Source organism: Eleutherodactylus coqui, chromosome 10 (genome assembly GCF_035609145.1).
Source record: "Eleutherodactylus coqui strain aEleCoq1 chromosome 10, aEleCoq1.hap1, whole genome shotgun sequence".
Classification (NCBI taxonomy): domain Eukaryota; kingdom Metazoa; phylum Chordata; class Amphibia; order Anura; family Eleutherodactylidae; genus Eleutherodactylus; species Eleutherodactylus coqui.
The window spans coordinates 74072910-74217088 of record NC_089846.1 but is presented as its reverse complement, the minus strand read 5'-3'; the positions used below and the strand labels follow the sequence as shown (position 1 = coordinate 74217088).

General features: G+C 46.0%; 1 protein-coding gene across 2 annotated transcripts; it reads left to right on the top strand.

Annotated features, from left to right (window-relative positions):
- The first annotated feature begins 42198 nt into the window (after positions 1-42198).
- On the top strand, positions 42199-119473 carry LOC136580602 (class II histocompatibility antigen, M alpha chain-like). Of its 2 annotated transcripts, XM_066581278.1 has the most exons (6): positions 42199-42267; positions 56187-56298; positions 107078-107338; positions 111261-111542; positions 114118-114246; positions 118159-119473. In XM_066581278.1, exons 3-6 carry the CDS (start codon positions 107164-107166, stop codon positions 118161-118163), a joined length of 591 nt encoding a protein of 196 aa, XP_066437375.1. In that variant the 5' UTR covers positions 42199-42267; positions 56187-56298; positions 107078-107163; the 3' UTR covers positions 118164-119473. The 2 variants fall into 2 exon arrangements, with proteins under 2 accessions (XP_066437375.1, XP_066437373.1); XM_066581276.1 differs by lacking the exons at positions 42199-42267; positions 56187-56298 and adding an exon at positions 96048-96236.
- Positions 119474-144179: the final 24706 nt, after the last annotated feature.

The window sequence follows — 144179 nt, the reverse complement described above, 5'->3', positions numbered from 1 at the left end:
ATGGGGCCGCTCGTGCAGGAGAGCGGCTCCGTGTAGCTCCGCCCCGTCACGTGCCGATTCCAGCCAATCAGGAGGCTGGAATCGGCAATGGACCGCACAGAAGCCCTGCGGTCCACCGAGGGAGAAGATCCCGGCGGCCATCTTCACCGGGTAAGTAAGAAGTCACCGGAGCGCGGGGATTCAGGTAAGCGCTGTGCGTTTTTTTTTAAAGTCCCTGCATCGGGTTTGTCTCGCGCCGAACGGGGGGGCTGTTGAAAAAAAAAAAAAAACCGTTTCGGCGCGGGACAACCCCTTTAAAAGTTCAGCCTTCTCTACATCATTCTTATCAAATTCACTATTTTCATCTTCTAAGTATCCAATAGCATCTTTGCCTTTTCTTTTGCTTTTGACATACCCTCAAAATCCTTTTTTATTGCTTTTGGCCTCAGTTGCAAGCCTCAATTCATTATTAGCTTTAACTTTTCTGACACTTGCCCTACAGTTTCTGCAGACCGCATTATAGTCTTCTTTAGATATTCACCCCTCTTTCCATTTGATAAACATATTTTTCTTTCTTTTTAACACGTGTGCAAGTTCTGTGTTCATCCATCCTGGTCTCTTTAAATGCTTCCCATTCTTCCTTCTTTTAGGGATTGGTAACGATTGTGCTTTGAGAATCTCATTTTGCAATATTTCCCAACCTTCTTGGGCATTTCTGTCCTTAAGAACATCCAGCTATTGGATTCTTCCTATCCTCTTAGTTCATTAAAATCTGCCTTTCTGAAATCCAACCTTGAGGTCTGAGTTTTCTCAAGTCTTCCTCCTCTTTTTGTTCAAAATTCAAAGATAGCATGATCACTGCCTCCTAAGGACCCAGCCACCCTTACGTTCTCAACCATTTCCTCTCTATTGGTAAGAATTAGGTCCAAGATAGCAGATCCCCTTGTTTTCTCTTCGACCTTTTGGAAGATAAAGTTGTCAGCAAGAGCAGATAAGAATTTGTTGGATCCATTACTTTTACCTGAGAGATTCCCAACAAATATCTGGTTAGGTAAAATCTCCCATGATCACTGTGTTGTGCTTTTTTGAGAGCTTGGCCATCTGATGTAGAAAGAGTTCATCCATATCTTCTGCTTGTCCTGGGGGCCTATAGTAAATGCCTACAATGTTGTCCTTTGTGTTGTTCTCTCCTTGTATTCTTACTCAAACAGTTTCTACAGAACTACCATGCTCTGAAGTTTGAATTTCTAGGGAGATGAATGTTTTCCTAACATACAACACAATACGTCCTCCCCTTTTAGGTCTTTTTTTATAAATAAGTTGTATCCTTCAAGCCTTGTATTCCAATCACGTGTATCATTCCACCAAGTTTCCGTGATGCCTATGACATATTTCTCTTCCTGTGTTAGGAGCTCCAATTCTCCTTGTTTGTCTCCCATGCTCTGGGCGTTTTATGTAAAAACATTTTATTTTGTGATCGGTGTCTCTTGCTCCTCTACTTGCCTTCCGAATTTTTTTGTCTTTTTTCTTTCCACTTCTAATAGCGAGGTTCTCAAATGTATTAATTAGCTGTATATTTTTACCTGGCCTTTCACTTCCCTTCGCATATTGTTCAAGTTTAAAGCTCTCCTAATGAGTGAAACAAGGCACCCACCAATTATATGCTTACCTGTTTTTGTAAGGTGCAACCCGTCCCTAGCAAGTAGTCCATCATATAGATAATTCACTCCATGGTCTAGGAATCCAAATATTTGCTGGCGGCACCATCGACTTAGCCAATTGTTTACCTCTAGAATCCTGTTCCATCTTATTCGATGGCCATCCACTGGGAGGATGGATGAGAAGACCAGCTGTGCTCCTAGTTCTTTCACCTTCTTTCCGAGGTCTTCAAAGTCTCTGCAGATAGTTGCAAGGTCCTTTTTTGTAGTGTCATTTGTCCCTACATGTATTAGTAGGAATGGATGGTGTTCTGTAGAACTGAAGAGTCTTGACAGCCTATCAGACACATCTTTGATTTGTGCACCTGGAAGACAGCACACCTCTCGTGAAGTGTCAGGTCTGCAGACAGCAGCCTCTGTTCCTCTCAATAGGGAATCCCCTACAACCACCACCATCCTTTTCTTCTCCACAACAGCACTTCTTTTTCTCCATTCAAGAGGACTCTGTATGCTTACTGTACAGTTCTTTATGGGTAGAGTCATTTCTTGTTGTCCCTTTTTCTCCTCTGCTCTGTTCTTTATGGATAGTCATTTCTTCTTGTACCTCTGCTGTGTGACTCGGTGTTGCCCCCTCAGTAAGCACTGCGGACCCCTAATCACTGTTTAACAACAACATAGTATGTTAGGCCGAATGAAGACAATGTCTATCTAGTTCAGCCTTTTTAATCCGCCCCGTAGGGTGTCTCCATACGCAGGGCATATGTTGAGGAGCTGAGAGGGTAGAGTGGTCACTTGTCATGGTGGCACTTACCAGGATCCCTCCCGGAGGGACATATGTAGCCTCGACCAGGGCAGGACTGGGCCTCTTCCAGACACCCCAAGGAGAGGGATGGCCAATAAACATAAGAACAGGAGATAAGGTTGTCACAGGTGATGCCACCGTTTTGTTGCCCACCGGAATGACCCTCGGCAGTAAATGCGACGCAGACTGTGTAACATACCTCAGGTCCCTGGGAACAGTCAGGGCCTGGAAAAACTACTTAGAAAACTTGATCAAAATACACTTGAGAATACCCTGGTGTAGGTAAACAGAAGATTAGAGGTCAGGGAGGAAACACAGGATGACACCGATCCTGCAGCCGCAGTTATCTGTGAGGAACCGCTCCTGGCAGGGGAACTTTCCAGAGGAGGATAGTAGTAGGGTCACTCCACAGACACTCTCACAGAACAGTACCTCTGCACAGTGGTTTTGGCCATCTCTTCTCGCTTACTCTCAATCTCTCTCTTTTGGGGTGCCTATCCACTAGCGATATTTTTTTCTTGCGATGCGAGAGCGATGATTATGAAACCAATGATTACCTGGATCAACATTTGAGATAAATCAACCCCGCTGGTCACCTAATGTCCATATCCTGTAATATCATAGCGCTCAAGAAAGACATCTAGTCCCTTCTTAAACTCCTCTATGGATTTTGTCATCACCACGTCCTCAGGCAGAGAGTTCCACAGTCTCACTGCTCTTACAGTAAAGAACCTTCTTCTGTGTCAGTGATGAAACCTGCTTTCTTCTAGACGTAGAGGATGCCATCTTTTTACCGTCGCAGTCCTGGGTATAAACAGATCATGTGAGAGATCCTTGTATTGTCCCCTCATGTATTTATGCATAATCATTTGGTTGCCCCTTAACAGTCTTTTTTCCAAGGTAAATAATCCCACTTTTGATGCCTCTCTGGGTATTCTAGTCCTCCCATTCCATGTATTAGTTTAGTTGCCCTTCTTTGTACCTCTCAAGCACTGCAACATCTTTCCTGAGGACCGGTGTCCAGAACTGTACACAGTATTCCATGTGGGGCCTGACAAGTGCCTTATATAGTGGGAGAATAATGTTCTCGTCCTTCGCCCCTATACTGCTGTTAATCCACCGTAAGACTTTGTCTGCTTTTGCAGCAGCTGACTGGCATTGATTGCTCCAGTTAACCCCTTAGTGACCAAGCCTGTTTGCACCTTACTTTACAGGCCTAATTTTGGAAATCTGAAATGTCACTTTAACATGTATTAACGCCATAAAGGTTTTGCATATCCAACTGATTCTGACATTGTTTTTCGCCACATATTTTACTTTATGTAGGCAGTAAAAATCGACTGGTAGAATTTGTGTATATTAAAAGCGTCAAAATTGGGAATATTTTTACAAAATTGTCATTTTTTTTCACATTTTCAACTGCAATATGTCAAATATGTGCAAACATAATATAGAAATTTTTGATAAGATATATATATTTTCATCTGTTTACTTTATTCTGGACACACATTAGAAAAAAATTTGTTTTAGGAGACGTACAAATATAACATTAACAACATTTTGAGGAACATTTTGTTTTCCTACACCAAGCCAAGATTGCAAAGGCTTATAGGTGTCAGAATGATAGATACCCCCACAAATGACCCCATTTGAAAAACTACACCCCTTAGTCTATTCACTGAGGGGTGTCAGGAGTATTTAGACCCCACAGCTTGTTTTCAGGAATTAATGTAATTTAGAGGAGAAAAAAATAACACTTCATATTTTTGCAAATATGTCATTTTATACACAGGGTTTTTTCTGTACTGCACATGAAAATGAGGATTTGCACCTCAAAATGGATCCCCCCCCCCCTCCCTGGTTGTTCTGTGTTCATAGACGTACCAATTGTGGCCCTGATCTTATGTCTGTATGCACAATGGGGCCCAAACCAAAAGGAGCAGCCGGTGGCTTTCAGAACAGACATTTTGCTTGAAGGTGGTTCTCTCACAGGAACCGCTCTTCCACCCGAGTTTGTTCACGCTTTGTTTAACATTGTGGTGGTTTAAGCCACGGTCTTAAAAGGCAGTTGAACTGGTCATTCAAACCATGATAAAGGCTAGAAAACCCTCCGCTCGAGTTTATCATCACATATGGAAAAATTGTATTCTGTGGTGCAAACCGCACAACTTCATACTATGTGTTTTTTACTTCGACAAGCGGGGGTGGGAGCATGCTTGGCAAAGGTGGGCATTGAGTCCACTTTCCGGCTACTCCCGATCTATTTGGATTGCTTCCACCTCCTGGGCTGTAGGCTTAACAACCAATTTTCTTGTGGATATGTGTTTACCGATGGTATGCTCAATCTCATGCTAATACTTTGAGCTTCTTTTTTGGAATGGATTCTGGTTCATGACATCACATCAGTTATTCACTATATGGACAACTTCTTGTTTGTAGGTCCGAAAGATTCCACTCGGTCTGAATTTTTGCTGTTGCCTTTTAGGTCCATAACCAAAAAAACTGGGGTACCCCTTTCGGAAGAAAAGACGTAGGGTCCAGTTTCGTGCTTAAAGTTTTTGGGCATAGAAATTGATTCAGAGCAAATGGTTTTCCAGTTGCCGACGGAGAAGGTTGTTCATAAAGTTACTATGGGAGTAAGAGAGCCGCACCATTTTGTGCGAATCATAAAAGTGATCAGAGCCGATTTACATGTGTGGAAGGTATTCCTGCAGATGTTCAACGGCCGGGTGATATGCCAAAAGAGGAGAGGGCTAGCCTAGAATTAAGTCTTTTTTCGTATTTTTGCGGAAGTTGTAGGTTTCAAAGTTATTTTTGGGAAGCATTGGAGACCCAGTTGGTAAAAAATATTGCATTGTTGGAGTTGTTCCCTAGTGTGGTGGCTGTGGAAATTTTTGGGTGACAGTATGCAGGACAAAGGTATCTGTTTTTGGTCAGATAATAAAATGGTGGTGCGAGCAATAAACAAGTAATCTGCTTTTTCACCTCCAGTCTTGGCCTTGCTCAGGCACTTGGTACTGCGATGTTTACAACACAACATACGTTTCAGAGCAAAATATGTCCCTGGCAGACAGAATAGCATGGCTAATTCCTTTTCTTGTCTGCAGATGGAGACAGGAAACTTCACCCGGCAGCGGATGTCGAAGGGGTATGTTGCCCTTCTTTCTTGTGGAGCATAGTAGAAGGGAGCTGCTAGCTTTGATGCGGGCTTCAGTGGCAACAGCCACGTGGAAAAGTTATAACTGAATTTGGGCTTAATGGCTGGATGGTGCCGGTGGGGTTTTTCCGGACTTGGAACGTGGCAGATCATTGACTTTTGATGCGCTGTTAAAGCTTTGCAAAAAGGAGTTTCCGCGGGGGTGGTAAAACATCACCTAGCAGGCATCGCGTTTTAACTGCGACTGCATGGCAAGACAGACGTCACGAAAGATTTTGATTTTCAGCAAATTTTAAAAGGTTGGAGGAAGGAGAAGAGGCGAGTGGACAAGCGTCGGCACATTACTTTTCCGCTTTTGTGCTTGATTTTAAAAGTTTTGGAAGAAATTTGCATTACCCCTTTTGAAAATCTTCTTTTTCGTTCGCGTTTTTCCCTTGCATTTTTTCGCTGCTCTTTGAGTGCGGGAATTGGTGCCGGCCAGCAAACCTAAAATGGGCCAAGGATTTGGTGCTGATGGACAATACAGTAAAGGTTTGTATACGAAGATCAAAGACAGATGTGTATGGACCGGGAGATTACGTATCTATTTCGGCGTTAGGATCTGAGTGGTGTCCGGTTTTTTTTTGCGGCTTTATATGGCGACGCATCCGGGGGAAGGTCAGTTGTTGCTTCAGGCCTCCACGTGACTGTGTATCAATTTTAAGCAGTTATGCGTGCATGCGTCAAGCGTTTAGGCCTGCATCCATGAGATTTTGGGACTCACTCTTTCCGGATTGGGGTGGCTACAATGGCCGACGAATGTGGAGTGTCCGCAGATGGATTGAAACGCTTGGGAAGATGAAAATCTGAGGCTTATAAGTCTTATGTCCGCCATGATTTGAGGGTGTTTTAAGCGGAGCATATCGGGCGGGTTGTTGTTTTTGCGTTTTCCAATTATTAGAATGTGTTCTTGTTGGGTTTTTTTCCTTTTTTTTTCAGCCAGCAAACCATGGAACGTCTGGATTGCTGGACATTCCTTTATATACTGGGCCGAGAAGAGAGCGAAGATAAGACCTATTGGATCGCACTTGGGACTTAAGAACGCAGTGGTGCGTTGGAGGGGTATTAGAGGACTACAGTGGTCTAGGCTGCTTCTGGAGATAAGAATCAGCAGCTGGACACTGGAAAAGGTCATATTGCTAATCCATGCAGGGGAGAATATTCTGGGAATGGTAAAGGTGGTGGAGCTGATAGCGATAATGAAGAACGACATTGAGAGATTCCGGAATTTCTTCAGGAGGCTAGTGATAATATGGTCTAACGTAGTGCCTAGGACGGTATAGAGAGGAGCAAGAAATCCAGAAGAGGTAGATAGGGCTCAGAAGGCAGTTAATATTAAAATTTCAAAATTTGTACAGTCCTTAGGAGGTATCACTATCTGTCATTGGGAGTTGGAGAACAGGGACTGGAGTGTTCTTAGGGTGGATGGTGTCCATTTAAATGACACCTCCCTTTTCTAGGCTGCAGGATGGGCTAGAGAAGGCGTTGGAGTTGGCATGTGGGGTTGGGCGGAGTGTGGGGTTGTTGTATGCTGAATTCTTCATGGCGTAAAGCTTCCCATGCCAGCCAGTTTTGAGAAAGGCGGTCCTTCTAGCCCGGTTTAGATCTGAACGGGCTTTCTGGAGCCTTCTGGGACTGTTAAAAAGTTAGTGTGCAATGCCCCCGTCCTGCAAAGGGAAATTGCAGGGAGGCCACTGCAACTTCTACTACACCTGTGAGGGAGACATTGCAGGGAATGACTCTCTACCCTAGCATACGGCTGGAGTTGGGAGGGTGTAGTGCGTGGACCTGTCACAGTGGCACTTACCAACTCCTGTTCCCAGATGTAGTTACAGCAGCAAAGGATCGTGTCAGTAGTCCTCAGGATGGGGGGGATAGTCATAGATATCACGTCATGATGCCACCGTTCCCACACACCTTTGAGGGGGAACAGCATGCACCCAGTATGTTTTTAGTGCTTTCACATATATTCCTCTTTGTTGGAAGTTCTCTTTAACCCCTTAATGACGCGGCCCTTTTTTTTTCCATTTTTGTGCCCCCCCCCCTTTATTTATCCATTGACGTCACTGTATGATGGCTTGTTTTTTGCGGGACAAGTTGTAGTTTTTAATGGTGCTATTTAAAGTACCATATAATGTACTGAAAAACGTTTAAAAAATTATAGGTGGAGTAAAATGGAAAAAGACATTCCGCCATCTTTCAGTGCGTATTGTTTCTACGGCGCACAAACTGCAACAAAAACGACATGATCACTTTATTCTATGGGTCAGTACGATTGCTACGATACCAAACTTGTATAGTTTTTTCTTTTTTTTTAACTATACTACACTTTTTTTTTCTTTTTCAAAGACTTTTAATTTTTTTCAATTATTTTCTGCGGTCATTTTATGCGCGCAATAACTTGTGTACTTTTCCATCAACCTAGTTGAGCAAAGGCTCATTTTTTGCGGGATGTCCTGTAGTTTCCGATAGTACCAATTTGGAATACATACGACTTTTTGACCGCTTTTTATAGCGTTTTTTTTCTGGGAGACAGGGTAACTGAAAAAGTGCATTTCTGGCGTTCTATATTTTTTTTTTATTTTGGCTGACGTTCACCGTGCGGGAAAAATAATGAGCTACTTTGATAGATCAGACTTTTACGGACGCGGTGATACCAAATATGTATTTTTATTTTATGATTTAGATTTTTTAATAATAGATATGGCAAAAGGAGGGTGATTTAAACTTTTGTAACTTTTTTTTTTTTTTTTTTTAAACTTTACTTTAAAGTCCCCCTGGGAGACTACAACTAGCGATGCTTTGATCACTCCTGCAGTATGACGTAATGAGTGGAGCTATTGGAATAAATTCCAATTCCCTTGTCTCCATAAAAAGAATGTACATTCTCAGTTTATGACGATAAGAAACACTATAATCTGGTTAATTTATATAGTTACTGGTTTTTCCTTGCTAATAGCCTATAATCTCCCCATAGGTAAAGTTCCGCCTTATGCTGGAGGATAGCGTTCCATTGCTATGGTAACGCAACCTCCATACAAAGGCTGTGACCTTTCTCTGGAGCGTATTGACGTCAGGACGGCGTGGGATCATGTGACCGGTGCAGTCACATGACCACCGCAATCACACGTCATTTCTTTAGGGATTGCTAACCCGGAAGTACCATGAAAGAACCGGAAGCTCTTCATGTAACCCTCCTGCCCGCCGGAAGTCAGGTACGGCGCCTCGGGCCAGTGTACGGGCAATATGCACGTCATTTTGTTATGGATTACTAACCCAGAAGCACTATGTAAGAACCGGAAGCGTTTTATGTAACCCTCCCGCCCGCCGGAAGTCAGGATACGGCGTCCCGGGTCAGTGTACAGGTAGTATGCAGTAATTAACATGTGGGTAAAGTGTTTTGTATGATAGTATATAAGGACAAGAAATGTTTGTATAGATGTCACTTGAAAAAGTCGCTGTTATGCGACGAAACGCGTCGGACGTATTTTTAAATAAAAGTTTTTCTTTTGTTTTGTAAACCAAGGAGCCTACTATTGATTTAGTTTAATAGGTTTCCTTTACCTTGGAGCGCTGGATCTTTTTTTGTTCTTTGGTTTTTCCACGTTTATCTAGTCGCACCCCTATTGGGGGAGGCGACAGATCCTTGCTTGCTCCTGTGCATCTATTTCCGTATTTTGGACTGGAGAGAGAAGATCGCATTATATATTCAACGCCTACCAGGACGGGGAGGTGTTAGGTGGAGGGTCCTTACCCAGGGACCCATCCACCTACACCGGGTAAGTCCTCAGTTATTCTTTCTTGCATTTTAAGAACTGTATCTCAGTGGGTGGAGCGCCGTCCCTTATTGTTTTTTTCTTATTATGTATGCCAGGCAAACAAACCCCATCCTGCAGCCGCTCAAAGTTCCATTCATACAGCAAATTTTGCGCTTTCGAACGATGATTTTTATGCTGGCTAAAAACTGTTGCTAAACGACAATTGAGAGAATATTGCGCGATTGCCTGCACTTACGTATAACAATTATTGCTCACTTTCGGCCGTTTGAACGAATTTGAAGTGATAATCGTTGCGTGTAAAAGGGCTTTAAGTAATAAAATCTTATTTCAACGGTATATAAGTGCTGCGGAATATGTTGGTGCTATAAAAATAAAGATTATTGTTATTTTCCGAAACCTGTTGTTTGCCTTTCTCTCTACAATGCTGCCATTCTTCCTAAACACTCTGTTGTATTCAGCTTTGTCCTTTCTTTTCCTCATCTGGTCAACAGCCAAATTGCGTCGTCACAACAGAATATCTCCAAAAGCGAACCTTAATCATGCACCAACCTCAATAACCATGTTAGTCTGCTTTCACATCTATGCTGGTTGTTCCATGTTTCTGCTCTGTACAGGAACAAGGACATGGGAAGCCACTGGCTGAACTAATCCATCTTATGACAGAACCGAAGAGCGCCGCACAGACCCCATTGACTTTAATGGGTCTGCTCAGTTGCCCGACATTTTAGCTGAAGGAAAAGGGCTGCAATAAATCTGTGACAGAACCTGCAGAACGGAAGTTCCAGCACAGATGTCAACTTGGCCTTAGACAGGGAAATTCACTAATAGAGAAAGTTGACTCTTTACAAACATAATGTAATAACTTTATTATGCTTTTACTAGTTAGTGTGCTAATGTTGGTGGAGTATATTTAAAAACACTCTGCGAACTAAGCACTAAAGTTTACAATATTCCAATTAGACTAGTCAGTCAAAGTAAAAACAGCTGTTTTTAAATGTAAACACTTAATTCCTAGTAATCTAATTAGGAATCGGGAGTATGTAATACAGAAAAAGTAATTGAAGCCTTTGGAATTACCTGGATTACTGCATCTGTAGTAGCCCAGTACATCATCCTGGTCTCCTCCATAAATGTCATACGGTTGTCTTGTGTTGATGCACTGTGCAAACCTGTCTTATTTCCAGTGTGTGTGTGTGTGTTGCACAGCTGTGCGTCTAAAGGGTTAAATGTTTAAAAAAATCCAAAGTCTGTCATGTCATGTGTTATGAGAGAGGATATAAATAGGAGTGATTAAGAGTGGGAAAACAGTGAGTTCCATCTTCTGGTGTTCAGAGAGTTCCATCTTGCCTGCCATCTAACACAGAGCCACATGAAAGCACCTTCAGCTTACTTGTGGTGAAGATGGAAAAGGAGGAGAGATTTCCCGTGATGACTGAATTCTGGATTTGAGTGGAGTGAGCCCCCAATAGTGAGAGTAATTTTTTAAGACAAGGCCAGTGCAGAGGTACTGCTTCTCTGTCTAAGTTTCCTACGTGGGTTTCCAGAGCCAGGATCACCGCGTAGAGGTACACCCTTTACTTGTCACACCCATACGTCTCCAAGGCTGGGTGGAAGTACTTCAAGCTAACAATTGCTGCCAGAGTGTTTGTTGAGTGACCCTACAAACTACAGGACCAATGTCATCCTGAGTTTCCTCCCTGACCTCTGATCTTTTGTCTTGTCTATACAAGACAGTTCACTTAAAGTCTCTACAGTGCAATCTGTTTGAAGTTTTCTGAAGTAAAGTTTATGCTGGGCTCTAATCATTCCTAGGGACCCATGGTACTAAGCAACTCCCTATCTCCCTATCCTAGGGGTGTCTTGGGTAGACTGCCGTGATACTCTGGCCTTGGCTGTGCGTTTTCACTTTAGGGAAGGAGCCTGGTAAGTACCGCCGTGGCAAGCCAGCACTTTACCCTCCCAGCTCCCCACGTATGTCAGGTGTCCGGGGTCTCGCTATAGGACGCTGCACATCCATTACTAATGAAATGTGGTTTGACTATTACTTAAGGCGCAGTTATATACAATAATGGAAGATTTCTAACTACTTACCATCCCGGAAGGAATGAAATAAGATGGTTGTTGCAGAAATATTGTCCCATGTTAAAGAATCTAACTTTAAGGAAATTATTCCCTTCATATTCTGCAATAGCACTTGGAGAGCAGATAATCTGAGAGACCAATTGGTTCAGAGTCATTGTGAACCTACTGCTCCCGGGAAGTTATTTGGTTTCAAGTGACCTAAATGAGGCTGTAGTCCATGTAGAAGGTGTATTGCTTGTTCCAAAATTGAGCAAGCCATTGATTTTTTAGGACTTGAATGGACAAAAACATACCAAATTACATCAAATTACATGGCATATAACATGCCTTACTAAGGGCATGCTGTATTATGCCACATGTCCTTGTCCCATGTGTAACCGCTGCTCCATTCATTTGGAGACATTCTAGACCCCTGTTCTTCTCGCAAATGGTGGGGCTGCCAGTAATTGGACCCTATTGATCAGCAAGTTATCATCTACCCTGTGGCTGGGAGATATATTGCTTTTATGGGACAACTGCTTTAATTTTAAGGTATATGACGTCAGTCACTGTTGCTTGATGTTCTCTGCACAGATATATCTTGTATACCTCACTCTTGGGACTCCTTCACACAGGCAACATAACATGGCCACGGGAAAATCGCAGCGACATCGCATGCGTGGTCCGTGCAATATTGCTGCATTTTCTGGCAGCAATACTGCAATTTTGTGGTGCTACAAAGTTGCGCAAATTTGTAGCACCACTTGCAAAGATTTTTTTGGGCGGGGGCAAGAGGGAAGGGTTTAAATTATAAGCCCTATCCTGAAAATAAGCCCTAGCTGCAGGAAATAATTTAAAAACAGAATACACCACCTTAGAAGCACTGTCCGACTGCACTGCATTTTCCCAGTTCCCAGCACTAGTTTTCATCATCTCTTCTGGTAGCGAATTGAAAAACCACCCTTCCTTGGAAGTGCTGCCACTGATTGGCTGAGCATTGTGATGCTTGGCCAATCACAGCCATTCATTAAGTGCTGGCTCTGATTGGCTAAGCATCACAGTGCTCAGCCAATCAGAGGCAGCACTTCTAGGAGGCGGGGATTTTTCAATCCCTGGCCAGAAGAGATGATGAAGAATAGTGCTGGGGACCAGGGAGAAGACATAGCGGAGCCCCAGACAGCACTTCTAAGTGATGTATACTTTTTTTTTCTGCAGCTAAGGCTTAGATTTGGCTTTGACAGAAGGATTTCCTACTGATCCACATTCGGGTGACGTACCTGGCCGGAAGCGGAAGTGACGTCAGACGCCAGGAGCAGAGGCACGAGACGGAGGCACGAGCGAGCGGGGAGCTGAAGGGGACAGCGGAGCAGCTCAGCAGCCGAAGCAGGTGCGGGAGCAGCGGCAGCCGAAGCAGGTGCGGGGGCAGGAGTCACCAGTGTGACCGGAGCGCAGCAGCCGGCGCCAAGAGGCCACCAGGAGTTCAGCGGAGCAGCTGAGACAGGAGGGCAGAGTGAGCGGCCGCCGGGACAGCGGGTGACGTCACCAGGAGGAGCGGAGGAGCTGAGTATCTACCTCTGTGTGTGTTTGTGAGCTGTGTGTCTTCTGTGTATCTGGTTAGTTGTGTCTTCTGTGTGTGTGTGTGTCAGGGGGTCTAAGTGTTTGTGAGGGGGGGAGAAAAAAAAAATATATATTTTTGACTGCTTGCGCATAAGTGTCAGCGGGTAAGAGGTTGCGCGAGAGAGGCAGCGGGTGAGGGGATGCAGCAGCGGGTGAGGGGTTGCGGCAGCGGGTGAGGGCTTGCGGCAGCGGCACAGCTGTTGCGGCAGCGGCACAGCGGTTGCGACAGCGGGTCAGCGGTTGCGGCAGCGGGTCAGCGGTTGCGGCAGCGTGTGAGCGGAGTGTGAGCAAGTCTATCTTCACTACTTCCACAAGTAAATTGTAGATCCCCATTAGGATGAGCTCAATGCCTGGCAATGTCATCCAGTGTGCTACTTGTGCAATGTATGCGGTCCTTGATCAGCCGATCGAGGGTGCATACTGTTGCGCAAGATGCATGCACGTTGCAAATTTAGAAGCCCAAATCCTGGATCTAAATGGGCAACTGGCAACACTGAGAGCCATTGACATCATGGAAAGGAGTTTGGTGCTCACTGAGCAGGCACTCGCTGGGGTAGAGGCGGGGGCGGATGGTAGTACGGAAGAGCAGGGGGAGCAGGCAGTCAGCTGGGTGACAGAAAGAAGGAGGGATAGAGGGAAGAGAACCAGGGAGGCTAGTCCTGAACTGGCACAACCCAACAAATTTGCAAGATTGGCAGATGAGGGGGATGCCATTACAGAGCCAGCACCGCTGCAGCACGACACGCCCTCTGAACGCCAGGGGGATGACTGCTCCAGTGAGACGGGGACGGGGAGTGCAGGGCAGGCTAGGCAGGTTCTAGTGGTGGGGGACTCAATTATTAGGGGGACAGAGAGGGCAATCTGCCATAAAGACCGGGATCGTCGAACGGTGTGTTGTCTTCCTGGCGCTCGAGTTCGACACATCGCGGATCGGATTGACAGATTACTGGGAGGGGCTGGTGAGGATCCAGCAGTCATGGTGCACGTTGGCACCAATGAACAAGTTAGAGGTCAATGGAGGGCCCTCAAAAATGATTTCAGAGACTTAGGGTCCAAGCTCAGGGCGCGGACCTCCAGGGTAGTTTTCTCGGAAATACTACCTGTACCTAAAGTCACACTAGAAAGGCAGCAGGACCTTAGGGAGGTAAACAAGTGGCTCCGGAGTTGGTGTAAGAAGGAGGGATTTGGGTTCCTGGAGAACTGGGCTGACTTTGCGGTCGGCTACAGGCTCTACCGTAGGGACGGGCTGCATCTAAATGGGGAGGGTGCAGCTGTGCTGGGGGAAAAGATGGCTAGAAGGCTGGAGGAGTGTTTAAACTAGGGACTGGGGGGGAGGGTAAAATGAGAAATAGTGGGGTAGCCAGTGTAATTAGCGATCTGGGTCCAAGCAAAGGGAATGGGGGACGAGCAGGGGGTGGGGTTAGTACAGTTAGAAGTGATAGATCAGCCATAAGTACGATTAGCAACAAAACAAATTTAAAAAACAAAAAAAATGAAATAAATTGTATGATCACGAATGCACGAAGTCTGATCGGTAAAGTGGGCGAGCTTGAAGCAAGAATGACTGATGAAAGTTATGGTATAGTCGGAATTACTGAAACATGGCTTGATGATAAGTGCGATTGGGCGGTGAATTTGCAGGGGTACAATCTCTTCAGAAGAGACCAAAGGAACCAGAAAGGGGGAGGGGTATGTCTGTACGTCAAATCGAACTTGAAGCTGAGGCTACGGGAGGATATAGGGGTAGGAGACGAACAGGTGGAATCTCTGTGGGTAGAAATACAGGGAGGAAAAAATAACAAAATCTTGATAGGGGTCTTCTATCGACCACCAAAAGCAACAGAAGAAACTGAAGACTTACTACTAAGGCAGATAGAAGAGGTGTCAAAATGAAAGGAAGTAATTATCATGGGGGACTTTAATTACCCAGATATAACATGGGAGAACGAAACCTGCAAATCTCACAGGGGTGATAAGTTCTTGAGAGTAATTAAAGACAATTACCTGAACCAACTTGTGCAGGAACCAACAAGAGGGAGAGCCATTCTGGACCTAGTGCTAACTAACAAACCGGAACGTATAAAGGGGGTGCAGGTTGAGGGGCACTTGGGGAACAGCGACCACAATATAATCAACTTCCAGCTGTCAATCAATAGGAAGCCTTATCAGGGAGTGACAAAGAAACTAAACTTTAGTAAAGCAAAATTTGATGAGCTTAGAACTACTATCGGTAACATTAATTGGGACAACATCCTCAAAAATATCAGTACGGAGGAAAAATGGGAAAAGTTCAAAAGGATCCTAATCACTTCATGTGAACAGTTCATTCCCTTTAAAAATAAAAGAAACTCAGCTAAAAGGAAACCAATGTGGCTCGACAAGACGGTACGAGGGGCAATAAACGAAAAGAAGAAAGCGTTCAAACTACTAAAGCAACAAGGCAGCGAAGAAGCGCTAAAATCATACAGGGAAAAAAACAAAATATGCAAAGATACGATTAAAACTGCCAAGGAGGAAGCAGAAAGACGGATCGCAAAACAGAGCAAAAACAACCCGAAGCTATTTTTCAACTACATAAACAGCAAAAGGATTTGCAGGGAGAGCGCTGGCCCTTTAAAAAACAATGCAGGAGAAATCATTGATGATGACGAAGGGAAAGCAAATCTACTAAACAGTTTCTTCTCAAGTGTGTTCACCAAAGAAAAGGAAATGCCACACGAGATGCAGGGGAATAAAACGAACCCCTCACAAAATATCTCATACCTAACGCAGGAGGAGGTGCGGAAGCGTCTAAAGAAAACTAAAATTGATAAATCACCGGGCCCAGATGGATTACACCCAAGGATACTAAAGGAACTAAGTGACGAGATAGCTAGGCCGCTATACCTAATATTTCTAGACACTATCAAGACCGGAGTAGTACCATTGGACTGGCGCATTGCCAACGTGGTTCCAATTTACAAAAAAGGGAGCAAAAGCGAGCCTGGTAACTACAGGCCAGTAAGTCTCACTTCAGTAACGGGAAAAATTTTCGAGGGGATTCTGAGAGACGCCATCGATGAGTACCTCAAGGAGATTAAGGGAATAACTCCTCACCAGCATGGATTCATGAAGGGTCGCTCATGTCAGACAAATCTGATCAGTTTCTACGATGAAGTAAGCTCTAAGCTGGACCAGGGAGAATCTATTGATCTTGTATATCTGGACTTCTCTAAAGCCTTTGACACCGTGCCACATAATAGGCTAATATACAAAATGAGGCAGCTCGGACTGGGCGAAAACGTGTGTAAGTGGGTAAAAAATTGGCTCAACGATAGAAAGCAGAGGGTGGTAATAAATGGTTCGTACTCTGATTGGACCACAGTCGCTAGCGGGGTGCCACAGGGTTCAGTATTAGGCCCCACTCTGTTCAACATATTTATTAATGACCTGATAGAGGGGCTGCACAGCAAAATATCAATATTTGCAGATGACACAAAATTATACAATATAATTAATGCAACGGAAGACAATGTGCGGCTACAAACGGACCTGGATAAGCTGGGGGCTTGGGCAGAAAAATGGCAAATGAAGTTCAATGTTGAAAAATGTAAGACTATGCACATGGGCAGGAGGAACGGATGTCACAAATACTCACTTAATGGGGTACCACTAGGGAAAAGTGATATGGAAAAGGATCTGGGGGTATTAGTGGATAATAGACTAAACTGGAGTAACCAATGCCAGTCAGCCGCTGCAAAGGCAAATAAAGTCTTGGGGTGCATCAAAAGAGGTATAGGGGCGAAGGACGAGAACATTATCCTTCCATTATATGAGGCACTTGTCAGACCTCACATGGAATACTGCGTACAATTCTGGACACCGGTGCTCAGGAAAGATGTCACAGTGCTTGAGGGGGTTCAAAGAAGAGCGACTAAACTAATACATGGAATGACGGGACTGGAATAACCAGAGAGGCTGTCCAAATTGGGACTATTTACTCTAGAAAAAAGAAGGTTAAGAGGCGACCAAATAACCATGTATAAGTACATGAGGGGACAACACATGGATCTCTCCCGCGATCTGTTTACACCCAGGACCACGACGGTAACAAGAGGACATCCGCTACGATTAGAGGAAAGTAGGTTTCATCACCAACACAGAAAGGGGTTCTTTACTGTAAGGGCAGTTAGACTGTGGAACTCTCTACCGGAGGAAGTGGTGATGGCAAAATCCATAGAGGAGTTTAAAAGGGGACTTGATGTCTTTCTGGAGAAGGATATTACAGGATATAAATATTAGGTTAAGTGTCAATCCTGGTATATAGGCAGGTAGGAACTATTAGGGGTTGATCCAGGGAACAGTCTGATTGCCATTAGGGAGTCGGGAAGGAATTTTTCCCCCAAAAGGGCTAATTGACTTCTGGCCTTGGGGTTTTTTGCCTTCCTCTGGATCAACACAGTAGGATAGACAGGCTGGACTAGATGGACAATGTCTTCATTCGGCCTTACATACTATGTTACTATGTTACTGTCAAAGTTGCATCGCACCGCACAAAAATTGTGTTTTCATGCAATGCGATACAACAGAGAGGAAGGCTTCATAGGGAAACATGGACTACAAAACCTGGCGGGCATATCACGAAACCTGCAAGGTTTTTGACTTGCATGCTACAAAACATCAGAAGTGTGAAGGAATCAATAGCAAAGCATGGGCTTCACATACATGCGATTTGTAGCATTGTCGCAGTGCAGGAAAATCGTGTGACTTTCTTGGCTGTCTGAAGGAGGCCTTAAAAAATGTATTTCCTACGTGTCATTCATGTCACACCCCACATATTAATCCTGACATTTAAAGCACTTTTTTATGTTTCACTACTTTGCTTTTTTTTTCTATTGGATATTTTTGCACATTTCCTCACTGGTTATATTAATTGCATCATATTTGCGTACTCCTATTTATTCTTTACATATCACAGCTCAATTTTTGACCTTTTGTCACTTTTCTGACTTTTCATATTGTCATTTTTTTTTTTTTTACTTGTACTTCCCATAATTATTTACTGTTTATTAACTAGACTGTGCCAGGCAGAGAGTAAGGTCTCATGTTCACGGCCGTATCGGTAAACCGCTGTGATTTCCCCCTGTAACGTATTACTGGTGTTTGTAAATACCGGCTCTGCCGGAAGATACTGCGTTTAGGCAGTGAGTGTACTGTTGATCTGGATTATGATTTCTCCAGCAGGCTTTGGGGTATTTTGTCGCTTTCCTAATTGTGTGGAAGCAGTATGCGCACACTGACCAAGTCAAACACAAGGTATGAATCTCATGTTAAAAATGGCTCTCCTGGCAGAGACGTCCAGACAGGCCTTTTTATTGAAAAAGGATAACACCTGCCCTTTATGGGCGTTTAACAGATTACATCACTAACATATATATATATTCTTATTCGCTAGATTATACAGAGTCTCCCGCCTCTCTACCCTCCCGTCCTCATGTCCGCCAAGGTATGGACTTTGTATTCTTTAGCATGCAGACAGCTCCGTGTAGTGATGAATCATTGTTTACCTAGCCTGGGTGAGAAGAGGAAGGGGCTAGGTAAACACTCAGTATTAAACACAGGATATACACGACACTATGGCCCTTTAACTTCTTAGAAACTGGTTGAGCAATTTCTATGTACTTAGAGCAAATACATCACCCATCCATTGGCTAGCAAATACCATGATTAGATTGTGTGTGTCCTTTAGACTCCTCAGAGCTGAAAGTCATTACAACAGCAAAATACATTTGGGTTATATACAAATATCGATAGACATTTTATACTAAATAATTACCATGTCTATCACAATCCCCCCTTAAAATGTCTATCCTCTAATTCTCTATCTAATTTTCACAGTTTTCTGCGCATGAGCCTATAACCGGAGCGCGTTGAAGGTTCGTTTTAGGGTCTTCAAGGGGGTGTAGGACTTGTCCACTCCTTCTGGGGATGCATCCAGCAAACTCATGGTGGGGGCGGCTTTTCCAGCATCAGTTTCACAGGTCTCTCTGACACAGGGAATAACACAGCAGACTAGAACAGAAAAGGTAACCATCAGTTCACATACAACAGCGACGCCTGTCTGTGCCAGGATCCTTTACCACCCGCTCATCCAAGGCGAGTGCTGGTCCCAAAAGTTAGCTCTTTTTAGTTAGTGCGGTCAGCTTCTTAATGACAAGTGCGTCTTTACCCGCGGGTCACGTGTCATCTAGGATGTAGGCACAGCAAGTCTCCCCTATCATCTTACAGACACTCCCCTTTTTAGCTAAAGTCATATCTAAGGTCATTCTATTTTGAAAAGTCATAGTCGAGGTAGGTCCTATTGGTCGACTAGTCCCTATAAGGCGTCTCTAGTATAATTTATAAACCACTGCTAATTATAATAAACATAATTAATCCAGTCAACGTTTATTTACCATAATGATCAGGAAAATGGACTCGAATCTAGTTTTAACTTGGTCTCTAATTTTTAAAACTCGTCAGGTACCCCCCTTGGCTATCCTATGATGTCAATGTATACGTGTAGATCAAAACTACCACCAGGGGTCTCTCTTCTCGCTCTAGTATAATGTTACAATACTAGTAGCGTGCACAGGTACGCACGGCGTGTGACTCCCTAATCTTCACCCACACCAGTGTCCCTCCTGGAGATAGTCCTAATGGTGAACACGTCCAAGTCGCCTCACCCTTGCGTCAGGGTTTTCCCACTGCCCGTAAGTCCCTACTCCTAGGAGGGGGGGGGGGGATCCCTACCTCACCTCAGAGGGAGGCCATGGATTCCCTGGGCTCATTTCCGGGCATCCATACCCTCTATCTGTACAAGTTAACACCCCACAGGGTGTGCCCTCGCCGGAACCTAAGGTCTTCTGCACTATCCCTTGGCAAATGGGAATTCCACTGACAATCCATCTTAGGAGATCGGGGCAGGCGCAGTACTAGTACATTTCTCCTTTTTCTTTGGTAGCGTATGTGTTTGGCATTATCGGAACTGGCTCTTCATCTTTTTCAAACAAGGGAAACGTTGGTGTCTGACAGGATGTGGAGGAGCATAAGGGCTTTACTAAGGCACACTCCCCTGTCCAATTACCCTCCAGGCGGGTCCTCTACCTCATGTCTCCACAAAGCCAGTAAACGTCTCCTAAGGACTGGACCTGATTCTGCATCTATTCCCCTCCTATCATACTGTAGGAGGAGCAATACCCGTTGGTGAGTTCCCCAAAAATCTCCCTCCACCCTGCCTAATTGCCTGGCAGGTGTAGTTTCCAGGGTAGTCAGTAATACTCTCTCTGGTGCAAAACACTTAAGTAGTTATAGAGTATTCCTTCTTCCATTTCTCACGGACAGTGTAATTAGCGGAAATGTTCGTGAAGAGACTAATAAACCACTCTTCAGCATCTACAGGGAGATTTAGGGGGACCATCCCCGAGTGTGGTCGGGCACTACCGCACACGCAACAGTTAGACTTGTTGCTCCTGTTAGCATTGTACCTCATCAACTCCAACCAGAGATTCTGGTCAGAGTAGCCAGTCGCTACTGTCAAGGTGTCCTCAAAGGTAGGGTCGGCTATGATCATCATGTTCGTCAAGGTCTTTATCTTACGGCGGAGGGGGTTAATTATGGGCACGGGACTAAGTGAAGGCTTCCATTCGGCTGCATCTACCATATCCCTTATTTTAAACTTCCCTAAGGGATCTGTCCTCCCGTACCGGTATGTCCCCAGACTATAAGTCTCCCCGTCCCCCGGGCTTGGATCTCCCATGGTTAATGTAACAACCACATTAAAACCAAGCAGCATACTAAGTTCAGCCTTCCAATACCTGCTGTCCTTATTACTCTCAAGGAGGGTTATACGACTAATTAGGGATTTCCTGCTCCTATCTTTCTTATTTAAGGCACTTCGCGGTTTATAGGACTAGTCTATTCCTGTGTTCCATCCCACTAATCCCCAATAACGGCAGTCTTCTCCCCAGACTTTATCAGTGGCGCAAACATATTGTATTCCCCGGGTATATAAGTCATATAACCAGCTGGACTGAGCTAAATCTGGCCTGCGGTGGGATCTTGCGCCTAGACACGGGACCACAGTACAATAGTCGAAGGAATATGCGGCTACTTGAGCATTGGACGAGTTATACTAGAAGGTAACCATACCCCCATATTCTTCCGACTAAGGATTCCAGTTGCTACCCTCCTCTCTCACTAGCCCTAACCAGAGTAATGTCTTTGGCATAACTAAGACTGGTCTCCCGGATCTGAAGCTTTCTTACAATATGAAGCGTGGATCCATGTAAGTCTTTCGGCTAGTTTCACAGCTGTGGCAGTAGTCAGAAGCACCTGGTAGGGGCCATCAAATCGGGGCTCAGGAGGGTGCTTCCTGGGGAACTTCTTGACACACACCCAATCCCCAGGCTGCAAGATATGTGTCCCAGTGTCTGCCTCGGAGTCTGGAAGAGAACACCTGTGCATAGGCTTTGGTTAGTTCTTTAACAACGGAAATCACATACTCAGTCAACACATCAGATTGTAATTGTAACCACTGAGGATAGTAACGACCTAGCCTTGGGGCTAGCCCAAACAATCTCATAGGGAGATAATGTATAATCCCCCCTGGGTTCATATCTAACACTGTATAAGGCTATTGGATGACAGTCTTTCCAAAGTGGCGTCATTTTTAAGTATCTTACTTTTAGCGTGCCACTACGTCTCTCCACCTTTCCACTACTCTAAAGATGGTAGAGTATGTAAAAGGCCTGGGATACACCCAGAGCAGACATGACATGTTACATTTACCTGCGAAGTTTATACCTCTGTCTGACTCTGAATCACCTCTGGTACCCCCATATTCACAGTTTACCTCGTTCATGAGCTTCTTTGCGGTTACCTACTTGTTTGCCTTGGTGACAGGGTCGGCCTCCAACCTGCAAAGACATCAACAACAACAAGCATGTATTCATACTTCCCAACAAGTGGGAGCTGAACGTAGTCAATTTGCAATCCCTGAAATGGGTCGAGTGGTCCCGGCAAGTGTGGTGTGGCAAATTTACTTCTGCCCTGACTTACCCATGGCATAGATCATGCTAAACCGGACAAATGATGCAGCAGCTACAGAGAACCCAGAAGTCGCCCAACCTCTTTCAAGCGTCGTCGTCAGTGCTGCTTTACTAGGTGGGTCTTTCCGTCCATCAGCTGGGCCATCATGGGATACAGGAACTGTGGTGGGCAAGTGCTGTTGACTGTTCACCACACGCTGTCCTGTTTCTGCTGCTCCCATATTAGTCCATTTATTCTTTCCTTCCTTGCTGGCTGGTAACTGTAAAAGTCTTTAGCATATCAAAGTCCAAATTTTTGTCAATGTCCAAAGTTTTTTACCACTGACTCATGCTGTCAGTATCTTTCTTCTTTCTTCCACGGCTTGAGGGCCGCTGCCTTTGCTATGCTGTCAGCGAGGGTGTCGTCTCTCGCCTCTCCAGTGTAGGAATCGGTGCGAACTCTCAACTTTGTCAGGTAGAAGTAGGGCCTCCATGCGACTCTGTACCGCTGCACCATTCTCAATTGGTTGTCCTGCTAAGGTAAAAAAACTGTCTGGCCTTCCATATTGGGCCGTAATCATGAGCTATGCCAAATGCATACCAGGAGTCAGTGTAAAGGATTGCCGGTCTTACCTCTCGCCACTCTACTCGCCTCAGTGAGGGCCTTCAATTCCGCTTATTGTACTGTGACATGCGGAGGCAGAGCTTCTGCTTCTAGGACATCTTGTTGTGTGACCACTGCATATCCGATGTGGAGTCATCAATCCTCACCCTGGTACCATCTGCAAAAAGCTCAACATATGCATTATCAACAGGGGTTCTGGTAACTGTTTGCATATCTGCAGTTTCTTACTGAATTAGTACTAAATAATCGTGCTGATGTTCTATTTCACATGGCTCAGAATCTTGTTATTATTCCATTTATTTATTTTTTTTTTTCAAACCCAATAGCTGATCTACAACACCTAGATCATCTATGGCCCAGATCACCTCTGCCTCCCCCCTTTTGAAGCGGAATACTCAATGGAAAAAAGAGTAATTGCGTTCAAACTAGTAAACCAAGAGGCACAAAAACAAGCACTTTGTAGGTCAAGGTGACATTGTATGCAGCGAAGTCTGAGCGAAAATCTCCTTACAAAAAATTTTTTTTTCCTTTCAGGTCGCAGTTAGCATTTTTTAACACAAGGGGGCGCCACACGATTCAAATTTTACGTCACCCAGTGTAATAGTATTTCAGGGTATGGCCAGCGTTTAGCTTTTACTCTCCTGTCGGAATATAATTATAGCTTCAGTGTAGACTGACACTAGAATATACAAAAGACTTAAAGAAAAACTAAAGAATACGGATGAATTAACATCCTACTCTGGGCAATTCAGTCCCTCTTTCTTCACATAAAAAGTAAAATTACTTCACCAAATTGCATGAAAAAGTTTGCTGGGTGACTATAGGGAAATTATTCCATCTGTAGGAGCCTTCCATAACATCATCTGTCTGAGTATCCATTGGAGAAGCGGGCAGTGGAAAACAGAGCCCCTGGGAACATGAGAGAGAGTCCCCTGTCATGTATTCCTGGTCTCTGCCCCCCATGCATCAACTCCAATCTTCCATGCACTATAAACCAGCTTAGTCATCTACTATGTCCCAAGCTGCATCTCCACAAAGGTTTGTTTCCCTGAACTTATCACACATCCAAAGTGGCCACATCTTGGAGCGTAACAAAGTCTGGTCAAACAAAACCTTACTTCAGATAATCATGATGTTAGCACTGGATACAGTGGCATTGGGGAATATAGGCCTCCCAAGTGCAGCAAAATGGCCGCCAGAGGCAGAAAGGGGCGGGGCTACAAATCTCCCAAGTGAGGCAAAATGGCTCGGGCGGGGCCAGGGGCAGCAGCACTCTCAGGTGAGGCAAAATGTCTGCTGAGTAGCAGCACGTCCAGGTGAGGCAAGATGGCCGCTGGAGGAGGAAGGGGCGGGGCCAGGTCCTGTCCCGGATGGGGAGGGACCGGAAGTAACATCACACACCCTGAAAGTGAGCACATGGGGGGGGGAGTAACTTCAGGGTGGGGGCAGGCCTCACTACATTTACTGCAGAGTCACACTATGTTGGATTGTAAACATTGCAAGCCAGCCGCCATTACAGGGAGGGGCTGTAATCAACACAAAGACATTACATTGTTCATTAGCAATACACATACCCCCCTACATGCTTTCCCCTCTTCAATCTCTTAACTACGTTATACCTCCTCCTAGCAATCTAAAAACACCTTTCTTTTTGCTAGGCTTCCTGCTCATCTTCTGAAAACTTTCTACAGCCTATCTTATCTGTCCATGACCTAACATTTCTTTCTGCAACTTTTCCTGGTCCTTTCCCATTGTTCAGTAACCAAATCACAAGCTCTATGACCTTTGTCCTTGCTCACTTTGCTCAACTCTATGCTACCTGCTTATTCTATTCTATCCAAAGTTTCTATTCATTCTATTCGAAGACACAGTAGTGTTTCTCTTGTAAAATCTGCTTTCTTCAAATCCTTCCCATATAACCCCTCTTTCCCACTCAGAAAAGACAAAGGAAACAGAAAGGGTTAATTGAAAAAGCTTTCAGTTCACTCTTATCAGCAGCCCTCCCCCCAACAATAAACACTGCACATTCTTTCTATAATACCAGACAGACGGGATTACTGGAGAATACCCACAACGGCTCAAGGTATATATATATCTCATCTACCTTTTTTAACAACCCACCGTCTAGTAATCCCCAAGAGCACTTCTTGTACACGATCTAGACAGGACATTTAGCTATACACAGAGACTGACGATTATTTTCAATGACCAAAACCTCAATAATATTCTGGAGAAATCAGCCGTCACAAAGCACGACTATACTTCACACGTATATACCTTTCCACATATGAGAACATAACACGCTCAATCATAAAGTTAAGTATACGTATCATAAATCTTCCTAACCTCACACTAGTTTTACCTAGGAGCACGTGTCACTGGCGTGTTCCCTCAGACTTAAACAGCCGAGTCCGCCCTCCCGACACATTAACCCTCACAGAAGTTATCTCTTGGTCTTATATACACAATTTTTAACCGTCTCAGACATAATATACACAGCATACAAAATACCCCTAGACAGGTAACGTGGTGGTTTTCCCGAGTGGACAGAACTAGAGTTATTACCTGTCTTTCAGTGAAGGTCCAGTCTGGATCAGGAACAGGCAGAAAAGCAGTCAGAACCCAGCTTTGACACAGGTAGATAAAGCAATCTTACCGTGTTCTGTAGATTTTCGGGCCCCTGAGTTCTGCGTGCCATCTGCCGATCTCTGTACGTTCCAGGCTGTGACCTCACAGATCCACTCACTCACACAGGGACTCCACTGATCTGGATTATGATTTCTCCAGCAGGCTTTGGGGTATTTTGTCGCTTTCCTAATTGTGTGGAAGCAGTATGCGCACACTGACCAAGTCAAACACAAGGTATGAATCTCATGTTAAAAATGGCTCTCCTGGCAGAGACGTCCAGACAGGCCTTTTTATTGAAAAAGGATAACACCTGCCCTTTATGGGCGTTTAACAGATTACATCACTAACATATATATATTCTTATTCGCTAGATTATACAGAGTCTCCCGCCTCTCTACCCTCCCGTCCTCACGTCCGCCAAGGTATGGACTTTGTATTCTTTAGCATGCAGACAGCTCCGTGTAGTGATGAATCATTGTTTACCTAGCCTGGGTGAGAAGAGGAAGGGGCTAGGTAAACACTCAGTATTAAACACAGGATATACACGACACTATGGCCCTTTAACTTCTTAGAAACTGGTTGAGCAATTTCTATGTACTTAGAGCAAATACATCACCCATCCATTGGCTAGCAAATACCATGATTAGATTGTGTGTGTCCTTTAGACTCCACAGAGCTGAAAGTCATTACAACAGCAAAATACATTTGGGTTATATACAAATATCGATAGACATTTTATACTAAATAATTACCATGTCTATCACACTGTGCATGCTCGCGTATCACGCACACAGATGTGCGTAGTGTGACTCTTATTTTTTTTTATTACCCGCTCTGTTTCATAGCGGGATTGCATATGAAATCGACGCCCATATGTAATGTATTCTGTATGGACAGCATTGCATATGCTGCTTATACAGAAGTATAGGGCTCACACTGCATGGTATGCCAAGAAATAGAGCATGCTGAGATCTATGTCCCCTGAGTATCTACGCGCACATGTGCGTAGATCAATGAAAGTCCATTGACTTCATCACCATGTATCATGCGGCCGTGCAACGGCCGTGGCTCTCTTCATGTGTCTTAATTCTTATAGCGCGATGGTGTTCCACCCACATGTCTGTGTCTTAGCCTAGTATCCCTGTAAGTGATGTATAGACAGCAGCAGTCATAGCCTATGTGTTGTCACATCCGCCACTGTTTAGTGTCAGGAGGAAGCACAGCTCCATCCACTCTGCAGTGGCCCAGAATGGTACTGAAGCTCTCATACTAAATAGAATAGATCTACAGTATCATTCCTGGCCCCTGCACAAAGGACAGAGTTCTACTTCTTCTGGGGCGCTGCAGCCCTTCCACATTGCTGATCGGTAGGGGTGCTGGGCGTAGGAATCCATGCTGATCTGACTTATCCCTAGCCATGACTTATCCTGAGGATATTATAGCTTATACAGCAATCCGTCAGTTTTGACGGTCGTGTGAATGGTCTCTTGTCTGCTGTGTTTCCCATTAAAAACGGCACCAGACAGGGATGCCCTCTGTCTCCACCTTTGTATGCCATCATCATGGAACATCTGGCAGTGATATTGCGAGATAACCCCGATATGCATTGTTAGCAGGTTGGCCTTTCATCATGGTTTGCAGGAGCCTCAGAGTGGCACAGAGTGTTAAGGCAGTCCTAAGCTCTCACTCACTACCTGAAGGTTGTGAGTTCAATCCCTACATAGGGATGGCTCAAGGTTGACTCAGCCTTCCATCCTTCCGAGGTAAAATGACTACCCAGCTTGCTGGGTGGTAATAAACAAAAATGACCTAAAACGCTGCGGAATAAGTTGGCGCTTTACAAATAAGTCCATTCCCCCTTTCCCATCATGTAAGGAGGTGCTATATGCGGGCAACCTCTTAATGCATGTATCCTAGTTTAGTAATCCTTTGTGAATTCATGAGATTTGGACAATTCAGCAATTTTTCAATTTTAAAACCTTAGTAAAACTGAAATAACCCTAAACGTAACCCTCCTCGCTGGAGGAGTTACTTATTTAACAAATCAGTTTGAGTTTAAATGTCGCTCGTCCTCTGTCCACTATTGGTGGGTACTCATGTCAGCAGATCTATCTCACCTATGTCAACTGAACTACATCCCTGTTAGAACGGATGGTATGGGAATTGAATAGCTATTCTAAGAAACATCCGTCTTGCTTTGGGAGGATAAGCGTCTTAAAAATGGATGTTGTTTAGCGTTTCCTACACCTATTTCGAAGACTTTCAATCAAACATCCATCCCAAGTGTTTAACCCTTTAATGACCAGCCCATTGCCTTTTTACGTCCTGGCCAAGTGGGCTTTATTCTCTGGGGACATAAAAACATGCGTCCTACAGAGAATAAAGCCCCGTGGGCTATGGACGTGACAGCTCCATGCTGTCGGTGCCCGCAGGTAGCTGACAGCATGGAGCTGTCACCCCCCCCCCCCCCCCCGCAGGGCAGCTAAAATTACTCACCCGCCTTCTCCGGGGTCTTCTGCTGTGACGGAGTCCTCCCGGACCCGCCGCCGCTCTTCTGCGCATGCGCGCCAGACGATGACGTCACGCTCATGCGCAGAAGCCCGGGAGCCCCCGGCAAATTTAAAATCTCCTGGCTCCTGAAGGTAGCCGGGAACCAGGAGATGTTACCGGGGACCGCGGTGAGCGGTCCCCGGATAGCGGCAATCGCGAAAAAGTTTCAAAAGTAAAAAAAAAAGTGCTAGTTTCACCTCCCCCCATGGATCGGATCCATGAGGGGAGGTGAAAATACTCACCTCAGGTCCCACGATGACCCCGGTGTCCCGGGACCCGAAGTCCCCCTCTGCGCATGCGCGCCCGATGATTGACATTGGGCGCGTGCACAGAGGGGCTCGAGCCCTGGGAAATTCAAAATCCCTTTGCTCCTGGCTGCCATATGTAGCCAGGAGCAGTGAGATTATACTGGGGATATGATCACTGTTATCCAATGGATAACAGTGATCATGTAAAGTTAAAAAAAAATGTGTAAAAAAGTTTTAAAAAGTTTTTAAAAAGTTTAAAAAGCGTATGTTTCATCTCCCCTCACGGATCATAATCGTGAGGGAGGATGAAAGTACGTACATAAGGCCCCCGGATTTATCCGCAGACCTTACCCAAGCTTCTGCGCACACGCCCGTCGTCAAAATGGCGGATGCATGCGCAAAAGCTGTGGATTGCCAGGATAATTGAAATTCTCCCTGCTCCTGGCTACAAAACTGAGCCAAGAGCCTGGAGATTTCACAGGTGGCCGCGGTGAGTGGTTCCTGGTCACGTGTTCGCTGTTATGCAATGGATAATGGCGATCACGTAAAAGTTTTTTTAAAAATTGAAGTTTCATCTCCCCTCACCGATGCGATCGGTGAGAGGAGATGAAACTTTCTACCGGAGGCCTCCGTATTTGAACCCCGACGAGATCCTCCTCTGTTAACTTACCCGGATTCTGCACATGCGACCGCTGGCAAAATGCCGGACACATGCGCAGGAGTCGGGGAGCCCAGGAAACTTAAAAACTCCTTGCTGTCAGGTGACCAACGGTTGCCGAGAGCCTGGAGCAGTGACGGGTGGCCTCGGTAAGCGGTCCCCGGTCACGTAATAAAAAAGTAGCGATCTAACATAGGTCGGTCTCACATGACAGGATAGGAATTACGGATTCCGCATGCGTCTGATAAGCGGTAATACACAGATCAATCGCATTGGAATACACAATTCCACTCACATTAGTGGGTTGGAATTGTGTAATCCACTCGCAGAAAAGAGAACGCAGCAGGTTCTATTTTACCGCGGCTATCCGCAACATAGAGACCATTGTGCTCCATGGTCGTGGATATACCCGCTGCCCATACGCAACTACCTTGTATACGGGCTGCGGGTACCATGTCATCACTAAGCGACGGTGCGGGAAATACAAACAAAAAAAATAAAAAATGTACTGCGCATGACCGCCTGTGTGAGTAGGCAGTTATGCGCAGTAACAATAATAATAATAATAATAATAAACTTTATTTGTATAGCGCCAACATATTCCGCAGCGCTTAGGCCTCCTTCCCACGAACGGATTTACGCCGCGTAAATTCGCGGCAAAAATCCGCTGCGTTGCCCCCTGCTATTAGGTTCTATTAAAAAACGCTTCCCCGCCTACCGCCGCGCGTCATATTATGCGGCCGGCACGTCATATGACGCGGCCGGCCGCGTCATGTGACGCGGTGGGCGTGTCACATGACGCGTCGGCGGTGGGTGGGGAAGCATCTTCACGCTATCTTCCGCTGGTAAGTATGGGGTCTCTGGGGGGCGCCGTGACGGGCTTCACTGCGGAATATTACGCGGCGGAGCCCGTCACGCTCGTGTGAAGCCGGCCTTACATAGACAGTACATTACGCGGCCGTACGCAGGGTCACAGCCGGGCTCACAGATGGGATCCGCTGCGGGCCTCTGCAAGCGGATTCCACCTACAGCCGTGTGTGACCAGGTATTATTCAGACCGCTACCTGTAATACGTATTTTACAAGAAGACCCGGGAACGTTTGCCTTCCTGCAGTTCCAGGAGCATCTTGTTGAACGTCTTCTGTGTGAGACTGCCGCACCTCCGCAAGCTTACGAAGACTCACGAAACGCTACTTTTTACACCCCATACCCGCCACTGAGGTCAAGAAATGACCCCCAAAAAGAGAGGAGGGGTGATACCGGTTTTATTGCCCCATGTGCCCATTCCAACCAGCCTCCGTAATTACCCCTGTCTTCGGAAATACCACACAGTTCACATTATTTCTTTTATCTAAGATTTGGGGAACGCCGAAAAGGGTGCGGAGGGGGGGGGGGTATTTTTAGGGAGTCAATTTTTATTCCGTAGAAATGAGCAATGGGGCCTGGAATTTATTCAGTTGTGCCCTGCAATCCAATGGGTGTTCCCTGCATTACAGGCCTTGCCATGTGTCCTTTAAGTAGATTAGGGCCACAAGGGGTATGTTTTTGAACACGGGACAAACAGGGGTATCCATTTTGGGGTGAATGTCTTCATTCCTATGTACACTGTACAAAAAAAACTGTTTTTAAATTGAAAAAAATTTCCAAAAAAATGGAAAATCGGATTTTTTTCCTTCTGCTTTGCTTAGATTCATTCAAATACTGTGGGGTTAAAATAGGCAATACACCCCTAGATGAATTCGTTAAGGGGTCTAGTTTTCAAAATGGGGTCATTTGTGGGGGTTCCTTATCGTTTTAACCGCTCAATGGCTCTATAAGTGGGTGATGGGACCTGGAATTTATTCAGTTGTACCCTGAAATCCAACGGGTGTTCCTTTCATTATAGGCCTAGCCATGTGTCCTGTAAGTAGGTTAGGGCCACAATGGGTATGTTTCTGAACACAGGACAAATGGGGGTATCCATTTGGCGGTAAAAGTCTTCATTTATATGTGTGCTGTACAAAAAAAAATGTTTTTAAATTGACGCAATTGCCCAAAAAAAGCCCATTGCTTTGCTTAGATCTATTCAAAAATTGTATGGTTAAAATACACAGTACACCCCTAGATGAACGCGTTAAGGGGTCTAGTTTTCAAAATGAGGTCATTTCTGGGGGTTCTCTATTGTTTTGGGCGCTCAAGAACTCTACAAGTGGGCTATGGGGCATAAAAGGCCTTCAAGCAAAATTTATGTTCTAAAAGCCACGGACTGCTCCTTTCATTTTGGGCCCTGTTGTGCATCCAGACATAAGATTAGGGCCACAATGGGTATATTTCTGAAAACAGCACAAACAGGGGTATCCATTTCGGGGTGCAAGTCTTCATTCACACGTGTGCTGTACAAAAAAAGCTGTTTTTAAAGTGACAGAATTGCCAAAAAAATGAAAATCACAATTTTTTTCCTTTTGCTTTGCTTGAATTCATTTAAAAACTATGGCATCAAAATACACAGTACACCCCTAGATAAATTCGTTGAGGGGTCTAGTTTTCAAAATGGGGTCATTTGTGGGGGTTCTCTATTGTTTTGGGCGCTCAAGAACTCTACAAGTGTGCTATGGGGCCTAAAAGGTCTTTAAGCAAAATCTATGTTCTGAAAACCAACGATTACTCCTTTCATTTTGGGACCCGTTGTGCATGCGGACATAAGATTAGGGCCACAATGGGTATATTTCTGAAAACAGCACAAACAGGGGTATCCATTTTGGGGTGCAAATCTTCATTTATATGTGTGCTGTTCAAAAAAAGCTGACAGAATTGCCAAAAAAATGAAAATCACAATTTTTTTCCTTTTTCTTTACTTGAATTTATTCAAAAACTGTGGGGTCAAAATGGGCAGTACACCCATAGATAAATTCGTCAAGGGGTCTAGTTTTCAAAATGGGGTTATTTGTGGGGGTTTTCTATGGTTTTGGGCGCTCAAGAACTCTACAAGTGGGCTATGGGGCCTAAAAGCAAAATTTCTGTTTTGAAAGACACTGACTGCTCCTTTCATTTTGGGCCCCGTTGTGGACTCAGATATAAGATTAGGGCCACATTGGGTATATTTTTGAACACAGGACAAACCGGGGTATCCATTTTGGGGTGTAAAGCCTCATTTTCATGTAAACTATAGAAAAAAAAATATGTCTTCAAAATGACATATTTGCAAAAATATGAAATTTTACTTTTTCTCCTCTAAAATGGATTAATTCCTGAAGAAAAACTGTGGAGTCAAAATACTCATGATACCCCTCAGTGAATACATTAAGAGTGTAGTTTTTAAAATGGGGTCATTTGTGGTGGTAGCTATCATCCTGATACCTATGAGCCTCTGCTATCTTGGCTTGGTGCAGGAAAATAAAGTGTTCCTCAAAATGCTGAAAAGTAATGTTAAAGGAGATGTCTCGAGGAAGTAGTGAATTTTTTTTTTTTGCCCAGTCCCCCTAATTAAGCATACATTACTAAGCCCCCCTGTAAATGACTTTTCTAGCTGGTTTCTACTTACAGTTCCAGCGTTTCAGCAACTTATAAAAATTTTCCCAAGATGGCCGCCGGCTCTTTTCCCTTCACTTGCTGCAGCCCGACGTGCGCGCTCCCAAGACGCTACCAGCTGTGTCTCCCTGACAACCAGACGCCCCGCAGCCGCCGACCGGACCCCTGGATTGAACACGGCCGACCAGTCACCCACCGCCAGGCAGCAGGTAACCGGCGCAGCCCCCCCCCCCGGCACAGCGACAGCCCCTCCCATCATAGCGACAGCCCCCCCCCCCCGGCACAGCGACAGCCCTCCCATCGCAGCGACAGCCCCCCCGGCACAGCGACAGCCCCCCCCATCGCAGCGGCAGCCCCCCTGGCCCATCACTTACCTGGGCGGCAGGACGGCGAGACAGCTGGGCGGCTTCTTGGGACAGCTCAGCGGCTCTGCACCTTCCTCTAACAGAGGATGGTACAGAATGGCCGCTCCAGCGCGCTCCCGAGCAGTGACAGCTCGTCTGCGCATGCGCAGAAGAGCTGTAGCGGGGAGCACACTGAAGCGGCTCGTGCTGAAAGGAGAACGGACTGCGCAAGCGCGTCTAAAAAAGCAAGCTGCCAGCGAATTTAGACGGAACCATGGAGACGAGGACGCTAGCAACGGAGCAGGTAAGTGAATAACTTCTGTATGGCTCATATTTAATGCACGATGTATATTACAAAGTGCATTAATATGGCCATACAGAAGTGTATACCCCCACTTGCTTTCGCGAGACAACCCCTTTAAATTTGTATGTCTCCTAAATGGTTAAAAAAACATAAAAGTTTTTCAAATGTGCATTTAGAATAAAGTAAATAGATGGAAATATATATCTTAGCAAAAGTTTGTACAGTATGTTTGCACATATTTGATATATTACAATTGAAAATGTGAAAAACCGATATTTTTTTCAAAATTTTCCCAATATTGGCACTTTTAATAAATATACTCAAATTATATCGGACTATTTTCACCACCTAAATGAAGTACAACATGTGGCGAAAAAACAATGTCAGAATCACTTGGATGTGTAAAGCCTTTACGGAGCTATTCTGTTAAAGTGACACGTGTCAGATTTCCAAAATTTGGCCTGGTCATTAAGGCACAAACAGGCTTGGTCACTAAGGGGTTAAACAGATTCAAGGGGCATTTCTACGCCTTGTCTGCCTTAATTCTGCTTTTGCTGTCTCTCCCAATAGAGAGGAGAGAGCCCACAGCGGAAAAGGCAATACAATTGACATGCTGCGGTTTTGAATTCCGTGCAGTATGTCTGTTTCAGAATGGACTGTCTGCAGCACGTGGACCAGATTTTTGCAAATCTCAGCCACTTTGCTGCTTAGGCTCGGGCTTTAGATTGCCCGCAGAATTTCCGTCTGGAAAGTCTGCACGTAAATTCCGCAGCAAATCAGCCCCATGTGAACCCAGCCTTAGGGAGAGTATTGTGAATGGTGTGTAATGAGTAGTACATATGAGGATCAGACTGAAGGAGGTGGAGTGACCCTAAAAGGATTTGGCGGAATTTGAGGCAATGTATGTAGGTTCTAGGGTGCTGCCGACCCAAATACATCTCCGTTTGTGCGAGACGTAACTCCAAGAACAATGGGTCAGAGACGGAACCCTTCCACGGAACAGATACAGCTTTGAGCCATTGTCTTATGAGTAGTAGTCACTGTGCAGGGAAGGGGGTCCTGAGCTGCTCCCATCATCTTCTGTAGGGACCCTTCTACATGGAATGATTGTCGTTAAAAAAAAAATGATTGGATTATGCAAATACGAATGACAACCATTCAGTGTAAACACGGACAGCGATTGGGCGATGAATAACAAGTCGTTCGCTTCTCGCTTTTTGTGCATTTTATGCAGGAATAAAAATATCATTCACTCGTTTCCACATTGTTGCGTGTAAACCGCGTATACAGTCACTGGTGTAGTGAGCGAAACCGTAGGGCGCAGGAGCGAGCGTCACTGGGATTAGTTGTAGGGTACCACAGCTCCCCCTGTAAATGGCCTTACCTAATCCATAGAGTAAACTATGTTAAGTGGATTGTGATTCCCAACAAGCTCCTCAGAAGTCCCTCAGTCTATTGTGTTGTTTACAATCAGATGACTGAAGACAAATATCCCCCTGGTTTACTACAAAGAACTAATTGGCTGCAGCTCATTAGCAGTTGTTTCTGTATGTAAATGTGTAGCTAACATACAATACAATGGATCCGGCTGAACCTTTTGTTGTTCGCAGGTCATGGAGTTTAGGGAAGACAATCGAACCTATTAGAAAAGCTTGTTGAGGAGCGGACCGCTAAGGTGATTACAGTATGACTTCAATATTAATGATTCTGAGCGCTGTTAAATCAGTGCTGATCTAAACAGCCATAATTAATATCCTTCCCCGAATGATGATTCACATAACCGGCAATGATTACATCCTATGTGCTTGTGAGCTATCTTACTCCATCATCAAAATGGAGATCTTGGAATTTTACTAATTGATTCCCTAATGCATCAACCTTCTTCCAGTCATTGCCCCGCCACCATCCGGATCTTGTCTAGAATTCATTTAAATAGAATCTGTCAGCTGCAGCACGCGGTCCGTCCTGCCGGCAACATCTTATAGAGGTGGAGGAGCCGAGCAGACTGATTGTATGGGAGAAGATTCTGTAGAACTTGTATTATATACAATTATATCTCTGCACATTCTGCATCCAGTGGACGGAGCTATCAGTGTTTGACAGCTACCCTGCATGTACAGTCATACACTCACAGCTGTCAATCACTGATAGCTCCGCCCACTGGACTGTTCAGCGCAGAATGTACAGAGATATAAATGAATATAATAGGTTCTATTGAAACTTCCTGACAGAACTATATATCAGTCCGCTTGGCTCCTCCGGCTGTATAACATGATGCTGACATGACAGACCATGTGTTCCAGCTGACAGATTCTAATTAAAAAGACCCGTAACACTCTCTGACCAGCTGGATAGCTGCATATAGTACCTTTATTACCTGTGTAGTGTCCCAAAACATCATTCTGGACCTCTCCATATTGTCATACATGTTTGTCCTATGTAAATGCACTGTGCAAAGCTGTCATGTCTCATTTTCTGTATGTGTTGCACAGCTGCAGTGTCTGAAGAGTTAACTAGATTAAAATCATTGCTGTAAGTTTGGTTGCATGTTAAAGGGGTTGTCTTGCACCGAAACGTTTTTTTTTCATAGGCCCCCCGTTCGGCGCAGGACAACCCCAAAGGATGTGTTAAAAAAAAAAAAAAATTTTATTACTTACCGGAATCCCCGCTCTGCGACGTCTTCCTTCTTCTTTCCTTCACCAAGATGGCCGCCGGGATCTTCACCCACGATGCACCGCGGGTCTTCTCCCATGGTGCACCGTGGGCTCTGTGCGGTCCATTGCCGATTCCAGCCTCCTGATTGGCTGGAATAGGCACACGTGACGGGGCGGAGCTACGAGGACCAGCTGTCCGGCACGAGCAGCCCCATTCACCAGGAAGAAGACCGCACAGCGCAAGCGCGTCTAAAAAAGCAAGAAGACATCAGAATTAGATGGATCCATGGCGACGGGGACGCCAGCAACGGAGCAGGTAAGTGAATAACTTCTGTATGGCTCATATTTAATGCACGATGTATATTACAAAGTGCATTAATATGGCCATACAGAAGTGTATAACCCCACTTGCTTTCGCGAGACAACCCCTTTAAGTGTACCTATCTTGCTATGTCATGTTACGTGGTGTGCATGAATCTATAAGTATGGGTGATTGGGTTCCAGTTGGGAGTCCGTCTTCAGGCTGCTAAGGAGCGCCCATCTACCATCTGAGGCTTTGCTACCACAGAGGGGCATGAGGGCACCATCAGCCCTTGTGTCGCTGAAGATAGAGGAAAAGGAGAGACCGGCAGACCGTATGTGAAGCGCATGGGAGTGAGTGAGCCTAAATGTCTTCCCCACAAAGTCCCACCACAAGAGAGAGCCATAGTGAGTAATTACCCTTACTAGTGACAAGAAGTGTATTCAGTTTTATAACAGTGCAGAAGTCTACTGAACCTTATGGAGATAATACTGAGATTTATTGATGATTCCTATGCGGCCGTCTGCAGTCTGGATCCCCGTATAGTGGTACACCAGTAACTGACACCCACACGTGCTGAATTCTATGAGAGCGGGGTGACCATTACTGCCATTCTGTGGCCATTGACTTTCATGTCAAGTATTGCTGAATATGTACTCAGTTTTCCTGCACTGTAAACTCTGCATACTGAAGTCTACTGTATTACATTGACAAGTCACTAGTAAAGTTTTACCGGGCCTCCACCGTTCCGGAGGAACAGAGGTACTATGCACTTGTCCAGTGTGATTAATGCGCCGAGTGTGAATGCCGGTGTATGGAACAGTGGCGTCATGAACTGACAACCACTACTCCCATCATTGTCTGCCACTACAGGTTACAAGGAGCATGTATATAGTTTATCCCTCAGCCCCGTGTACAACAATTTTGGCGTCTCTCACAGGATTCAATTTATCTGTAACCTGCCAGTTGCAGAACCTGGCCTCACGAAACAGGATATGTATCTTTTTTTTTAAATTACCTGTTTATTTTATGTAATGTATCCAACCTGCTCGTTACACCTGCTAATTCCCCTGGTGTTTATTTGGCTTTAGCGCAAGCCCCTTCATCCCCAGTTTGCCCTTCAATGGTCTCCAGTATTGGACTAGGGTGCCCACCACTAAAATTAATTCTGGGGGCCCACTATACAGCTGCATACTAATATTATTTAATGCCTGTTCACAAATCCTGGCTACCAAATTCTCCATAGACTTCAGTGGAAAGGTGTCTGCATGTGTGCCACCCCATCTCCAGGGAAGTATATGTCGGATGTAGCAGGTAGGACTTGGTAGACTCCTGTTTACAAGATAGGTGAGCATCAAAGAGGTGGCATGTATAGCAAGTCCGGCAAAGGGTGAGATCCTATAAGGTAGCGCACAGTGGTTGATGGCCACGCTGCATGCAGGTTTGTTGCCAAACAACTCAATGACCACATCGCTTTTTAACAGCTGGGAAATTTTGCGGCAGTTTTACCCATAAAACGTACGACCGTTACCAGTCCAGTAGAAAACCTTGCAGTAAAAATGCAGTGTAATTGTTGTGTCAAGTCACCCTTAAGAAGGTCGTTTGTGGAATGTAGTCTGTGGGAACACTACAAGTCCCAGCAAATCCTGAGCGTCTGCTGCTGGCAGGTCATACAGAAAATTAGGCTGCTTTAACACGGGCTACAAAATCACGTGATTTCATGGCGATGTAGCAGTGCGAGAAAACGCATGTTTATGAAATCCATGCTTTCCAATGGGTTCCTTCAAATTAGCGATCTTCTCACTGAAGCTATGTTGCAAGAAAACAACAAACTTGCGATTTTAGTGCAATATGATTTTAACATTAGAAACTCCTATTGACTTTTGCAATAAAAAATCGTGTGATTTTATCTGCCAATTATATTGCGGGCGGCAGCTATGCGATGCAAGATTATTTTCAAGAAAAAGCATTGCTGGCGCTACAAAATCACAGGAACAAAGCAGTTAGATCGCTGTCGCCGATGTGAAAGAGGCCTTATAGTTCCTTTATGGAGGAGAAAGCAATGACAAAAATGTAAAAATGAATTCATTTTTTTACATATTATTTTTAAATTTTAATGAGTGGGGAAGGGTTACAACAAAAATAGAAGTAACTAAAGGCCCATTTAGACCCAACGATTATCGCTCAAAAGCCGTCTTTTGAGCGATAATCGTTGTGTGTAAATGTTCGCCCATCGTGCAGACTTTGTTAAGCGGGACACCTCGCTTGTCTTCTGCGGCCTCCGCTCTGAGCGCTCGGTTGTATAACAGCCGGGCGCTCAGAGTGGAGAACAGCTGGATGCAGAAGACAAGCGGGGACACCCCACTTGTCTTCTGCATCCTCCGCTGGCAATGCAAGGTGATTGCTCATCTTGAGCGATCATCTTGCGCTGTAAATGACATAACGATCATCGCTCAAAAGTTGCTTGAGCAACATCTTTTGAGCGATTATCGCTGCGTCTAAATCGGCCTTTAGTGGTAAATCACATTACAAACCAATCAATCCTGTAGAAAACAAAAAACAATGACAGCTCTGTTAAAATACACTACAAACATCAGAAAGGAAAAAATATACAATGTAAAGAACATTTATATATTGCGATCATATAATAAAATACAAAAACAATCCAATGGTTAGGGGGTATCAATGGTTTATGGTGGTGGGCCAGGAACTCCATGGAGAAAAGTGAACCAGGGGTTCCAGAGATTTGTGAATTTCTCCAAGCCCCCTTATGTCTGGCTTTGACCTTCTCGAGGGAGTATATAATGTTCACCACATTATACCATTCTGGCATGGAGGGAATTGTGTGGTCCCTCCAATACCTGGGGATTAAAATTTTAGCTGCATTTGTAAGAAATGGAACAATAGATTTGTATTTAGTAGAAGAGGGGCACATGCTCAGTGCTGGCTGCTGCCTGGGCTTTGGCTCCATCTTAGTAGCCTGCAGCCTGGTGCTGAGCCTAGGATAGTGACGTTCTCAGCTCTGTGATCCGGCCGCACACAGCGCCAGGCTGCAGCAAATGGTTGCTAGATGACCAATGATGGTGAACCCTGCAGCATCCAGGAGAGGAAACTATGGGAGGGAGAGTGCCGACCGGCCCCGAAGTTCAGCCTGTGCATCAACAAGCCAGTTTATTATATGGCTGAAATCCGTATGTAGTGCAGCTGTTGTAGGAGGAGCTGGGGACTGACTCAGGGCCTACCGGGGGATTCACTGTTCACCTGATGGTCTCCATTATACAGTGTCAATGGCTGACATGACGTTTGATTGACCCAGGACAGTGCAGACCACCCATTTAACAGTGGATTAGTTTTGGCTTCAAAAGTAGTTTGGTAATTACAGTAACTGTGTCCGAATACAGGCCTACAGTTAAAATAAAGACATGGGAGGAACCAGTGGGGACACGGCTGTAAAGGCATGCAGTCCGTCTGGCTGGTCCGAGGACATAACGGGTCCTCTGTAGTCCGTTCCACAATGCTGCACCAACTTGTCTTACTTCTCTTTATGTACCAAGACAAGAAGAGTTCTGTATATATTCCAATGTAGTCCGTGTCCCCAATCACCAATACTCACCCCGGTGACTACACTGCAGTTACATTGTATTGTACAGTAGAGTCGGGGCCCTTTTACAAGGAACAATTGTTGGGCACATAAGCATCGGACAGTCGTCCCAGTAATAGTCGCATCTATGCTTTCACAAGATCATCGCTCAATGAATGGAGGCAGAGTAGAGTGGAGATCGTTCCAGCCGCCTCCCTTCACAGTGAATAGGCAGTCGTTCATAGATAAGTGACTGCCTGTTTACACGAGCTGGTCATCATTCAGTTTTCATATCAGCCTGGACTAAATGACAAACTATAAGCAAACAAATTATCATTGGTCACAGGTGAGGGATAATTGAGCTGGCTGTGTGGAGCTTTTTCTGCCAGCCAATCCCCAATGGTCTGCTGTATGTGTATATATATATATATATATATATATATATATATATATATATATATATATATATATATAATTGTAGCAGTGCAGAGGGAAACACATCAGACCAAATGCTGAGCGTCTTGTCTTTATTCAGACTTGATGAACAAAACAAAAAGTACTGGCATTCTCCAGATAACAGAAAGTTCAAGGAAATTCCTTTTAAATAAGCAGTCCAGCAACAGTAACACAAAAGTCTTTGTAAACTCCAATAGGGCAAAGTAAAGCAAACCTTCCCAGCAGCGTGGTGCAGTGTCTCCAGCTCAGCGCTCTCTGTGAGCCTCTGCTGCTCACACAGGACACACACCTCCTTCAGACTGCACCTGCACCCATTTATGCACCTCACCTGTCTGGGCCAGGTGGAGCTGAGTACTGGAGTGAGAGACGGACCGGGTTTACATCACAGATGTTAGTAGTCTCTGCGATATGTACCGTCCATCCCACACTTTACCTTTCACTCTACTACATACACCCCCCCCCCCCCCTCTGCCCCAAGCCAGGGGGCTGGGCACCAACCACCAAACAATGCGCCCTTGAGAGGGCATCCGCATTACCATTTGCTTTTCCTGGCCTGTGTTCCACTTCACAGTCAAACTCCTGTAAGGCCAGGAACCACCTTGTTACTCTGGCATTGTTCCCTTTTCTCTTGCTCATCCACTTTAGGGGGGCATGATGTGACACCAACTTAAATTTCCTACCCAGTAGGTAATATCTCAGCGTGTCTAGTGCCCATTTTATTGCCAAGGCCTCTTTCTCCACTATTGTGTAATTTTTCTCACAGGGGGTAAGCTTCCGGCTTAAAAACATGACAGGATGTTCTTCCCCATTAACCTCCTGTGACATAACGGCTCCCAGACCCACATCAGACGCATCTGTATGGACTATAAATGCTTTCTTGAAGCTAGGCGCCACCAACACGGGCTGCTGACACAATGCATATTTCAACTCTACAAATGCCTTTTCTGCTTCTGGCGACCATTGTGCCATTACCGACTTTCTTCCATTCGTGAGTTCTGTTAACGGGGCTGCGATAGAGGCAAAATCAGGGATGAAACAACGGTAATAGCCTACTATCCCCAGGAAGGCTCTCACTTGTTTTTTTGTCAGGGGTTGGGGCCAGTTCTGTATGGCCTCTACTTTATTGCATTGAGGTTTTACCAAACCCCTTCCGACTATGAAGCTGAGGTATTTAATAATAATAATAATAATAATAATAATAATAATAATAATCTTTACTTGTATAGCGCCATCATATTCCGCAGCGCTTACATAGACAGGGGGAATACAGAAAGACAAAAGTATAAAAAATTACAGAACCACGGTTACAATCATAATCAGTTGATGGAAACAATAGGGGTGAGGGTCCTGCTCCAACGAGCTTACATACTACAAGTAATGGGGTGATACAGAAGGTAAAATGGCTGGAGATGTGCACTGTATGGCGAGGTGGAGAATGAGGGATGCTATATACATAGACAATGGTCAGACATTTAGCTATGCGACGGCAGGATCAGTATGACTACAGGAGCAGTTTATGACGGCTAGCAGGGATTGCAGTCAGTAGGTCAGGGAGCATGTTATCAGGCGGAGTACAGAGGGGTTTGTTTAGGGAATGCAGTATGCCTCCCTGAAGAGGTGCGTTTTTAGAGCACGCCTGAAGTTCTGCGAGTGATGGATTGCTCGGGTAGCCTTTGGCAGTGCATTCCAAGGGACTGGTGCTGCTCTGGAGAAGTCTTGGAGGCAGGAGTGAGAAGTTCGAATTAGAGGGGTGTGCAGTCTAGTTTCATTTGCCGAGCGGAGAGCCCGGGCTGGGTGATGGATTGAGATGAGGGAGGCAATATAGGGGGCGCTGCGCTGTGGAGGGCTTTGTGGATTAAGGTAGTAAGTTTAAATTGAATTCTATATTTAACGGGCAGCCAGTGCAGTGACCGGCACAGGGCAGAGGCGTCCGAGTAGCGGCTGGACAGGAATATGAGCCTGGCTGCCGCATTCAGGATGGATTGGAGAGGGTAGAGTTTGGTGCAGGGGAGGCCAATCAGCAACGAGTTGTAATAATCGAGCCGTGAGTGGATGAGGGCAACAATAAGCTTTTTCAGTGTGTCTGTGCTGAGAAAAAAAGTGGATTCTTGCGATGTTCTTTAGGTGCAGCTGAGGTATTTAACTTCCTCCATGCCTAAGGCACATTTTTTGTGGTTTATCGAGAAACCTGCTCTTCTGAGAGAGTCCAGTACTGCCTGAACTTTACTGAGGTGGCTCTCCCAATCCCGGCTAAATATTACAATGTCATCCAGGTAAGCTGCTGCGTATCGTTTGTGGGGACCTAGCAATCTATCCATCGCCCTCTGAAACGTGGCAGGGGCATTTTTCAACCCAAAAGGCATTCTCCTATATTGGAAACAGCCGTCTGGAGTTGAAAAAGCTGTCTTCTCTTTAGCTTTCTTTGTGAGGGAAATTTGCCAATACCCTTTCGTTAAATCTAGGGTGGTAATGTACCTGGCTGGGCCTAATCTCTCAATTAATCCACCCTGGGCATGGGGTAGGCATTTGACTTTGATATCTCATTGAGCTTCCGGTAATCATTACAGAACCGCCATTCCCCTGAGGGTTTAGGTACCAGCCCTATTGTGCTTGACCATCCACTCTTAGGCTGGGTTCACACAGGGCGGATTTGCCGCGGCTTTGCCCGCGGCAAATCCGCCCGCGGCCGCTAATCTCGGGATTAGCCAGCCATGTGAACGAGATTTCTCAGAAATCTCGTCCACACGGGACGGCCAATCCGCTGCGGTAAGTCCGGCTGAAACCGCGGCTGCGGTTTCAGAATATGCAGCATGTCTATTTACCTTTCCTTTTTTGTTTATTTTCATCGCGGCCACGCTCTCCTCTATGGGAGCGCCGGCCGCAACGGAAAAGCTAGCGGCCGGGCCGCTTCAAAGCCGGCGGAAATCTCGCAGTTTTTGCTGCGGCCAAACCGCGAGATTTGCCCCATGTGAACCCAGCCTTAGACTCCTCGATTACCCCCAGTTCTAGCATTTTTTTTATTTCAGTGGACACTATCTCTCTACGAGCCTCCGGAATTCAATACGGTTTTTGACAAACTTTTACTTGGGGGTCTGTGAGAATCTCATGTTCAATGACCTTGGTGCGACCCGGCAGGTCAGTAAATAGGTCCTTATTGCGCTGCAGAAACTCTTTACATTGGTGTACCTGGGACTTTGACAATGCATCAGCTATTGTCACATCATGGATGTCACTCCCTGACTCCATAACCAAACATGGTCTGTCCAGAGAGTCCCGCTCCTTCCAGGCTTTCAACAGGTTCACATGATATATTTGTAGAGGTTTTCTTTTCCCCGGCTGATGAACTTTTTTTTTTTTAAATATGTTTTTGTTTATCAACTCGGGGCAATCAGTAGGTACAACAGAGATTGTTTGGGTTTTTCCATCACAGTTACATGAAAGTTCCCGATTTGTATTTTTCATAACTTCTTCTCAAAATTAAAGAAAATAAACAAACATCATATGTGGGGTTGGGGGTAACAAAAATGTGGGTGGGAAAGAGGGAGGTGTAGTAGACACGAGAGGGGGGGGGAGAGCGAGAGAAAAAAAAAAAAGAGAAGAAAAAAGAAAGGAAAAGATTTGTAATTTATAGGGTTATGGGGGGGGGGGGGGGCACAAAAACTTTAAACCTTACTCTTGACCTGTCTTGACAGCTGGTGTATTGGTTTTTTAACCATGGAATTGGAGATCTTTAAGTAGCTTCTTGCTTTTGGGAGGCCCCGCACGTCCACGGCACGTCTGGTGTATCACCCTAAACTGGCGCATCATCTACCGCTGTCTGTTCCTGGAACCAATATGTGTATTGGAAGCAGCTTCTCAGTTTTTCTTTTACTCTGTGTGGCAGCAGTTGAATGAAACTTCCCCAAGTTTCAAAAAAATGCTTGTACCTTTTTTTCTTTAAACAATGAGGTCTCTGCCCAGTCCATTTGGAATAGGAATGCTAATTTATCTAAGAATAGTCTGAATGGGGGGCTTGTTGGTTGCGTCCATGTTTGCAGGATGGCTTTTAGTCCCGCTGCCGCTATGAAATGTAATAACTTTCTGACTCCTCTTGAGCAGTGGTATGTCTTGGGATCTAAGTATCCTAATATTGCCCATATTGGTTCCTGTGGGCAGAAGTTTGTCAAGTTTATTTTTGTGTATTCGTGTATTCGTGTCCAGTAAGTTTGTATCGTAGGGCATGTCCACAGACTGTGATATAGGTTATCGTTTGGTGTCTGGCATTTAAAGCAATTCGATGTGGTGTAAATTCCCATGTTATATCCCTTAGCTGGGGTGAGATAAGATCTGTGGACAATCTGCAGTCTCATTTCTAAGAATCTAGCAAATGGCAAATATTTATGGGCCGATGATAGGGATTCCATAAGCACTGTAGGCGTAAAGTCTGGATTGTCCACCGACCATCTCCCAACCCCTGGGTCAATGTCGTCTTGCTCTCTCATATTTCTTATTGCCCTATATAATTTGGAAATCATTCCCCGTGGTCCCGAGGTTTTAGTCATCCAATTGTTGCCAGTCTGTTTCCAGTCTAGTTCTCGTATCTGCGGTATGAGTCCCTGAATGTAGTGTCTAGCCTGTAGGTATGAGAATAATGGGATCAGGAGTTCAGGGTATTTTTGTTTCATTTCTTTATATGTTAAGATCCGCTTTTCTCCTTTGTGTATGATTTTTTCTATTGAGTCTATTCCTTGGGCCCTCCATTCGAGAAAAATGTTGTGAGGGTTTCCATCCTGGAATTTGGGGTTATTTGTTAGTGTCAGATATGTGGATATGTTGGGTGAGGCCTGACTATCTCTTCTCAGTTTATTCCATGTCTTCCAAGCTGCTAATATCAGGGGGTTATGTTTAATCTTCTCTGGTAGTTCTTTATATGGGCAATGGAGAATGTTTTGCAGTTGTATTTTGCCAGCCATTGTCTGTTCGAGTGGTTCGTTTGTGAAATATGATTTGGAGTGGATCCAGTCATGTATAATTCGCGCCTGTGCTGCTAGGTTATAGTCTCGTATGTTGGGCAGGTTGGCTCCGCCGTTGTCTTTGTGTTTGTGTAGGGTTTTTAAAGCGATGCGCGGTCTCTTTCCTCCCCATATGAACTTTCTGTATAGGTAGTTTATTTTTTTTTATATCTTTTTGTTTTAAAAATATAGGTAATGTGTGTAGAATATATAACAGGCAAGGGAATTCTATCATTTTTAGAAGGCTGATTCTCCCCAAAAAGGAGACCACGAAGTTTTTCCAGGTGTTCAATGTTGTTTCTAATTTTTTGATATAAGGTTCTACATTGGTGTTGTATAGTGCCGAGGGGTTTCTTGTTATTTGGATCCCCAGGTACTGTATTGAGCGTTTTTCCCACTTGAATGGGTATTGGATTGCCCATTGGGGTTTGGCTGGTCCTCTGAGTAATAGGGCTTCTGTCTCATCAAGATTTAAGGTGTAACCCGTGAGTTTTCCGATTTTTTCAATTTCTTGCAATAAGGGTGTTAATGTGTCTCTGGGATTGTTGACTATTACTAAGATGTCATCTGCAAACGCCTCTACCTTTATTTTCGCCTCTCCATAGCAGGTCCCTGTGAAGTGAGTTGTGTGTGTTAGAAATCTGAGTAGTGGGTCTATTGACAGGTTGAACAGTAGCGGTGAGAGGGGGCATCCCTGTCGGGCCCCTCTGAATAAGTCGATCTTTGGTGTGTTGAGGCCGTTGACTGTGAGGGTTGTGGTAGCGTTTGTTGGCGTGGCATTGATGTAATTCCTGAAAATTTGTCCAAACCCTCATTTTCCCAGCAATATGTTCAGGAATGGCCAGGCCATTTTATCAAAAGCTTTTTCCGCATCCAGACTTAAAAGCATCATTGTTGGACTTTCAGGATTTTGTGCTGCGATTGTTGCTGCTATGGCGGCTCTAATATTTTTTAGGGCGCTACGCCCTTGTGTAAAGCCCTTTTGTGATGGGTCAAATATGGACGGTAAGATTTGCTGTAGCCTGTCTGCTAGGATTTTGGAAAGGAATTTATAATCACAATTTAAGAGTGCTATGGGTCTGTAGGATCGTGGGTCTGTCTGGTCTTTATGTGGTTTGGGGAGTAGGATTGTTCTGGAGGTTCCAAAATCCTCCACCAGCGTGTCGTTTGTGTAAATTGCGTTGTAAAGTTGTGTTAGTATTGGCACTATGTCTACTGATAGCATCTTGTAATATTCTGTCGAAAAGCCATCTGGTCCTGGTGTTTTGCCTCCTGCCGCCATCGTAATTACCCCCCGGACTTCCTCCTCCGTTATGTCAGCATCTAGTAGTGTCTTCTGTTCCTCTGAGAGTATTGGCATTAATGGTTTCTAGTAGGTTATTTATGTCTTGTATGTTGGTGGGTTCTGCTCTGTATAAATCTTCGAAGTATTCATACAGTATCTGGGTTATCTCTTCTTGTTTTGTTGTTAGTTCTTTCCCGTTGGCGTGTTTTAAAGTTAGTATTGGTTTATGTGGTTGTCTTTGTTTTGTCAGGTTGGCTAATAGCCTCCCTGTTTTGTTGCCCCATCTGTAGTATTTATTTTTTGTTAATTAGGTTTGCCAATGCGCATGTGTGTGTACAAATGTATTTAGTAGGTGTTTTGCTGTAAGGAGTATTTGATACGAGTTTTCGTCTTGGAGATCTGTATGCGCCTTTTGTGCTGTCAGAAGGGAGTCATGTAGGGTCTCGAACTCTGTTTGAAATTTTTTCTTTCTATGAGAAACGTAGCCTATGATGTGACCCCTCATCACTGCCTTTGAGGCTTGCCAGAATAGCGCTATGTTGTCTATATGTTCTCTGTTGTCGTCTGCATAGTTGTTCCAACGTAATTTTAGATATTCCCTGAAGTCTTCTGATTCTATTAAGAATGAGGGGAAGCCCCATAGCCTTGACATTTTTCGGGGGGCGACTATTAGTAGTTTTGTTACAATTGGTGCATGGTCGCTGAGAGATATTGGGTGAATTGTGGATTTGTGGTGGTGGTCAAATATGTTGTTTGAAATCAAGAAGAAATCTATTCGTGAGAAGGAGTGATGGGCATTGGAACAGCATGTGTATTCCCTGCTAGTGGGGTTGGAGATTTGCCATGGATCACACAAGCGGAGTTGATCTATCAATGTTAGTAATGCATGCGTAGTTGAGACTGATTGTGTAGTTGGCCCTGTTCTGTCCAGTGAGTCGTCCTGTACGCTATTAAAGTCTCCCCCTAGGATTATTCGGTCGTCCATGTATGGTTGTAGTTTCTCTATCAGCATAGTGTAGAAAGCTGTTTGTTCTGTGTTGGGGGCGTAAATGTTTACCAGACTGTATGTTTGTGAGTCTATGCTGATTCTTAGTATTAGATATCTTCCCTGCGGATCGGCTATGGTTTGTTTTATTATGTGTGGTATATTTTTTCTGATTAGGATAGCTACCCCTCGGGATGCCGATGTGTGTGATGCTGTGTAGCATGCCTCTATCCATGGAGCTCTCAGTTCGCCTTTCCCTTCCTTTTTCCAGTGTGTTTCCTGTAGGTACATAATGTCTGGTTTATGTCGTTTTAGATGTGTGATTACTTTTTTCCGTTTTATGGGCGTATTTAGTCCATCTACATTCCAGGATAATATTTGTAGTGTTTTGGGTGTTTGATATTCTGCTGTCTCTATGTCTGTAGGCATTGTGATGTAGTTTTTTTGGTCTTATTTACCGTTTTGTTTGCCTCTTTATCTTTTTGCGTCCTTCGGTCCCAGCGAGCCGCGGATGCAACTGGGTGGTGGTCGTGCCGTGTCGGCGGGGCCCTCCGATCTCCCTTTTGAATCTTTTTCTGGAAGTCAAGTAGGTCAGAGTTAAAAACATAAAATAAAACATTGTAACATTTAACATAATTTTCTTTTGTTTCTTTTGCATAGACGTCACCACATCCATGTCCTTTGGGGCAGGGTTATCGTGAAAGAAGGGGACGGGGTTCTTTCTTTTTATCAGTCTTGTCCCTGTTCTTCGTTCTCTTCCATTTGTAGATGCCGTCTTGCTTCTTCCGGTGTGTTGAATATTAAGGACCTGTTGCCATCTTGGACTCGGAGTTTTGCTGGGTACAGTAATTGGAAGCGGATATTCTGTTCGTGTAGAGTTTGGCATATTGGGGTGAATAACTTGCGCTTTTGCGATACTGCTACCGAAAGGTCCTGGAACATAAGGATCTTGGCTCCTTGGATTGTTAGGTTTCCTTGTTTTCTGTAGGCCTGCAATATTGCTTCTTTTGTTGCCCAATGCATATATTTGGCTATTACTGGGCGAGGTCGAGCTTTATTGTTGCGTCCGTCTCCTTGTGGGCCAATGCGATGGGCTCTTTCTATTGTTAGAGGGTCGTTAGATATGTCCAGTTGAAGGGCTCGTGGGAGGTCGGTTGTTAAATATGTTATCAGCTGGTTATTTGTTATTGATTCCGGAATTCCCACGAAGCGCAGGTTATTGCGTCGATGTCTGTTCTCCAGGTCATCGATTTTTTTTCTCGTAGCATTTCGGTTTCTGATCGATTTCTTTGTAGCGCTGCTTCTAAGGTTGCGATGGTTTGTTCTGTGTTCTGAGTCTTTGTCTCCAATTCTGTCAGTCGTTGTGTATTGTCTGTGATTTGTGACAGCGCTGAATTTTTGGATTTGTGTAGTGTCTCTAGTCTGCTGTGAAATAGTGGAATAAGTAGTTTGGAGACCTCTTGTGCCACCATTGTCGCTTGTGTCATTACCGTACTGTTGTCTGTTGTTGTTTCGGAGTTTTGTGGAGGGGAGAGGTCCATTGTTTCGATGGTGTTCTCTGGCATGTTTGGGGTTCGGGGTGGGGTATTCTTTAGGGGGGATGCAGGTTGTTGCAGGGTTTTACCCTCTTTTTCCTTGATATTTTTGATGGGTCTGTTTTTCAGTTTTCCTCCTGTATTAGTTTTGTCCGTGTCTGGTTGGCGTGTTGCTCTTGTTGAGATACTCGCGCTACGTTCATTTAAGTATTTGTCCATATTTTATGTTTTCCACGACTTCTCGGTTATGTCGGGTATATGTATGTTGGTAGTTATTTTTGTCTTTTCTTTCGTCTCTTCTCCCTTTCACCCCTCTCTCTCTTCTTCCCCCCCCCCCTATCCTTCCCTCTCCCCGCCCTCAGTAATTTAGTTGCTTTGCTGCAGATTTTTTCCTTTGTGGATGTGGTTTTTCATTTTGTGGTTTATCTTTTCATTGCTTTTTGCTTGGTTTCGCTGGCTTGTCTTGCAGCCAGTCTTTTTATTATTGTTTTTGTTGCGCTGTTTTTCTTGTTTAGGGACACCTGGGCTTCTTATGTGTCTTTGTTTCTTCCTTTTCTTCCTTCCTCCCTCTTCCTCCCCTCCACACCTCCCTTCTCCTCTTCTTTTCTCCCTGTCTCCTCTCTCCCTTCCTCCCTGTGTCTTGGGCTTGTTTTTCTGCGTCTGCGTTGGGGTGGGGTTTCCCCTCTCTATTGGTGTCTCTTAGCTCCCCCCCTTGCTGGTTGTGGTGGGCGGGGCTTATCGTGGGTGTCTTCGGCGAAAATTTAGGCCGCGGCTTCTACCTCCACTAGGCCACACTGCCTTGTTCGGCCCTCTGAGTCGCGGCTCTGGATTAGTCCCCCGGGCCGTCCGGGTGCCTCCCTGGGTCTCTCTCCCCGTGTGGCACTAATCGGGGGTTGTTGCGGCTGCGGTGTGGGGACTTACTACCTGCCGCTGCGCGATCCCGGCACTCCGGTGGTCTTCCCGTAAGTTCGCCGCTCTTGTAGCGTCCCCCGTGTCTTCCCTTGGGTCTCCGGGGTCTTTTTCCTTCCCGCGCTTCAGCCGGAGGATGGTCGCGATCTTCGCGGCCGCGGTGTTTCGGGGGTCTCCAGAACGTCTTGGGCGGGTGTTGGCAGGCTGGCAGGTCCTACCGGAGGTTTTCGGAGGAGGTAGGCTCTCGCTGGTTTGTGGCTCTTTGTCTTCCTCCTTCCCGTGTCTGTCTTTCGGCCCGCGGTCTCCGTGGATCTGGTCGGAGGGTTCACCGGAGGTTTTCCAGGTGCCTCTTCGGTACGTGGGTCTTCCGCTTGGCGAGTGGGGGAGATGTCCATCCCCCACAGCTGCTTTTCTTGGGTCTTCAGAGGGTCCCGGTGTCTCTGGGCTGCGTTGTTTGCAGGAGCTCTGCAGAGCACGTCCTGCTCCCTCTGTGTCCTCGCTGATGAACTTTATAGTTGACCTCACCCACTTTCTCTACGACCTCATAGGGCCCTTGCCACTTGGCCAGGAACTTGCTCTCTACTGTTGGGACAAGCACTAGTACCCGGTTCCCCGGACTGAATTGCCTGACCTTTGTCGTTCTATTATACACACGGGCTTGGCTTTCCTGAGCCCTGAGGAGGTGCTCTCTCACCAGGGGCATGACTTTAGACATTCTGTCTTGCATCTGGGCCACATGTTCCACCACACTTCTATGCGGAGTAACCTCGGCCTCCCACGTTTCTTTGGCAATATCAAGTAATCCACGGGGTTGCTGCGCATATAACAACTCCAACGGCGAGAAGCCCGTGGATGCTTGTGGGACCTCTCGGATGGAGAAGAGAAGGTAGGGAAGCAGACAGTCCCAGTCTCGTCCATCCTTCTCTACCACCCTTTTCAACATACTTTTTAGAGTTTTATTAAAGCTCTCTACCAACCCGTCGGTCTGGGTATGATAGACAGAGGTACGTAACTGCTTAATTTTCAGCAGTTTGCAGAGTTCCTGCATCACTTTGGACATAAATGGAGTCCCCTGGTCCGTTAGTATTTCTTTTGGTATACCCACTCTGGAAAATATATAAAACAATTATTTTCCAATACTTTTGGAGGAAGTATTCCTCAGTGGAACTGCTTCTGGGTACCTGGTTGCGTAGTCAACTACTACCAAAATATACTGGTGACCCCTAGCCGACTTTACCAAAGGCCCTACAAGGTCCATTGCAACCCGTTCAAATGGCACTTCAATTATTGGTAACGGGACCAACGGGCTCTTAAAATGTGGAGCAGGAGCGGTCACCTGGCAGGTGGGACAGGATTGGCAAAACTCTGCTATTTCCTTGTAGCAGCCTGGCCAGTAGAATCTCTGCAAGATGCGCTCCTGCGTTTTTTCAGCCCCCAAGTGGCCCCCTAATATGTGCGTGTGTGCCAAGTGTAAGACTGTGTGTCTATAGGAACCAGGTACTAGAAGCTGCCCCACTACCTCATCTCTAATTTTGGCCACTCTGTACAACAACTCGTTTTTAACGGCGAAGTGGGGGAAGCTCTCTGCCGCCCCTGTACTCTGCGGTGCACCATTTATAACAGACACATTCTCAAACGCATATTTCAAAGTCTGGTCATTAATCTGGGCAGATCCAAAATTACCCGGTGCCACCTCAAGATCAATCATCTGAGGTTCTGACAGCTCCTCGTCCTCAGTTACCCCTGCAAAAGGCAACTCGTCATTAGGGAGTCCACTGTCCTGGTTATCCTGCGGTAACAAATTAGTCCATAAGTTCCAGAAGAGGGGGGGGGGGGAGTCTCTCCCAAGGATAACCGGGTGGATCAAATTTTTCACCACCCCAACCTTGTGTGCACACACTCGAGAGTCAGTGTCTATGGATACCTGGGCAACTGGGTATGCAAATAACCCCCAGTTTTTCCCACTGGAGTAACACATGGGGAAGGGAGGCCCTGATCAGCGTGACCAAGCTCCCGGAGTCTAGCAAGGCCGACACCTTGACCCCGTTCACCTTTACCTGGCTCTTCTGGGGCTGTGGGTCCTTGACCGGTGTCGCACTGCATACCGGATGTGCAAACCACGAACATCGCCGACCATATGTACAGTCCATGGGCTCTGTTTTTGTTGGACAGTGGGCTGCAACATGCCCTGGCTCCTGGCACTCCCAGCACTGCAGCGGGGTGACTTGGCTCCTCCTGACGGGCATCGCTCCCTGCAGATTCTGTGGCTTCTCCTCCATGCTGACCCGGGATTCCTTCCTCCGGGCATCCAACCCAGGGTTGACACCATGAGATGTGGCTCTTGCCGGGGGAAGCGCCTCCTCCGCTGTGAGATATCTCTCTACAAGGCTCACCAATTCATCTGCATTCTTGGGATCTCCTTGGACAACCCAACGCTGCATGGGCCTAGACAGGGACTGCACAAACTGGTCCATCACCACCTTTTCGACAATCTGAGCAGGTAACAAGGTCTCTGGCTGTAGCCATTTTTGAGCCAGATGAAGCAGGTCAAACATTTGAGACCGGGGTGGCTTCTCCGGAGAATACTTCCAATTATGCACCCGCTGTGCTCTGACTGCCGTGCTGACTCCCAGGCGAGCAAGGATTTCGGCTATTAACTTGGCATATTCTCAAGCATCCTGCTGCGCCAAATCATAATACGCCTTCTGGGGTTCTCCAATTAAGTACGGGGCCAACACCTCCGTCCCCCGCTCTTGAGGCAATTGCGCCCTCTCTGCCACCCGTTCAAAAATGGCATCATCTTGTGGCGTCATTTTTTGCAATGTCCCTCTTACTGTTTTTAAAGCGTCCATCTGGGCATGTTACCTGGAGAGATCTACAGTCTCTTTAGTCTGACTGGCCTCAGTCAGCATAGCCATTTGCTTTACCATGAGTTGGTTTGTCTCCTGTTGCATTTGTTGCTGTTGCACACTCACTTGCACCAGCTGCTTTATCAACTCCTCCATGGTTGTATTGGCTGCCTGCATGCTCACCGCTGATTTTATCCGGGACATGTACCGTGGGTCTTTTACTGCCAGCGCATCCTCCACCAATTGTAGCAGTGCAGGGGGAAACACACCAGGCCACGACCAAATGCTGAGCGTCTTGTCTTTATTCAGACTTGATGAACAAAACAAAAAGTACTGGCATTCCCTTAATTGGGCTGTCTCAAAGTTCTCAGGTGCATCCTCCAGATCGGACATATCCTGAACCGAGGGGTAAACATCCTCTTCAGCCTCATCTCCAGCCAAGACCTGTAAAGGAAAGGTTATATTTTCTGGTTCAATGTCCACATTTACCCCACTATCCTGCGGAGGTGTAAGGTCAGCTGGGTTTCACTCAGTCTCTTTAGAAGGGATTATCATTTTTCCCCACAAGTCGCAGAATACCGGAAAATCACGCCCCAATATCACGCTGTGTATTAACACTTTGACAACACCTACATCGTAGGTCACGGTTCCGACATGAGTTTCAATTGTACACTGTACCATAGGATACACCCTTGTGTCACCACGTATACATACTACACCTATGTGCTTACCCGGTATGAAGCCTTCTGCTATCAGGCTGGCATGCACTAAGGTGACCAGGCTACCTGAGTCCAGCAGAGCCTCCACAGAATGATGGTTTACACTTATGCGACACAGTTGTGGCTCAGTCTCTAGTCTCTCTGAGGCATTGCAGATAGGACTTGCGAACAACGACTGATGCCAAGCACCGTCACACTCCATAGGCTCATTGGTCATAGGGCACTGAGCCAACACATGCCCGAGCCCCTGGCATCTTCAGCACCTCAAAGGCCCTGGTTTCCTTGGCTTAGAGAACTGGTTGAGGCTATCAGAGCCTTTTAACTCCAACGGTGCCCCTTCTGGTGGCCCGACCTCCTTCCCGCTATGCCACAGCTTTCCTCCGGCATCTAGTGGTCTCATACCCCGTGTAGGCCTGAAACTCCTAGTGGGGGCCTGGACAGAATGGATGTCCCGGAAGTAGTTCTCAGTCGCAGTGTAGCGGTCGACCAGATCTACCAGCTGGTTAGCATCTTTGGGTCCTCCATGGCCGACCCAGCGTTGCAGATCTGCCGGCAGGGCACGGGTATAATGATCCATCACGACCTTATCGACAATCTGGGTGGGTGTGCAAACGTCCGGTTCCAGCCATTTTCTTACCAGATGGTAGAGGTCAAACATTTGCGACCTGGCTGATTGGTCGGACCTGTAGCTCCAATTGTGCACTCTCAGAGCCCGGACCGCCGCCGTAACACCCAGGCAAGCTAGGATCTCTGCTTTTAACCTGGCGTAGTCGTTTACCTCATGACCACTGAGGTCATGGTATGCCTTCTGTGGTTCCGCAGTGAGGAACGGTGCTAGAACCTTGGCCCACTCAGCCTTGGGGAGTTTCTCTCGATTGGCGGTTCTCTCAAACACAGTCAGATAGGCCTCAATATCATCGTCAGGAGTCATCTTTTGCAGAAATTTCTGCACAGCCTCTCTGGGCCTAACAGTAGCTGGAGTTCCTTTCTTCCTTAAGGCAGGATGTTTTAAGAGGACATCCGTCAGCCGATCCATCCGCGCCAACAGCACCTCCATAGCTGGGGTTGATGCTTGCATTACAATCGCAGGCTTTACCCAAGACATTCACCAGATGTTGTGCCGTTGCCCTTACTGGTCAGGATTGTTTGCCGCATCCAAAACACCATATGTAACAAAAGTCCTCCATTGGGTGGGGCGGCAATGACACTCTGGACTAGAAAATGCATTACTTCAGTTTTATTCTTTAAAGTACACTCCAGGCAATAGCAACAGAAAAGTCCATTCAATCGTAACACATGCAACGATACACCACGCAGGGTGCTCAGAGGTTTCCTGAGGTCCATGCTGTAAGGTTGTATTCCCTCCTCAGCTTGTATTCCCTCCTCATGCCCCAGTAACGGGGTCAGTGCCTACAGCTGAGTTTTCTGAGAACCAAGCCGAAGTTATGAACTGGACCGCCACCCTGTCCAGACTAAGAGCCTGGGAGGGAGATATACTCCATCCACAACTTCACCCTTTAACTGCCTACAATATATATATATATATATATATATATATATATATATATATATATATACCAGCTGATATCCCTTCACTCTTGGGTTTGTTGGCCCTGTATGCCTATTATGTGTGTGAACAGGGGCTAGTCCAGTGTTTGTGCAGGTGGCCAGACATTAGGTCCGGACAGTCCTGTTCTATGTGTGTTCTGTCTTCCATGCTAGCTCTAGAGTGTTGGTGTGAACGGTGTCCTGTCCTGCTGGATCGTTTGTCATCTCTGGGCTAGTGTGTTCCTTAGGTTTCAGTGCGGGCTGCCCATATGGGGGCGATCGCCCTGCTTGCAGGCAGGGTTCTAGTGGATGTTGTCTAGTTAGAGTAGAGACCTGCGAGACAACGAAGAGCCTTGAAGTGGTTTGCGGGCTTAAGTGACTTGGCCAATTCATGAACCGATACCTCATACTTTTATAGCAATTCTATCTATTATGTGTGCAGTTATGCTAGGTGAGTGTTTTGATCATTTGTCAGTCCCTATGTTATGTCTGTCCTTGAGCTCATTTCCCAGTATGCAGTTCACTGTCCTAATGGTGTTTTAGCCAGCACGCTTGGTTTGAACGTGTTACCCTTCCTGCATTTAGCCACCCATATTTCTAGCTTCCAACATTTGTTCTGGCTGCCCCCCATACCAGGTTCCTGTTGGCAGTCCAAGCCAAACGTAACATAATCATCAACTCAATAAAATTGCACTAGACGCAGTATGGATTCTGTTCCGGCGTCCGACCTATTGTGAGGTGCGCCCAGCAAATGTAACAGGTCATTCAGTCGCTGGCAGCATTTACACTGAAGATTATCATTTAGGTTCCCGCGATCCAGCAATGATCTGATCGGTTATTGTTCCGTGTAAAAGGGCCCTTAGAAAATAGCCGTATTTTGAATATTTTGGCTGATCATTGGTTGACTACTGCTAGCAAACAAGTGTTCGCTGATTTGGATGTGTACAATATAATTGTTTGGAAAATTTATGGACAGGAACTTTCTGATGGGACAACGCCTTTACCAAGTACCGGGGGTAATCAAGTCATCCTATTTTTGGAAATTCATTTTTGAAGGAACATATCTTAGACATCGTAGTGTTATTAAAGTCCACCAATTGCAAGGCAGTGATGTATTAACAATTTTTTTTCATTAGGCCAATGGCGATTGTGTTCAGGCAAAATATAATATAATGAACCAAGGCCAGGACAGGCAGAGTTCAAAAGCTGGGTAATCAGGTAGAGGGTCAAAACTGAAATAAAGTAGGATCAGATTCACCTTCTCAGAACCACTAGGAACCTATTGTGGGGGCACGTGCCTTAAATAACTCTGGAATGACTGGGATAAGCTGTGGATAGAAAATCTAAACACGCACATTGGCCCTTTCATAGGTGGGTCAAGCAATACACAAGTGCATCCTTCCAGCAGCCAGAGGGGTAGTGCAGCATCTTCTGCACAGAAGACGGGGAACAGGAGGATGCTAACGGTCGCTGGTGGAAGAAGGTGAGAGAGAGTGCCTCAGAGCAGCGACCATAACAATATGTCTATATTTTTTTTGCTATGTTTCATGACCGACCCCTTTGTGTCCAAGCCTTTTAGTGCCTTAATGACCAGGCCAAATTTTGGAATCTGACATGAGTCACTTTAACATAGAATAACTCCGTAAAGGTTTTGCATATCCAAGTGATTCTGACATTGTTTGTTTTCGTCACATATTGTACTTCATTTAGGTGCTAAAAATAAAAGTGCCAAAATTGGGAAAAATGTGAAAAATTTCAACTGAAATATGTCAAATATTTCCATCTGTTTACTTTATTCTGGACACACATTTGAAAAACTCAGTTTTTTTTTAACCATTTAGGAGATGTACAAATTTAACATCAATTGTTAAAATTTTGAGGAACATTTTGTTTTCCTACACCAAGCCAAGATTGCAAAAGACTCATAGGTCTCAGAATTATAAACAATGCACTGTTAGAAAAAATGTCCCTGCGCTACACGGTACTGTGGTAAGAAAATGAATATGCCAACAAGTGAGAAATACTGACAAAAGAAAAACCCTTACTGAACAGGAGGGGGGTGTGATGTTCAGAATCTCCCTCCTTGAAGTGTTGACTCCAGCATCAAAGGAAGATACACTCAGGTCCACAGAGGTAAATGTAGAAGGCAACGCGTTTCAGTGCCTATACAATAGCACCTTTTTCAAGCCAACAATATAAAACACATCCACACATTTATATAGGGTAAGTAATACATTACATTATTTCTCTCCTGTGCAGCACCATCTTGGAGGCGGAGCTGGTGACGCCGACGTGCTGCGTCATCATGTGGGCAGAGTCAGTGACGCTGGTGTGCTGTGTCATCCCAGAGACAACACAGTGAGAGGCTGCCACGTCATCCGAGGAGTCACATGACGCTCGTCAGCCGCGTCATCATAGTTCCGTACCGTGTCACATGACTATCAGCAGCTGCGTCATCCAAAAGATCACGTGACGCGCGGCGGCTGTGTCACCATGCCGCGTCATCTTATGGGCGGAGCCGGTGACGCCGATGTACTGCGTCATCACAGAATCATCACACTGCTGTCAATGGGCTGTATTTAAAGTCACTTGATGAAGCGTTTCTTGCATTCTATTAACACAGAAATGATGCCCATATATAACCAGCCCCTGTATAGCCCTTAATACATAACCTCTGTTTGGTATATAAATATAAATAAATAATGTGGATAATCACATAAAAATATATAATACAAAATCATCAATAAAACACCTGCATTTAAATATCTATATCCTTTAACCCCTTGAGTGGCACGCCCGGAAATTTTCCGGGACGAGCTCCACTGCCCATAGCGATATAGCCCGGAAGATTTCCGGGCTATGTTTCACTATGGGAGCTGCAGAGCACAATGCCACAAGCTGTGACATTGTGCTCTGCCTGCACTGTCCCACAGAGAACAAAGCAAGGGCTTTGAAAAACCAGCAGAAGATATTGCCGATATGCCGGCAATCTCCTGCTTCTAAGTCTCCTGCTTTGTTTATAGGTTGCCATAGAGACCATCGGCTTGTCAGAAGCAAGCCAATGGTCTCTGTGGCAGGAAGAGCTAGTGCTTGGCTGTAAGAGGACAGCTAGGTACTAGCTCTTACAGCAGAGATCAGAGAAAACCTCCGATCTCTGCTGTGTTGACCCTTTACATGCTGCAGTCTATGTGACTGCAGCATGTAAAGGGCTGTCACCATCGGACCCCCGGAATGTGATCAAGGGTCCTGATGCGTCCCTGTGGAAGTCCCCTAAAGGGACAAAAAGAGAAAAAAGTTTAAAAAACACAAAAGTAAAAAAATGATTAAAAAAAATAATAAAAACACTTGTCTCCCTTTACTTCGTAAAAAATCAAAAAGAAAATCACACATGTGGTATCCGTGTGCGTCGTAATGACCCAGAGAAGGAAGTTAATGCATTATTTAACCCCTTAATGACATGGCCCCTTTTTTTCTTTTTTCCCCATTTTCTTTTTTCCTCCCCCCTGTTTAAAAAATCACAACTTGTCCCGCAAAAAACAAGCCCTTATATGGCCATGTCAATGGAAAATTGAAAAAGTTATGGCTCTTGAGACGCAACTGCAAAATTAGTTGAAATTCAATGATTAGACCATTTTAAAAAACCTGCCCTGGTGGGCACGACAGGGTGGTAGGAAACCCGCCACTCAAGGGGTTAAAAAACACACTTTTTTGGTGGTTAGAAATCTATCCCTTAAAAATTCTTCTCTAAAACTTCGTTTAGACCGTGGGGGATCAGTGTTTTCAGTTTAAAATCCAAAACATCTCTCTCTTTTTCAGGAGGGAAAAGCGGCCTGATGTAATTTTCTCTAATGGCGTGACTCTTAGGCCCGTGAAATCTTTGTCGTGAGTCTAGAGAAAATTATGGGAAACGCTGTGGTTTAAAAACCCTTTGGCTATGTTATTGCGATGTTTATTGATCCGAATTCTTAATGGGTTAATAGTCCGACCAAAGTAACCAAGCCCACATTGGCATTTTAGAAAATAGATCACGTACTTAGTATCACAATTCAACATGGTTTTGATGTGGTGTGGACTGTTTTCATAAAACAGTTTTATTTTGTACAGCACACATATGGATGAAGACTTGCACCCCAAAATGGATACCCCCATTTGTCCCATGTTCAGAGACATACACATTGTAGCCCTGATCTGCTTACTGGACACACGGCAAGGCCTGTAATGGAAGGAACACCCGTTGGATTTCAGGGCACAACTATAAATTCAGTAATTGCTCACTTGTAGAGCCATCAAGGTTCCAAAATGATAGAATGTCCCCCACAAGTGACCCCTTTTTGAAATCTAGACCCCCTCAGCCCATTTATATAGATGTGTACTGGGCATTCTGACCCCACAGATTTTTGCACAATTATAAAGCATGTGAAAAATAAATAAAATATTTGTTTTCATAAATAACATTTTCATGACAGTTTTCTTTGTTTCAAACAGAAAAAAACTGGGGAGACGCACCTTAACTTTTATAGCACTAGCTCTTCTGAGTTCAGCAATACCCACATTGTAGCTGACCTATAATGGAGGGAACACCCATTGGCTTTCAGGGTACAACTGAATAAATTACCGGCCCCATTGCTCACTTGTGCAGAAAAAAATTGACTCCCTAAAAATAATCTATCCCCCCTCCTCTCCATGCCCTTTTTGGCGTTCCCTAAATCTTAGAAGTTAAAAGTAATAATGTAAATTGTGTGGTATGTCTGAAGACAGGTGTAATTACAGAGGCTGATTGGGATGGCACATGGGGCAATAAAACGGGGCATCCCTCCTCCTCCCTTACTTCCTGCAAACCCAAAACTTTTGGGGGGGGGGGGTATTTCTTGACCTCAGTGGCGGGGATGGGGTGTATAAAGTGGCGCCCTGTGAGTCTCCGTAATCTTGCTGAGGTCCGGCGGTCTCACACAGAAGGCGCTCAACAAGCTGCTCCTGGAACTGCAGGAAGGCGAGCGTTCCCGGGGCTTCTTGTAAATTACGTATTACAGGTAGCGATCTGAATTACGCAGAGCTCACTTGGCTGGATGTGGAATCCGCTTGTGGAGGCATGCAATGGATCCCAGCTGTGAGCCCAGCCGTGGTCCTGCGTACGGCCGCGTAATGTACTGCGCATAAATGCGTATTTACACTAGTGGTCATACGCAGTACGCCTTTTTTTGTTTGTATTTCCTGCACCGTCGCTTAGCGATGACACGGATACCCGCAGCCCGTACACAATGTAGTTATGTATGGGTTACGGGTATATCCGCAACCATAGAACACAATGGGCGTTCTGTTTTCTGCGAGTGGATTTAGAATTTCTGACCCGCTAATGTGAGCAGAATTGTGTAATCCAGTGCATTTGATTGATCAGTGTATTACCGCGGATCAAACACATGAGGAATCAGCAATTCCCGTATGCTCGTGTGAGACCGGCCTAAGGTAGATCGCTACTTTTATATACCATTTGATAGAAATCCAGGGGACTTAGGTAAGTAATTTTATCTCCCCTTAGGGCGCCCACCCACTGGTGATTTTTTTTCCCTGCAAAATTCGCAGCATTTTTTTCTCTGCAGGGGTCTATGGGACTTGTAATGTTAAAATCGCGATCGCGCAAAATCGCAATTTACCGCAAAATTGCGATTTTGCGCGATCGCGATTTTAACATTACAAGTCCCATAGACCCCTGCAGAGAAAAAAATGCTGCGAATTTCGCAGGGAAAAAAAATCGCCAGTGGGTGGGCGCCCTTACAGATACAATTCATAGGATAACAGCGATCGTGTGACTGAGGACAGCACACCGCAGCCCCTGATGACAGCTCCCTGCTATCGGCTAGCACCGTCAGCCGATAGCAGGGAACTGTCACACTCTCAGACCCTGGGGCTTTACTCTACAGGGCCGGCATATTTTTATGACCTTGTAGATTAAAGCCCGAGACCCAGAGCATGAGAACACGTATGGGTGGTCACTAAGGGTTTTTTTTCTTTACTGACTTTTATTTGCTGTTTTATTATAACAGATGCCAGTTGGGACATGCCAGAGCAGGCGGGTATCCTCTCTACACGGCACTGGTGAATATGATACCAGGGCTGACGAAGAGGGAACAAGGTGGGCACCTCGCTTCCTGTTTTGCCTATATGTACCTGTGCCTGTGTATATTGAGTGGTGGCTTATTAGTCACAAGAAAACATATTATATCCTCATATTCTACAAATATTTCCCAATTCCCCTCTCTTGGGAGTTTTTTAACCCCTTAACGCTACAGGTCATACAGTTATGTCCTGCAGCTTCAGGGTATGTATGGAGGGGGATCGTGGGGTGATCTCGTTCCATACAATGCAGGCTGCCAGCTGGTTCTCCCAGCTGACACCTCCCTCACCCTGCAACAGCTCTGATAAGCCACGCCGCTCATTGGAGCTATTAACCCTTTAAATGCTGCCATCAACTATGCCAGAACCAATGTTCTGGTGCCTGTGGCATGGCTTGATAGAATGACTGTCAGATTGCAGGCAAACACAATTCTGGGATGTATTAAGAGAAGCATAGAGTCTAGATCACGTGAGGTCATTATCCCCCTCTGCTCTTCCTTAGGCCTCCTTCCCACGAGCGTGACGGGCTCCGCAGCGTAATATTACGCTGTGAAGCCCGTCACGGCGCCCCCCAGAGCCCCTATACTTACCTGCGGGAGATAGCGTGAAATCGCTTCCCCGCCCACCGCCGCGCGTCACCGCCCGTCACCGCCCACCGCCCTCGCGTCACCAGCCGTGTCACGTGCACGGCCGGCCGTGTCACGTGATGCGGCCGGACCGCGTCATTTGGCGTCATATGACGCTCGGCGGTGGGCGGGAAAGCGTTTTTTCACGCTATCTCCCGCTGGTTACAGCGGGAGATAGCGTGAATGGACGGCTTCCATTGACTGCAATGGAAGCCGTCAGTGCGTACAGCCCGTCCTCACCCGCAGAAAATAGAGCATGCTGCGGGTGAGGACGGGAGAAATCGCGGTGCGTAATTCCGCGGTGGAATTACGCATCGTGAGCATTGTGCTATTAGGTTCAATAGAACCTAATAGCTGCGGGCAACGCAGCGGATTTTCGCCGCGAATTACGCGGCGGAAATCCGTTCGTGGGAAGGAGGCCTTAGTCAGACCTCATCTGAAATACTGTGTCCAGTTCTGGGCACTCCACTTTGAAAAAGACAGACAAACTGGAGCAAGTTCAGAGAAGAGTTACCAAGATGGTGAGTGGTCTGCAAATCATCTCCTACGAGGATCGGGTAAAGGATCAGGGAATGTTTAGCTTGTAGAAGAGAAGGCTGAGATGAGACTTAATAGCGGTCTACAAATATCTGAAGGGCTGTCACAGTGCAGAGGGATCAGCCCTATTCTCATCTACACAAAGACTAGAAGCAATGGGATGAAACTGAAAGGGAGGAGGCACAGATTAGATATTAGACAGTGAGGGGGATCAATGAGTGGAACAGGTTGCCACGGGAGGTGGTGAGTTCTTCAATGGAAGAGTTCAAACAAAGGCTGGACAAATACTTGTCTGGGATGATTTAGTGAATCCTGAACTGAGCAGGGGGTTGGACCTGATAACCCTGGAGGCAGTAGAATAGCAAGGTCAGGTGGTACCCGGTGCAGAAAATTCTTTTGTCACCCCCCCCCCCCCCCACCACCACCACCACCACCCCTGCCCAAAATTACACAGGTCTGCAAAAAAAACTTTTAAAAAAATTGTTTTGATTTTGTTAAATCATCTTTATGTAGTTTTTTGCACAGATTTAAAAAATGACATTTTTTTTTTTCTATCACGTAAGGCTTGCCTACAAAATAAAGTTGAAGTATTTGGAAAAAATACAAAAAACGGAAAAATTTTTATTTGTTTTTATTATTTTAACCCCTTAGTGACAGCCCTATCGTAAAACTACGTCCTGCTGTTGCAGGACGTGTATGGAGGAAGGTAGCGGCGCTATCTCCCTCCATACAGTGCGGGCATCAGCTGTTTATTACAGCTGACACCTGCGGGCAATAGCTGCGCTCGGCCGTTCGGCCGATCGCAGCTATTATCCCTTTAAATGCCGCTGTCAATTCTGACAGCGGCATTTAAATCCCCCGAACGCTGCTCGGGGGTCCCGCACGGCCCCCCCCGCGGTGAGATCGGGGGATCCGTGCAGGTGTCATGGCAGCCGGGGGCCTAATGAATGGCCCCAGGGCTGCCTTAGCAGACTGCCTATCAAGCCATCCACACAGGGTGGCTTGAAAGACTGCCTGTAAAAAAGCAGTATGACGTAATGCTATAGCATTACGTCATACTACAGGAGCGATCAAAGCATCGCATGTTAAAGTCCCCCACGGGGACTTCAAAGTTATGTAAAAAAATAATCAAAGTTTAAGTTTTTTTAATTGTTAAAAAAAGTTTAAATCACCCCCTTTTTGCCATATCCATTATTAAAAAATCAAAATCATAAAATAAAAATATGTATTTGATATCGCCGCGTCCGTAAAAGTCCGATCTATCAAAGTAGTGCATTATTTTTCCTGCACAGTGAACGTCGTCTGAAAAAAAAAATAAAGAACACCAGAAATACACTTTTTTAGTTACCCTGTCTCCCAGAAAAAATGCAATAAAAAGCGATCAAAAAGTCGTATGTATTCCAAATTGATACTATCGGAAACTTCAGGACATCCCACAAAAAATGAGCCCTTGCTCAACTACGTCGATGAAAAAATAAAAAAGGTATTGCGCGCACAAAACGACCGCAGAAAATAATTGAAAAAAATTAAATATCCTAAAAAAAAAAAAAAGTACTACAGCAAAAAAAATACTATATAAGTTTGGTATCGTAGCAATCGTACTGACCCATAGAATAAAAATATCAGGTCGTTTTTGTTGCAATTTGTGTGCTGTAGAAACAGGACGCACCGAAAGATGGTGGAATGTCGTTTTTTTTCCATTTCTCTCCGCTAAGAATTTATTACAAATTTTTCAGTAAATTATATGGTACAATAAATAGTGCCTTTGAAAAATACAACTCGTCCCACAAAAAACAAGCCCACATACAGCGACGTCGATGGATAAATTAAGGAGCTACGATTTTTTAAAAGGGAGTAGGAAAAAACAAAAATGGAAAAAAGCAAAAAAGCTCCGTCACTAAGGGGTTAACATGAAGTAAAAGCAAAAAAAAACAAACCAATATCTAGCTAAAATAAGCATAATAGTGATACACATGTGTTGCAAAGTTATTATAAGTCTTTGTAAAAACGTTTTCTTTTTCCATCAAAGCTTCTTTTGGTACTTTTTCGGCTGTGTTCTTGTGAATTTTCCCTTTTTAACATCCAACAGTAGTCTGCCATCATGTTGACATTCCATCGACCTTGGTATCTGCGCTCCATTTCTTTTAGATCTTGATGGAAACGTTCTCCTTGTTCCTCACTTACAGCCCCAAGATTTTCTGGAAAGTAGTCCAGATGTGAGTGAAGGACATAGACTTTGCCACTCATGTTGCAGCCCAAGATTTTGTAGTTTTGTAACAATTCAGCAACCAAAGTTTTGTAGTTTGGGTCTTTTTTATTTCCAAGAAAGCCTGTTACAACAAGTTTAAATGAATTCCAGGCATTTTTTTCTTCCATTTCCATTTTAGTGACAAAGATTTCATCTTTTAAAAGTTTTCTCATGTCAGGCCCAACAAAGACTCCCTCTTTCAGCTTAGCATCTGATAGACCAGGAAACTGTTCACAAAGATACTTGAAACACTCTCCTTCTTTGTGTAATGCTTTCACAAACTGTTTCATTAGTCCCAATTTGATATGAAGTGGTGGAAGTAAGATCTTTTTAGGATCCACTAAACTTTGTCTTTCAACATTTTTAACTCCAGGAATAAGAGCCTTTCTGATTGGCCAGGTCTGCTTGACATAGTGTTGTTTCCTGTCACGGCTATCCCATTCACAGAGGAAACATGGAAACCTTGTGTAACCACTTTGTTGACCTAGTAACATGGAAATAACTTTCAAATCCCCACAAATGGTCCATTTATGGTCAGAGTAGCTGAGCTTATTAAGAACAAACCCAAGATTTTTGTAGCATTCTTTCAAATGGACTGAGTGTCCAACAGGCACAGAAGCATATTGGTTACCATTGTGAAGAAGTACGGCTTTCAAACTCCTTTTTGACGAATCTATGAAAAGTCTCCATTCCTCTGGGTCATACGTTATGTTAAACGTTTCCATGATTCCAGGTACATCGTTGCAGAAAACTAGTTCACCCTCTTATGTAAAGGGTGAAGGAATAGGCAAGTCAGGTCCATGAGGAACAGGGCAAATAGCCGAACGTATGTTGGTTGGGTATGAAATGTCCTTCCTGTTTTTTTAAATTGAAACCTTGCCCTGAACAAGAACAAAAATAACAGTCATCACTGTGATTTTTAGGCTCTCTCCAAACCATGGGTACTCCAAAACTAAATGATTTCTTCTTACCTTAAAACCATTGTCTCAGTTCTTCAACACACACAGAACACACTATATGGGGAGCCCAAGATTTATCTTGGTCCCCTAATTTCATACCAAAGTATGCAAAATACACCTTCTGAACAAAATTAGAAATGTTCCTTTGTTGCTTCTTGATGGTATAAGACCCACAAATATAACAGAAACAGTTAGGAGAGTTGACACATCTTCTAGTAGCCATTTCTTCTAAATACCGTATCACAAAACTGTTTGATGCGTACACCACAGTGGCTGGCTCCACACTGAGTCACTGACTGCAGTCAAGGTCACGCCTAGCATACAGTTTAGATTCGTTGTCGTACGCGTACCGAACCTGAAAAACCCTGAAAATAAGAAAATTTCAGGTGAAATTTGTGACTTATCTAGGGGTGATGGAATTTTTTCACTATTTTTACCGTAATCAGCACAAAAATACTGTTAAACCCACTAATTAAATATGCTACAATTTTTTCATCGCAGACCTGTGTTATTAAAAGAAAGAAAGACAAGATACTTAGACTTACAAGTGTAATTTTCTGGTTTATTTACTTAAAATTGTGGTCATAAACACTTAAATCCTTTGTCTCCTAACTTTGTTCTCGCATCATCAAAATCAATTCCTTTCATTACTTTGTTTTCAATTGACAAGATGGCTAAGCCAGAGAGCCGAGCCTGACTCATCGTGGACCTAAGAGCTCTTGATTAATTTTAGTTTTGAAAAACTTCTTTCACACAATGCTACTGAAACACATAACATTAACAAGAATTTTAAGGCTAAAGTGATAGTCACAGCTAACCTCTGCCCCCTCCCTGCACAGGTCATAGTGCATGCTGGAATAGTCTCCAGTAGAAATTATTAGGTCAGCTTCTGTACACTGTGTGAAAGGCCCATGAGTTCTGCAGTAAAGCATCTCTCTAAATGCTGTGAACTGCAGCAAAGACAAGATGGCCGCCCTGTAGTCATGTACAGACAATAGAATTTTAAAAAAATCTATAATGAGAAAAGAAAAAGAAAAAGAAAAGAGAAAAATGGAATATGTTTCACTATCTGGTTTTCCTTAGCAAAAAGAATACAGATGATACATTTCCTTTAAGGCTTCCCTGAACCATCAATTTTTGGGTGATTTTTTTTTTCTGCACCCTTGCAAAAATGGATTTAAAAAATGTCAACTTTTTGTTAACCGACACAAGAGATTTTCACAGATAGTTTTTGGGTAGTGACTATTTGCTTACTTATGTTTAGCATGCATTTTGTTTCTGCCATTATTCATGAAGAAGTCTAAGTAAAAACATTTAAAATTAAAAAGCCAAAAATAGACACTGACCCAAAAAACGCAGTTGAAAAATGCGCTATTTGTATCATTTTTACCGTTTCCTTGCTGATCTGCAGCTAAGCTCGCGATCCTCTGCATGAAAACATCCTTCACATGAAAACTCCTCACATCTATGGGGCTTTCACATGGTGGGGAGCGCAATATCAGGCTGTGATCCACATATCATGCTCGCCTATGTGAAGGAGCCCTAACCTGGGTATCTCCGGTATATTATGTATGTACAGCTGCTGTATATAGTGATATACCAGGTTACACCAGCATGCTCCATATCACGATATACAGGGCATGTCATGCTTATACCAGCTGCACATATATAATTATATACAGGAGATACCCAGGTTACACCAGCATGCTCCATATCACTATATATAGCAGATATACGTCCCCTGTATATAGTGATGCTGATGATATGTCTTGTGGTGTATGGGATATGTCCTGTACATAATTATATTCACAGATGGTATGACGTATGCCACCTAAACTTACATAGTACATGGTACAAACCTTGTTGCACCACATTAACTGCTCCTCTGCTCTTATCCTTGGATCTCGACACTGTCACTGCAGGGTCAACTGGACATCCATCCTGATCCCCTAGACATCACACACACAGCTCCGCTACATCCATCCTGATCCCCACACATCACACACACACACAGCTCTACTACATCCATCCTGATCCCCAAACATCACACACACAACTCTACTGCATCCATCCTGATCCCCAGCCATCACACACAGAGCTAAGCTACATCCATCCTGATCCCCAGACATCACACACACAGCTCCACTACATCCGTCCTCCTCTCCAGACATCACAAACACAGCTCTGCTACATCCATCCTGAACCCACACACACAGCTCTACTACACTCATCCTGACCCCCAGACATCACACACACAGCTCTACTACATTCATCATGATCCCTAGACATCACACACACAGCTCTACTACACTCATCCTAACCCCCAGACACCACACACAATTCTACTACGGTACATCCATCCTTACCCCCAGACATCACACACACAGCTCTACTACATTCATCATGATCCCCAGACATCACACACACAGCTCCACTTACTCCATCTATTCTGACCCCCACAGCTCCAACACACACACACAGAACACAGCAGAGTGCTAAATTTGCTGCTCTTCCCCGTGGTCATGTGATCCCTAACTCCTCCCACCCACGGTATCACATGAGGTGACATCACCACGGATCCTGGAAGCTGACGGCTCTGCAGGTCTGTTTGTCCCCTCATGTCAGGACTGCAGGGGGGATTAACCGGCGCTAGGGGGCAGTGCAGGCTCTGTGAGGGGCTTCTGGCAGCCCAGGCTCTACGGGGAAGCTCCTCCGTGGCCAGGCAGTCACACGTGGCAGCAGGTAGAGTGCAGACAGGGTGGCGGGCAGGCCCTAGTTCTCCTGCAGCAGCTCAAATAGTAGCTCCTCCACCCACTGCCAGGACCACAGCTGACTGGCTGAGCAGTGAGTCACCCCTCACTGATAGCACTCGGGGCATCCCGCACCTCCCACACCCAGCTTGCTACGCCACTGCCTGGAGGTCCCTTCCAACTCTACCATTCTATGAATCTATAAATCTGTTTGTGGAGGCCCGCAGCAGATCCCAGCTATGAGCTTGGCCGTGGCCATGCGTACGTCCGTGTAATGTACTGTGCATAACTGCGTACTCAGGCGGTCATGTGAAGTATACCTTTTTTGTTTGTATTTGATGCTATGGCATTACATTATACTGTAGGAGTGATCAAAGCATCACACATTCATGTCACCTCTGGGGGCTTAAACAAAAAGTTAAAATAAGCTTAAAAAGTTTTACTAATTATTAAAAAAAAGTAAAAAGTAATAAATGTTTAAAACCTTTTTGACATATTTCTAATAAAATAATCTAAATAATTAAAGCAAAAATACATATTTGGTATTGCTGCGTCCGCAAAAGTCCAATCTATCAAAGTAATGCATTATTTACCCCGCATGATGAACGTCGTCAGAAAAAAAAAATAACGCCAGAATTGTGCTTTTTTGGTCACCAAGAAAAAATGTAATTAAAAGCAATCAAAAAGTCGTATGTATTCCAAAATGAGCCCTCACACAACTATGTCGATGGAAAAATAAAAATATTATGGCTGTCAGAGGATGGTGCCAGAAAATAATTTAAAAAGTGAAATATCTTTGAAAAAGAATAATAGTACAGCAAAAAAAAAAAACAACATAAATTTGGTATCACAATAATCGTGGTGACCCATAAAATAAAGTTATCATGTCATTTTTGTTGCAGTTTGTGCACCATAGAAACAAGATGCATCGAAAGATGGTAGAATTATTTTTTTCCATTTCACTTGACTTTTTCAGTGCATTATACGGTGCATTAAATAGTACCATTGAAAATACAACCCATCCTGCAAGGAATCTTTCATACAAGACGGGATATTCCACCAGCACTGCAGAATAGGCTGTCCCAGAATTCAGCACAACAACTATAATAGCCCTGAAGAACTTACTTTGGCACGTATGGTTTTGTCAGTGACGCCAATACCCCGTCTGCACCCTTGGGATGGTATGCCAAAGAAATAAGTGTACAGATTTACTAACTTTGGTATTTGAAGTACTATTTGATTTACAATACTGCGGATAATCACTTGGAACAGATACATGAAGATGCAGTACTAGGCAGGCAATTGAACACAATGAGAAAATACAGAAATATTGATTTGATTAAGACCTGATTCAACTCTCTATCTCCTTTCCTTTCTTCCTGAACTGATTGAAATAGATAATTTCCTCACTAGCTGCTTTAGATGAAGGATTGATTTAGATTTTAGTGAAGTGTATATGAAGCAGAGGGAAAAGTGGCTGGATGGCTAATCCTGGCTTTGAATTCACTGGGTAGATATGACTTACTGTTTGAAGAAGATGTACCTCAGACAGGTTTTCCTTTCCTCCGCTGTGGGGTGCCAAGGGAGTGGGTTTAGACCTCGCTCGACCTTGGAAGGGAAAACGTGCTGAACTGCTGACTTGCTCTAGTACGGGTACTTCCTCCTCTCCAACAACACTGGACTGCAACCTCTCCTCTCTCACACATGGCTGAATCTGCCTAACTGCTCACTGTCACTCCCTTTTATCTCCTCTGTTCCTTTCCCACACTTTTGGACTCCTCCCACTCTTGCATAGGGATGTGTGTTGTGGCTTTCCTGCCTTTGGGCTCTGCACCAGTGACATTGAATCTGTCAGCCAATGGGAGACCAGCTGACATCAGTGTTAAGCTCTAGGCTTAGAAGAGAAGAGGAGACACTGGGTCTCTCCTACAGACGTCACCTCCTACAGTCGTCACCTCCTACATCCATGAACAGCATATCGACAGGTGTGACAGGACAAGTGTGCTGTGAATGTTCTGTAGGACCCACTGCGCCACTACACAACCTGCCCAGCTAACTGCAGATTGTTATGCAGGATTCGGCCATTTTCAATTCCACATTAAAATCCATACGTCAGCAGCGCAGATTGTGATGCAGAATATTCCGCAGGAGGGCGTCTGTTGCAGGATATTCCGTCCCGGGTGAAGGGTCCCTCACAGGATCCTAAGATCGGAGAAATATGTTTTGGAATATTCTATGATTTCATTCCCTACAATATGCCAGTCAGACCGGTTTGCCAGCTGAGGGCAGCACTGAGCGCCAAGAGGATGAAGTAGACAGATTTCCCCACAAGGAAGTAAGAAGAAGGGGAAGAGCCGGGAATGTTCCTTCTGATTTACTTGTTGTTTTATCCCTAGCTGCATAGTGAACCATCTTCTCACTTCTCTACATTCTGCATCTGCTTCGCTGCTTTTGCTCATCTCGTTTCTTTACTTGTGATTTTACTTTTTTTCTTTCCGCTGTTGTAAAGCTCTGGAACTATTATGTTTGTGCCGGAGTTTCTGCATCTTCATCTTCTTTAGCCAAGATACTAGCTTGTCCTTTCATTGAAATGGGATTTTCTCCGCATGAAATCTGTCCGTGCCCGCGGCCCGTGACCCCCTGCGTACCTGTGTCTTGCAGGACGGGCCGTGGATTGGACAGCTTCCATTGACATCATTGGAAGCCGCCTGTACGGGATCCGCACTGAAATGGAGCATGCTGCATTTTGTTTTCCGCTCTAAAAGGTCTGCAAAACACCAGTGTTTAGTGTCCAGTTACCATGGCAACCCATCTGTCCTCTGTATTTACATCGCAAGGGCCGATGATGTCACAGGATGAGTGCGCACCCTCTCTAAACCCTTTATATGCTGCTATGTACATTGATTGCGGCATGTAGGGAGTTAATAACAAGGATCACTAATCTCATTGATCCCTGTCAACACAGTGGGAGGCCGGCTATCGGTAAAAGCTGGTTCCCACCACGGGATGGCACGCTGGATCCCCGCAGCAGCTGTGAGGAGAAGATGTCCCACCAAGCTTCTCATGTGGGATTGGCTTTTAATATATTACTAAACCCATATAGGTGACCTTGGTGCTTGCTGTTTACCTCCCTGACACTGGCACTTATGGACTACTTACAGCACATACAAGTTGGTCTGGATGCACAATGTTTATTCTTGGAGAGAGTACCAACATGATGTAGAGGGTCTTAGAGGCCAGGCAATGTTCTCTGGGGAAAAGTGTATGCAAACAATCTCTCATCCAAGAGGAAGAAATAATAATAATAATCTTTATTTGTATAGCGCCAACATATTCCGCAGTGCTTACATAGACAGGGGGAATACAGAAAATAGAAAAATTACAGAACCACGGTTACATAGTATTCAGTTGATGGAAACAATAGAGGAAAGGGTCCTGCTCTAACGAGCTTAAATACTACAAGTAATGGGGTGATACAGAAGGTGAAGGGCTAGAGATGTGCACGGTATGGTGAGGTGGAGAGTGAGGGATTCTATACACATAAACAATGGTCAGACATTTGGCTGTGTGACGGCAGAATCAGTATGACTGCAGGAGCGGTTTATAATGGCTAGCAGGGATTGCAGTCAACAGGTCAGGGAGCATGTTATCAGGGGGAGTACAGAAAGAGAAAGAGTGCTCTGTAGCGCAACCTATTGGATAACAACCAAGTTCTAAGTAATGTTACTGAGTAGTACGTTAATGATCTAGCGGACAAAAATTAAGTAATTGCAGCAAATCAATATTGGGATGAAATAACACCTGACTCCAAGACCCGGATCACCAACCCCACTGGTAACCTAATATGTATATCCTGCAATATCATTGCCTTCTAGAAAGACATCTAGTCCCTCTTAAACTCCTCTATGGATTTTGCCTTTACCACGTCCTCAGGCAGAGAGTTCCACAGTCTCACTGCTCTTACAGTAAAGAACCCTCTTCTATGTTGGTGATGAAACCCGCTTTCTCCTAGATGTAGCGGATGCCCTCTTGTTACTGTCACAGTCCTGGGTATAAACAGATCATGGGAGAGATCCTTGTATTGTCCCCTCATGTATTTATACATAGTTATTTTATCCCCCCTCAATCGTCTTTTTTCCAGGGTGAATAGTCCAAGTTTTTATAGCCTCTCTGGGTATTCCAGTCCTTCTATTCCATATATTAGTTTAGTTGCTCTTCTTTGAACTCCCTCAAGCACTGCAACATCCTTCCTGAGCACCGGTAACCAGAACTGTACGCAGTATTCCATGTGAGGCCTGACAAGTGCCTTATATAGTGGAAGAATAATGTTCTCGTCCCTAGCCCCTATACCTCTTTTAATGCACCCCAAGACTTTGTTTTCTATTGCTTTATCAATATTGGACTTCATTTGCCATTTTTCTACCCAAGCTCCCAATTTATCTAGGTCCTTTTGTAGCCGCATATTGTCCTCCTTTGTATTAATTACCTTGTATAATTTCATATTGTCTGCAAATATCAATTTATCTATCAGGTCCTGGATAAATATATTGAACAGAATGGGTCCTAATACTGAACCCTGTGCCCCCCCCCCCCCCCACCTCCTTAGTTAGGCAGGTGTTATATTGTAGGGGGTTCGTTTTATTCCCCTGCATCTCATGTGACATTTCTTTTTTCTTCGTGAATACACTTGAGAAAATACTATTTAAGAGATTCACCTGTCTTTAGTGCTTCTTCGCTGCCTTCTTGTTTTAATAGTTTAAACACTTTCTTTTTTTCGTTTATGGCCCCCTTACAGTCTTGTCGAGTCACATTGGTTTCCTTCTGCTTGTGGTTCTTTTTGTTATAAAGGGTATGAACTGCTCACATGAGGTGATTTAGGATGTTTTAAAATTTTTCCCATTTGTCCTCTGTACTGTTATTTTTGAGGATGTTGTCCCAATTAATGTTCCGATAGTAGTTCTGAGCTGATCAAATTTTGCTTTACTAAAGTTTACTTTTTTGTCGCTCCCTGGTAAGATTTATTGAATGACAGCTGGAAATTAACTATATTGTGTTCACTATTTCCCAAGTGTCCCTCAACCTGCACCTCTGTGGTTCTGTCCGGTTTTTTAGTTAATAATAAGTCTAGGATGGGCCTCCTTCTGGTTTGCTCCCGCACAACTTGGGTAAGGTAGTTAACTTTAATTGTTCTCAAGAAGTTATCACCTTTGTGAGATTTGCAGGTTTCGTCTTCCCATGTTATATCCGCATAATTAAAGACTCCCGTAATAATTACTTCATTGCGGTTTGACACCTCTTCTATTTGTCTTCGTAATAAGTTTTCAGTTTCTTCTGTTATTTTTGGTGGCCTATAGAAAGGCCCTATCAAGATTTTGTTGGTTTTCCCTCCCTGTATTTCTACCCACATAGATTCCATGTTCTCGTCTTCTACATCTATATCTTCCCGTAGCCTCGGCATTAAGTAGGATTTAACGTACAGACACACCCCTCCTCCTTTCTGTTTCCCACCGTCTCTTCTGAAGAGATTGTAACCCTGCAATCGCACTTATCATTGAGCCATGTTTCAGTTATTCCTACTATGTCGTAATTTTCTTCAGACATTCTTGCTTCAAGCTCACCCACTTTACTGATCAGACTTCTTGCATTTGTTGCCATACAATTTATACAGTTGTTTGTATTCATTGTGCTAAAAATTGTACTATTGGCTGTTCTGTCAGTTCTAACTGCTCTAACCCCTCCCACCGCTCGACCACCCTCCCCATTGAGAAGCTAGCCCGTCCCTACAGTAGAGCCTGTAGCTGACAGCAAAGTCAACCCACTTCTCCAGGATCCTGAAGCCCTCCTTCTTACACCAACTCTGGAGCCACTTGTTTACCTTCTTAGGCCTTAGTCAGACGGGCATTTTTTCGCGCGATTTGCGGATCGCATGACGGATGCGCATCCGCAAATCGCGTGACCGGTGCCCGAAAATCGCCCGAAAATCTGCTCCTAGCCGCGTTTCATTAGAAATGGGCCGGAGCTGTCCAGCGCATTGCATTCAATGGAGCCGGCAATACAGCCCGCTCCATTGAAAGCAATGCGCTGCGGGCGAGTGTGGGATGAATTGTCGGGAAGGGCTTAAATATATAAGCCCTTCCCTGCAATTCATCCAGAAAAGTGTTAAAATAAAAAATATATATATACTTACCTGCTCCCGGCAGCCGGAGTTCCGCGCGGCCGGCCTGCAGTGGGTGTGAAGGGGGAGTGAGTCAGACCTGCCCCCTGATTGGCTCAGCGCTGTTACAGCTGTGGCAGAGAAGAAGGATTTGTCTTCTATATGTTCTCAATGGGGTCGGCGCTGCTGCCGCCGGCCCCATTGAGCGCATATAGAGAAGAGAACAGGAATCGCAGATCGCAGATAGGTACGATCTGCGATTTCTGTTCTATAATTTATCGGACGAGCGCATTAGAAAGCGCTCATGTGTGTGATACCATTGCAAAGCAATGGTTTTATAAAATCGCCGGACGCATGCGCATACGCAAATCGCGGCAAAAAACGCCTGTCTGACTAAGGCCTTAAGCTCCTGCTGCCTTTCTGGTGTGGTTCATGGTACAGGTAGTATTTCCAAGAAAATTACCTTTGAAGTCCTCACACTAAGCTTGGATTCTATGTCCCTGAAATCGTTTTTGAGGGTCCTCCACTGACCACTAACTTTGTCGTTGGTGCCAATGTGCAGCATGACTTCTGGATCCTCACCAGCTCCTCCCAGTAATCTGTCAACTCAATCCGCAATGCGTTGGTCTCGAGCACCAGAAAGAGAACACACCATTTGACGATCCCATTCTTATCTTTCTTCCTTGGAATCTGCGTTTGGGGGCGATCTTGATGGCCATCGTAGATTGTATTAACTTGTGGTCTGTCCAGCAATCATCAGCGCCTGTCATGGCTCTTGTGAGAAGTACATATAATCACATAGTCTAAGAGGTGCCAATGCTTTTACTGGGGGTGCTTCCATGATGTCTTAAATTTATTTTTCTGGCAGAAGAGTGTGTTGGTGATAGCAAGTTTATGTTGCACGCATTTGGTAAGAATGTTGTTTCCAACTCCAATTTTTTTAGGCCCTGGTCACAGGTTGAAGTCTTGTCCAGCTCTTGCATTAAAATCACCCAGCAGGATGATTTTGTCCTCCTTGGGTATCTCCAATAGGATGGTGTCCAGCTGACAGTAGGATTTTTTCTTGATGTCTTTGCCAGCATCTAAAGTTGGTGCATAGGCACTTATGATAGTTGCCTGTTGGTTTTTGGCAAGATTAATTCGGAGAGTCAAGAGTCATTCGTTGATGCCGATGGGTAGTTCAGACAGATTCTTCACCAGGTAATTTTTAATTGCAAAGCCAACTCAGTGAATTCTTTGTTCTTGTTCAGGCAGGCCCTTCCAAAAGAAAGTGTTGTCTCCTTTTTCTTCCTTCAGCTGTCCCTCTCCTGTTGTCCAGGTCTCTTGAAGCGCTGCTATATCGATGCTAAAGTGATTCTCTACTGCTGTGGGATCGGCTAGTAATATCTGCCACCCACATCCTCTACTGAAGTTGGAATGGCTAGTAATATCTCCCACTCAGATTCTCTACTGCTGGTGGAATGGCTAGTAATATCTCCCACCCGGATCCTCAACTGCTGGAGGTATGGCTAGTAATATCTCTCACCCCGATCCTCTACTGCTGGTGGAATGGCTAGTAATATCTCCCAACCGGATTCTCTACTGCTGTGGGAACGGCTAGTAATATCTCCCACCCGGATCTTCTACTGCTGTAGGATTGGCTAGTAATATCTCCCACCCAGATATTCTACTGCTGTAGGTTCGGCTAGTAATATCTGCCACCCGGATTCTCTACTGCTGGTGGAACGACTAGTAATATCTCCCACCCAGATCCTCTACTGCAGTTGGAATGTCTAGTAATATCGGCCACCGGGATCCTCTACTGCTGTGGGAATGGCTAGTAATATCTGCCACCCGGATTCTCTACTGCTGTGGGATTGGCTAGTAATATCTGCCACCTACATCCTCTACTGCTGTGGGAATGGCTAGTAATATCTCCCACCCGGATCCTCAACTGCTGGACGTATGGCTAGTAATATCTCTCACCCAGATCCTCTACTGCCGGTGGAATGGCTAGTAATATCTCTCACCCGGATCCTCTACTGCTGTGCGGACGGCTAGTAATATCTCCCACCCGGCTCCTCTACTGCTGTGGGAACGGCTAGTAATATTTCCCAACTGGATCCTCTACTGCTGTAGGAAAGGCTAGTAATATCTCCCACCTGAATCCTCTACTGCTGAAGGATTGGCTAGTAATATCTCCCACCCTGATCCTCCACTGCTGTGGGAATAGCTAGTAGTATCTCCCACCCGGATCCTCTACTACTGTGGGAATGGTTAGTAATATCTCCCACCCGGCTCCTCTACTGCTGTGGGAATGGCTAGTAATATTTCCAACCCGGCTCCTCCACTGCTGTGGGAATGGCAAGTAAAATCTCCCAACTGGATCCTCTACTGCTGTGGGAATGGCTAGTAATATCTCCCAACCGGATCCTCTACTGCTGTGGGATAGGCTAGTAATATCTCCCACCCAGATCCTCTACTGCTGGTGGAACGACTAGTAATATCTCCCACCCAGATCCTCTACTGCAGTTGGAATGTCTAGTAATATCTGCAACACGGATTCTCTACTGCTGTGGGATTGGCTAGTAATATCTGCCACCCACATCCTCTACTGAAGTTGGAATGGCTAGTAATATCTCCCACTCAGATTCTCTACTGCTGGTGGAATGGCTAGTAATATCTCCTACCCAGATCCTCTACTATTGAATTTCTTCTTACACATAATTTTTCTGTATTTGACAGCAAATATTATTTACAAATATCAGGAGCACCTATGGGTTCTCGTTTCTCACCAACTATTGCAAATTTAACAATGAGTTTTTGGGAGACCAAATTTATTTTTTGTTGTGACAACCCATTTAGGGACCACATGGTGTGGTATGCTCGTTATATTGATGATATTATCATCATTTGGACAAAAAAAGCACAGGAGGATATGAACATCACCTTGAAAGAATTTAGTGCTTATATTAATAAAAACAGGTACAATCTGAAATTTACTAGTGAATGGAAGGAAAATATTGTATCCTTCTTGGATCTAACTTTGATAGGATCTAATGTGGATGGGAAAATTAGTTTCAAACCCTTTAGAAAGGAAACTGCAGGTAATACAATATTGCATGCACGGGGTGCACATCCACAACATGTGATTAATGCTATACCAATGGGAGAAATGATTAGAGCTAAGAGATCTTGCTCTTCAAATCAAGATTACAAGAGAACAGAAGCTGAAATAACCAGCAGATTGAAAGAAAGAGGTTATAAAAAAGTCTCCTTGAAAAAGCATCCCGTAAAATGGAAAAAAAACATAGAAATCAATTGTTAGTAGATTTACATAATGAAAATAGAAGTGGAGACAATCCACTAGTGTTCTCCACAAGGTTCAGTGAACAGTTTTACAGCATTAAAAAAACTTTGTGAAATATTTGCCTATACTGTACCAAGATAAAATAACTAGAGACATCATAAGCAGGGGGGGTAAGGGTAGTAGCTAAAAGAAGTAGAAATCTATATGATACGCTATCCCCTAGTTCTTTCTCCTCTAAAATAACTAGTACTAATAAAAACTGGTTAACACATAATGGATTTGTAAAATGTGGAAGTGCAAAATGCAGTACATGTAAATACGCACATAAATGCAATAGCTTTTGTGATAGCTCTAGGGTAAAACATTTCCAAATTAAGGGATACATGAATTGCAATTCCCTTAATATAATCTATATGGTAATGTGCACAGAATGTAAACTTATGTATGTGGGTTGCACTATACGCAAACTACGAACGCGCATGACAGAACATATTAGGAATGTGGAAAAAGGTAACAAAAACCATTCAGGAGTAGCGAAACATTTTATAGAAGTCCATGGTGGGAGTATGAAAATTTAATATATTTTGGAATAGATAAGATAATTAAGTAAAGAAAACAAAAAGTGGATCGCTCAGCAGTACTTAAACGTGAAGGTTATTGGATACTCACCTTGAACACCAGGCAACCAGAGGGGTTAAATATAAAAACAGATCTATTATATTTGTATTAAGGCTGTTGATATAAAAAAAATTTTTGGATTATAAACTAATACAATGAACAAAGTACCACATACTGGAAGGATAACAATACATTAATAATTTAATGGATTTCCCCATATGCAGTCCACACGTAATCTATACACTATCCAAATACGGTTACAGTATGTTTAATACTGAGCCATTATTAAATAAATATCCATTTATGAATACAAATATGGAAATGACTCAGTTAAATGAGATTCTAGGACTGTTTTACGTCTAACAGATCTTTATGCGATTACAGTATGCTAACATTGCGGTTATAAGATGATAAACACACAAAAAATGATTATTAAAGCGGTTGTCCCGCGAAAGCAAGTGGGGGTATACACTTCTGTATGGCCATATTAATGCACTTTGTAATGTACATTGTGCATTAATTATGAGCCATACAGAAGTTATTCACTTACCTGTTCCGTTGCTAGCGTCCCCGTCTCCATGGTGCCGTCTAATTTCAGCGTCTAATCGCCCGATTAGACGCGCTTGCGCAGTCCGGTCTCTCCCCTTCTGAATGGGGCTGCTCGTGCTGGAGAGCTGCTCCTCGTAGCTCCGCCCCGTCACGTGTGCCGATTCCAGCCAATCAGGAGGCTGGAATCGGCAATGGAACGCACAGAGCCCACGGTGCACCATGGGAGAAGACCTGCGGTCCACCGTGGGTGAAGATCCCGGCGGCCATCTTCGCAAGGTAAGTAAGAAGTCACCGGAGCGCGGGGATTCGGGTAAGTACTATCCGTTTTTTTTTTTAAAGCCCTGCATTGGGTTTGTCTCGCGCCGAACGGGGGGGCTATTGAAAAAAACAAAAACCCGTTTCGGCGCGGGACAACCCCTTTAACTTATGCACTATGATGTAGAGATGGTCTCAGAATAAATTCCAAGAATTGCCGTTTTGATGCGGTTTATATGCGATTACGATGCGGTTGCATTATAGTTATAATACAACTAACACAAAACCAGTTTATGTTAATGTTGATTCAATACTTAATCACAAAGTCATTTTTTGAAAGCATTTTTTCCCTCTCTTGCGTTTCTCATGCGATCATGTTGCAGCTATATTGTGGTTGGGACATGATTAGCATGTAATTATCTATGAACAAATATATCTTTACGAACTAGATATTAGGTTAAATTCAGGGAAGGTTTTCAGTATTTTTTATTTATTTTTTACTTTTATGCGGTTTTTGTGCGTTTTTTGCGATTATAATGCAATGTATGTTAAAACAACTTGAATAATATGTCCATTTACTAACTAAAACATGGTGATAGATTTAGAGGATATTGGAAGTGTTCTCACTTTTGTGGGTTTCCTATGTAGTCATAATGCGACTATATTGTGACAGTAGGTTATTTAACACTCATACTAATATACTAAATATATCTCTTCATTGCAATAGTTTACTGTATAAGTTAGTCATTGATGGTTCCACTGTTTCTATACACAGTATAAATTTTGTGATGTGTTTTCAGTCATAACCAATGATGAATATATGCTATAGTATGTTATAAAAAGGAATTTGTGGTGCATAATATGACTGCATAAATGTAAGGTTTATAAGTGCCAAAAGGGTTTTGCATTTAATATACAATCATCTGTAAGGGTCAAATACCTAGTAAGGTTTAAGCAGCAGGTTCTGAGGGAAGAGAACCGGCAGTAAACCAGATGTATTGAAGGAGTTAACATATCAGGTAGTTTGAATCAGTATTAATTGTTTTTAACCTATAAATCAGTAATCCATGCAACAAACATTGAGGTGAACAAGGCATTACGCCGAAACGCGTTCTTGTTGTACCATGTATCTGATTGCACAAGCTTGAGAAGAAAATAAAGCAAAGAAAATTCATCTAACGTGTCCGGATTCCTTTGTATCCACTGTCATGTGGGAATGGTTAGTAATATCTCCCACCCGGCTCCTCTACTGCTGTGGGAATGGCTAGTAATATTTCCAACCCGGCTCCTCTACTGCTGTGGGAACGGCAAGTAAAATCTCCCAACCGGATCCTCTACTGCTGTGGGATCGGCTAGTAAAATCTCCCACCCGGATTCTCTACTGCCGGTGGAATGGCTAGTAATATCTCCCACCCAGATCCTCTACTGCAGTTGGAATGTCTAGTAATATCTGCAACCTGGATTCTCTACTGCTGTGGGATCGGCTAGTAATATCTGCCACCCACATCCTCTACTGAAGTTGGAATGGCTAGTAATATCTCCCACTCAGATTCTCTACTGCTGGTGGAATGGCTAGTAATATCTCCCACCCGGATCCTCAACTGCTGGAGGTATGGCTAGTAATATCTCTCACCCCGATCCTCTACTGCTGGTGGAATGGCTAGTAATATCTCCCAACCGGATTCTCTACTGCTGTGGGAACGGCTAGTAATATCTCCCACCCGGATTCTCTACTGCTGGTGGAACGACTAGTAATATCTCCCACCCAGATCCTCTACTGCAGTTGGAATGTCTAGTAATATCTGCCACCTGGATTCTCTACTGCTGTGGGATCGGCTAGTAATATCTGCCACCCACATCCTCTGCTGAAGTTGGAATGGCTAGTAATATCTCCCACTCAGATTCTCTACTGCTGGTGGAATGGCTAGTAATATCTCCCACCCGGATCCTCAACTGCTGGAGGTATGGCTAGTAATATCTCTCACCCCGATCCTCTACTGCTGGTGGAATGGCTAGTAATATCTCCCAACCGGATTCTCTACTGCTGTGGGAGCGGCTAGTAATAACTCCCACCCGGATCTTCTACTGCTGTAGGATTGGCTAGTAATATCTCCCACCCAGATATTCTACTGCTGTAGGTTCGGCTAATAATATCTCCCACCCGGATTCTCTACTGCTGGTGGAACGACTAGTAATATCTCCCACCCAGATCCTCTACTGCAGTTGGAATGTCTAGTAATATCGGCCACCGGGATCCTCTACTGCTGTGGGAATGGCTAGTAATATCTGCCACCCGGATTCTCTACTGCTGTGGGATTGGCTAGTAATATCTGCCACCCACATCCTCTACTGCTGTGGGAATGGCTAGTAATATCTCCCACCCGGATCCTCAACTGCTGGAGGTATGGCTAGTAATATCTCTCACTCAGATCCTCTACTGCCGGTGGAATAGCTAGTAATATCTCTCACCCGGATCCTTTACTGCTGTGGGAACGGCTACTAATATCTCCCACCCGGCTCCTCTACTGCTGTGGGAACGGCTAGTAATATTTCCCAACTGGATCCTCTACTGCTGTAGGAAAGGCTAGTAATATCTCCCACCTGAATCCTCTACTGCTGAAGGATCGGCTAGTAATATCTCCCACCCTGATCCTCCACTGCTGTGGGAACAGCTAGTAGTATCTCCCACCCGGATCCTCTACTACTGTGGGAATGGCTAGTAATATCTCCCACCCGGCTCCTCTACTGCTGTGGGAACGGCTAGTAATATTTCCCAACTGGATCCTCTACTGCTGTAGGAAAGGCTAGTAATATCTCCCACCTGAATCCTCTACTGCTGAAGGATCGGCTAGTAATATCACCCACCCTGATCCTCCACTGCTGTGGGAACAGCTAGTAGAATCTCCCACCCGTATCCTCTACTACTGTGGGAATGGCTAGTAATATCTCCCACCCGGCTCCTCTACTGCTGTGGGATAGGCTAGTAATATCTCCCACCCGCATCCTCTACTGCTGGTGGAACGACTAGTAATATCTCCCACCCAGATCCTCTACTGCAGTTGGAATGTCTAGTAATATCTGCCACCTGGATTCTCTACTGCTGTGGGATCGGCTAGTAATATCTGCCACCCACATCCTCTACTGAAGTTGGAATGGCTAGTAATATCTCCCACTCAGATTCTCTACTGCTGGTGGAATGGCTAGTAATATCTCCCACCCGGATCCTCAACTGCTGGTGGTATGGCTAGTAATATCTCTCACCCCGATCCTCTACTGCTGGTGGAATGGCTAGTAATATCTCCCAACTGGATTCTCTACTGCTGTGGGAACGGCTAGTAATATCTCCCACCCGGATCTTCTACTGCTGTAGGATTGGCTAGTAATATCTCCCACCCAGATATTCTACTGCTGTAGGTTCGGCTAGTAATATCTCCCACCCGGATTCTCTACTGCTGGTGGAACGACTAGTAATATCTCCCACCCAGATCCTCTACTGCAGTTGGAATGTCTAGTAATATCGGCCACCAGGATCCTCTACTGCTGTGGGAATGGCTTGTAATATCTGCCACCCGGATTCTCTACTGCTGTGGGATTGGCTAGTAATATCTGCCACCTACATCCTCTACTGCTGTGGGAATGGCTAATAATATCTCCCACCCGGATCCTCAACTGCTGGACGTATGGCTAGTAATATCTCTCACCCAGATCCTCTACTGCCGGTGGAATGGCTAGTAATATCTCTCACCCGAATCCTCTACTGCTGTGGGAACGGCTAGTAATATCTCCCACCCGGCTCCTCTACTGCTGTGGGAACGGCTAGTAATATTTCCCAACTGGATCCTCTACTGCTGTTGGACAGGCTAGTAATATCTCCCACCTGAATCCTCTACTGCTGAAGGATTGGCTAGTAATATCTCCCACCCTGATCCTCCACTGCTGTGGGAACAGCTAGTAGTATCTCCCACCCGGATCCTCTACTACTGTGGGAATGGTTAGTAATATCTCCCACCCGGCTCCTCTACTGCTGTGGGAATGGCTAGTAATATTTCCAACCCGGCTCCTCTACTGCTGTGGGAATGGCAAGTAAAATTTCCCAACCGGATCCTCTACTGCTGTGGGATAGGCTAGTAATATCTCCCACCCGGATCCTCTACTGCTGATAGAACGACTAGTAATATCTCCCACCCAGATCCTCTACTGCTGGTGGAATGGCTAGTAATATCTCCCAACCGGATTCTCTACTGCTGTGGGAACGGCTAGTAATATCTCCCACCCGGATCTTCTACTGCTGTAGGATTGGCTAGTAATATCTCCCACCCAGATATTCTACTGCTGTAGGTTCGGCTAGTAATATCTCCCACCCACATTCTCTACTGCTGGTGGAATGACTAGTAATATCTCCCACCCAGATCCTCTACTGCAGTTGGAATGTCTAGTAATATTGGCCACCGGGATCCTCTACTGCTGTGGGAATGGCTAGTAATATCTGCCACCCGGATTCTCTACTGCTGTGGGATTGGTTAGTAATATCTGCCACCCACATCCTCTACTGCAGTTGGAATGGCTAGTAATATCCTCCACCCGGATCCTCAACTGCTGGAGGTATGGCTAGTAATATCTCTCACCCAGATCCTCTACTGCCGGTGGAATGGCTAGTAATATCTCTCACTCAGATTCTCTACTGCATTGGAACTCCTCATTATCACTCTGGTTAGTAAGCTGCCCTTCCCTGTTACAGGAACAAAAGGCAGCCGCTAGTGACTCATGTCCCTATTCTCGCATCTGGTTATAAAAAACTCATTCAGACCGGTGCATGCCACTATATCTTGGAAATCACCTAGTTAAAGTCCTGAGATTTCCCTAAAGGTAGATCTGTGTGTGAAATTAAAGGGAGTGTTCGGAACTGAACCACCAGCATACCTCTAGAAATCGAAGGGGTCACAATTGTGACCCGTCCGGTTAGCTGTACATATATAATTATATAGAGGAGATACCCAGGATATACCAGCATGATCCATATTACTATATAAGGGAGATGTATAACTTACACTAGCTGTACATTTATATTAGAACATACCCAGGTTATACCAGCATGGTCCATTTCACTACATACGGGAGATGTATAACCTACACCAGCTGTACAAATATAATTATATACAGGAGATACCCAGGTTATACCAGCATGGTCCATATCACTGTATACAGGGATTAGTATAACTTATACCAGCGTGGTTTAGGTATGGGTATGGGTACAGGTGTGTGTGTGTGTGTGTGTGTGTGTGTGTGGAGGGGGGTAAATGGCCAGAGCTAAACTCTTGCACCCGGGCCCCTGTGCCTGTAGCTACACCCCTGCACTGAACTATTGGTGACCTAGCCTCAAGATAGGTTATTAATAGTTTGTTGGTGACAGTCTGCCACTTGGGAGCCCTACTAGTCAGCTGTTATCCTGCCCGATGTCAATGTGGACTGAACTGGAAGCTGTGGAAGCTGACAGCTCTGTACAGATTGTAGCTGCCTGAGTTGGTAATGCAGGTACAGCCAATGATGGCTTGATAGCTATCAGTCAAAGGGCACAGTGTCAAGTTTTTTGATGGTTTATAGATATAAATCAGAGTCAGAGACACCGGTGCCTCTGAACTACAATCAGAGTATGGTACAGTGACAGGGCAGGCAGAGTACAGAAGTATTCCATGTAATGTCAAAGGATCAAGGCAGACGCAGGAGTCAGAAGCTAGCACCTTGCTAGATGTCTGGGGCAAACTTGCACCAATACTTGAGCAAGGAGGAGGGCAAGGAGGAGCTCAGCTAAATAGGAGGGCAATAGCCTGTTACTCTGCAGCTGGGCAGAGTGCACTGGGGTCAATTAAAAGAAAAGTCAAAGATGCTATAGGATGCTTACAAGATGAAAATGGTGAATTGGTTAAGAATGATGTTGAGAAGGCCAAACTTTTAAATTCCTATTTTGTATCTGTTTTCTCTCAGAAAGTAGATGTAACATCAACTGATCTTCCCCGTGCTATTGAAGGAATAAAAGAATGCAGGCTATCTATAAGCAGAGAGATGGTGAGAGAATACATAGCTAACTTAAATTAATTAAAGTCCCAAGATCCAGATGAATTACATCCTAGGATACTAAAGGAAGCAGCAGAGGTAATTGCTGAATCACTTGCCATAATCTTTAAAAATTCCTGGAGAACAGGAGAAGTCCCAGAAGATTGGAAAAGGGAAAATGTTGTCCCTATCTTCAAAAAAAAGGGAAGAAGGTGGATCCAGGAAACTACAGGCCTGTGAGCCTGACTTCTATACCGGGAAAGATCTTTGAACAAATTATTAAACAGCATGTATGCAAGTACTTGGATAAGAATGGAGTAATTAACCAGAGCCAGCATGGGTTTGTAACAAACAAGTCATGCCAGACAAATCTAATTTCCTTCTATGACAGAATCACCGACTGGGTTGATCAGGGAAATGCGGTAAATATAGTATATCTTGATTTTAATAAAGCATTTCACAAAGTATCTCATACTATATTTACTGAAAAAGTGACAAAATATGGGATTGATAAGGCAACTGTTAGGTGGATTCACAACTGGCTGAGTGATCTTACTTAAAGAGTGGTCATAAAGGGCTGTACATTCAATTGGAAGAATGTATCAAGTGGGGTACCACAAGGCTCTGTCCTAGGCCCAGTGTTGTTCAACATTTTTATGAATAACCTGGAGGAGGGAATTGATGGGAAACTGATCAAATTTGCTGACAACACAAAGCTAAGAGGGATAGCTAACACTAGAGAAGAGAGAGTATTCAAAAAGATCTAGAAAAGCTGGAACAGTAGGTATTTAACAAGGAAAAATGCAAAGTCCTACATCTGCGCATGAAAAATGGAAAAAGCACATACAGAATGGGAGGAATTGGGCTAAACAGCAGCACGTGTGAAAAAGACTTGGGTATACTAATAGATCATAGACTGAACATGAGTCAACAATGTGATGCAGCAGCCAAAAAAGGCAAACACAATTCTGGAATATATTAAGAGAAGCATAGAGTCTAGATCACGTGAGGTAATTATCCCCCTCTGCTCTTCCTTAATCAGACCTCATCTGGATTACAGTGTCCGGTTCCCGGGTACCCCACTTTAAAAAAGACATAGACAAACTGGAGCAAGTTTAGAGAAGAGTTACCAAGATGGTGAGCAGTCTACAAATCATGTCCTATGAAGAAAGGTTAAGGGATCTGGGAATGTTAGCTTGTAGAAGAAAAGGCTGAGAAGAGACTTAATAGCGGTCTACAAATATCTGAAGGGCTGTCACAGTGCAGAGGCATCAGCCCTATTCTCATCTGCACAAGGAAAGACTAGAAGCAATGGGATGAAACTGAAAGGGAGGAGAGACAAATTAGATATTAGAAAAAAACTTTCTGACAGTGAGGGTGATCAATGAGCGGAACAGGTTGCCATGGGAGGTTGTGAGTTCTCCTTCAATTGAAGTGTTCAAACAAAGGCTGGACAGATATCTGTCTGGGATGATTTAGTGAATCCTACACTGAGCAGGAGGTTCGACCTGATGACCCTAGAGTTCCCTTCCAACTCTACCGTTCTATGAATTCCTGCAGTGCTGATGTAGAGTACCCAGTTACAAGCCAATTCATACAGGAGGAGCAGAGTGCTACCTGCATCTGCCCGAAACCGCAAGAGGGCAGCAGACATGGGTAGCTTGCCTAAATAAATAAATAAAAATAAATAAATATATATATATATATATATATATATATATATATACGAAAAAATCATGCTATGTCTTATCTTTCATTGTTCCCTCGGAACACATTGCCCAATGTTTTCAATGGGGCCAAGAAAAGTATTGCACTGCGTGCGAGGTGCACACAAGTGTAATGCTAGGTTTCCCATTGAAAACAATGTTCTGACAGCTGCGTCGGAGGTTCCCTAATTCCCGAAAGCGGTCAGGCATTTTTGACACAAAAGAGCCTTGAATCTGTGGGGAAATTGCACATTGGTGAGCGCGATATCAGGTCAAGTTTCACGAGCCAATATCGCGCTTGCACATGTGAAATTAGCTTATGACCCTTTAACACAGCCTGAATATTGGGCCCAAGTGTTCGCCTAATTGCCAAGCGATCAGCAAAAGATAATAATCAGCCAATGAATGAGTACATGCTTGTTTGTTGCTCCATACCAACAATTTTCGGCCCAGGTAAATGAGCACCAATTGACACGCTTGGTTGAAAAATCTGAGATTGTAAGATCCTTCAGGGTCTTCTTACATGAGTTATTTTCAAACCAAAAAAGGCATTTGTTACTATTGTTGAGTGATAGAGTGGACGAAACAAACGTACCTGATGCCGAGATGTCTATGACAGGTTTTTATTAGGGGATATAATATCTGACTTTGGTTGAGGGCACGCAACTCGGGGGACTCCCTGTGCCTGCTGGCGGTGGATGCCGAGAAGGCATTTGACAGGATGGACTGGGGGTTCCTCGAGGCAGCCTTGAGGAAAATCGGCATAGGCCTAAGGTTCTTGAGCTGAATTGTGGCCCGACTGCAAGGGTATGTGTTAATGGTCAGTTGTTGCGCCCACTGCGGATCAACAATGGCACAAGGCAGGATTGTCCTTGGTCTCCTTTTCTGTGTATTTTAGCGATGGAAACTTTGGCGAATGTGATGAGAGCAAATCCCAACATACGGGGGTGTTGATATAGGACGAGTGGAGCACAAGGTTGCACTGCACACTGATGAGCTCTTGATATATATTACTAATCCCAGAGTAGCACTCCCCTGTACATTAAGAGAATTTGAGAGGTTTGGAAGGTTATCTAACTTTAAGGTAAACCTAAATAAGTCTGAAATACTTGATGTGACCCATCCACAGTCAGAGGTAGAATCATTACAGACAGCATTTTCTCTTTCTTGAAAGGAAGACGAGATCAAATATTTAGGGGCCGTGATTACAGCAGACACCGATAACCTCTTTGAGAAAAACTATAAATCTCTACTGGCGGTTCTCGAGATGGACCTGGATAGATGCAAACCGACCCATTGCATCCAGTATAGGGTCGGTTACAGAGCTGAGTACTTGGATCGGATTCTGAGCTCCTAGTAAAGGTTCCTACAGTTCTGAAAGATACCAGGTTCTTTACCTCCTTAACACTACAGGAGAATCAGGGTTTGTAGGGAGGGGGATTGGGGGTTGATCCCACTCCATACAATGCAGGTCCGGCTGTTTGTTACAACGGACACCCAACCGCAACACCTCCGATCAGCACCACTGCTCAGCAGAGTTGTTAACCCTTTAAATGCTGCCGTCCATTCTGGCAGCAGCATTTATATGCCCCGATTAATGTTTGATGGTGCCGTGCAGTAGCCATAGCAGCTGGTGCCCCCTAAATGCCCCATAGTATAATGTAATACTATGGCATTACATCATACTGCTGGAGCGATCTAACTATCGCAAGTTCTTGTCCTCTCTGGGGAGTGAAAAAAAAAAGTAAAAATAAGTTTAAAAAAGTTGTAATAATTATTACCAAAAAAAAAGTAATAAAAGTAAAAAAAAAAACAACCCTTTTCTCATATTTATAATAAAACCGAAAAACATATTTGGTATCACTGCATCTGAAAAGTCTATCAAAGTAACTAATTATTTACCACGCAGTGAACGTAATCAGAATAAAAGTAACGCCAGAATTGCACTTTTTGTCACCCCATCTGCAAGAGAAAAGGCAATAAAAAGCGATCAAAAGTTATATGCACTCCAAAATGGCACCAATAGAAACTACAGAACGTCCCACAAACAATGAGGTCTCACACAACTATGTCAACAGAAGACTAATAAAGCTTTGGCGGTCAGAAGATGGCGACAGAAAATAATTTTAAAAAATGAAATATATTTGGGGAAAATTAAAGTAGTCCAGCAAAAATAATGATATAAATTTGCTACTGTAGTAATCATACTGACAATAGAATAAAGTTATCAGGTCATTTTTGTTATAGTTTGTATGCCGTAGAAACAAGACGCACCCAAAGGCCTTAGTCAGACGGGCGTTTTTAGCCGCGATTTGCGCATGCGCATGCGTCCGGCGATTTTATAAAACCATTGCTTTGCAATGGTATCGGACACATGAGCGCTTTTTATGCGCTCGTCCGATAAATTATAGAACAGAAATCGCAGATCGCACCTGTGTGTTCTCTTCTCTATATGCGCTCAATGGGGCCGGCGGCAGCAGCGCCGACCCCATTGAGAACATATAGAAGACAAATCATTCTTCTCTGCCACAGCTGTAACAGCTGTGGCAGAGAAGAACGATGTTTGCCCATTGAATTCAATGGAACCGGCAATACAGCCGCTCCATTAAAAGCAATGGGCTGCCGGCGTGCGCAGGGGTGAATTGTCGGGAAGGGCTTAAATATATAAGCCCTTCCCTGCAATTCATCCTAAAATGTGTTAAAATAAAAAATTGTATACTCACCTTTCCGCTGCAGCTGGAGTCCAGCCGCGGCCGCTGTCAGTTCTCCTGAACTGCTTCTCGGCACTATTCAGCCGGCGGGGCTTTAAAATCCCCGCCTGCTGAATGATCTGCCTCTGATTGGTCACAGCCCTGACCAATCAGAGGCAGGTTTCACTCACACACCCATTCATGAATTCATGAATGGGTGAGTGACTGCTGCCTCTCAGAGCTGAGCCAATCAGGGGCAGGTCTGACTCACATCCATTCATGAATTCATGAATGGGTGTGAGTGAGACATGCCTCTGATTGGCTCAGCGCTGAGCCAATCAGGGGGCAGGTCTGACTCACACCCCCTTCACACCCACTGCAGGACGGCCGCGCGGAGCTCCGGCTGCCGGGAGAAGGTAAGTATATATATATTTTTTATTTTTACACATTTTAGGATGAATTGCAAGGAAGGGCTTATATATTTAAGCCCTTCCCGACAATTCATCCCGGGCTCGCAGGCAGCGCATTGCTTTAAATGGAGCCGGCTCTATTGCCGTCTCCATTGAATGCAATGCGCTGGACAGCTCCGGCCCGTTTCTAATGAAACGCGGCTAGGAGCAGATTTTCGGGCGATTTGCGGGTGACTTGCGCGCACCGGTCACGCGATTTGCGGATGCGCATCCGTCATGCGATCCGCAAATCGCGTGAAAAAACGCCCGTGTGACTAAGGCCAAAGATGGCGGAATTTTGTGTTTTTTTTTCATTTCATTCTTTTTTTAAAAAGTTTTTCAGTACATTATATAGTATCACTGAAAAACATAACACATCCCGCAAAACACAAACCCTCAGACAGCGACGGCAATGGATAAATAAAAGAGTTATGATTTTTCAAAAAGGGTGTTTTCAAAACGGGGTCATTTGTGGGGGGTTCTCCATCATTTCGGCTGCTCAAGGGCTCTACAAGTGAGCGATGGGGTCTAAATCACCTTCAAGCAAAATGTCAATGCATAAAGACGGCAGCATTCAGGTTGTTGGTGTAAAAGCGTCTTTTTATTTCCCCATGACATATAGTAGGCAGAGAAATCTATGTTCTGAAAGCCATCGGCTGCTCCTTTCAGTTTGGGCCCTGTTGTGCACGGATATAAGATTAGAGCCACAATGGGTATGTTTCTGAACACGGGACAAACGGGGGTATCTATTTTGGGGTTAAAATCCTCATTTTCATGTGCGCTATACAAAATCCTGTCTTTAAAATAGCATATTTGCAAAAATATAAAATTTTATTTTTTCTCCTCTAAATTGTGTTAACTCTTCAGTTAAGCCCCACGCCTTACTGGGAAGCTCAGCCCTGACCTATAAGGTTTTTTCCAATTTGGAGGATAGGTTTAGGTATCTCCTGATGTCGGATCTTCCACCATCACTACCAGTTGTCCCTAACCAAGCATTTCCACCAAGCACCTTTGAGGGAGGGCTGGCGTGGCGGGCTAGAGGCCTGATTAATGCAGCAATTCTTTGAGTTTAACAGACCCCTCACCCTGTCACAAATCTCAGAAAATTATTCAGTCCCTAACCATCTCTGGATGGAGGTCAATCAAACCAGTAGTTTCATTTGTTCCAAACTTCCTAGATCATCCTTGTGTTTTGCACCCACTACCTTTGAGAGGCTATGCTTACAGTCCCCTCTGCAACCGGGGATAATTTCACTTCTATACTCCACTTTAAATTAACCTCCACAGGAGACTAAGCTCCCCTTTATGAAGCGGTGGGAGTCTGACTTAAATATAACCCTTTCGCTTCTAAGATGGCACCATTGCTGTACCTTTATTTCCAAGGGTAGCCACCAAGTTACTCTGACCGAGTCATCTTATAAAATTCTACACAGAGCATATTACGTTCCTATAATTATCCACAAGTTCTCCCCAACCTCTTGACCAGATTGCTTCAGGGGCTGTGGAGCTTTGGGTACAGTCTCTCATACATGGTGGACGTGCCCATCAGTGAAGGCCGTTTGGAGACAGGTGGCCCACCTGATATTTAGAGTCCTAGGTAAAACATTCCCCCTTATCCCAATAGCTTGCCTCCTGGCAGACAAACCTACAGGCTACAGTAACCAACAGCACAAGTCTCACAATATATTTGCATGGAGGGTCTATATCGCATCCCAGTGGCTATCGCCTTCTCTTCATATAGAACCAATTTTAGCCAGAATCTCCAGAATTATGTTGTACAAGAAGCTGTCTGCCATAAGGGAAGAGCACATGGAGAGTTTCCTTAGGACCTGGCTGCCCTGGGCCACGTATCTGACTGTCCCGGGGCTGTCCCGTATGCTTGCCACCTGAGGTGAAGCGGTGCGGATGTGTAGTAGGGGAACGCAGGGAGGAGGGCCCCACGATTCTATTAGATGGAGGACTAGCTGACTAGATGTAGTACCAATATGTCAGGTAATTCTACTGTACTATTGATAATGTATAGAGATGAGCAAGTACGCTCGTTTAAGGCTGATGCTCGATCGACCATCGGTCTTGTCGAGTAACTGATTACTCGACCGAACACCATGCGGAGGGGCAGCAGGGGGAGAGAGGGAGATCTCTCTCACTCTCACCCCCCTTTATGGTGCTCGGTTGAGTAATCAGTTACTCAACAAGACCGATGGTCGATCGAGCATCAGCCTTAAACGAGCGTGCTCGCTCATCTCTAATAATATAAGACATAGGCTGGGTTCACATAGGGCGCATTTGCCGCGGAAATTCCGCACGGAATTTTGCTGCGGCAAATCCGCCCGAGTCCGCTAATCTCGGGATTAGCCAGCCATGTGGACATACGGGATGGCCAATCCGCTGCGGTCAGGCTGGAACCGCGGCTGCGGCCGCAGACGCGGTTTCAGAATATGCAGCATGTCTATTTATCTTTTGTTTCCACCGCGGCCGCGCTCTCCTCTATGGGAGCGCCGGCCACAGCGGAAAAGCGAGCGGCCGGGCCGCTTCAAAGCCGCCATGGGTTTTTCCGCGGCGGTTCTGCCGGCGGAAATCTCGCGGTTTTTGCTGCGGCCAAACCACGGGATTTCTGCCGGAAATACGCCCAGTGTGAACCCAGCCTTATTGAATACTATTCTGAGGCAATGTTTATTTGTTTGTTTATGTTTTTATTTTTGTTTATGTTACAATTCTTATAAACAGAAGACCCCCCTGCGAGGGGTGTAAATCTGCAGCTCCACCTGTACAGAAATGTTATAAAATTTCAATACGTTTTGGGAATTAATTGCATTAACTCTTAAAAAGAAACAGTGGGGTCAAAATACTGCTGACACCGCACAGTGAATATATTAAGGGGTGTAGTTTTTAAAATGGGGTCATTTGTGGGAGTATCTATCAGTCTGACACCTATGAGTCTTTGAAATCCTGGCTGGGTGTAGAAAAACAAAGTGTTCCTCAAAATGTTTATTAATGCTAAATTTATACATCTCCTACATGGATAAAAAAATACTAAAGTTTTTCCAATCTGCTTCCAGAATAAAGTATACAGCTGGAAATATATATCTTATCAAAACATTGTACAGTATGTTTCCACATATTTGACATATGACAGTTGAAAAATGTGAAAAAATGAAACATTTTTCAAAATGTGCCCAATTTTGGCTCTTTTAATGAATAATTGCAGAATACGCGCGGCCAGCTTCCACTGTAGTCAATGAAAGCTGCCGCCATGCTATACTTCCGCTATGAGCACAGTGGAGGTATCGCATGATTACACGTCCCTGCCGGCAGCGTCATCCCGCACTGCAGGCGCGTCACGCGCTGTACTGCGCATGTGTGCCGGCTCTCCAGGAGGGATGCACACAGCGGGTCCGTAAAGGTGAGTATGGGGACTTTGGGGGGCGTCGTGATGGACTCTGCTGCGATATTCCACTGGTGCAGTCCGTCACGGCCGTGGACATGAGGCCTAAGTCATCACTGTTCATGTTTAGGCCTCATGTCCATGGGGAAATTATATTTAGCAAATCCGCGCGGTTCTCCCGCGTGTGAAAAATGCAAAGTGCATCCCATAGAAAAGCATTGACCATCCGCAGTTAATTAAATAACCACGGATGGTATTTTAAGTGATTTGCGGATTTCATGCACTGGAAAAAAAACCCAGCATGCTCCATTTTAACGTGGATCACGTGTTCGGGAGCTCTATCTTAATTGATCTCCTGCATGAAAAAGTTTAATAATTCATTTATCATTGGCTATAATATATATGATAATTCCTACAAGTGAGGCGTGTAGAGCGTTTATTCCGCAATTAGAGCATGCCGCAGTTTCTTTCACGCTGCGGTACTTTCCGCAGTAGAATTCCGCAGCGTGAACATTGAGCTATTAGGTTCAATAGAACCTAATAGCTGCGACTAGAGATGAGCGAACCTACTCGTTTCGAGCAATTACTCGATCGAGTACCGCCATTTTCGAGTACTTCCATACTCGGGTGAAAAGATTCGGGGGGCTGGGGGAGGCGTGGCGGAGTGGGGGGTAGCAGCGGCAAACAGGGGGGAGCCCTCTCTCCCTCTCCCCCCCACTCCCCGCTGCAACCCCCCACTCACCCACGGCGCCCCCCGAATCTTTTCACCCGAGTACGGAAGTACTCGAAAATCGCAGCGCTCGGGCGAAAAAGGGGCGTGGCCGAGTACGCTCGCTCATCTCTAGCTGCGACATAACGCCTCATCGAGGCTCCATCCACACGGGCTACAAGATCTCACTACAAAGCATCTCTCATGTGAAAGAACCCGTTGGACACGTGGGCTTCACATTGTAGCGATGATTTGTAGCCCGTGCGGATGCAGCCTAAATGAAGGCTTTGGGGGGTGAATGCGAGTCACGAGGGGGGGCATTTGTGGAATAAGGTTTACAGGGTTTTATAAGTACTGTGTGTTGTAGGAGACAACTGGGACGGGGCATTAAATGAAGCTCTCGTACTCTTGGGGTGTGAAGGCTTGAGAAAGCGTCACGTGACACCAAACAGCGGTTGTCTTCTCGTGTGCACTGCGGCCCTGTTGCTACTCCTGCACCCTTGTCATGGAGTCACGTACTGATCTGGAATATGATATTATCGGGCGCCGCAGCATTTCCGTATCCAAAAGATTTTGACTCTAAATAGGCTGCGTACTGGAAGTTGACTTCAGCAGATCCAGCGCTCACCTCCCAAGTCTTCAGCTGTCAGCGCTTCCTTCACCTGGTACCCAGCGGGCTCTAGTGAGCGCAGTGACGCTGGGTAGGTCATGCGGAAGTGCCAACATCTGACCAGTGGCCCTGCGCTCACTAGAGGCCACTGGGTACCAGGTGAAGGAAGCGCTGACAGCTGAAGACTTGGGAGGTGAGCGCTGGATCTGCTGAAGTCAACTGCGGGTACACAGTCTATTTAGAGTCAAAACCCGCACCAGAAGTTTTGGATATGGAAATGCTACGCAATGTGCAGTGGAATTTCCGCTGCGTGCATTCCTGCCCCGTCTGGGTTCACATGGGGTGGAATTTCTGTACAGAATTTCCACCTCCATTTTTAAACCTGAGACTAAGCAGCAAAGTAGCGAGATTTGCAAAACTCTCGTTCACACGCTGCTGACCGTCTGCTGTGCACAATGGCGCAAGTTTTGAAGAAGCCTTTCCCGCTGCGGACATTCCATGAGCTTCCTGCCCCGTCTGACCGTGGCTTTAGAGGATTTTTCCACATGGTCCTGTGTTTTACATGATGAGCACCAATCTAAGAGGTAGGTGTTGGGTTTTCCTAGCCGCCAGTGGCTGACACAGGCGGTATGGGGGGTGGTAATGGTTACCGCCCCCTCCCCCCCCCCCCACTCCTTACATAGAGAGCTCTTCTGATCTTCTGCCACCAGCCACAAGTATTGGTGCCATGTCTTCCATGTAATCACCTGCTGAGCGAGCATTTACTGATCCGCCGCTCGGGAATTAGCGTTGTCTCCAGATCATCCGCCATGCGAAGCCTTTGCAGTTATGGAGGAACGACAACCAGCAGCATCGACCACAACAAGGTCAGTTTGGTAAGCTCGCTGTAATACACTAATGCAGACTTTACGTAACATGTGACCTGGACCGGGAACTGTGCTGCCACGAAGACGATTAGTAAATGACCTGCAAACAAGGCTTGCCGCTGATCTCCATTGGTCACCGCTGATCTCTCCTGGTCACCGCTGATCTCTCCTGGTCACCGCTGATCTCCACTGGTCAGTTATTCTTCACTGGTCACCGCTGATCTCCACTGGTCACAGTTATTCTCCACTGGTCACCGCTGATTTCCACAGGTCGCCGCTGATCTCTCCTGGTCACCGCTGATCTCTCCTGGGCACCGCTGATCTCCACTGGTCACCGCTGATCTCCACAGGTCGCCGCTGATCACACATTATACAAGACTGCTGCAGCAGTACCCCAACCCTCAGCGGCTGCTGGGGGTCCTGACCCTACACCCTCCCCCCACATCTCCTCCGGACCCCTGTAACTCCTACAGGAATCAGACAGGAAACATTTGGCTACAAATATACAAACAGGAGATACAAGATATCCGCGGCTCCGGAGCGGTGAACGCTGAGCGCCGGCGACTGTCTGCCCAGCAACTAATGACGGCGGCAGCACAGCTTTGCCATTGGGTAGCGTTGTCCGTACGCAGCCCGGGGGAGGGTGATGTATCCCGTCTGTACAATGTTTGATATATCCCGGTGTTCTCCGCAGCGTGCAGCGGCTTCCGGGACCTCCAGCTGGGGTACAAGTGACAGCGAACACGGTGCGGGATGTAGCTTGTGGACAGACGAGTGTTCCCGAGCTCCTCCGTGAAGATGCCGCCGCCTGGTCTCCGCAGTCTGCTGCTCGCTATGCTGGCTGCGGTGGTCCGCTGCGGTAAGTGGGGGGACGGAGAGCAGCGGGGGGTGGCAGGGCTGTCTACGGTAGCAGGAGGCGGCGGGTACCGGTACAAGTGAGTGCGGGGTGTACAGGGGAGGACAGCGGCCGGCGGTCGTGGAGCAGCAGTGAGTGCGGGGTGTACAGGGGAGGACAGCAGCCCGGGATGTGCAGTGAGTGCGGGGTGTAGGGGGGAGGACAGCAGCCCGGGATGTGCAGTGAGTGCGGGGTGTACAGGGGAGGACAGCAGCCCGGGATGTGCAGTGAGTGCGGGGTGTACAGGGGAGGACAGCAGCCCGGGATGTGCAGTGAGTGCGGGGTGTACAGGGGAGGACAGCAGCCCGGGATGTGCAGTGAGTGCACGGTGTACAGGGGAGGACAGCAGCCCGGGATGTGCAGTGAGTGCACGGTGTACAGGTGAGGACAGCGGTGGGAGCAGTGAGTGAGGGGTGTACAGGGAAGCACAGCGGCCGGCGGTCCGGGAGGGGCAGTGAGTGCGGGGTGTACGAGGGGGACAGCGGCTGACGTTCCGGGAGGAGAAGTGAGTGCGGGGTGTACAGGGGAGGACAGCGGTCGGTAGCAGCAGTGAGTGTCGGGTGTACAGGGAAGGACAGCGGCCGGTGGCAGCAGTGAGTGCCGGGTGTACAGGGAAGGACAGCGGCCGGTGGCAGCAGTGAGTGCCGGGTGTACAGGGAAGGACAGCGGCCGGTGGCAGCAGTGAGTGCCGGGTGTACAGGGAAGGACAGCGGTCGGTGGAAGCAGTGAGTGTCGGGTGTACAGAGAAGGACAGCGGTCGGTAGCAGCAGTGAGTGTCGGGTGTACAGGGAAGGACAGCGGCCGGTGGCAGCAGTGAGTGCCGGGTGTACAGGGAAGGACAGCGGTCGGTGGCAGCAGTGAGTGCGGGGTGTACAAGGAAGGACAGCGGTCGGTGGCAGCAGTGAGTGCCGGGTGTACAGGGAAGGACAGCGGTCGGTGGCAGCAGTGAGTGCCGGGTGTACAGGGAAGGACAGCGGTCGGTAGCAGCAGTGAGTGTCGGGTGTACAGGGAAGGACAGCGGCCGGTGGCAGCAGTGAGTGCCGGGTGTACAGGGAAGGACAGCGGTCGGTGGCAGCAGTGAGTGCGGGGTGTACAAGGAAGGACAGCGGTCGTGGCAGCAGTGAGTGCCGGGTGTACAGGGAAGGACAGCGGTCGGTAGCAGCAGTGAGTGTCGGGTGTACAGGGAAGGACAGCGGTCGGTGGCAGCAGTGAGTGCGGGGTGTACAAGGAAGGACAGCGGTCGGTGGCAGCAGTGAGTGCGGGGTGTACAGGGAAGGACAGCGGTCGGTGGCAGCAGTGAGTGCGCGGTGTACAGGGAAGGACAGCGGTCGGTGGCAGCAGTGAGTGCGGGGTGTACAGGGAAGGACAGCGGCCGGTGGCCAGGAGCAGCAGTGAGTGCTGGATGTACAGGGGAGGTCAGCGGTGGGCCCGGGAGGAGCAGTACAGCGGCCGGTGGCCCGAGAGCATATATTTATATTACACAACTCAATTTAACCCCAGCAACCAATCACTGTGAATGAGCCAACCCAAAAGGGGGTCCACAACGTGCAATGCTTTGATCGCTCCTGCAGTATTGTCAGGGTGTGCTGCTGGGATCTGTAGTACTAAGGTTCCTAGCAGCACATCTCTACAGGTGAAGGTTAATTGAGCTGACTTGGTGTGGTATTCTCCAGCAGCTAATCCCCTTTAGCCTGCAGCACATATAAACCAAGCTCCTGTCAGTAGTTGATGTTGGCATTGTACTGTTTGGATGTATCGGTTTTGTTCCCATTTAGTTCTGTGTTTGCATGTAGGTCTGTTGTGTCTGCCTGTTTCCCAAAGACGGTTTGGACACCTGTAGTCCTTGTCTGCAGCGCATGCAGCTCCCCTTTTCCTTTTCCCTGACAGGTGCGGCCTCCAAATGTTTTGTCTCGCTCTGTGTATCAATTGGTGGATCCCTGACACGGTTCCATATGTCAGCACGGTGGCTGTCCATCTGTGTGCATGTGAGCTCTGGGTGGAGTCTGTGTAGTTTACACCGTATGTTGTAGTCTGCTGTAAGCCAGTGCCTGTTAGTCAGTATCCTGTTAACTGTCCTGTATAGCTTTCTGTGTGACTTGTGTTCTGTTCTGTCCTGTTGCAGCTTGTGGTGTGAACTGTGACTGGTGCTGCTGGACTCCTGGTTAGTGTAGGGACTAGCTGTATAGCTAGGAGCTGTGAAGTGGCCGCTAGCTTCCTTGTTTTGATCAAAGTGTCAACGAATACCTGGTATTTATATCTGCTTTACTATCTGCTGTTAGTATTTGCATTTTGGCTGCTGTATGCTGTGTTTTCTTGTTCTGTCCGGTTGTCCCTGTCATGTGGCATGTTTATGTATCCTGTTCTGGTGCGTGGTTCCTAGTTGTAGCTAGGGCCCGGATCCGAAGACCGCTGGACCGCCCTTTATTGGGGCGATGTCCCTGCTTAGGTAGGGCCATGTCACCCTCCCTGTAGTTCAGGGCCAGTTGTATGAGACCCGTATGTATCTCTCTTGGTCACGATCGTGTTGGCCCCGTGCTTAGTTGCCCACATGATCGTAACAAGTATGATGTGATGCCATAACATTACATCATACTGCGATCAGGCAGGCACTCTATCAGGCCACCCCACGGGGACGGCTTGATAAGCAGTCTGCTAAGACAGCCCTGAAGCCTTTTTATTTTTTTTTTTTTATTTTTTTTTTTTAGAAGGCCCTGGCTGCCATGACACCTGCATGGCTCCCTGCAATCTCGCCACAGGAGGGTGGCAGCGTATGGGGGTATTATTGTACCTTGTCACCACCGAAAGCTAGGTGTTTGACAGGGCTTCCATAGAGGAATACCCCTGTCACACCCCTAGCTCCCGATTGGGTGACTTGTGTAAGGTCATAGCAGCTGCGTGTGTATACATTGCCTCGGCTGGACGGTTAGGGTTCCGTGTTCATGTTAGGCCCCCTGCACATGGGCAGATTTTCTGCCCGTGCCCGCCTGCATAGGATTGCATTAGATAACGCAATCCTAGGCAGACGGCCATCATTTGTCCGTGTGAAAACACACGTGGAAAACAAATTACAGCATGTTCTATTTCTGTGCTGGTCTCGCAGAGGCCTGCAGAGAAATGTCAGTGGTGATGGGCCGGCTCCTCTCTGCACATGCGCCGGCTGGGCGACAGACGGCACACAGCGCAGAGAGGAGATGCTGGTAGTGGGTAAGCCGCAGGCCTCAGCAGTGGCACTGGTCCGCATCCTACTGCGAGAATTCTCGAAGTGGGATCTGACCCGGCCGTCTGCAGGTGGCCTTAGGGTGACTACCCACTAGCGGGTTTTTTTCTGCTGCGAATTTGCTGCTATTTTTTCTTCCAATTGTCAATGGCACTTTCTAATGTTAAAAACGCAAAGTTGTGCTGCGTTGCGTTGTGGTTTTAACATTAGAAAGTCCCATAGGCATCTGGGGAAAAAAAACGCAGCGAATTCACAGCGGAAAAAAAACGCTAGTGAGTAATCACCCTAAGGGCTCATGTCCACGGGCAAAATAAGAATTAAAATCCGCAGCGGATTTTAACTCTTCTCCTGCCCGCGGATCCGCACCCCATAGGGATGCATTGACCACCCGCGGGGTAGATAAATACCCGCGGATCGTCAATAAAAGTGATTTAAAAAAAAATGGAGCATGAAAAAATCTGGACCATGCTCCATTATCATGCGGGTCTCCCGCGGGGACGGCTCCCGCGGGCTTCTATTGAAGCCTATGGAAGCCGTCCGGATCCGCGGGACACAAAAATCAGATTTTACTCACACGCTCCGGTTCTTCTCTTCGTCGCGGCGCCATCTTCTCTCAGTCGCGGCCGGATCATTTTGCTTCGGCCCGGCGCATGCGCGGGGCACGTCACCGACGTCATCATGCACATCCGCCGAGCCGAAGAAAGAAGATCCGGCCGCGACGAGAGAAGATGACGCCGCAGCGAAGGAAGTATCCGGAGCGTGTGAGAGGTAAGTTAATTCTGATTTATTCCTATTTTAAGCGCTCATGTCCGCGGGGCAGGAGGGACCCGCTACGGATTCTACATGGAGAATCCGTAGCGGGCCTGATTTTCCCCATGGACATGAGGCCTAAGGCCTAGATTATTAGCTTCCATGTTCCAGGGGTAGCATGGAGGCATTTACAGTGAATAATCTAAGCCTAACCTGAACACGGAACCCTAACACTAACTGTCCAGCCGAGGCAATGTATACACATGCAGCTGCTAGGAGTTCCCCCGGAGCTAACGTTCCACTAGCATCTCCCCTAAGTTCTGTGGTCTATCCTGCCGCCGGCGCTATCTCCCTGCACTGAGGCAGGGCCTTGGCTGCCTACATGCTCCGGTGTTTTCTGCCGCATCCACTCCGACCCCTGCCGCCGCACTAGGGGGATTAGGGATGGCTCTGCGTGTCCTGCTACCACGCTGACTGTGACTGTCCTGCTGCTGCCACCACTTACATCTTTGCCGATGTCCTCCCCGGCGTGTGACTCATCTGCAGGTGCTGCTGCCGCTGGGGGAAAAGCCTTAGTGACCTGCCAGGACCTACAGGCTGGCTTGCTCTGTAAGCAATCAGCTACAGGGGGCATCACTGGCCTGTCACTCTTCTCTCCACCAGTACATCCTGGTGGTGACAAGATACAATAATACAGCGTACGGGACCACCGAACATCATTTGGGGGATTTAAATGCCGCTGTCAGAATTGACATTGGCATTTAAAGGGGCCGATTGCAGCTATTGCCGACAGGTGTCAGTTATAATAAACAGCTGATGCCCGAGCTGTATGACTGTAACTGTACATCCTATAGCGGGAACGGGTTAACCACTGACCAGACATGTTCCTGGAAGAGCAGCAGACCCTTCTCCTTATAGTCCTGGACAACCCCTTTAAGGCATCTAATAGAAGCTTCAGTAACACTGAAGGCCATTTACACGTGATGATTGTCGCACAAAATTTGTGCAAATTACTAAAAATGTGCACTAATCGTTCGTCTGCATACAAAGTCATCGCGCACCTTTGTTTGTCGCTCAGTTTAAGCTGGCATAAAAGTCATTGCTGGCTCACTGACTCCTCGCTGCATCTAACCGCTCCGTGCATACGTAGAACGTGAAGCCGGGAGTTAGTGATTCCCAGCGGTGATCTGCCGATCTAAACGTGCTGCACAACCCCAACAAGTAGCGGTGACGTCACTGCGCTCGTTTTAGATGAGAATTGTCCAATGTAAATACCCCCCCCAGCGAGTGAATAACACACACACACCCCCAGCAAGTGAATAAACCCCCCGCGATGAATAGGCCCCTACGAGTGGCGTCAGAAAGGGGGATCTTACAGAGAATCCGTGCGTGCATTGTTACTGGCAGGAAGGAGACGTGAGATGTATCCAGTGGTGCCTACTACTCGCCGCTGTCTGCTGAGCCCTCTGAGTCAGTGCAGAAGAACACGAGTACTTTGCAAACAACATAGATTTCCTCCCAGGTTCCAGCCTGGGACTGTGGGGCGTCTAAGAGATCCTCTTAGGGTCCATTTACATGGGATGAATGTCGGGCAAGCGATGCCCGACACTAGTTCCTGTGTTTCCTCGCTCCCGTGCTCCTGTACGGGAGCTAGCAGAGCACAAAGGTTCACGGAACGGCCAGCAGGGGGCGGGGCAGTGCAGGGGATTTGTCTCCTCTCGCTTCCCCGCCCCCCTCCATTCACATAACACAGCCGCCGTTCAAAAGCGAAGGCTGAGAGGAGACTTAATAGTGGTCTGCAAATATCTGAAGGTCTGTAACAGTGCGGAAGGATCAGCCCTTTTCTCATCTGCACAAGGAAAGAGTAGAAGCAATGGGATGAAACCGTGAGGAAGGAGACACAGATTAGATATTAGACAATGAGGGGATCAATGAGTGGAACAGGTTACCATGGGAGCTGGAGGGTTCTCCTTCAATGGAAGTGTTCAAACAAATGCTGGACAAATATCTGTCTGGGATGATATGGTGGATCCTGCACTGAGCAGGGGGTCGGACCCGATGACCCTGGAGGTCCCTTCCAACTCTGCCATTCTATGATTCTACTAAACGTCCGCTGTTTATCCCCTTAACGACTGCCCCATCGGGAAACTACGTCCTCAGCAAGTGGGCTTTAATCCTAGAGGACGTAGTTTTATGCATCCTCTTTGGATTAATGCCCACTTGCCTGAGGACGTGACAGCTCCATGCTGTCAGTGCCCGCAGATAGCCGACAGCATGGAGCTGTCATCCCAGGATGCGGGCAGTCCCCCCCCCCCCCCCCCCGGTATTGCGATCGGCCTTATCCGATGGATAGCGCCGATCGCAAAAAAGTAAATAAAACTGTGAAAAAAGTTAGATATTCAGCTGCCCTGATGGATCGGATCCATCAGGGCAGCTGAAAATACTCACCCGCCTTCTACCCGCTGCCCGCTGAAGATCTGGTCCTCCCGGACCCGCCGCTGGCCTTCTGCGCATGCGCACCAGACGATGACGTCACGCGCAGAAGCCCGGGCGCCCCCGGCAAATTTAAAAACTCCTGGCTCCCGGCTCCTGACGGTAGCCGGGAACCAGTAGGTGTGCCCGGGCATGCGATCGCCGCTATCCACTGGATAGTGGCGATCACGAAAAAGTTTAAAAAAGTTTAAAAAAGGAAAGTTTCACCTCCCCTCATGGATCGGATCCTTTGCGATGTCCCGGGACCCAAAGTGCCCGTCTGCGCATGCGCGCCCGATGATTGACATCGGGCGCGTGCACAGAGGGGCTCGAGCCCCAGGAAATTTTAAATCCCTCTGCTCCAGGCTGCCATGTGTAGCCAGGAGCAAAAAGATGTCACCAGGGACATGATCACTGTCATACAATGGATGACAGTGATCATGTAAAGTAAAAAAAAAGTGTGAAAAGTAAAAAAAAAAAAGTGTAAAAAGTAAAAAAAAAAAAAAGTTTTAAAAAGTTAAAAAAGCTTGCATTTCATCTCCCCCCACGGAACATATCTGTGAGGGAGGATGAAATGACGTACCTAAGGCCCACGGATTTATCCGCGGACCTTACCCCAGCTTCTGCACACGCCGCCGTCGCCACAATGGCAGGCGCATGCGCAAAAGCTGTGATAATTTAAAATCTCCCTGCTCCTGGCTACAAAACTTAGCCGAGAGCCTGGAGATTTCACGGGGGGCCGCGGTGAGCGGTTCCTGGTCACGTGTTCGCAGTTATCCAATGGATAGTGGCGATCACGTAAAAGTAAAAAAAAAGGTGAAGGTTCATCTCCCCTCACTGATGCGATCGGTGAGAGGAGATGAAACTTTTTACCGGAGGCCTCCGTATTTGAACCCCGACGCGATCTTCCTCCGTGAACTTTCCCGGATTCTGCACATGCGACCGCCAGCAAAACACCGGACACATGCGCAGGAGTCGGGGAGCCCAGGAAACTTAAAATCTCCTTGCTCCCAGCGACCAACGGTTGCCGAGAGCCTGGAGCAGTGACGGGTGGCCTCGTTGAGCGGTCCCCGGTCACGTAATAAAAAGGTAGCACTCTAACATAGGCCAGTCTCACATGACCGGATAGGAATTACGGATTCCGCATGCGTCTGATCCGCGGTAATATGCAGATCAATCGCATTGGATTACACGATTCCGCTCACATTAGCGGGTTGGAATTGTGTAATCCACTCGCAGAAAAGAGAACGCAGCAGGTTCTATTTTACTGTGGATATCCGCAGCATAGAGCCTATTGTGCTCCATGGTCGTGGATATACCCGCAGCCCATACCTTACTACATTGTATATGGGCTGCGGGTACCCGTGTCCTCGCTAAGCGCCGGTGCGGGAGATGCAAGCAAAAAAAAAAGTACTGCGCATGACCGCCTGTGTGAGTAGGCAGTTATGCGCAGTACATTACGCGGCCGAACGCAGGGTCACAGCCGGGCTCACAGCTGGGATCCGCTGCGGGCCTCCGCAAGTGGATTCCACCTACGGCTGCGTGAGCCCGGCGTTATTCAGACCGCTACCTGTGATACGTATTTTACAAGAAGCCCCGGGAACGCTCGCTTTCCTGCAGTTCCAGGAGCAGCTTGTTGAGCGTCTTCTGTGTGAGACTGCCGCACCTCCGCAAGCTTACGGAGACTCACAGAGCGCCACTTTTTACACCCCATACCCTCCGCTGAGGTCAAGAAATACCCCCAAAAAGCATGAGAGGAGGGGGGATACCGGTTCTATTGCCCCATGTGCCCATCCCAACCAGCCTCCGTAATTACCCCTGTCTTTGGAAATACTACACAGTTCACATTATTACTTTTATCTAAGATTTAGGGAATGCCGAAAAGGGTGCAGAGTGTGTGAGTGTTTGTGGGGGGGGGGATATTTTTTTAAGGTGTCAATTTTTATTCCGTACAAGTGGGCAATGGGGCCTGTAATTTATTCAGTTGTGCCCTGCAATCCAGCGGGCATTCCCTCCATTATGAGCCTAGCCATGTGTCCTGTAAGTAGATTAGGGCCACAATGGGTATGTTTTTGAACACGGGACAAACGGAGGTATCCATTTTGGGGTGAAGGTCTTCATTCCTATGTACACTGTACAAAAAAAACAGTTTTTAAATTGACGAAATTGCCTAAAAAAAGAAAATCGTAATTTTTTTCCTTCTGCTTTGCTTAGATTTATTCAAATACTGTGGGGTCAAAATATGCAGTACACCGCTAGATGAATTTGTTAAGGGGTCTAGTTTTTAAAATGGGGTCATTTATGGGGGTTCTTTATCGTTTTGGCCGCTCAATGGCTCTATAAGTGGGCGATGGGGCCTGAAATTTATTCCGTTGTACCCTGAAATCCAACGGGTGCTCCTTCCATTATAGGCCTAGCCATGTGTCCTTTAAGTAGATTAGGGCCACAATGGTTATGGTTCTGAACACGGGACAAACAGGGGTATCCATTTTGGGGTGAAAGTCTTCATTTATACATGTGCTGTACAAAAAAAACAGTTTTTAAATTGATACAACTGCCAAAAAAATGAAAATTGTAATTTTTTTCCTACTGCTTTGCTTAGATTTATTCAAAAATTGTAGTGTAAAAATACACAGTACACCCCCTAGATAAATTCATTAGGGGTCATTTGTTGGGGTTCTCTGTCGTTTTGGCCGCTCAAGGGCTCCACAAGTGTGCTATGGGGCCTAAATCACCTTCATGCTAAATTTCTGTTCTGAAAGCCACTGACTACTCCTTTCATTTTGGGCCCCGTTGTGCATCCAGACATAAGATTAGGGCCACAATGGGTATGTCTCTGAACACGAGACAAACAGGGGTATCTATTTTGGGGTGCAAATCTTCATTCATGTGTGTGCTGTACAAATAAAGCAGTTTTTAAAATGACAGAATTGCCATTCATTCAAAAACTATTGGGTCAAAATGGGCAGTACACCCCTAGATAAATTCGTTGAGGGGTCTAGTTTTCAAAATGGGGTCATTTGTGGGGGTTCTCTTTGGTTTTGGCCGCTCAAGAGCTCTACAAAGGTGCTATGGGGCCTAAAACGCCTTCAAGCAAAATTTGTTCTGAAAGACACCGACTACTCCTTTCATTTTGGGTCCCGTTGTGCATCCAGACATAAGATTAGGGCCACAATGGGTATGTTTCTGAACACGGGAGAAACGTGGGTATCCATTTTGGGGTGTAAATCCTCAATTTCATGGGCACTATAGGAAAAAAATATGTCTTTAAAATGACATATTTGCAAAAATATGAAATTTTATTTTTTCTCCTCTAAATTTAATTAATTCCTGAAAAAAAACCGTGGGGTTAAAATACTCATGACACCCCTCAGTGGATACATTAAGAGGTGTCGTTTTTAAAATGGGGTCATTTGGGGGGGTATCTATTATTCTGACACTAATGAGCCTTTGCAAACTTGGCTTGGTGTACGAAAACAAAGTGTTCCTCAAAATGCTGAAAAGTAATGTTAAATTTGTATGTCCTCTAAATGGTTAAAAAAACACAAAAGTTTTTCAATTGTGCATTCAGAATAAAGTAAACAGATGGAAATATATATCTTATAAAAAAATTGTACAGTATGTTTGGACATATTTGAGATATTACAGTTGAAAATGTGAAAAAATGACAATTTTTTCAAAATTTTCCCAATTTTGGCGCTTTTAATAAATATACACAAATTATATCGGTCTCTTTTTACAACCAAAATGAAGTACAACATGTGGCGAATAAACAATGTCAGAATCACTGGGATATGTAAAGCCTTTACGGAGTTATGCTACGTTGAACGACGCATGTCAGATTTCCAAAATTTGGCTCCGTCACTAAGGCGCAAACAGGCTTCGTCACTAAGGGGTTAAACTGAGCGATGAGCTTTATGCAGCATAAACGATGGACGATCAGCTCATCACTCAGTTTAAATAGCAGCCGTTCAGTAGTGAGCAAGCCAGCACTACTAGCTCCCATGCAGGAGCAAGTGAGCGAGGAAACCCAGGGACGAGTGTCGGGCATAGTTTGCCCAACATTTGTCCAGTGTAAATGGACCTTTACAGATACTGGTCTGGTGACAGACATAGATGTCACACAGTGATGCTTCATCGGACAGCGTTGTAGCGACCGCAAGGGGCTCTGAGCTGTTAAACAGCTAAATGTGTCACTTCCAGGACTGTGAATGAGAGTCGGGACGCGGTTGTGGCTCCACTGCTGTTGGCAGGCAAGCACTGCGGTCATCACCCCGTGAAGCGTCTCATCAACCTGGAGCTTCTCGCACGCGGTTTTAGACCCCCTCCTCACTGCTGGCCTCCATCTTTACATTCTGTTTTTCAGATGACCCCTATTCTCTGAGCCAGGTGTTGTTCTGCCAGCCCTCTGAGCCGCAGTCAGGGCTCCTAAAGATCTTTAACGAAGATCAGATGTTCAGCTATAACTTTACTGATAACTCCACGTCTCCCTGGATCAACGACTTCGACAAGTGGCGCGGCCTGGCGTTCCCGGACCCCTCGACGGTACAATCCCATGTGTCGCTGTGTCACCGGTTTAGACAGGCGTTGACAAACGCACTTGTAAACATCATGCCTGAGGCCAGAGGTAAGATATTGAAAGGTTCTTTTACATTTGCAAATTACATAAGGAGTCTTGAGGGTCAGTTTGCGGGGGTCCTCAAAGATCTTTTAGTTCAAGAAGACCAAAGTCCCTGTGAAGCTCAGCAGGTCCCTTCAGACCCGCCTGTGCAGATAGTGGACTGTGGCCTAGTAGCCTGCAGCTGGGGTGTGTAATGGAGGGGTGCAGGGGTTTGGTGGGTTTTTTTGTGTCCTATTTCTCAACTCTTTTGACTTACATGTAATTTATAATACTGTAGGAAACAATGTTTTCATTTTTTTGTGTGTTTTCAATAGAAATTTCACTCAAACCTTGCAGTTTTTACATTTCTATTGACTTCTGTGCAGAGACGAAACCTATATTTCACTTTATCACATCATTTTCTAATTTAGGTCTGGTGTCTATTTGAAAGTTGTCACTTTGTAAATTTATTTAATTACTTATATAGCACAGATCCTAACTTATATCCTGTTTTATTCCCCAGAGCTGCACTCACTATTCTGCTGGTGCAGTCACAGTGTACATGCATTACTTATCCTGAAGTGATTCTGAGTTACATCCTGTATTATACTCCAGAGCTGCACTCATTATTCTGCTGATGGAGTCACTGTGTACATACATTACTTATCCTGAAGTGATTCTGAGTTACATCCTGTATTATACTCCAGAGCTGCACTCACTATTCTGCTGATGGAGTCACTGTGTACATACATTACTTATCTTGTACTGATCCTGAGTTACATCCTGTATTATACTCCAGAGCTGCACTCACTATTCTGCTGATGGAGTCACTGTGTACATACATTACTTCTCTTGTACTGATCCTGAGTTACATCCTGTACTGATCCTGAGTTACATTCTGTATTATACTCCAGAGCTGCACTCACTATTCTGTTGGTGGAGTCACTGTGTACATGCATTATTTATCCTGTACTGACCCTGGGTGACATACTCTAGAGCTGCACTCACTATTCTGCAGATTTCAGAGCTGATATTTCCCAACATTCCTTGCAAGTTCAGAGTCTGCAGAGAGTAGTGTACTGTGGGAATAACTAACTGACCCTCCATATTTTAGCCCAGCTGAGCTGTTTCAGGGGTTTTCTGGCTTATTTTATTTTTACACTATTATCCTCCCAAACGATAGATAACACTGCAACAATTTTTTTTTAAATTTTCATAACAAAGTAACTGATATGTTTCTGTAAAATGAAAACCTGCTGATTCCGCTGGTAACACTGAATAATAACAGTGCGTCTCATTTTCAAGTTATTTAACCCCTCTCCTTTATTTACTATTTATATATTTTCTGCCGCCATCCTCTGCGCGCAATAACCTTTTTATTTTTCCATCCACACAGTTGTGCGAGGGCTCATTTCTTGCGGGACGTCCTGTAGTTGTGTTGGTACTAGAGATGAGCGAGCACCAAAATGCTCGGGTGCTCGTTACTCGGGACGAACTTTTCGCAATGCTCGAGGGTTCGTTTCGAGTAACGAACCCCATTGAAGTCAATGGGCGACCCGAGCATTTTTGTATTTCGCCGATGCTCGCTAAGGTTTTCGTTTGTGAAAATCTGGGCAATTCAAGAAAGTGATGGGAACGACACAGCAACGGATAGGGCAGGCGAGGGGCTACATGTTGGGCTGCATCTCAAGTTCCCAGGTCCCACTATTAAGCCACAATAGCGGCAAGAGTGCCCCCCCCCCCCCCCGCACTGTCAGCGTAAAGATCGTTCTCCTCTGCCATAGCTGTAACAGCTGTGGCAGAGAAGAACGATGTTTGCCCATTGAATTCAATGGAGACGGCAATACAGCAGGTTCCACTGAAAGCAATGGGCTGCCGGCGATCGCGGGATGAATTGTCGGGAAGGGCTTAAATATATAAGCCCTTCCCTGCAATTCATCCAGAAATGTGTTACAATAAAAATATATACCGGCGTATAAGGCGACGGGGCGTATAAGACGACCCCCCAACTGTCACCTTATACGCCATTTTAGAATAAATAAGACTTTTTGATCACTTTTTATTGCATTTTTTCTTAGAGACAAAATGACCAAAAATGCGCATTTCTGGTGTTCTTAATTTCTTTTCGGATGATGTTCACCGTGCGGGTAAATAATGCATTACTTTGATAGATCGGACTTTTACGGACGCAGCGATACCAAATATGTATTTTTTTAATGATTTTGATTCTTTTGTGTTGCGCAGTGTAATGAACTGTGTCTTTACAGGTCATTGGTTAGACTAAATAAAAGAATCAAAATCATAAAACAAAAATACATATTTGGTATCGCTGCGCCCGTAAAACTCCGATCTATCAAAGTAATGCATTATTTACCTGGCACAGTGGTCGTCGTCAGAAAAAAAAATTTTTACCGCCAGAAATGCGCTTTTTTTTGGTCCCGCAAGAAATGAGCCCTTGCAGAACTATGTGGACCAAAAAATAATAAAGTTATTGCATGCAGAAGATGGCTGCAGAAAATAACTTTTAAAAAATTAAATGTTTTTGAAAAATAAAAGTAGTACAGCAAAAAAAACAAAACTATATAGGCTTGCTATTATAGTAATCGTGCTGACCCACTGAATAAGTTATCGTGTCATTTTTGTTGTAGTTTGTGCGTCGTAGAAACAAGACACACCGGAAGATGGAATTTTCTTTTTCTTTTTTTTTTTCCATTTTACTCCACTTTGAACTTTTATTACGTTTTTCAGTACATTATATGATACATTAAATAGCACCATTGAAAAATGCAATTTGTCCCGCAAAAAACAGCAAGCCCTCATACAGCGATGTCGATGGATAAATAAAGGTGTTACGAATTTTAAAAAAAATAAAAAGCTTGGTCACTAAGGAGTTAAAGGGGTTGTCCCGCGCCGAAACGGGTTTTTTTTTTTTTCAACCCCCCCCCCGTTCGGCGCGAGACAACCCCGATGCAGGGAGGTAAAGAAAGCTCACCGGAGCGCTTACCTGAATCCCCGCGCTCCGGTGACTTCTCTACTCACCGCTGAAGATGGCCTCTTCCTCCGTGGACCGCAGCTCTTCTGTGCGGTCCATTGCCGATTCCAGCCTCCTGATTGGCTGGAATCGGCACGTGACGGGGCGGAGCTACACGGAGCCCCATAGAAGACTGCAGAAGACCCGGACTGCGCAAGCGCGGCTAATTTGGCCATCGGAGGGCGAAAATTAGTCGGCACCATGGAGACGAGGACGCCAGCAACGGAACAGGTAAGTATAAAACTTTTTATAACTTCTGCATGGCTCATAATTAATGCACAATGTACATTACAAAGTGCATTATTATGGCCATGCAGAAGTGTACAGACCCACTTGCTGCCTCGGGACAACCCCTTTAAATAACTTGAAAATGAGATGTGCTGCTGTTTTTCAGTTTTACCAGTGGAATCAGCAGGTTTTAATTTTACAAAAACGTATTAGTTTCTTTCAGTTAAAGAAATGTTTTTAAAATTTGTTGCCCAATGTAATTTTTATAACTTATTTATCGTGGTGCTCCATGGCATCACGGGGTCTTCTTTTCCTGGTGACTTCCTGGCAGTAGTCACTGATGATGATTCGCTGCTCGGCCTGTCATTGGCTGCAGCAGTCATGTGGGTAAATACCCACTGAAGTGAATGGGGAGAGGGCTGCACTGCCGAGCCAAGCCACTGCTCTAAGGGGCGGCATTGTACCAGTTGCAGTCATCTGCAGTTCATTCTAGTCCACCATCTTGCGGGTCCCAAGAGTCAGACCACTGCCGATCTGCTTTTAGTGACCTCCCTGAGGATAGGTCATCCGGAGGTTTTGTCCTGTAAAACCCCTATGAGGTTTGGCATATGACTTCTATGTGAGCCGGGTCCCTCAGGGTTTTACATCCTCGGGACCCAGATGAAAGTGTTTTTGTGCTCCTCCTTCTAGGTAATACGCATGTAACCGTCTTCACCGCACGTCCTCTCAGGCTGGGGGTGCCGAACACACTGATCTGCGCCATCAGTGACGTCTATCCGCCGGCCCTCAACATCACCTGGAAGAAGGGGGGCCAGATCCTAACTACTGCGTTGGACTCCTATAAGTATGTTGCTATGGAGGATCTGACCTTCCAGGCGTTCTCCTACCTCAATGTCACTGCCTACCACAATGACTTCTTCTCCTGTGAGGTCCAAGTGGCAGGAGATGACAGAACCATTGTAGCGTACTGGAGTAAGTACCTTATTACAGGTGTAGAGGGGCGGTTTTGTGGGACTGCAAAATTATATACGGGCAGAGAATAAGTTGGCTGGCCTCCCCGCTCTAAACTCAGAGGCAGCTGCAACGTGGCTCCGTCCCCTCGCCCCTCTAAGTCTCCTCTAGTTACATTGTTGGATGGGTTTCTGAGAGGCCGCAGATGATGGTAGTTTTTTAGACAATCCCTTTAATTCCACCAATCTTGAAACAAATAACGAGTCCCGTACATTTCTCATTAAGGCTCTGTTGCCATCATGTTTGGAGCCTTGCTGTATACGGTGGGAAAGGTCCTGACATATACACAAAATGCATTCAGTGGGTTCTATTAACACAATGGAGGCCAGAAGAGTATCTGCTTGGCCTCAGTTGGGCTGGTATACGTTTTAGTGGCGTGGAATAGCACAGTCTACAATGGTATACCATATGCCGTATGCCTATGCAGTAAGTACCTCTCAGTTTTTCATCAGAGGTGTTTGTCGAGAGATCCTCCCAAAATATCCCCCTAAGCTAGACTCCAAATGTGATGTGAACAACCTCCTAGTCATTAAGCTGTGTTCGCACTGGTGTACTCACTTACATGAAGATGATTGGCAGTAGTCGGTGTGGCCAGACTTACGGATGAGCTGTGGTGCTTTGCTCGGCTGATAGTTGAGGACCAGACTCCCACTGATCACATAAGACTCTAAAGATAGGTTTTAGAAAACTCCTTAAATGTAACTTTTCATGTTGAGTATGGTGTCCAAGCTGCAGGTATGATGGTATAGACCAGGAGGAGTTGAGCGGACTGATATGTAGTTTTGTGAGCAAATATTCAATATAACTAGTAATTCATTAATTTCAATCTCTGCTGTCTTTACCTAGGAGTCCAGTGGGCGGTCCTAGGAGTCGAGTGGGCGGTGCTATCAGTGATTGACAGCCTTCCTTGTGTAAATGTGCATACAGAGAATGCTGGCAATCACTGCTAGCACTGCCCACTGGACTCTTAAGCATACTGAATCTTTTCTCACAAACTATGTAGCAATCTGTTCAGCTCCTCCCATTCTAAAGCTCATAGACCCCATGTTCAGTGGGACAGATGCCATTTACAGGGAATCTGTCATCAGCTGTTAGCACTATATAAACTGAGTTTTGGTGCTTGTAGTTCAGCGGATGTGGAGTCTGGGACCCTCTTCTCATCCTCTCCTGGTTCCCTTTGCTGCGGTGTCTCCTGGTGAAGTCAGTCCATGCGCAACCAGCGGAACTCTTCATAGAGATGAATGAAAGTGTGCAGACTGCCGGGGGACACCGCAGGACCGGGTGAGTATGGACAGGGGCTCCCCGGACTCCTCTAACCTAAACTGTAGCGCCATAACTTGGTTTATAGTGGACGACGGGCTCCCTTTACATCTATGTGCCGCAGCCCTAAGACAGCTTACCCGGAACTTCTGGAGCACTGGGTTCTTTAAAGCCTTTTACTAACCATTAGATTACTTGAAGTGACCCTTCTGTTTCAGGATAAGATGCTGTCCCAGAACCGGAGAGGAAGGGGCTTATTAAACACAGTTGTTCTTCACCGGCCCTCTTATCCTCCAGTTCTGGGTCCATTTTTTTCGGCCATCCAAGATGGATAATGCGATGTTTAGACTCTCTAATCCCTGCAGTACTTTAGTAGTGTTAGACTAGTAGTGTACTCTACTTGCTCTCTGATTGGCTGGGGACGCTCATGTGATCATTACTGAGCTGTGCCCAGTGGGCATTAGGTAGGTAGGTGGCCATCGTAGACCGCTAGAATTGAATTGTGTTGATATTGATTAAGAAACGTTGGTGTTAAATTCCATATATGTCACCGTTCACTGCGTTCTTCACAGCTTATGAGTTGCAGTGAAGCAGTAAAATGCAGAATATTCTTCTCCTCCATGACCAAACAACATCTGACAACAGCAGAGAACTTGTTACAACTTGTCCGTGCCGATGGCGTCACCAAAGGGGAGAGTGTAACGCTGTGTCAGTTAAACAAGGCCTGTAAAGTCAGGATAAAGCGGTCATCCAGTACCCCGAGACAACGGGCCTGTAGTGACCGGGCTCCTGCACCTGCTGGGGGCGCCACACATCCTTACACTGTAGTTCAAGGGACCGTCTTTATAATATAGAATCTGCTTAACAATTACAACCAGAGAGTGAGACACTTTGGTGTTCTTGCCTGCTAACATTCATAGATCTGCTTGCCAGCAGCCTGGAGGCGACTCGCTGATATCTATGGGAGAGGGCTGTGGGCATGCTTTGTTACTTGTGCAGGGAGGGGGAGGAGGTGAGCTGCGATCATCACCTATTGGTGGATCGATGTGGGGCTGTAGTGTTGCCCATATACAATAGATTTTCAATAGATCCCATATCATATATGCAGGATATACTAACAAATCTCTCTTTAGAAGACCTTCCATGAGGTTAGTTCCGCTTTCAGTATCCAGTCCTCCAGTGTATTTTATACACCTACAACGCAGATCCTGAATATAAAGTGTGGTTTATGTAAAGACATAGAGGCCGAGCATTGATCCATCTTCCTGACTTTCAGTTCCCCAGTATCCGGTACCCTCGGAGCTCCTGCTGTACGGCCTGTGTGGTTCGGGTTTCACTCTCGGCATCATCTTCCTCCTACTGGGTGTCTGGTTCTGCTATTTTGCTAGGAAGTTGCACAATACGGGTAAGATGCTTCCTGATCTGCGGTCGGTAACGTTTACTTGTTTACGTGGGAGGGTTATAGCCGTATACATGCTATTGAAGGGAACCTGTCACCAGGTGGCACGAACCCGGGACTGGCATGCACATTGCACCAATGTATGTGTTACTGCAATGCTTGGGCGTTGCAGTATAAACTTGCTGCTAGGTCAGGCTACGTGCACATGAGGTGACCAGCGGGGTTGTTTTTTTCAAATCTTCCCTCTGGACCAACAAGGAGTTTGAAACAGGCTGAACTAGATAGACATTGTCTTCATTCAGCCTAACATACTATGTATATGTAACTATGTATGAGAATCTGGTGCCAGTCTTGTGCGTTGCGAGACAATGAGGTTCATTCTTTTGAATGGCGTTATTCACATGGGCGACTTTTCACAGCGATGCTGCTGGGTTAAGAATTGTAGCATGTTCTATCTTTGTGCGTTCTTTCGGAATGCCTCGCCCGTTGTTTCCAGTGGGACCTTGAAGGACATCGCCTGCTACTAACACACCGTGGATGTGATGTTTTCAATTGAAATCAATATCTGACTTTGCAGTGTGTTTATACTGACGGTATTTAACACAATGTGCCTACCAGTCCGGGTCTGTGCCGCCCGAGGTTTGTCAGCATGATCCCAGTGACGGGTGCCCTAAACGAACAGCTTTCATCAACAAATTGGTGCAAAATTTGCAAAACTGGACCCAGGATTACACAGAGTCTGCTGCTGATCTTGCTTGGAGCACTAATATTACAAGTGGAGAGGTCACAGAAATACTAGAAATGAAATAGAATTCTTCATGGGAAGCTCCTAGCTGCCTTCATGATACAGCTGCATTGTGTTAGGAATGGCCTGATGGGTGAGTCTGGGCCTTCGTAGAGGGTGATGGGGTCAGAACTGCGGCTAAACAGCTGTGAGCCTGCCTTAGGCCTCCTTCCCACGAACGGATTTCCGCCGCGTAATTCGCGGCGAAAATCCGCTGCGTTGCCCGCAGCTATTAGGTTCTATTGAACCTAATAGCACAATGCTCACGATGCGTAATTCCACCGCGGAATTACGCACCGCGATTTCTCCCGTCCTCACCCGCAGCATGCTCTATTTTCTGCGGGTGAGGACGGGCTGTACGCACTGACGGCTTCCATTGCAGTCAATGGAAGCCGTCCATTCACGCTATCTCCCGCTGTAACCAGCGGGAGATAGCGTGAAAAAACGCTTTCCCGCCCACCGCCGAGCGTCATATGACGCCAAATGACGCGGTCCGGCCGCGTCACGTGACACGGCCGGCCGTGCACGTGACACGGCTGGTGACGCGAGGGCGGTGGGCGGTGACGGGCGGTGACGCGAGGCGGTGGGCGGGGAAGCGATTTCACGCTATCTCCCGCAGGTAAGTATAGGGGCTCTGGGGGGCGCCGTGACGGGCTTCACAGCGGAATATTACGCTGCGGAGCCCGTCACGCTCGTGGGAAGGAGGCCTTACAGCCCAGTCCTGGGCTATGGGCAGCGTCTCTGCAGTTTATGTCCACTGTGAGCCTGCCTTACAGCCCTGTCTCGGACAGCGGCTCCGCAGTTTATATCCACTGTGAGCCTACCTTACAGCCCTGTCTTGGGCAGCTGCTCCGCAGTTTATATCCACTGTAAGCCTACCTTACAGCCCTGTCTCGGGCAGCTGCTCCGCAGTTTATATCCACTGTGAACCTGCCTTACAGACTTGTCCCAGCCCCGGGCAGCATCTCTGCAGTTTATGTCCACTGTGAGCCTGCCTTACAGCCCCGGACAGCGGCTCCGCAGTTTATATCCACTGTGAGCCTGCCTTATAGCCCTGTCTCGGGCAGCTGCTCCACAGTTTATATCCACTGTGAATCTGCCTTACAGACTTGTCTCAGCCCTGGGCAGCGTCTCCGCAGTTTATATCCACTTTGAGCCTGCCTTACAGCCCCGTCCCGGGCAGCGGCTCCGCAGTTTATATCCACTGTGAACCTGCCTTACAGATCCGTTCTCCGGGCAGCGGCTCCACAGTTTATATCCACTGCATTTAAAAGAACTTGGATTACTAATCTATTGCACTGCATGTAGAGAACTCTACAGACTACTAACAAACCTATTGTGCAGTCAGGTCCTGCGGTACTCCACTCCCTACACCTCCTGCACACAGCACATGTGGGGAACATGCTAAAAACTTCCAGAATGGGAAATATAGAAAATTAGTTGCAGTTGAGAAAAAAAATTTCACTCCTCTTTGATTTTCCTATATGTTAGATATAGTTTGTGTACATACGTATAAATGGATTGGCTCCTTAATTAGAGCCTCCGTCCCTCTCACGATTAATGCTTTCCTGTACGGACATTCTCCCCATGACCCCGGAGTGCAACATTAAATCACGTGACAAGTTTTCCGTGAATCAGTTTCAGTGTGAATCCACATTAGATTGGAGAATCCAGGGATCTGAGCAACTTCCAACAAGGCCGGTCATCGGTGCTAGACTAGCCGGAGTCTCACCGCCAACCGCGGGAGGTTTTCTCATGTAACGGTGTGGAGGGTATACAGAGAATGGCGCGATCGAGGAAAACATCCAACGAAAGGGGATCCTGTGGATGGAAACAGCTCATCACTGAAAGGGGTCGGAGGAGGATGTCAGGAATCATTCTGACCAACAGGCTGCACAGTCAGCTGAATACAATGCTGGAGTTCCAACTAACGTGTCCAAACGCACAACTCCTTAGCACAGATGGTATAACAGCAGACGATCAGTTCCAGCTCCATTGTGTCTAAGAGTCTCTACCCTCTCCAATCCATCCTGAATGCAGCAGTCAGGCTCATCTTCCTGTCCAGCCGCTACTCGGACGCCTCTGCCCTGTGCCGGTCACTGCACTGGCTGCCCGTTAAATACAGAATTCAATTTAAACTCGCTACCTTCATCCACAAAGCTCTCCACAGCGCCGAGCCGCCCTACATTGCCTCTCTCATCTCAATCCACCACCTAGCCCGGACCCTCTGCTCTGCTAACGAAACAAGACTGCACGCCCCTCTAATTCGAACTTCTTAATTCCACCTCCGAGACTTCTCCAGAGCAGCACCAGTCTTTCTGAACGCACTACCAAAGGCTACCCGGGCAATCCAGGGCTCACAGAACTTCAGGCGTACTCTAAAAACACACCTCTTCAGGGAGGCATACCGCATTCCCTAAACTAACCCCTCTGTAATCCCTGCTAGCCATCATAAACCGCTCCTGCAGTCATACCGTTTCTGCCATCACACAGCTAAATGTCTGACCATTGTTTATGTGTATAGCATCCCTCACTCTCCACCTCGCCATACCGTGTACATTTCCAGCCCCTTTACCTTCTGTATCACCCCATTACTTGTAGTATGTAAGCTCGTTGGAGCAGGACCCTCACCCCTACTGTTTCCATCAACTGATTACTATGTAACTGTGGTTCTGTAGTTTTTGTACTTTTGTCCTTCTGTATTCCCCGTCTTTGTAAGCGCTGCGGAATATGTTGGCGCTATACAAATAAAGATTATTATTATTATTATTCAGTGGGCAAAAGAGTGCAAACAATGAAGGGCAGAATTTGGCACAAGAAGCATGACTCGCTGACTCCTTCCTGTCCGCCGGTCAGAACATGTCAGCAGCGCTATCTAATCTGCAGCAACTACAAGAAGCTTCCTGTCTGCAGGGGCTGGATTCCCTCAAAAGAATTTAATCAGCAATCTGCAGCAGAACGAACTGCTGCGGTTCTGGTGGCCAAAGACGGTCCAACCCGCTGCTAGATGGGGGTTTATAATAAAATGGCTGCTCCGTGTTGTGTCTTTGCATTTATATGATTTGGGGGACTGTTGACCTGGAGGTAAATCTGAATTATTCACAATTCTGTTTTTCTTGCTTTGTCCCCTGCAGACTGATTGTATCAGCACTTCAGACCTTCTCCCAAGACTGAAGGAACCGCTGTGCCTTGACGTCTCTCTGGACACAGAGCGTACCTCGTCCTGAGACCCCCTTTTATCTGCTGTAAAGCCCCTGTCCCAGTATGTAAGGTGTGATACAGATATGTTGTATCTCTGGAGATATAACTGGTGGAGCTGTTCACCTCACGGACTGCAGAGCAGTTCCATTTAGATGGATTAATTCTCCAAATTTGAATACGAACCCCAAGTGCTGTAGGGGCCAATGTGAGCGCAACCTCCCGTGCGGCGCAGAGCACCGAGACTGCAGAAGATGACCCTCGCTGCAGCCGTGCCCACGTTCGCACTTCTCCAGATGAACCTCCTTACGTTATACGTGACTGCAGGAGTTGAGTAGTTCCTGTTATGGCACTTGGGGTTTGCCCACATCAGCGTTGGGGAGTTCCGTCTTCCTGCTCCCTGAACAGTTCCATCCTATGATGACCCCCAGTGGCGCCAGACGGACCCCCATTGACTATAATAAGATCCGTGTGATTTGCAACATTTTGCCAGAATTTACCGGTTAGCTTAGTGTTGCTTGTTGCATTATTACATCCTGTTATCTAACCGAAATCAGCAACTCGTTCAGAATGGAACCTCCAACGCTAATGGGAACGAACCCCGACTGCAGAAATGTCCGTCTTTAGCCTAAATGTCTGCCTTCTTTACAGCGCCTGGAAAACTAGGCAACATTAATTTGCAATAAACTTGTGTCATCCGCATGTAGGAGTGAAGGGGTGGTGATTGGTAAAATGTTGTACAGTCTGTAGTGTGCCGCAGTGCAGAGAACTGCCCTGTGTGGCCTACGTGCTGAGGGCATCCATGTAAATCACATGACACGATTACTTCATGCGATGAGACACACAGCGCCGTATGATGTAGACTATGAACAGGATCCTACTGCACACCGATGAGGGGCGAAACCCCCAAACAGCTGTCTGCGAATGGGCCCTGGCTTGGTTTTCAAATCCTGGTCATTGCTCTACAAACCTGTGTAAAGGTTTGGACATTGACTGGCAAAATGCTGCCCTCCAATAGGTGGCGCTGCAGTGGTATTCTATCTTCCTTATTTGCAACTATAACTTTGGCCAGTCGGTAGCTGTGGTGCAGGAATACTATAGAGTCAATGACGTGAGTGTAATAAAAACATTACTTTTTTTTCGTTTTATGCCCAAACTCTGTAAATCTAAGGCTTTGTGAGAAATTAATGTGTGAAATCGTTGCTGATGTGGGAATATTGTACATTTTTAAAATTAAATGTTCCAACTCTGTCTCTGTTTTCCTAGATACTATAAGCCTCACTTATTCTAAACAAAAAAAAAAAAATATATATATATATATATATACACTCATTGTTGGTAACACCCCTTCCATAAAAGGAGTATGTGTGTGTGTGTGTGTGTGTGTATGTATATATTTAGTACTCCTTGTCTAACCTCACCTCCTCGTTGTGTGACACGGGCAACAGTCAACTAGGGGACTGCCTGACAGGGCGAAGTACGGTGGCCACTACAGTAGGCGTGAAGGCCTGTCAGGAACCTCGAATATGGCTGGCTAACGAGGCTCTGCTGAAGGCCTGACAGCAGCGGTTCCTTCCTTGCTGAAGGTAGATTCACCTTCTTTTCGAGGCAAACAGCAACAGCATACAACAGTGAAGGGCTTAGTACCAATACACTTGTGAAATGGGCCTCATTGCTGCACTTCCCGTCGCCCCTATCCCAAGGCGACAAAGTATTCAGGGACTCCCGATCAAAAAGCAATGGCTAGCACTTCAAGCACCAGGGTTTGAGCCCCTGACAACCCGAGTTCCTGTTGCCAACCAGCACTTCACACTGCACGCATGAAGGAAAGAGCCAAAAGCCCAATTTGGGACGAAGGTCAATGACCGGGTCTCAAAAACTGACTTGCGTTCAGTAACCCGCTTTGCCACATGAAATGTCCTTACTCTGAACAGGACTGGTTTCCAGGTGGCACTCATCAATAAACTGACTAGCCAGAACATCACTGTAGCCGGCATCACCGAAGGTCATCTACTGCATCATGACCAGTGGGATGTTAATGGTGCCACCATATTACACCCAGGGAGTGGCACTGATCCTTCAGCCTCCCATAAATCAGTCCATGGTAATGTGGCATTTGATCTCTGCGCGTCTGCTGTATGCCGGGTTTGTTCATCGTCACGGTCACGTCCATCATTGTTCCATATGCACCAATTAAAGAACACAGCTGCAGACAAAGATGTCTTTTATGACCAGCTTGCCGCTACCGTGCAGTCCTTCCCTCCGCACAATGTACTTATAGTGCTCGGCGACCTGAATGCAAACCCAGGTCCCCGAACTCCTGGCTATGAAGACGTCGGACCCTTTGGCAAAGGCCAAACCAATGAAAATTCATACTGGATGCTATCATTCTGTGCCTAAATGGGCCTCGCAATGGCGGGGTCCTTGTTCCAGAGACGTAGTATTCATAGGTTTACCTGGATATCCAACGATGGACGTACAAAAAAAGGAGCTGGACCATATACTCATTCGTCATTACAATTCTGTCCAATCGTGTCAAATATACCACGGGGCAGAAGCTCCAGCAAACACAGACCACCGTTTGCTTGTTGCCGAAATAGCAGTCCGCCCCATAAGACCAGATCACAACCTTTATTAAACGTTGACTCCCTGAGCGAAAATCCAGCGCTTAAACGTCAATACAACATCGCAATCAAGAACCGGTTCCACGCTCTGGGCAATCTCCCGAGGCAGCTTGGAATGTCACAAGAGATGCTATCCGCGATGCCACAAAAAACTTTCTTGAATACCGGCATCCCCGTAGGTAGCCCTGGCTAATGGACGATACTATGCAGGTCCTTGAAGCGAAGGCGAAAGTCTGCCCTAAAAACGATCAACCAGAATGTAAGAGGCTGAAGGGCGTGTTTCGGGCAAAGGCCAAGAAAGACAGGGAGCGGTACTATAATGCTCTGACTGATAAAGCTGAGAAGGGTCTGAAGTCAAACAAGAGCAGCATACAAAGCAGTCGCCAGAATCTGAGGGTCCTCAGGGACCTGCCAGCATATGCCAATCCACAAATCCGATTGTCAGGGTAATATTCTAAGTACAGCACCAATCAGGCCCACCCCACTTGCCCCGCTGCCGGCGGTAAGAAGAGACACCACACATGGAGGTCTGGTATAGTTCCTCACACGGGACATGACTGCGCTTTGCCGTGCTTTATTACAGATTACATGAGATCTTATACCCTTTTGTCCCATCACCAGGAATGGGCGACGGGCTCATAACCATATATGGGAAGTCCAGATTTCCGGCCTGAGACAGTGAAAGTTCAGATGCATAGTTGAACATCTTGATATCTTGCTACGGCGCCTCTGGAAAAACAGCCAAGTACGCGTCCTTGTGTCTGGTTCTTCCTTTGCTGGGTTTTAAGATACATTTTGTCTTTGTCTCGCAAGGCCTTTGGAATATCTGATGTAAGGCGACAGATTAAGTTTTGTCTCATTTGGAATTGAATAGAACTTGCATATAGGTATAAAGCATAAAAAACATATGGCAATATATACATATACCCTCACAAACCCCCCTAAAAGACTTAATATGGAGATCAAGTACCAGGCCTCGCACTCTTCCTCGGTCGCCTCTCCCTTGCGTCAGGGTTTCTCCACTTGCTCGTAAGTCCCTACTCCTAAAAAGGGGGGGATCCCTACCTCACCTCAGAAGGAGGCCATGGATTCCCTGGGCTTATTTCCGGGCATCCATACCCTCTATCTGTACGAGTTAACACCCCACAGGGTGTGCCCTCGTCGGAACCTAAGGTCTTCTGCACTATCCCTAGGCAAATGGGAAGTCCACTGACAGTTCATCTTATGAGATCGGGACAGGCGCAGTACTAGTACATTTCTCCATTTTTCTGGTAACGTAGTGGTTGGCATCATTGGAACTGGCTCTTCATCTTTTTCAAACAAGGGAAATTTTGGTCACATTATCCAGTCCCTTACTCATACTCTTTTTGATCAAAGGCATAATACACATACAGGAAGTTACATACCCCACCTCTTTCTGCTAAAATCATATCCAGGGCCACTCTATTTTGGAACGCCATGGATGCAGTGGGCCCTAACTGGTCAGCTAACCCTTGCAAAGCATCCCTGGTGTAGTTTACAAACCTCTGCTGATTGTAATAGATATAATTCATCCAATCTACATTATTATTAACAGTGACAATAGCAAATAAGAAATCAAAACCTGCTTTAACCTGATCTCTAGAATTAAATTAATCTCGCACCCCCCTTGGCACTCCTATTACATCTATGTATACATGTGGATCAAAGTTACCACCTGGAGCGTCAACTTCCCTCTTAGCACGATGCGGTGTTGGATTCTCACCTTCAGTGTAGGCTTCATATTGCACTTTTTATTGTATTAATTTGTTCTGTAACAGGGGGCTAGTGTACAGTAGTCAAAGGTGTGTGTTAGAGGAATTGTACCACATTATAGCATGTAAAGGATATGCAGGATCATTAGTTTTTTCAGTGCGAAGTGTGGATCCAAGTGGGCTTTCCTTCGAGCTTGACTGCAGTTGGGGTGGTGAGCAACATCTGGTAGGATCATTCAAACAGGGTTTGTCTCTCAAACTTTTTCACATAGACCCTGTCACCTGGTTTCAGATTGTGACACTCATCTGTAGGACCTGGGAGAAAAGCAGAGACTACAGAATGCATTATTGACAATTCCTTAGAGAGGCCTATGACAAAATTAACAAGAGAATCATTCCCCAAACTCAGCTACTGTGGCATGTACCCTCCGGAGAAAAAGAAAAAACTAATGAAAGACACTCAATTCAAAATTTGCCCATTTTCTCCATTGCCTTTTGGATCTACTTTCCCACTACTCCGCGGATGGTAGGGTGTGTGAAAAGCCTGGAATATACCCAAAGCAGACATGATGTGTTGCATTATTATACCTGTGAAGTGCGTACCTTTGTTTGACTCAATCACTTCCGGTACCCCGTATCTGCGGATTACCTTATTCATGAGCTTCTGTGTGGGTACCTGCTTATTTACTTTAGTAACAGAGTAGGTCTCCAACCTGAAAAGACATCAACAACAACAAGCACATATTCATGCTTCCCAACAAGTGGGAGCTGAGTGTAGCCAATTTGCAATCCCTGAAATGGGTAGAGTGGTCTAGGCAAGTGTGATGTGGCAAATTTACTTCTGCCCTGTTGCTTACGGCAAAGATCATGCAAAATTGGACAAATGATGCAGCAGCTACAGAAAACCCAGGAGCAACTCGTCCTTGTTCAAGCATCGACATCATTACTGCTTTGAGAGGTGCGTCTTTTGGTGCGTCAGCTGGGCCATCATGGGGCACAGGGACCATGGTGGGCAAGTGCTGTTGACTGTTCACCATATGCCGTCCCTTTTTAGTCCATTTTTCCTTTTTCTTCCTTGCTGGCTTGTAACTGTAAAGTCTTTAGCATATCAAAGTCCAAAGTTATTATCAAAGTCCAAAATTTTTATCAAAGCCCAAGTTCATATCAAAGTCCAAAGTTTTGTCAAAGTCCAAATTTTTATCAAAGTCCAAAGTTTTTATCAAATTCTTCTTTTCTTCTTTCTTCCACGGCTTGAGGGCCGCTGCTTTTGCTGTGTGGTCTGTGATGGCGTTGCCTCTTGTTTCTCTGTTGTAGGAATTGGTGTGAGCTCTCCATTTTGTCAGGTAGAAGTAAGTAGGGCCTCCGTGAGACCCTGAACCGCTGCATCATTCTTAATTGGCTGTCCTGCTGAGGTAAAAAACTGTCTGGCCTTCCATGTTGGGCCGTAATCATGAGCTATGCCAAATGCATACCGGGAGTCAGTGTAAATGTTTACCGTCTTACCTTCTGCCACTCTACACGCCTCAGCAAGGGCTTTTAGTTCCGCTTCTTGTACTGCGACATGTGGAGGCATTCTGCTTTTAGGACATCTTGTTGTGTAACCACTGCATAACCAGAGTGGAGTTGTCAATCACCCCTGGGTACCATCTATAAAAAACAACTCAAAATATGCATTGTTAACAAGGGCTTTCAGTAACTTTTTAAAACTTAAATTTTCTTGTTGCATCAATGCTAGACAATCAGGCTGATATTCTATTTCAAAAAGATCAGAATCTTGTTGCAAAAAATTTAAAAATTTAAAAATGGCTTGCAAAAAATTTAAAAATGGCTGACTTGCAATACCTAGATCACCTATGCCTTCTCCTCCCCCCCTTTGAACCAGGGTGCGCAATTGGAACAAATAGTAGCCGGGTTCAAGTTAGTACAACATTGTAAAAAGATTTGATGGAAGCAGATAAGGCCTGTAAAATGTTAGCACCAATAACAGAGACATGAGTTACATCGGGGCAGAATAATCTACAAAACATCTATTCATATTTGAAATGTGAGATCCTTTAAGTGAATTCATTATTAGTCTGTTCCTGCCTGCAATGTCTTATCAAATTTGAGAGAGAAAAAAAAAACAAAAAAAAAAACTTTTACTAGCTGCTCAAGATCCTCACCCCCTCCCTTGTCGAGAAGAGGGATGAAACGTACTATTACATCATCTAGCTCCACCCCTTCGATACTGGCTGCGTGCATATTTTTTCACAACTCATTTCAGCTTAACAGTCTAAGCATCCACATCTCAACCAAGCAAAGTCCCATGCATGGGGGGGGGGACTTTTATCCCCAGTCATTACCTGCATCACACACTCACCACAGCCCAAACACGGGTCACTAACTCTCATCCATCCATTCGCTCAAGTTTGCCCCGTCACCCCCCCCCCTTGAAGGTGTACCAGTCCATACAGATGCACAGACAAAAAAAGGTCTGACAAACAAACATACATCAGTTGAAAAACATTGAGGTGAGTGCTATAATGTTATAAAGTACATGATTCTATTGAGATGAGATTGTGAATGAGCGCTATCTTTGACAAATTATGTGAAAAAAAGTTTGCTGAGACATTCTATCTTTCTTATCTACTTAAGCTATTATATGCTGTATTAAACGCTGAAGTGTTTTAGTTTCTGTGACCCTGAGTCTGAGTCAAGTCTGAAAGCCCCCACCTTTTCAAAATAAATCTCTGAATATGCATTCACTGACTGCACAGCCCTGCATTTGAACTCATAAATACAGCGCAACATGTTCTTCATTTTCAACCCCTGTATAAGTAAGAATATACCTTAGAAATTGCTATATTTCCTGCCTACTAAGACAGTATAATTAATTAAATTCATTTCAAGCCTTCATTCCTTTACAGCAAGCAAAGATATTATCCAGGGTTATTATTGCATTTTCTCTGCTTTATCGCTTGACCTTGAAAACGAGACACAGACACTGCGGCTTTGAGTAAACAAATCTTCTCCTCTAACAGCAAGCTCAGTTAACTATTTGCACATACAGTATATACATATATACACACATATATATCTATCTTGTATTATACACCTTTTCTTCTTTCTCTCTGCCAACAAATCACATGCATTGTAACTTTCCTCTCGACTTTGCTTGTTCCTTCAGCACTTTCTCCCTACCTAACTGCCAATGTTACCTTCAATAGACACTCTCCCGACACCCTCTTGATCACTTACTGTACTTTTCAACATTTCACTTACGGATACTTTCTTAAACAAATAATGTGTACATATCTAACTTTCTCTGACTGTCTCTCTCTCTCCTCCTCCTCCAGCACTTTCTAGCAAACCTTGATCTTTCAAGGTGCCTCTTGGTCCTAAAGACCTCATCCCAGACACCATTTTTGTAATCTACCGTGCGGGTCGATGTCACACATTTTCATAAGTTTTCTTACATTTTACACATTGTGACCCTGGTCTCTCCTACTGTCTCTCCTCCATCAATTGATCCGCACGGCGGCAGCCCTTGAGGGGCTCTATCTTCTTTAATAAGGTCTTACGCATATTAGAACATCAACAACAATAATAATAATAACACGCTCCATAGAGTGCATCCCTCTTAATTCCAAATTGTCAGCCCCTTACATACCGGCAAAACAACCGAGGGTCCCTTCTATGGAACCAGCCTCACAGAATGCATCTCTCTGAAATCAAATCGTTAGCCCCATATATAAGGCAAAACAACCGAGAGTCCCTTTTTCTATGAAACCTATCTCATAGAGTGCATCTCCTCCTCAGCTAAACCATTAACTAACTAAACTAAAATCGAGGGTCCCTTCTTCTATGAGACAAAATGAAAAGAAAGAGAAAAAAATTCTGCAGATACAACAAACAACCTTCACTATCGTTAAAACGCTACGGACTTCAACAACAAATAGACTACCGACTAGTTCCTGGGTGAGCGATTGGTGCGCATATCACGGTCAGTGGTCCATGACGGCAAACCCGAAGCCCACACGAGTTACCGTGTAGAACTCTTAACCCAACCCGTCCGGTCACAAACCACAGATAGTCAGTCCCGCTGCAAGACTCTCAGCGTAAAACACAACATAAATATATGCTGGTCTTACCTGGAGTTCTGTGAGTTGATCAGGCTCGGTTTGCAGCAGGACGGCTTCTCCATGGCGTGGATCTAGTACCCAGTTGTACCGCCTCTAGCTTGGATACAAGATGTAATACAGGCGGGCATGTATGCTCTAGTGCCCTGTTGTACTACCTCTAAATTAGATACAAGATGTGATATGGGTGGGCATGGAGGCACTAGTCCCCAGTTTCAACACCTCTTGCTTGTATACAAAATGTATTATGGGCAGCCACAGAGGCTCTAGTACCCTGTTGTACCGCCTCTAGCCTAGATACAAGACGGCTTGATAAAGACTGGGAGCAACAGTCGAACCGTTGCGGGCTTTAAGCAGGAAATGGATTAAATAAAATGATTTTTTTTACTTCTGAAGAGGGTCTGCTGATGCCTTAAAGAAAACCCTGCATGCTGCTTAGACATAGATTTTCTAGATACCAGATGGGATACGGGCGAGCATGGAGGTTCTAGTACCCAGTTGTACTGCCTCTAGCTTGGATTCACAATGTAATACAGGTAGGCATGGTGGTTCTATTACCCAGTTTCACCGCCTCTAGCTTGGATACAAAATGTGATACAGGCAGGCATGGAGGCTCTAGTACCCTGTTGTACTGCCTCTAGTTTGTATAAAAGATGTAATATGGGCAGGCATGGAGGCTCTACTACTACCCTGTAGTACCACGTCTGGCTTGGATACAGGCGGGCACAGAGGCATACAGGCTCCATAGGGTATCTTGTGGCATATCGCTCCACATTTGCTGTAACTGTAACTCAGCCTCTAGATCGTGTAAACTAGTAGGCTGTGGATCCCAGATGGTCCCATACATGTTCTATTGGTATTAAACTTGGTGACTGGGCAGCGACGGAGGTGTGACACACCCCCCCCTCCCCTCCCCCCCGGCGTTTTAAAGCCACACTGCATGTGAATAATAAATGCTGCGAATTCGCAGCGGTTTTTTTTTCCAATTGTCAATGGGACTTTCTAATGTTAAAAACGCAACGCACTAAAACACAAGTTGCATTGCGTTTTTAGCATTAGAAAGTCCCATTGACAATTGGAGAAAAAAAACGCTGCGAATTTGCAGAGGAAAAAAACGCTAGTGGGTAGTCACCCTTAGTTGGATTTTGGCCAAGATACATCAGCTCACTAACCACGCCAAGGTTCCTTACTTATAGTGAGTCCCTACACTAATATAAATACGTCACAGATGGGGAAATATAAAAACAATCACAGAAAATGGCTATATACTTACTGACTAAGGAGGGCAGATAGATGCATCCCCTCAACATGCAGGTAGAAAACTACCAAATGAGGGAGCTAATTACACCTGTGAGCGACACCAATGAAACAGCCACTCACACAGCCTCTTAACCCCTTCCCGCTCCATGACGTAAGGGTACGTCATGGAGCGTCGGGGTATGTATGAAGAGAGGTCGCAGGGTGACCTCTTCATACAGCGCGGGCGTCCGCTGTTTATTACAGTTGACACCCGTGGGCAATAGCCGCGATTGGCTATTAACCCTTTAAATGCCGCTGTCAACGATGTTCGGGGTGTCCCGTACGGCCCCCCTGCTGTGAGATCGGGGGAGCTGTGCAGGTGTCAACGCAGCCTCTGAAGACTGCCTATCAAGCCATCCCCGTGGGGTGACTTGATAGACTGCCTGTCAAATAGCAGTATGACGTAATGCATTACGTCATACTGCAGGAGTGATCAAAGCATCGCTGGTTGTAGCCCCCAGGGGGACTTTAAAATAAAGTTAAAAAAAATATCAATAAAGTTTTATTAATTGTAAAAAAAAAAAGTTATAAAAGTTTAAATCACCCCCCTTTTGCCATATCTATTATTAAAAAAATCTGAATCATAAAATCAAAATATGTATTTGGTATCGCCGCATCCATAAAAGTCTGATTTATCAAAGTAGTGCATTATTTTTCCCGCACGGTGAACATCATCCGAAAAAAAAATAAAGAACGCCAGAAATGCACTTTTTTTTAGTTACCCTGTCTCCCAGAAAAAACGCAATAAAAAGTGATCAAAAAGTCATATGTATTCCAAATTGGTACTATAGGAAACTACAAGACATCCTGCAAAAAATGAGGCCTTGCTCAACCACGTCGACGAAAAGTTATTGTGCGCACAAAATGACCGCAGAAAATAATTGAAAAAAATTAAATTACTTTGAAAAAAAAGAGTAGTATAGTAAAAAAAACTATACAAGTTTTGTATCGTAGTAATCTTACCGACCCATAGAATAAAGTTATGTCGTTTTGTTGCAGTTTATGCGCCGTAGAAACAAGATGCGCTGATAGATGACGGAATGTCGTTTTTTTTTCATTTTACTCCACTTAGAATTTTTAAAAAGTTTTTCAGTACATTATATGGTACTTTAAATAGCACCATTGAAAACTATAACTCGTCCCGCAAAAAACAAGCCCTCATACAGCGACGTCGATGGATAAATAAAGGAGTTCCGACTTTTTTGAAGGGGGGAGGAAAAAACGAAAATGGAAAAAGAAAAAGAGGCCGCGTCATTAATGGGTTAATATAGAGGGGGGTAACTGTTTGGTGTATACTCCTACACAGAGTAGATACAAAGTGCCTGACCATTCTGATACATGTAGTGCACCATGCAGACCAGCAACCTATTAATGATGCCATAATAGTTCGGCGGGTTGCCCTGCACCTCAAAAAGTGAACTACATTGGTACTGCCACCCTAGGCTCCCCCTGGCGTTTTAAAGCCACATTGCATGTCAACAATAGATAATAAATGCAAAGTATTAGTTGGATTTTGGCCAAGATACATCAGCTCACTAACCACGTCAAGGTTCCTTGCTTGTAAGTGAGTCCCTATACTACTATAAATATGTCAGAGAAGGGGAAATATAAAAACCTAAAAACAATCACAGAAAATGGCCATATATTTACTGACTAAGGAGGGCAGATAGCTGCCAGCTTCTGAGAATGGTGGGGTAACTCGTGGAGATCGTTTATGGTTTGCTGATTGGGTGGGTGTTCTGCGTTCATGGCGTTGAGGTAGAGTTGGTCCCTTTGAGTTGGGAAGATGGAATGCCAGCCAATTCGGAAGGTGTATATTTTCGATCTCAAGGAACTGTGATAAGGCAGCTACTTGATCTGGTGAATGTAGGTAGAAGGTGCTTCCATTTTTTCTGATAAGATGGAAAGGATGGCCCCATCTGTAGGTTGCGCCATCTTTTGTGATGAGGTTCAGAAGGAGTGTGAGAAGGCATCTCATGCCTAAAATTCTTAGGTGATATCTTAGGGAGTAGTGTGATCACCATGCTTTGATAGGAGATTGGGCCTCGTTTCCAGGCCTGTTGTAGGATCTCTTCCTTTTCCTTGTAAAAGTGGAATCTACACGAGACGTCCCAATTACCAGCCACTCTGAGCACTCCATCAATCATAATATCAGTGGAGTCAGGGCGACATAGAGCTTTGTTAAAGATGGCGACCACCATAGAATGGAGGTTGCTAGGCGGGCCTGCTTCTGGTATACCCTGTAGCTTAATGTTTTTTCACCTACTTTTGTTCTCCTGATCCTCTGTTTGCAGTAGGATGTGTCTAATGAATGAGTTTTGCGTAGACAGGGAGTTCTCGACTTTGGTCAGGCGCTGTTCCAATATGGAGGACGCTTGCACTTGTACTGTGACATGTTGTGATATGGAGTGTAACTCCACACTGAACGCCTCTAACGCCCTCTCCTGGCATTGCTCCACTTTATGTATCATGGAAGCTAAGTTTTTTTTTGTGGGTAACTTGTTGCGCAGAGCCCATACTACTTCAAGTCCTAGAACATGTTGCGCTTCCACTGTAGATGAAGGCAGCGGATGAGACCCTTGTGAGGAGTTTGGATTAGTGTTCTGGAGTATTGTGGTCACAGTGTATGTAGGTCTGGGGGCTGACTGTCATCCGGTGCTGTTGCAGGCTGGAATAATAGGGTTAATGAAGCTGAGGCTGGAGTAGGTAGCAGACAGCCATCTGCAGAGGTTTATGCCCTCAGTGATGTATGAATAAATCAATTCAAAAGTATGCACTTCATATTCGTCACAGTGTTGTGCACATAGCATCACGCGACAATATTGTTTGTGTGAAGACACCCTGCGGTAGCATAATGTACTGCAGTGACAGGCATATTTCACTGGAAAAGAGCCAAAAATGCGATACCTGATAGGGTGCAGAGCAAGCACGATCGACGCTAAGTCGGCGCAATGGCCATAGGGTCGGCGCAATGGCCGTGGGGTCGGCGCAATGGCCGTAGAACCTAACAATATGCAGCAAGCCAGACTATAAACCAGAGGAACTAAATTGTCCACTGCAGACTAACAGCCACCCACTCAAGCCAGCCCAGATTAGGGAGGAGCGACTGCATGCAACTAAATCTGCAATGTGAACGATACCACAGAAGCCAGGCAACAGATGGGTGCGTCCCACAATACAGGATTACAACTCACACTGACATGGCAGTGGGTTGCCCCGTATCTCAAAAGTGGCTGACATCTTGGGCTCCCCCAGACGTCTATAGCAAACTGAACTTCATAAAGGAGTTATTGATACACACTAATAAAATGCGGGTGTTAGCATTTTTTTTTTATTTTGCAGTGACAGGCACACTGATTTTAGAGATATGGTCATCTTAAAGGGGTCTTTTCACTATAATTTTGTTTTTCAACAACTGGTTCGTGATTCACTGCCCGTGCTTCGAGGTGAGTATTACCTCTTGTTATTGTATGCCGTGTCCAGCTATTAAAAATTATTTCATAGTAGGAAAACCCCTTTAAAGGGAGCCTGTCCCCAGATTCATGCTGCTCGAACTGCAGGCAGCATTGGCCTGCGACAGATCTGCCCATTCGGCCCTTGTATGGTTTATTCTGAAATACTACAGTGATTCAAAAACACACAGAAGTTGAACTTGGAGCTGTGGTGGGATGGAGGTCTGAGTCAAAGAAGTGGGCCGTGCCGGGGTCTTCCTGCCTGCAGCAGGTGAACTGACAGCTCTCTTCCTATACACAAGCAGGGAGAGCAGCTTGATGACAAAGGCGGGGAGAGCTCAACACGGCCTGTCCCCATGACTTCAGATCTGCGCTCTCTGACTGCAGCGTTTCAGAATAAAACTTGCATAGGCTGTATGGACATATCTGTCCCGTGGTTCAGGCAGCTTGAAACTGATAACAGGTTGACTGTGAATCTGTGAAGTAGTTTACTGATAACAGCACAAACATAAAGAACTGCAGTAAGTAGTCCTGGATATTCATAATTCAAATTATAAGGATTGTATAACTGAGTAATTTAAAATTGTTGGAACCATGTTAATATCTGCACATAGTGTCACCATTGTCTTGTAATTGGACCACCATTGTCTATAGAGTCTTGTGATCTATTGTCTAATTAATCATGCAAATCGATCATCATTGTTTTAAGACTCAACTGGGGCCTTATGTATACTTGGAGCTTAAGGCCCATTTAGACACGAATATCTTTCAAACTTCGCTCAAAAGACATCTTCTGAGCGATAATCGTGTGCATTTACACGGCAGGATGATTGCTGAAAATTCGCTCAAATGGCAGTGTGAGTGACAGTTTTAAGCGTTCATTTTGTATAAGCTGTTAAGTAGCTTATTAGCTACTTAACAGTTTATGAGTGTGTAAATGAAGCTCATGCTGTATACAGAAGACAAGCAGGACCGCTTGTCTTCTGTATCCAGCTATTTTCTTCTCGGAGCGCACAGCTGGTATACAGCTGAGCGTTCCGAGCGGGGTGTGCAGAAGAGAAGCTGGACCGCTTGTCTTCTTCATACTTCGGATTTGTTCTGCAAGCAGGATACCAGCTGAAACAATACTATCAGCCGTATCCCGCTGACAACTCAGCACGGGTCTGATAAGGCTCAGTGCTGACTTTTAGCTTTGATGAAAGTTAAAGGGGTTGTCCCGTGAAAGCAAGTGGGTCTATACACTTCTGTATGGCCATATTAATGCACTTTGTAATGTACATTGTGCATTAATTATGAGCCATACAGAAGTTATCAAAAGTTATTCACTTACCTGCTCCGTTGCTAGCGTCCTCGTCTCCATGGTTGCCGTCTAATTTTCGCCGTCTAATGGCCAAATTAGATGCGCTTGCGCAGTCCGGGTCTTCTTATCTTCTCAATGGGGCTCCGTGTAGCTCCGTGTAGCTCCGCCCCGTCACGTGCCGATTCCAGCCAATCAGGAGGCTGGAATCGGCAATGGACCGCACAGAAGAGCTGCGGTCCACGGAGGGAGAAGATCCCGGCGGCCATCTTCTGCAGGTAAGTAAGAAGTCACCGGAGCGCGGGGATTCAGGTAAGCGCTGTGCGGTGTTCTTTTGTAACCCCTGCCCGACAGCCGCGCGTTTAGACACAACGATTATCGCTCAAAAGATAAAAGATGAGCAAATTTTGAGCGATAATCTGTATGTCGAAATGGACCTTTCCCACCCCCCACCCCCATGTTGAAGATCTGGTCATCCCTGGATGTGACAAATGCTTGTTGCCCTCTGCTCCTGTCGTCGGGCATGCGCAGCAGAGCTCATCAGGCCGTGCTGAACAGAAGCATTCACAGGTCCTCAGCTGAAGGGTAAGTATTACTACTGGGGGAAGGGGTGTCACTATCACTACTGGGGTTAGTGTCGGGGGATGGGGGGTGTTGTTACTATAACTTGTCGCAGCGGGGGGCTGTCACTATAACTTGTCGCACAGGGGGGTGGTGGGAGGTGGGGTTATCACTATAACTTGCGCACAGGGGTAGGGGGTGCTGTGACTATAACTTGTCACGCTGGAAGGGGGGGCTGTCACTATAACTTGTTGTGCTGGGACGCGGTTTTGGTGCAGTTTGTAATTGCCCCAGCAGTGGTAGTGACCCCCAGGAATTTTCCCTCAGCATTAATAGTGACCACCAATAATTGCCACAGCAGTGATAATTACTGGGGGTTACTATCACTGCTGGGGCAATTACTGGGGGGTCACTATCACGACGATGCAAACGATGCCCGACATTCGTCCCTGCAAGTACCTGCTCACGTGCTTTTGTACAGGAGTGGATATCCTTGCTTCACAGCAAGAGATTTCTCTCCCTGCTCTCCCCGCCCCTCTCCATTCACTTTACACAGCGTCCATTCAGTACTGACCGGCTGCTGTTTACACTGAACTCTCATCAATTCTGTGCACGTTCTGTGCATTGAGAGGGGTCGGGGATAAGCGCCTGTCCGCTCTGCCTCCAATTCATGCTATGGACAAGGGGCGGAGCAGGGCTAAGCGCCTGCCCTCTACCCGCCCTTTGTCCATAGCCATCATTATTATAAAAAAATGTCACCCAGTGTGGCTGGATAGCGCCTTTAAGGCTTTTGGTGATAGGAGTATTGATGTAACTGTTGTGTAAGAATTGTTTACAAAATGTTTATGCAATATCACCTATATTTATGCAAATTTGTTTTATTTTATCATTAATTAATTTGTATTAATAAATTGTGTTGTATCAACCCACTTGTCCTTCTTTAAAGCCGTATCCGACCTTGTTCCCTTTTGAGTTGGCAGAACATAATTGGCGCTGTGAACAGGATACACAGAAGGTTTAATGGTTGATATTTTGCAAAATTCTGATAATCTGGAATTTTATAAAGTCTGAAAAAATATGTATAAAATAGTGTGATATTGTATAAAACATGTCTATTTTTAGGAAAAAGGATGCTTTAAATGAATCTGTCGAGATCCCAGGTTTGGAGCAGGCTCCCTATAATACTTTGGCTACTGAGTGGTCACAATGTGTGGGTTTAAGTGAATCATGGGAAAAGTGTTTGAAAGATGCAGAACCAGTGAATGTGGCAACGTGTTTTCAAAAAGTCAAATTGAGGAAAGAAAAGGATTTTATTAATGTGTCCAGACGTGGATGGATGTTGTTAGCAGCTTATCGTATACAGCGAAAAGAGGAGAGATTGTTGGTGCAAGTGCAAGAATTAGAGAAGCAGTTGTGTGAGGCAGGGAGTGCACTGAATATCGCACAATGTCAGAAGTTGATTATGGATAAATGTGATGGGTTTGAGAATGTGGCTGAGAAGGCAGCGGTACGAGTGGCTCAGTATAAGTGTAAGAAAAGCCGAAGAGTAAATAAAAGGAAAGTTGCTTTGGCCATAGCTGAAGCAGGTGTTAAATGGGACCCTGATTAATGGGACGGAAATATCTGGGATTCTAGCAGTAGTGAAGAAGATGATGAAGGTTGTAATGAACAAAGAGGAGTGGATTCCTTATCTATTGAGGCTAAACCAGCTGTTAGAAGGAAGCAAGTAGATAATGATGACAAGGGTCAAATAGCTACTCAATTTAATTAGAATGACTTAAATCTATAATGCAAACAATAAGAGAGCTTTAGCATAGTGAAACAGAGGTATTTAGAAGCAAAGAATAGTGGTAATGCAGTTTCTAGCACATGCGCTAAAGAGGGAGGGCATGGACCAGCGCTACATACATGGAGCGGTGTCACTACCCATGGGTTAGATGGGATTTACTCTTGCGCATGCGCAGTAAGGATCCGGAAGCTCAATGCTCCCATGATGGTTGTGGGCACCTGTGCAGTGTCTCGTGATAAATGGCCCAACTCTTGCGCATGCGCAATACAGCACACCAAGCCGGCGGACTCCATGACTAGTCTATGGTATGAACACCTTATGTATTCCTCTTGAAGTCGTAAATGAGGGGGCAATCAGTGCTGGTCTGCAACTGTGGGACTCTCCTGGAAGGCCAACCATGACACAGGTGTGTGGGGGTGTGGTTCACAAGGGAGGTACTGTCCTGTTGGTTATGGCTACTTATTGTGGCTTTAGAATCTTGTATGGTTAAGCTTGAAAAAGGCCTGCAGTGGGCCTAAACATCTCGTCTTTTAAAAATGAACTGAATAAAGACTCATCTTAGGATGTAATATTTTATAGAACGGATTCCCGTGTGCTGCCTGCTACGCTTCTCTCTGCTTATGTCTACTGTGAATCCTTTTTGGAGTCAGGATTCTGATTGCAAGCAAGCACCTCGGATGACTTCCCTGCATTACATGGTATGGTGGTAGTGCTGCTGGGGACTTTGTATTTTTGTTATTGGCTACTAAATTTACTAATACAATAGAAACTTTTTCTCAACAAGAAATAAGTGATCTTATTGGCAGAAGTCAGGAGAAAGTTTAATAGCTTGGATGGTACACCTGTATGATCAGGGAGCATCAGGGCTTAATTTGGATGCACAGAATGTGAAAAAGTTTTTTATCCTTAGTCAAGAGCTAAATGTCCAAACAGCATTCCGTGATTATACTGAGCAAGAAGGGTTAACAAATGTGTTAGTTATAGCAGCCCGGGGGTGTAGTGAGAAATATCCCAGTGAAGTTGATTGGCCTTCTGAGGATAGACAGTGGTTTACCGTAAGAGATTGTATTCAGTGTATTAAAGAAGAGATAATGAAAACAAGTATTTTTGTGGGACATGCAGATGAAATGATACAGTTGCACTTTCTGATAGGTGTGAGGCATAAAGTTATTAAATGTGCCCCGCTAGCATACAAGTCTGTGGTATTATTGTATCTTGACGCCACCGGAAGCTAGTGGTTACACAGGAGGAACGTCCCTCTCACACCCCCAGCTCCTGATAGGGTCAAGGTTGGAAGGTCCTAGCAGCACACTGTGCATTGATTACTGGCTGTCCTGCAGCCTTAGGGCTAATGCCCACAGCCGGATTTCTGCCGCGTTTCACCGCAGTTATTAGGTTCCACAGTGGAATTTCGTAGCGTGAAATAACCCGTGGCATGTCCTATTTGCCGGCGGAATATGTGCGGATGGCTTCCATCATAGTCAATGGAAGCCGCCTGTCAAGATATACAAGTATAGCATAAATACGCGCCCCGCCCATCGCCGGCCACGTCATGTGCTGTACTGCACATGCGCGCCACCAGTGTCATGCGGGAGCTATGCAGCGGATCTGGAGTTGAGTATGGGGTCTTTGGGGGGTCGCTGTGATGGACTCCGCTATGGTATTCCGCTTACGGAGCCCGTCACGGTCGTTTGCATGAGGCCTTATGCTGACAGTTACTTGTCTTCTCAGGGTTACATTACGAGCTGTAAATGCTGGCATGTTAACGTTGTAACATGGCAGCATTCACATCTAATCATGTAAGGCTAAGAAACAAAGTAACCGTCAGTGCAAGGCTGCAGGTCAGCCAGTAATCAATGTACAGGTTGCAGGAATCACTCTCAGTGAACCAGCCATCCCCGGCTCCCAGCTGCCCGCATCCCGCCAGCTGTTGCAGCCTCTGTGCTCCCTGACGGCTGCTCCCCTGCTCACGCTGCTATTGCCACTGGCCGCACACATGGTCCGCCTCCATCGGGACAGGTTGCCGTCCGGAGCTTCACTGCTCCGTGGCGGACGCTTCCCCAACCACTGCTTCCAATCTTGCCGCAGGCCACGGCAGTGGTCCGCCGCCGCTTCTGTCTGCTGCATCCCGCCTGTCAGTTGCGTTCCGGCTGCCAGCTCTGTGATAATGGGCGCTCACTGCTCCTAAGCCTGCGGTGGTCCACAGCTGGCACTCCTTAGTGGCCTTCAAGGACCTACAGGCCAAGCACATGTGCAGTTGATCACATTCAGGTGGTGTAACCCCCGCCAATCTTGCCTCCACCAGGACTTCCTGTGGCGTCAAGATACAATAATACCCAAGTCTGTTATTATGGCTTTATTGGTGAATCAGACTGCGCAGGAGACAGGAGCCGTCCTGTCAGATATTTGGGAGACCTATGAGAACTGGGGCCCAAGCAATCATCTAACAGGGAAAGAGGAGATGGGGAACAGGGTATTAATGGTAAGAATTGGGTTTCCAGGAAAGAAATGTTTGTTGCATTATTGAAAGATGGGGCCATGAGAGACACAATAGATGGTATAGGCACAAGAGACATGTGGAGGATGTACCAGGAAAGGGGGCTTAATAAGAAGCAAGAGTCCCAAAATAAGAAGGTAACTCTTAAAGATTCAGAAATTCCACAGCGGGGGTGTAGTGAGCAACGTGACAAGAGAGGCGTCCCTCCTCCCATGTGCCTGGAAGGGTTCACTGCACTGGGGCTTGAAGATTTTTATTCAGAGATAAGATCATTGGTGAAAGAGTTAAAACAGGAAAAGGAGGAGGAGTCACAACAAGATCAAAATCCCAATCCTAATGGAATACAGGTGAATCAAGATAGAGTGAGCAGGAAAGAGATGTTCCCAGTTTTATTGAAAGATGGGGTCCCATGGGAGAAAATAGATGGGATCCGTACTGATGAGATTGAGAATGTATAAGAAGAGGGGGTTAGATGACCCGGGGGAGAATCGGGGAAAAAAAGTATATAACTATTATCTATTTGGGTTTTGTTTGTGGAAAAACTGGTAAAGTTATGTGAATATAATACAGAACAATCTACTTCTGAAAAAGTGTTGTGACTAGAGATGAGCGAACGCACTCGTCCGAGCTTGATACTCGTTCGAGTTTGATACTCGTTCGAGTATTAGCGTGTTCGAGATGCTCGTTACTCATAATGAGTACCACGCGATGTTCGAGTTACTTTCAGTTTCCTCTCTGAGACGTTAGCGCGCTTTTCTGGCCAATTGAAAGACAGGGAAGGCATTACAACTTCCCCCTGCGTCCTTCAAGCCCTCCCCTGCTGTGAGTGGCTGGGGAGATCAGGTGTCACCCGAGTATAAAAATCGGCCCCTCCCGCGGCTCGCCTCAGATGCGTTGTGAGATAGCTGAGGGAAAGTGCTGCTGGTGCCGGAGCTGCTATAGGGAGAGCGTTAGGAGTTAGTGTAGGCTTCAAGAACCCCAACGGTCCTTCTTAGGGCCACATCTAACAGTGTGCAGTAGTGTGGAGGCTGCTTTTAGCAGTGTTGCACATTTTTTTTGCTATATCGGCCGTGCAAAGCATTGCGCCCTGCAGTAATACTACAGGGACAGAAGTGGTGGTTAGGCAGGGAGAGTGTTAGGAGTTAGTGTAGGCTTCAAGAACCCCAACGGTCCTTCTTAGGGCCACATCTAACCGTGTGCAGTAGTGTGGAGGCTGCTTTTAGCAGTGTTGCACATTTTTTTTTTTTTTGCTATATCGGCCGCGCAGAGCATTGCGCCCTGCAGTAATACTACAGGGACAGAATTGTGTAGGCAGGGCCAGAAGACATCTTATAGATTGAATATACGCAGTGGTCCTTTTGCAAAAAAATCTTTGAAAAACAAATATTTGGCCTGCCCGTCACTCTGCTCAGTGTTATGGGTCTGTGTCTGCTGCGGGTTGTAGTTCTCCAAATAAATACGCAGCCAGCTAAGTGTTACAGCAGGCTTGCGCAAAATTATTTCCTGCCTCTGAAATCACCGCTCTGTTGCACTTAATAACAGACAGTGCAACACTGCAGTTCCGTGACACACACATCAGGGACAGAATTGCGTAGGCAGGGCCAGAAGACATATTATAGCTTGAATATACGGAGTGGTCCTTTTGAAAAAAATATTTGAAGAAAAACAAATATTTGGCCTGCCTGTCTCTCTGCTCAGTGTTCTGGGTCTGTGTCTACTGCGGGTTGTAGTTCTCCAAATAAATACGCAACCAGCTAAGTGTTACAGCAGGCTTGCGCAAAATTATTTCCTGCCTCTGAAATCACCGCTCTGTTGCACTTAATAACAGACAGTGCAACACTGCAGTTCCGTGACACACACATCAGGGACAGAATTGTGGAGGCAGGGCCAGAAGACATATATAGATTGAATATACGCAGTGGTCCTTTTGAAAAATATATTTGAAGAAAAACAAATATTTGGCCTGCCTGTCACTCTGCTCAGTGTTCTGGGTCTATGTCTGCTGCGGGTTGTAGTTCTCCAAATAAATACGCAGCCAGCTAAGTGTTACAGCAGGCTTGTGCCAAATTATTTCCTGGCTCTGAAATCACCGCTCTGTTGCACTTAATAACAGTGCAACACTGCAGTTCCGTCACACTGTCCAGGGACAGAATTGTGGAGGCAGGGCCAGAAGACATCTTATAGATTGAATATACGCAGTGGTCCTTTTGCAAAAAAAGATTTGAAAAAAATCTATTTGGCCTGCCTGTCACTCTGCTCAGTGTTGTGGGTCCGTGTGTGCTGGGGGTAAAATTTCTCCAAATAAATACGCAGCCAGCTAAGTGTTACAGCAGGCGTGCGCCAAATTATTTCCTGGCGTTCCGTAAGCGAACTCAGCCTCAAACCACAGGCCAATAAGCGGCACATTTAATTACAGTGTTGTGTTTCTGCATTCCTGGTAATACAGCATGCTGAGGGGTAGGGGTAGGCCTAGAGGACGTGGGCGCGTCCGAGGACGTGGAGGCCCTAGTCCGGGTGTGGGCACAGGCCGAGCTCCTGATCCTGATGTATCGCAGCCGACTGCTGCGGGATTAGGAGAGAGGCATGTTTCTGGCGTCCCCACATTCATAGCACATTTAATGGGTCCACGCGGTAGACCCTTATTAGAAAATGAGCAGTGTGAGCAGGTCCTGTCGTGGATGGCAGAAAATGCTTCCAGCAACCTATCGTCCACCCAGAGTTCTGCGCCGTCCACTGCTGCAACTCAGAATCCTCTGGCTGCTGCTCCTCCTTCCTCCCAGCCTCCTCACTCCATGAAAATGAGACATTCTGAGGAGCGGGCAGACTCCCAGGAACTGTTCTCGGGCCCCTGCTCAGATTGGGCAGCAGTGGTTCCTCTCCCACCAGAGGAGTTTATCGTGACTGATGCCCAACCATTGCAAAGTTCCCGGGGTCTGGGGGATGAGGCTGGGGACTTCCGGCAACTGTCTCAAGACCTTTCAGTGGGTGAGGAGGCCGATGACGTTGAGACACAGTTGTCTATCAGTGAGGTAGTAGTAAGGGCATAAAGTCCGAGGGAGGAGCGCACCGAGGATTCTGAGGAAGAGCAGCAGGACGATGAGGTGACTGACCCCACCTGGTTTGCTACGCCTACTGAGGACAGGTCTTCAGAGGGGGAGGCAAGGGCAGCAGCAGGGCAGGTTGCAAGAGGCAGTGCGGTGGCCAGGGGTGGAGGCAGGGCCAGACCGAATAATCCACCAACTGTTTCCCAAAGCGCCCCCTCGCGCCATGCCACCCTGCAGAGGCCGAGGTGCTCAAAGGTCTGGCAGTTTTTCACTGAGAGTGCAGACGACCGACGAACAGTGGTGTGCAACCTTTGTCGCGCCAAGATCAGCCGGGGAGCCACCACCACCAGCCTCACCACCACCAGCATGCGCAGACATATGATGGCCAAGCACCCCACAAGGTGGGACGAAGGCCGTTCACCGCCTCCGGTTTGCACCGCTGCCTCTCCCCCTGTGCCCCAACCTGCCACTGAGATCCAACCCCGCTCTGAGGACACAGGCACTACCGTCTCCTGGCCTGCACCCACACCCTCACCTCCGCTGTCCTCGGCCCCATCCACCAATGTCTCTCAGCGCACCGTCCAGCCGTCGCTAGCGCAAGTGTTTGAGCGCAGGCGCAAGTACGCCGCCACGCACCTGCACGCTCAAGCGTTAAACGTGCACATAGCAAAATTTATCAGCCTGGAGATGCTGCCGTATAGGGTTGTGAAAACGGAGTCCTTCAAAAGTATGATGGCGGCGGCGGCCCCGCGCTACTCAGTTCCCAGTCGCCACTACTTTTCCCGATGTGACGTCCCAGCCCTGCACGACCACGTCTCCCGCAACATTGTACGCGCCCTCACCAACGCGGTTACTGCCAAGGTCCACTTAACAACGGACACGTGGACAAGCACAGGCGGGCAGGGCCACTATATCTCCCTGACGGCACATTGGGTGAATTTAGTGGAGGCTGGGACAGAGTCAGAGCCTGGGACCGCTCACGTCCTACCCACCCCCAGAATTGCGGGCCACAGCTCGGTGGTGGTATCTGCGGTGGTGTATGCTTCCTCCACTAAACCACCCTCCTCCTCCGCAACCTCTGTCTCGCAATCAAAATGTGTCAGCAGCAGCAGCACGTCGCCAGCAGTCGGTGTCGCGCGTCGTGGCAGCACAGCGGTGGGCAAGCGTCAGCAGGCCGTGCTGAAACTACTCAGCTTAGGAGATAAGAGGCACACGGCCCACGAACTGCTGCATGGTCTGACAGAGCAGACCGACCGCTGGCTTGCGCCGCTGAGCCTCCAACCGGGCATGGTCGTGTGTGACAACGGCCGTAACCTGGTGGCGGCTCTGCAGCTCGGCAGCCTCACGCACGTGCCATGCCTGGCCCATGTCTTTAATTTGGTGGTTCAGCGCTTTCTGAAAAGCTACCCACGCTTGTCAGACCTGCTCGGAAAGGTGCGCCGGCTCTGCGCACATTTCCGCAAGTCCCACACGGACGCTGCCACCCTGCGCACCCTGCAACATCGGTTTAATCTGCCAGTGCACCGACTGCTGTGCGACGTGCCCACACGGTGGAACTCTACGCTCCACATGTTGGCCAGGCTCTATGAGCAGTGTAGAGCTATAGTGGAATACCAACTCCAACATGGGCTTCGCAGTGGGAGTCAGCCTCCTCAATTATTTTCAGAAGAGTGGGCCTGGTTGGCAGACATCTGCCAGGTCCTTCGAAACTTTGAGGAGTCTACCCAGGTGGTGAGCGGCGATGCTGCAATCATCAGCGTCACCATTCCTCTGCTATGCCTCTTGAGAAGTTCCCTGCAAAGCATAAAGGCAGACGCTTTGCACTCGGAAACAGAGCCGGGGGAAGACAGTATGTCGCTGGATAGTCAGAGCACCCTCCTGTCTATATCTCAGTGAGGAGGAGGAGGAGGAGGAGGAGGAAGATGAGGAGGAGGGGGAAGACACAGCTTGGCCCACTGGTGAGGGTAGACATGCTGCTGGCCTGTCATCCTTTCAGCGTGTATGGCCTGAGGAGGAGGAGGAGGAGGAGGATCCTGAAAGTGATCTTCCTAGTGAGGACAGCCATGTATTGCGTACAGGTACCCTGGCACACATCGCTGAATTCATGTTAGGATGCCTTTCTCGTGACCCTCGCGTTACACGCATTCTGGCCACTACGGATTACTGGGTGTACACACTGCTCGACCCACGGTATAAGGAGAACCTTTCCACTCTCATACCCGAAGAGGAAAGGGGTTCGAGAGTGTTGCTATACCACAGGACCCTGGCGGACAAACTGATGGTAAAATTCCCATCCGACAGCGCTAGTGGCCGAAGGCGCAGTTCCGAGGGCCAGGTAGCAGCAGAGGCGCGGAGATCAGGCAGCATGTACAGCACAGGCAGGCCAACACTCTTTAAGGCCCTTGACAGCTTTATGGCTCCCCAGCAAGACTGTGTCACCGCTCCCCAGTCACGGCTGAGTCGGCGGGAGCACTGTAAAAGGAAGGTGAGGGAGTACGTAGCCAATCGCACGACCGTCCTCCGTGACGCCTCTGCCCCCTACAACTACTGGGTGTCGAAGCTGGACACGTGGCCTGAACTCGCGCTGTATGCCCTGGAGGTGCTTGCTTGTCCTGCGGCTAGCGTCTTGTCAGAGAGGGTGTTTAGTGCGGCTGGGGGAATCATCACAGATAAGCGTACCCGCCTGTCAACCGACAGTGCCGACAGGCTAACACTCATCAAGATGAACAAAGCCTGGATTTCCCCAGACTTCTCTTCTCCACCAGCGGACAGCAGCGATACCTAAGCAATAGGTAGGCTGCACCCGCAGATGGAAGCATCGTTCTGTATCCCCATCAAAAACGGGGACCTTTTCGCTTCATCAATCTGTGTATAATATTCCTCCTGCTCCTCCTGCTCCTCCTCCTGAAACCTGACGTAATCACGCCGACCGGGCAATTTTTCTTAGGCCCACAAGGCTCAGTCATATAATTTTTCTAAACAATTTTTTTAGACGTTTCAATGCTGATTAAAGCGTTGAAACTTTCACCTCCACCAATTTTTATTTTAACTGGGCTGCCTCCTGGCCTAGTTACCAATTAAGCCACATTAACCAAAGCGATTAATGGGTTTCACCTGCCCTCTTGGTTGGCCATGGCCAATTTTTCTGATGTACATTAGTACTGTTGATACAGCAATTTTTGTGGGCCCTCGCCTACAGTGTAATCCAATTAATTTTTAGCCCACCTGCATTACAGCTGACATTACATCCGCTGTGTTGGGCAATGCAATGGGATATTTTTATGTACCGCTGGTGGGTTCCTGGCACCCACCCATGCTGTGGGTCCACAGGGAATTATAAATGCATCTGTTTCCACTTCTAAAGAACCCCAGTCTGACTGGGGCATGCAGTGTGTGCCGAAGCCCACCTGCATTAAACATGACATTACTACCTCAGCTGTGTTGGGCAATGCAATGGGATATATTTATGTACCGCCGGTGGGTTCCAGGGAGCCACCCATGCTGTGGGTCCACAGGGAATTATAAATGCATCTGTTTCCACTT

What these genes read in the sequence shown, in the direction of transcription:
- LOC136580602 (XM_066581276.1), top strand. Translation starts at nt 96,176, where the DNA reads ATGCCGCCGCCTGGTCTCCGCAGTCTGCTGCTCGCTATGCTGGCTGCG. An exon ending in GGCTGCGGTGGTCCGCTGCG is followed by an intron (nt 96,237 to 107,077) that starts GTAAGTGGGGGG and finishes TCTGTTTTTCAG; the next exon opens with ATGACCCCTATTCTCTGAGC. An exon ending in CATCATGCCTGAGGCCAGAG is followed by an intron (nt 107,339 to 111,260) that starts GTAAGATATTGA and finishes TCCTCCTTCTAG; the next exon opens with GTAATACGCATGTAACCGTC.